Source organism: Lytechinus variegatus, chromosome 12, assembly GCF_018143015.1.
Source record: "Lytechinus variegatus isolate NC3 chromosome 12, Lvar_3.0, whole genome shotgun sequence".
Lineage (NCBI taxonomy): Eukaryota > Metazoa > Echinodermata > Echinoidea > Temnopleuroida > Toxopneustidae > Lytechinus > Lytechinus variegatus.
Genome location: NC_054751.1, coordinates 9,320,140 through 9,425,570, shown reverse-complemented (window position 1 = coordinate 9,425,570; position 105,431 = coordinate 9,320,140). Strand labels below are relative to the sequence as shown.

General features: G+C 36.6%; 6 protein-coding genes across 6 annotated transcripts; 2 read left to right on the top strand and 4 right to left on the bottom strand.

Moving 5' to 3' along the window:
• The first annotated feature begins 10,647 nt into the window (after positions 1–10,647).
• On the top strand, positions 10,648–29,777 carry LOC121425362 (heparanase-like). The gene is made up of 10 exons (XM_041621388.1): positions 10,648–10,912; positions 12,542–12,688; positions 13,842–13,990; positions 15,663–15,833; positions 16,518–16,728; positions 17,265–17,522; positions 23,851–23,971; positions 24,483–24,631; positions 28,122–28,268; positions 29,427–29,777. The coding sequence occupies exons 1-10, from the start codon at positions 10,737–10,739 to the stop codon at positions 29,632–29,634; spliced, it is 1,737 nt and encodes a 578-aa protein (XP_041477322.1). The 5' UTR covers positions 10,648–10,736; the 3' UTR covers positions 29,635–29,777.
• LOC121425363 (putative nuclease HARBI1) lies at positions 20,392–22,420 on the bottom strand. Its single transcript, XM_041621390.1, has 2 exons — positions 21,671–22,420; positions 20,392–21,565 (listed from the first exon to the last, which is right to left on the bottom strand). The coding sequence occupies exons 1-2, from the start codon at positions 22,081–22,083 to the stop codon at positions 20,575–20,577; spliced, it is 1,404 nt and encodes a 467-aa protein (XP_041477324.1). The 5' UTR covers positions 22,084–22,420; the 3' UTR covers positions 20,392–20,574.
• A 5,238-nt stretch (positions 29,778–35,015) lies between the features above and the next one.
• On the bottom strand, positions 35,016–52,148 carry LOC121425294 (heparanase-like). The gene is made up of 13 exons (XM_041621320.1): positions 51,958–52,148; positions 49,821–49,994; positions 49,677–49,696; positions 48,828–48,939; positions 48,240–48,430; positions 47,697–47,867; positions 46,297–46,489; positions 39,865–40,119; positions 38,960–39,071; positions 38,289–38,458; positions 37,555–37,588; positions 36,404–36,519; positions 35,016–36,010 (listed from the first exon to the last, which is right to left on the bottom strand). The coding sequence occupies exons 2-13, from the start codon at positions 49,988–49,990 to the stop codon at positions 35,851–35,853; spliced, it is 1,704 nt and encodes a 567-aa protein (XP_041477254.1). The 5' UTR covers positions 49,991–49,994; positions 51,958–52,148; the 3' UTR covers positions 35,016–35,850.
• A 3,781-nt stretch (positions 52,149–55,929) lies between these two features.
• Positions 55,930–57,836, bottom strand: LOC121425569 (forkhead box protein I1c-like). The gene has a single exon (XM_041621659.1). It carries the CDS (start codon positions 57,323–57,325, stop codon positions 56,267–56,269), a length of 1,059 nt encoding a protein of 352 aa, XP_041477593.1. The 5' UTR covers positions 57,326–57,836; the 3' UTR covers positions 55,930–56,266.
• A 14,391-nt stretch (positions 57,837–72,227) lies between these two features.
• On the top strand, positions 72,228–82,680 carry LOC121425096 (histamine N-methyltransferase A-like). The gene is made up of 4 exons (XM_041621071.1): positions 72,228–72,322; positions 78,051–78,264; positions 80,746–81,078; positions 81,455–82,680. The coding sequence occupies exons 2-4, from the start codon at positions 78,066–78,068 to the stop codon at positions 81,805–81,807; spliced, it is 885 nt and encodes a 294-aa protein (XP_041477005.1). The 5' UTR covers positions 72,228–72,322; positions 78,051–78,065; the 3' UTR covers positions 81,808–82,680.
• Positions 82,681–91,365: 8,685 nt separating this feature from the next.
• Positions 91,366–99,549, bottom strand: LOC121425634 (phosphatidylethanolamine-binding protein 4-like). The gene is made up of 5 exons (XM_041621758.1): positions 99,211–99,549; positions 98,910–98,941; positions 97,794–97,842; positions 95,350–95,398; positions 91,366–91,672 (listed from the first exon to the last, which is right to left on the bottom strand). The coding sequence occupies exons 1-5, from the start codon at positions 99,442–99,444 to the stop codon at positions 91,473–91,475; spliced, it is 564 nt and encodes a 187-aa protein (XP_041477692.1). The 5' UTR covers positions 99,445–99,549; the 3' UTR covers positions 91,366–91,472.
• Positions 99,550–105,431: the final 5,882 nt, after the last annotated feature.

Sequence of the window (105,431 nt, the reverse complement as noted above, 5' to 3'; positions counted from 1 at the left end):
TCCAGAGGATGGGATTAAAAGAAGATGAGATAGAATATCTCCACACAGTATATGAAAATATTGCAGTAACGTGGAAATGTCTCTTGAAGAAAACAGACACATGCAGGGACACAGTTTTAAATTTCGAATTTATATTTCATGGAAATGTGAACACAATAGCTAATGTTACATCAAAGAAAATCTATAAAGCTTTGTTAAACATGAAATCTGAGAGGTCATGCGCTGTTAAAAACATTGAAAGAATATATGACTTTTCTGAAAAAGATACTGATACAATATTTTTAAGACCTAGGGTAGCTACCTTAAATAGCAAGTTAAGGGAGTTTCAATTTAAATTGCTGTATGAACTTGTATATACTAAAAAATATTTGTTTAGATTTAAATTATCAACACATAATCTATGTTCGTTCTGTGGAAAATGTGAAGAGACATATGAGCACATATTCTTCACCTGCGAATACATAAAAACTTTATGGAAAGACTGTGGTTGTTTATTTAAATTACGTCAAATAGAAAATGTTAATTGGAAGGATATTCATATTGGAGTTAAGGTTTTTGATATAGGGAAGGAACAATTACTAAATCATATTATCTTTCTAATTAAATTTATGATATTTGAGCATAGTAAGGCTAAAAGAAGACCCCCAACCCCTCAAGAGATAAGGAAAAAGATATTGGAAAATGAAAAGGAGGAAAAAAGAATAGCAGAGGCACGTGGAAAATTATCCGGTCACCTGAGGAAGTGGGACAATTTTCATACTTCATGATGACGAGGCACTCCGAATCCATTTGTTTTTGTTTTTAATAAATGCATGGCACTTATTTTCATGACAGCTGCCTTAACACTTATGCGGACAGATGAAATGCATTTGATCTGGTGGAGGTATGTGTGTGTGAGGGTGTGTGTGTGTTAGGGTGTGTGGGCAGGGGGTTTGTGCGTGAATCGGTTTTGAGTGTGATGGGGGTGGGATGTGAGTGTGCGGGAAGGTCCGAAGATAGTAAATCTTTTCTCATAAATCCTATATTTTGATAAACTTACAGGTTTCTTTACAGAGTTTTCTTTGTGATAAATGGTGAATAATTCGATTTTAGGCTGCACTTTGTTTTTCTTCAATTAACATATGTATTATGTATATATAAAAATGTAAGAGAAAAGAATGTACATCAGACACTTACAACAAATTGAATTGATTTAGAATTTATATATGACGTTATTTAAATTCATTTTTGTTAAGAATTGTCAAAAGTAACCATAATATTTGTAAGTTGAAATCAAACTTTGTAATGAATGTTATATTTTACTATGTTCAATTTTGTTTTATGAGAGAAGAGAATAAAAGATTACTAAAAAAAAAAATATATATACATCACCTTTTTATTTTTTTCTCTTGTATTTTTAATACACTTGTTAATATTTCATTTTGTAAGTGCTGAAAGCATCAGTATTACCATGGACCCTATGGTATTACTTTCCGGTATCTTAGAAGTTTGATGTTCAATTTGTATAATCATATGGGTTATGGATTTATTATATAATTTATAATCATGTTTCAATAATTTTTTCAACTTGCTTATGGAATGTGAATGTGTATTTTGATTTGAGAGAATACAATAAAACACCCTTAAAAAATATATATACTGTATGTATTATGTAGGTATATCATCGAAACAACAGAGCAAACAGAAAATGTATATTTTGATATTTTGTATAATATAACATTAGACTGTCAAGATTATGTTTTATATACTTTCATTAAGATAATGAATGAATAGGTTTAAGGGAATCAAGTAAAATGATTGATAAATTGATTATACACTTTGTCATTTGAATTAATTCATTTATATATGAGGAAGCTATGATACTAGGTTTTTTTCAAAAAAAGGAATAAAAAAGAAATAAGTTTGATTATGGACCTATGAAAGCTGGACATTCATCGGTTAGTTAATGAATTCACTAACATCTGACTGTTATTGTCATGTGAATAACATTCTCTTCATATTTTATCTCCCGTGATACCATCATGGTCGCCGTCAATTAAACTATGAGTTACAGGAGTTACAGAAGCTTTCGGTGATTAGACATTTAACCTTAGACAAATTGTACGCACAGAAGGTAATAAATTACCTGAATTCTCTTAAAGTGATTGGTTAACATTGGTTTGACTTTTAAAAAATCTGAGCTCGAAGGTCACACTTGTCACCTGTGTCTGTGATATGTTACAAAAATGAAGCCCAGAAAAAATTGCGTTCGAAAATAATTATTTAGTGCTTCAAAAATTGAAATATAAAGTGACCGGAAACACCATCTTAATTTCATCCCATACACTTATGTGTACTATTTAGGTGTCTATAAGACGCCTATTTACAAAATCGGGGTTTGCTTTGTAGTTTTAGCTTTTTATTCTCAATAATTATTGTTTTCAGTGTTTATTACTTCTAATACATGCATTTGTATACATGTTTTATCTTGTTTTGAGAATTTATAAATCAGCTGCTCACAAAGTTAAACAATACCTTTAAATTAATGTGCAGTTCTCGTTTACAAATAAATATCTTAGTTCCATGGTTTTTATTTGGGAAAAAGATTTCCTCATAATCTTCCAGGGAAACATGGTGGGTTTCTTGTAAGGGTCTTCCCCCTCTCGTTGTTAGTAAGGTCATTATGAGTGTGCAAATCGATAATAATATATTTGATATCACAAAAATCGCCTGCTTCTTCATTTGCTGTTCCAAAACTGAACCATCTTAGTTGAAAGGTATAATCTGTTACAGGACATCAGCCAACAAACGCCAAGAAGAAGAAAAAGATCTCTTTGTAAAGATCAGATTCGCCTTGGTAGCCGCTATTGTCAAAAAACCTGTATGTTCTCATTAATATGCACATAACCAGGATACGGCGACTATGATTGCATCAAAAGAATGCCCGCGTTAATCGTCCATTTGTTATAGGTCCATGGTTTGATTTACAGGCCAGGGGATCGAGGGTTGGGTTCGTGGGGATGCAGGCGCGTAGCCAGAGGGGGGCGGTGGCCCCCCCCCCAAAACGTCCCCAAAAAGAAAAAAAGAAGGGAAAAAAGAGAGGAGAAAAGAAAAAGGGAAGGGAGGAAAGGGAAGAAAGGTAGCTTTGTGTTTTTTTTTTCTTTTTTTTTCTTAAAAGAGAAACTCCATCAGTCTTGCTCTAAATTTATATATGAATTTTTCTTCCGCGCTGCGCGCGGTTAAATGACAATATTGCAATTCTCCATTGTTTCCCCCACCCTTTCTCTAACCCTGTTTTTCCACCTCAGGTATATGTGTTTCGTACCGGTTAAAGTTCAAATGTATCCATTAGGGCATGGAATTAGAGTAAGGCTACGCCAAAGTATATATGAAGTTATCTTTTTTTTAAATTGATCGCGCAACTTCTGGTCGGGTCGGCTCCGGGCGGGTAAAATTTTATATCAATTTCTGCCGCCACCTCCATAAAGTCAACTTCTCCTGCTTTTCAGCTCATTACCAAACAACCATAATTCTGGGGCAAACAGGTTCCTAAAATTCGCGTCGTATTAAATAAAGAAGTACAATATATTTTTTTTTATCAAATTCTATTAAACTTCATGTCATTTCCCTTCACATTCATCTCCTGCCCTATTTTGCGCCCTCAGTTTGAAATTTTGAATGACACTTAAGTTGCTTTATTATTCAAAATGAAGCACTTCAGGATAAGTCAAAGAAATTAGGAATCATCTTTTTTTAAATTTAATTTCAATAAATCACAGAAGTTCCAACTTTTTGCGCACTATTACCTCATAAAGAAGTTCAGTAATCTTAGAAAATCATTTTAATTACAGCCGATGGTGGTAGGCCTATTAGACGTATCTGCATTATTTTGATGAAACGTTCGCCCTTTGAAATTTCAGAGTTTCATTGCTCTGCGCGGGGCTGAATATCTTTCTCCCGGCATATATACACTTTTTCTCCTCTGTTTTGCGAGTTAAAGATATGCACTGTCGCTAAATTGTTTGTAATCTGATCTTTCCAAGGGAAGTATTCAATATATCTTTGAGAAGACCCTTTAGTCGGGACCCTTTTCATGGCAAAAAAACTGATGAAACGCTTTAGCTTCCGTGCTTCGCGCGAGGGTATTATTATTTTAATTTCCTCGAATGTATTCCTTTTTTGTGCGTTCACAATCACTTTTTGAAAACAAATTAAGGTTCATGAAAACAATGTTCAAAATCACAATGAGTCAACTGCATTGGAGCTGAAATAGGCACTAGAGACAAGAGAGACGGCTCCTTTTCATGTTAAATTATGAAACACCAAAAGCTTCGCGCTTCGCGCGGGAGGGGGAAACTCTCCCCTCCCTGCACTCACCCCCTAGGGAGCGCGCTTCGCGCGCTCTGTAAGTGTTGGCACGCTTCGCGTGCATTTACCGCCCCCTCCAAAATTAAATCCTGGCTACGCGGTTGTGGGGATGGTGGACTCACGTACTCCACCTGTTTTTTTTTTATCTTGCTTTTCTCTCATGTCATTTCTGATTCTTATGAAGTTTAATCTGTATTAAAGGCAGGCTACTTGTTCTTCATCATCATTATTATATACTTTCTTTTCTCGATGATCGTTTTTACTAGTGTATAATAATGTGATAATATTTGTTTCAGTTATTGTATAATTTGCTTATGAGACTTATATCATCGGTAAAGGAAATAATATGTTGTCTCACGATGCGGCAAACATAAATTGCGACGTTCCGTACTATAGTTATGGTATATTTGATTTGAGAGAGGACATTAAAAACATGTTATAAAAAGTATATATATGAAAAAATATAGGGTTCGGGTGTTTTCTTAGCTCCATTGTCAGTTACCCCGGTGTCCAGGTGGGCTGGTTCTAGACAGAGTCGCACCTGACGATCGTCTGTACACATTTTGTCTTGTCTGAAAAATAGGCTGCAAGCGATTATTCCGATAGTGCTATGAGAAACACACGCTTTCATTCCGGGTTCATTTGTTTAGAACCAGGCCGCCGTGACACCATGGCAACTGACGTCATCGCTTCGGAACTCTATTCTATTGAGTTACAAGGGGCTTTGCTTCCACCATGTTCACGTAATAGTGAATAGGACCAAGATTTTCGGTCTACATGGTCCAACGGTCATGATTTGCATGAACATTTACGATGGAGTGTAGCTCGTAAGCAAAAATTTAAACTCACTAATCTCATGAATCTGTATGACAGAAATAAATTTCCGTGATCTGTATATAGTTCAGTGGTTGAACTAAAAATAAATGAAAAAGTTAAACGTGAACACTGCAAAACAGTTGTGTTAAAACTAAGTAACACCAGTCGATCTCAGACATGTCACAGGAACACACAAAGTAGTTAACACCAATGGTAGATTAACGGTGTTATTTCAACAAGTGTTGGTGTTCTGGGGTGTCGATCCATGCTTTAGAGGAGGGTGCAAAATTACTTTTTTTTTAATGTAAAAAAAAATCGTCAAGGTATGATACAGGATTAGCGCACAGAAAATAGATGTATAATAATTAGCATGTTTTATGCCAAGTTCAATGTTTTTCAAAACTTAAAAAAACATTTGCATTACATACTATGAATTGTTGAATTGTCTGGTTCTATATATAGTGGTGAAATTTTATAGTAGGGAGGGGACAAATCAATATGCTTGCCCCTGATATTTTCATTGGGGGTGATTGCCCTGATTTCAAGATGATAGATTTTTTACGTCATATTTAGCCCATCCCCCAAAAGCAGAAATGGTTTAAGTTTAATCAATCATCCGAGGAATGTCTCTTCTAGAGAGTGAATGTTTCTAACTCACTTAATCTGATTTTGATCTCATTTTGGGGTGACCAGGGTGATAGATCGGCCTTTCATCTTTCTTTCTGTTAAATCCCGGATTACAGACTAATTTAACCCATACAAAATCCGATTTGATAAGAGGTTTTTAAGTCTCGCAATCCTTTACAAATCATTTTCGCAAATATAATCTATTCTAGAGGAGTTTCGTGTTGATAACAGAATCTTAGCTCTTTTCTACCAATCTCTTGCACAGAGTATATTGACTTTCATTTTTTTTTTTATCTTTGGTATCCTTTCCAAACAAAAAAAAAAATCAGAATGACCCTTTAATACTGACAGCCGAAGTGGAGTTAATCCGGAGTCCAGAAAGAGTTTCTCCACTTTAGAGGGCAGTATGAAAATTCTAGGATTATTTCGATCCAGATTCAAAGCGGAGCACTCAATCCACTTCGAGAAGAGGGTTTCGAACGGAGATAGTCCGCACAGGAAGTGTGGTATCGCCTATCTCATTATTTCCGCATATGGGGGAGATTCCGCGCGTGGTCGTTCGCTTTGCAAGGAATGAACCAGCGTCTTCAAATAGACCAGTTCGTAGTTACTTCATGGAAAATTTTGGTCAAATGACCTTTCATTTATTTCATTATGATAGACAGTTTTCAAAGCAAGATATTACGTAAGCTTGCCTTACGTAGCAGGATAAAGAAATTGAATAGACCAGGTGACTAGAATAGCACACCAATGAACACTTTATGAAGGTATTTGTTGCATTCCTACCTCTAAAATGCATATCAGCATTTTGCACAATGTACTTGGCAAACTGTGAAATACCAGTCGTTCGTACGCATTGTTGTTTTTTTTTGTGGATGTAAATGAAAACCACAATTCAAAAGAATATATGAATAATCAAGATATCAGAGTTGGTGCTTATCTCATTAGATTTTAAACCACCATGTCACTTTAGTACAAATGACCTTCCTGTGATCATGCGTAGAATCTTTAGATCATGCGCAGAAAGGAACTACGAACTGGCTTTATATTGGCCTTAGGCTTAGATCTATACACAACAAAAAAGTAAGTCCCCCCTATATCAAATTGCTGTAACTTTTGAACGAAATAATTTTGAAATATGATATTTTGTAGGTGGTTTTCTACAGTCATTAGGCAACTCCTGGTGAAAAATGAGATTTTTCAGTTGAGTCATGCATGAGAAATCAAAGATTGAATTAAAACTGACCATTTTTGAAAGACAAGAGTCGTTTTTCAAATTGTGTAAATACAAAGTTGGGCATAGATTGTTTTATGTGAATTCTATGGTGTTAATGCTGTGTGTGTGAGAGGGTGTGTGTGTGTGTGTGTATTTGAGTTTTGTCAGACGTGTATCAATCAGATATGATTATTTACGTCTGGGACCGACCTTTAACGTCACCATCCGAAAGACGTGACCAGGGCTCGAACCTCGACCCTCTGCATCAATTTGTAACTTCCCCACAGTTTGGATTACAGGCGCACGCCACAACGCCCAGTTAATGCTGTTTTACTATCCATCATTTAGCCACTGACACGTGTGTTTATGGTTGAGTGAGCACAATTTTTTGTGACGCATCATCGTAGGGGTTTATGGTATATCCTCTACAACTTGTTAAAACATGTTAAAATTTGAAAAAAATGTTGGTGGCTTCCCCAATTACTCGGCCCCTCCCCCTTTTAAAATGCTGGATCCACCACTGATTTGTCCATAAATTCAACTGATCTTGAGAAATTGTTAGGAAAAGAATACATTAATGCAATATAAAGAGTGTTCTTTCCAAAGTTTTCGAATGTGCTCGCTCAACCATGAACATGTAAGAAGTTCGGAAAGTATGTGGTGATAAAAATAATGGATGATAAAAACAACAGCAATTAAGTCACATTTGAAACCTAATTTGCCCCCATTATTCACTTTATTACCTCTTAAAATGAGTCTGTGACATTGAAAATGCCCCTTTGCTCATATTGATGCGTGCTCACTCATCCTCAATTCGATTTTATTTCTGCACAAAATTCTGCCCATAGGTTGATAAACATTACTGCCAAATGACATTGCTAAAGACAGCCTTGAAAAAAAGTTCCACCATATTGAAAAAGGGGTTACTTATTTTTAAACATATGTCTATGAGAGAGGAAGTCAAAATTTAACAAAAGTAAAATGAGGGTTTGTTTCATGGGCGGTTTTTGCTTCTTCTGCCAACATTTTTCATGAAACTTCGCACATGGCATCAGAGTAACACTATCCAAAAGGAACGCACACCAAAATAATAATTCGATACGGCACATTGTGGGGCCAAGGCCTTGAACTTTCTTTGCATAATAATATTGTTTGAATATTGTGTGCTCACTGAATCATTAGACATCGGGATTTTCATCAAACTCAAATCAAATGAACTATGCAAGGAAGTTTTTGACAGATATCCATAGTTAGTGATTGCATTTTTTCAATAGCTTAAAGAAGAGCTAATCACATTCCACATGTTCATTCAAGCATGAATATTTAATTAAACGCCTTAGAATCATTGAAGCGTGATAATTGGTCATGAACATAAAGAAAAAACTTTTGAAAAACTATCATTTCAAATTCCCAAAATGAAACAATACTTGCCTATGATATTTGAAGATCACATTTTTGCGTTCATTAAATGTTCATTGGACCGTGAAACGATGAGTATTGTTGAAGATACTCTTCCCCAAAATGACTGTGATGATCATTTTTATCGATAGAAATGTGTAAAAAAAAAAATGGAAATTCGAGGTGCATTCTGAAATTCATGAATGCATTAATTCTGTGTGAATTTGCAATATAAGGGCAATTCTTCAGTGTGGCCGTTCATAATGTTCTGCTACTGTTCAGGTTGCTATTTTTTAGGTGGGTTGACTTCCCGGTTGACTTAAAAGCCGTCGAACAACAATCCATTCATTCCAGCCGATTGTGCTTGAAGTTCTGATTATGTGACAGAGCCTTCAGTTGAATAGATATAGTGTTCAATCCAGAAATCTCTGAAATGGTCTGAACTGATCTGAACAATAGAGTATCGAAGTGTGACGTCAATTGGAAGGATATTCATATTGGAGTTAAGGTTTTTGATATAGGGAAGGAACAATTACTAAATCATATTATCTTTCTAATTAAATTTATGATATTTGAGCATAGTAAGGCTAAAAGAAGACCCCCAACCCCTCAAGAGATAAGGAAAAAGATATTGGAAAATGAAAAGGAGGAAAAAAGAATAGCAGAGGCACGTGGAAAATTATCCGGTCACCTGAGGAAGTGGGACAATTTTCATACTTCATGATGACGAGGCACTCCGAATCCATTTGTTTTTGTTTTTAATAAATGCATGGCACTTATTTTCATGACAGCTGCCTTAACACTTATGCGGACAGATGAAATGCATTTGATCTGGTGGAGGTATGTGTGTGTGAGGGTGTGTGTGCGGGTGTGGGTGTGTGTGTATTAGGGTGTGTGGGCAGGGGGTGTTTGTGCGTGAATCGGTTTTGAGTGTGATGGGGGTGGGATGTGAGTGTTGCTGGAAGGTCCGAAGATAGTAAATCTTTTCTCATAAATCCTATATTTTGATAAACTTACAGGTTTCTTTACAGTTTTCTTTGTGATAAATGGTGAATAATTCGATTTTAGGCCGCACTTGGTTTTTCTTCAATTAACATATGTATTATGTATATATAAAAATGTAAGAGAAAAGAATGTACATCAGACACTTACAACAAATTGAATTGATTTATAATTTATTTACGACATTATTTAAATTCATTTTTGTTAAGAATTGTCAAATGTAACCATAATATTTGTAAGTTCAAATCAAACTTTGTAATGAATGTTATATTTTACTATGTTCAATTTTGTTTTATGAGAGAAGAGAATAAAAGATTACTAAAAAAAAAAAATACCATGGTGTCATGGCAGACTGGTTCTAAACAGAGGGGCTCACAGGCCTAATTCATTCCCCATAGACACGTGTGTTAAAGTGGCACTTAAAAAGAATTCATAAAAAAATAAGGAGGAAATTTTAGGGTTGAATGTTTACTACCAGTGGATAGGATAAATGTCTGACATTCCATATCTAACCAGAAAAGGGTACCTCGACCGGCTCATTTTAAAATTAAATCAGCATTTACGAAGACTACACCTGACGGGACCAAATTCATCACTTGAGAGAGTATTAAGAACCTAATTCTTCCGCCAGTAAAAATATAGTTCCATAGTGGTGAAATATCTTTCCAATTTGGAAAAAGTAAGTTCAGTAGGTACCCTCCCTAGAATCAGTGTTGGATTGTCTGTCATATTCATACTTTTTTGTCAATCAGCAATATCAAATTTAAAAATTGAGCAATGGTTTGGCTCGAATGAATATAAGTTTGGCCTGTCAGTTGTGATTAGGCCCGTGCAGCAAGAGTCGCGGCCCGGGGTCGCGGCTGACGACCGTCTGTACACATTTGCATGACTGGCTCGTCTGAAAAATAGGTTGCGAGCAATCAAATTCCGATAGCAGTTATTTTCTCCAATGAGAAACACACGCTTTCATTCGGCGGGTTCATTTGTTTAAAATCAGGCCGCCATGCATGACCATGATGACACCATGGCGACTGACGGCCATTGCTTCGGTACTCTACAACCACACCCATATTATGATGGGGGGGGTATAGGAACCATGGAGTAACCCTATCAACCCCCTCCTCCCCCCCCCCCGCCTTAGCATAGAGTTGTAGCTTGGTACCCCCACGAAATATTTTCTTGGTCCGAAAAGGTCGACGAACCTTCTATAGTCACGGGTGGTTTCCTTCCGTAGGTCGAAGTCCGTTTGTTTCCTGGTTATACAGCTGATAAACTTACTAACCAAATCATGCAAATAGTTCCCCTGTATATCTAAGCCGAATGTCCAAGAATGAACGCAAATATGGCGCCGATATCAACGTTATTTTGCTGGTATTTTGGGTTCATGTGTAATGTGAATGCTTCTCAAGCTGCACTGGTGCAAACTGGCCACACCAATCCACTCAAGAACCACCAACCTCACCACCCCGCCACAGACGAAAATGACAGATTTCCACAACAGGACATGTAAGTCTTGTTGAATATACGCGACCCTTTTTTTAAGTTTTAGGCCTCGTTCGTACGTTTCCAGTTCTTATTCATCTCATCATACTTGACTAGTTTCGGGGGAAAGGGGGAATAATTATATTTTTACTCCTCCCCCCCCCCCCACATCCCGATTGCGTTCGTGGGCAAAGATCCGGGTCCTGTTTTATAAATATCAATAAGGGAATTTCTCGCAACACATGACACGTGTAGAGGTCATGTTCTGTGAAAGCATGAACGTAGAAGGTAGAGGAAGGGTAGAAGGGTGGAGGGGGAGTCAAATATATTGCTGTACACACGCGTGACCAAGTAATTTCTCTGTGTGCAAAAGTACCCCCTAAACAAGTTTTTCGCGGGCTTTATATACACATTTGGCCTCTAAACAAGTTGTCGCCAAAATATGACCTCGGGGGAAAAAATACCCTAAACACGTTTGGCTAGTCTTAAAAAAAGCTTTGGGAGAAGAACATACCCTAAATACGTTTGACCCCGCGATTGACCATTGACCAGTCTTTCAAAACCGCCCTTTTCTTGAAATTCGGTGCACTTGATACCCTTATCGAGTCTACGCGCGGACCGCGTCCAAAAACTGAAAAAAAACAACCCTTCAAACGCGTTTTTTGGTCACGCGTGTGTACAGAAATATATTTGACTGCCCCCCCCCCCAGAAAGAGACCCATTACTTGGGACACATCTTCTTCAAGAATGGCCTCAGCAATTGGTATAGAGTACCGAAGCGATGACGTCAGTTGCCATGATGTCATGGCGGTCTGGTTCTAAATAAATAAAACTGGAGCCTGTTTCTCATAGAAGAAAATGGCTGCTAAAGAAATTTCATCACTTGCAACCTCAGAATTATGGTAATTTTTGCAAATAAAAATATGTATAGACGATCGTCAGCTGCGACTCTGTTTAGAACCAGCCAGTTCGTTGTCATGGCAGTGACATCACATTTCTGTACTCTATAATTTAATCATGTAGTTATCAAATCCCTTAAGCAACCTCAGTCACAGGGTTTCACATATTGTGGCGCACATCCCTATGTCTTTCCAAATCGGTGTGCCCCCGGTGTGCCCCCAACCCCGGGAGCTCAGCTCCTTCTATGTTCTTGTTAAATGAATTAATTCTTATTATTCAGATAGCCAATAATCCCCAATATACCCTTTCCCCATTTCTCTCTTTATATGTGAAATGACAAATCTGGAACATGGGTTAGTAGTGGTAAAGTGGTTATGAATCTCGGCTTTCAATCCGAGGGACGTCAGTTCAATTCCAAGCCATGTTGTGTTTTTCTAGCAAGACATATTTGCCCACATTGTGCTGCACTCAACCCAGGTGATGTTAAGGGTACGCGGTAGAATGAAATTCCTCGAATGCTCGAGCGCCTATAGGCAGCCCAGCTAAAGCCGGGGTAAAGTAATAATTGCTGGGCTCGCTGGGAGAACAGTTTTTGGAATTGGCTACCCTGGGTAAATATGCCATTATTATTATTATCATTCTTGTTATTATTGTTGTTATTATTATTATCGTTGTTGTTTTGTTATTATTATTGATATCATAAACATCTCAATGTCAAAGACCTTGCCTGTTTGTATCGTGTTTTCAATACAGTGTGCCCTACTCAAACTCGACGCAGCATTACTCCGTGTCGATTAACACTAGTAAGGCGATACACATCGTTGATCGCCGATACCTTTCAACAGGTTTCGGTGCGAGCTCCGTCACAAAGAAATTCAATTTGAAGGGTTTCGATCCAAAGTAAGTTATACCTACATTATTAATGGTGGCTCAGTGGTGCAGTGCTTTCCTCGTGATCGGAAGGTTGTAGGTTCGATCCCCTGCCGAATCCTTCATATGGCTTTTTAATTATGGGATCTTACCATGCTTATGCGAGACGAAGATTTTGCCAGGGGATGAAGTAATATTTTACACCCCTCCCCTTAAAAAATGGAGACCTCGATGGCAAAAATTACTGTGTCTGAATGAAAAGAATGACACACCGATGAAAAGAACACGTCTGCTCATGGAATGTCCATGAACAGACGTGTTTTCACGACTGTTTCAGAAACGGATTTTGAATTCTCTTTTTTTTTACCCATCATGGGCACTGACGAAGCGTGTGGCTTTATCTTTCATTTTTGAGAGCTAATCTCATTTTTAAAATCTACGATTTTATTTCTACGGCATTTTCTAAACTATTTGTGATTCGGCAGGACCGTTTCTTGCTTGTATAACGCAATGGGTATATAACCGATTACATTGGAAACATTTTACGTCTGAGTTAGTCCGGCTTAGTGACTGACCTTGTAAATAGACGACAAATTTACTCTTTTTTACACTTTTTTCAAAATCAAAATTGAGTGGCAATGCAGAGCGGGGATTCGAAATCACATCCTTACGACCACGAGTCCAAAACTCTAACCACACGACCACACATATTTCCTAATTATGTTAGCTATAATTAATTGAAATTTATTGTTTGTAAAGATAATGTTACAATAAAATGTAAGTTAAGAAATGTTTTCATTCTACTTTCTCTTTAAAACTACAAAAAAGTTGTACATGCCTCAATAACCTATCGAAATTGAAAATGCCACTAAAATGATGTCAGGAAAAGAAATAAACCACGTAGGGCAAGGACGCTCCATGGATAAACAGTCATTATGATAATGCGAGATAAGTTACTTTCAACTGCTATTGTTTGAAAAGAAATGTTTACTTCCTCTTATTCTTTATCCCCAAAGTTTTATAGCAGGCCACTTTTAAATCAAAATGGTTTTTGCTCCTGTCCGACAGTATGAACACACCTTGTCCGATAGGGTCAATGCGATATCAGTCTAGATAATTTAAAGTTAGGCATTATTGTTAAACAAACTCTCAGGAATATAATCTATCGTTTTCATGGCTTCAGGTCAGTCATCCTCCAAACGTTGTTACGAGGACTTTCTCCTGCTATTTTACGTGTCGGAGGGAGGTCGGGAGATGAGGTAATATTTGCTCTGAATGGTTCTTCCAATACCATCCCTCATCCCTGGATAAATGTCAATCATTTTCTCACAGGTAGGTCCTCATGATCACAGCCCATGAATAGAGGGCAAAAAAGCGATGACGTTATAATGACCATTTCCCCCTTTATTACTTCTCTAAATTAGAAAGAAATGTATTATTCTTGAACGAATAATAGCAACATAACAAAGTAAACCAACTGAAAGGAAAAAAATAGGAGTTTTCGTTTAGCAAGATCCAGAGAGGAATGTACGATATTGTCCCAGAAGACATCAATTAAAGGGGAAATTCACCTTTGACGAAAAGTTTTTTGTAAAAATACCAGACGAAAGTAATGACACTAAAGATTAAGAAAGCTATTAGAATGTTAAGTTTTTGATGTGTAACATAACATACGAGCAGCTGTCCGTGATAAATGCACAATGCATGAATTTCAATGTAATGGTTCATTAAGACTGAAATATTTTTTTCTTTCGGGGTGCGAAATGATTCGTCCGTTGATATACTGAGGGTACATAAAATACAATTCTTTGAAGAAAATTACATTTAATAGATATTTTCCTAATTCACGTAACATAGAATACAGGTCGCATATGACGTCACGAATCAAACCGGTTAAACTTTTGATAATTTTTTTATAGGTTTTCCTCAAATAGGCTTCACCGGTAGTTTTTTTCTGTCTCTTTTTACAATCAACTTTTTGTCAGGGTGAATTTCACCTTTAAGACACCGTCGATAATTAGGGACAGTAACAGCATGTGAAGGCTTTACCATTTTCTATTTTCGATTTAATGCATTATTCACCTTGGATCCAGGATTAAACTGCCTTTTCCGTTTCTCCAATTACAAAGTTTGACAATGCCCTATATTTTGTTCTTAAATCCACCGTATGTCAATGAATGAGAACACCCGGGTAGGATATGTGATACGATCTATCATCATTATTATTTTTTGCCCACATCGTATTTATTGCTGCAAATGTTCATCACTTGTCGAATTAAAGGGGAAGTTCACCCTGAAAAAAATGTTTGTTGTAAAAATAGCAGAAAAATAATTCAAAATAATGGTGAAGGTTTGAGGGAATCCATCAAATGATAAAAAAGTTATTAGAATTTACATATTTGTGTTTGTGACGTCATATACGAACAGCTGCCCCATATGTTATAAAATATAAAATGCATAAATTTCAGTTTTTAATGATTCGTGATGATTTATTTTTGTTTTCTTTTTAAGGAACGGCTGTAAAATGATACGTCTATTGATAAACTAAATGTACAGTGAAAACCATTTTCAATTTTCTGAGAAAATGACATTTCATTGATTTTTATTTTACCATTCGATATGTAGAAAAGCTGCTCGCATGTGACGTCACAAATCAATCAAAACTATTATAACTTTTTTATTTTTCTCAAACCTTCGGTAATATTCGCTAGAGGGTATTCATTTGTCTCGCAATCTACTATGGTCAACAAGGAAATTCGTGATCACTCTCGCAAAAAGTGTTCACTGGCTTTCTAGGAAATTCGTGATCACTCTCGCAAAAAGTGTTCACTAGCTTACAAGTTCACGAGCTTTAATAACGTTTTTTATTATTTTTTCTGATATATTTACAATAATTTTTATGGCAGGGTGAACTTCCCCTTTAAGTAGTATATACATTTGCAAAATAGTACATTGTGACACACAGATTTTCACAGTAATGATGTACATATTCAATGATTTTCAGGGGAACAGTGGAGGAATCTAAACGAATTTTGCTTAAAGAGCAAAGTGGATCTTGCATTCACTTTGAACTTGGCTTTGAGGAAAGGCGATGCCTGGGACCCGACTAACGCTAAGCAACTCCTAGATTTCAATGCCAACCTTGGATATCGTGTCATCTGGGAATTGGGAAACGGTAAGATAACCTGTCTTCATGGACACATATAGCGGAGGTAATACTCAGGGGCACCGGAACCAGGGAGCAAACTCTTATACTTTATTTAATTAAACGTGTAAAAAATGTAAAAATTTACCATCTAATTGAGATCTGATTTTGTTTATGCTCTACCCCCTTTCGAAATCGGACCCTTGGACTAAAAAGTAATGTCGTTAATATTCGTGGTGGTGGTAGTGATGTTGGTTGTGATGGTGATGATGGTGGTGATGATAGTGATGATGATGGTGGTGGTGGTGATGATGGTGGTGGTGATGATGGTGGTGATGATAGTGATGATGGTGATGATGGTGTTGGTTGTGATGGTGATGATGGTGGTGGTGATGATAGTGATGATGGTGATGATGGTGGTGGCGGTGACCGTGGTTGTTTAGTTGTGGTTATGGTGGTAGTGGTGGTGTTGATATGATTGATTGTAAAATAGTACATGTAAAGTATATGATTGTGTGTTTGGTGATAGCATCAAATGAGATCGAAATGAAGGAGAAGAAGATCGGGGAAAATTAGAAGCAATGAACAACTAAAGCTACAACAACAACAACAAGCGGAATTACGATGAGATTTATCAAAATGTCCCATATGTCTCCCCAAAACACTTTCATCTTTATTATGCAAAATATCCATTGTTGAATATTGCCTCCGTAGAACCGAAACGCTTCAGAAAAAATTACAACAAGACGATAATAGCTCGTCAGTTAGCCAAGGACTTCATCACACTCCGAGGCATCTTGTCTGAGGATAGATACAGGTATAGCAACGAGTTGGTAGGACCGGACATGGACCATCTTCCAATACGGGACTGCATCACTAATTTAAAACCAGAGTTTTCACCAAGTTCGAGCGAGTATCTACAAAGGTCAGTTCAATAAAATCACAATACATACTAGTATTTACAAAACGACTTAAACCGTATATATAAGAATTTGTCCATTGAAATTAAAGAAAAGATAGAGGCCTAGGCCAATCTTCTGATACTGTCAGTTGGCATACAAGACCCAGGTAGAAAATGCTATGCTCTGCTCAGCAAAGCATTGAACACCTCATTTTTGGAAATCTCTTAAAACCTTTATGATGTAATTCGGGGCCCTGGGAACGATTTTTTTACTGGGCACCCCCCGCTTCCCAGGGCCATGAAATAATTTTGAGGACTCTGGTTGGCTGTGGTAACGACACGTCCATGTACAGCCAATTACATGGGAAAGTCACTAAATAAACACGGATACAAGTGTCTTCACGAACTTTTTGTCGGCATATATTGTAGGTATGCGATTTTGCACTATGGCTCTATGTGGGTACAGTTGGGACATTCTTTGAAGTGAAATGTGGTTTGAATATATTTTTCCTTTTATTATCCAAAGTGAATGCAATGTTGATCCTTGTTATTTCAAACAGGTTCCTTGAGCACGCTGGTGATGCTATCAATGCAACCACTGTTCATTTCTACAATATTGACCCTGATAACAGAACTTCCGTCGATAATTTCACCGATCCAGATATCCTCTTGAGAACAAGATGCGAGCTCGAGAAGTTTCGTCAGACCATGAGAGATTCCATGCCTACGGGCTCCCGAGAAAAATGGTTAGGCGAGACATCCACTGTTTCTAGTGGCGGTTTGGAGGGTGTTTCAAATCGATATGTCGCCGGTTTTCCGTAAGCACTTTTTTCTTCTCTATTTTTTTTTCATCCAGGTAACCAATTACATGTGAATTCCAATGATGCTTTAACGCCAACGCTGCTCGTGCTAATAGGGAAACTTCGCACTGAATACCGTTCAGAAAAAAGCAACCAAGAAGTCTTTGTCGAAAATTGTTAAATCAAAACAACAGTTTCGTCATGGGCACTGGACAAACCACATATTTACAATTTTTCGTCAGCTTTGAAACTTATACCTCGGTCACATATGCTCTACGGCGGCCGTACGGCGAGTCAAAAACAGCCGTTTTAACTTTTGTGTACCAGATAGGTGGTTTGAATAAAAATGAATAAAACGGCTGTTTTCGACTCGCCGTACGGCCGCCGTAGAGCAAATGTGACCGAGGTATGTTACCTCGGACAATAATTGGTGCGAGTGCAAAACACGAGCCGAAAAATGTATGATTTTCCAACCTGAAAACTGGATATTGTAAGCACTATTATTTTGTAACCAGGAACAGAATGAGTATCTTAATAAACAATAATTGATGCGAGCACGAAACGCGAGTCAAAAATGTGAGATATCCCAACCTGAAAACTAAACATTCTATGTATTTTTTGTAACCATTAACAGGCAAATACCTTATACTAAATAATAATTGACGCGAACGCGAAGCGCAAGCCAAAAGTCTTGTGATTTTCTAACATAAAATGCATTGTGTTTTACTTCATAGAGCGTATTTCATTTTGAAAAAGGGCACATTTCATTTTGAAAAAAAGGCAGTTTGCATTTTGAATCCGTTCTACGTCGTGTGGCATGTATAATCACCCCCCCAACACACACACACACCCACACACTTTTTCAATACAGAAACGATATTTGTTAATCATCAAATGAATAATAATTCTGTTAATGCTTGCATTCATCTTTCAATGTGGTCAAGGTGCTTAAATTAATTTGCCCAATTTTGAATCCTAAAAATGCAAAATTTCACGCCCGGTCGCTCCGCTCCCGCGATCAATCTAATGTTACACGATTTTGGCCATAACAAATCGCTACGTTTAATTTATTTCAAATGTTATATCCCTGCATCATGAGAGTATGGTTATGCTACATACATTTATGAATTGTATGATATCAGTTTCTTTTAAATATGCATCGTTATAACTTTGAATGGGGGTCATTAGAGTAGCATTTTTGTGGAAGCGGGAGATGACCAAATCATTACAGTTAAGGCGCAGAGGCAACTTAGGACAGCAATATTTCCCTCGCACTTTACAATTTCACTGGTTTATAGGAGACTTTTTAAAGTCTCCTGTAAACCAATGAAATTGAATTTAATATGATTAAAAATCACATTAATTCCAATATAATATCCAAACATTAATGTTGCTCAAAATTTTGAATGTTGCATCATCTCCCGTTATAAACTTAACGATAATTCAAAATCTTTCCTTTCTGCAATGTTTTCCTTTTAATTTGCATCCTTGTGCTACATCCACGTTTTTGAAGAGTGTATTGTGGCTTGTGATCGCCTATTATCATTTCATAAAGTACCCTTAATCCTGATAATCATGATATTAATCAAGTTTTTGGACCCCATTTTGTGTTCCAACTACTGAAAATTTACTCGCTCCCATAATTGTAAAAATGGTGATAGGCCTTTAAAGGGATGGTCCAGGCTGAAATATTTATATCTCGATAAATAATGTAAAATTCACAAAGCAAAATGCTGAAAATTTTATCAGAATTGGATATCAAATAACGAAGTTATTGAGTTTCAAAGATTTGCATTATTCCGGTGAAACAGTTCTTGGCATGTCTTCATGAATATTCATTAGGTGGGCTGTTGATGTCATATCCCAACTTGTTCGTTTGCATTTTATTATATGAAATTTGGTTTATTAAAAAAAATACCAAGAACTAAAACAATTGGATTGATAACTGAAGTGCTGCAACCAGTGGCGTACCGTGGGTCACAGCATGGGGGGGGGGGCACCAGCAAAAATTTTGAGTCACTTAATGCCTAGGTCACATAGCCCGGCCGATGAGGTTCCGATGAGCCAGCGATGCGATTTTAGCCGGACACCGGCCGGACTCCCGTGGTCACCGGCCGGCGTTTGGGGCTAAAAACCGCATCGGTGGCAGCTCGGCGAAATTTAACTTCGGAGTTAAAAAATCGACGGGCTCTCACCGAGCTCCCTCATCGCAGCCCCATCCTTACCACATCGGAATACGCATCGGCCGGTGTACGACCGAGTATCGGCCGGTGTCCCGTGCCAGTTTATGTTTATTGCCATATTTATTGTGTATGTGGTAACATCCAAGGTATGAAAACTAAAGTTCTGTCGTTGTCTTTATTGTTTTTATCTTTTTAACATCTTAGAGCAATAAACTGAGAACTCAAAAGGTAAAACAAAGTTAATTTAGAAGGAAAGAAAATGTCATTTAGAAGGTTTTATAGAACACACCATGAAAATTGGTTAATTTTAACAAAGTTGCATAGATCAAAAGTTAAACAGTACTCAAGTAAAAATTAATATTTCGTAAGACTTTATCTGATATGTAAACAATGGAGATCCTTCCTCATTATGAAAAAACACATACTTTTTAAAAGGTGAAAACATATTAATGGGCAATCATTTGAAGCCTATTACAAAATTACAAAGCTAATCATATTGGTTGATACAAGTGTTTTTCTTTATGAAAGGTTAGTTTTTAAAGGTGAAAGAAAAGATACAATGACGATTATTCTTTGATTAAAAATAATTCAATCACAATGAATATGTTGCTGTTGTATTATTTACACACATCTCATCTTATTCATACTGGTGTATTTTAATATTGATTTATTCTTTCAAAAGGTTTGATTTCTTTTGGCATTTATTACTAGTGTTCAAATTAAAAAGAGCAAAGGCAATGTTTTAAGATTACCCAATAACAGATTTATTTGCAAACAACATACTGAATAATGGAAAGTATAACACATCAAAAATGCGTTAAGTCCTGAGAAGAATAATGGAATGTCTGTGGCTGCATCCGGTATACTGTAACAATATTAGACACAAGTTACTGCTGGTTTATTGCCACATCTTGCCATGGCACACTCCCGGCAGGACTGCAAAAGTAATTCTTGAGGTATGCGCGCAGTTCTTTGCCTGGTCGGGTCAATCTTGGCCCGTGCCCTGCTGCTTGCACATCTTCGAGCACGGCTTGGTCTCGCCATGCACCCGCGATGATCTGACCCTGCTCATCTTCCCGGTCGAGGTCAGCATTCTGAAGGTTGGGGTAACGAGTCCTCATGAGGTTGTGAAGGGTCATGCAGGCCTTGACGATCTTGGTAACTTTCGACGGTCTCAATCCCAGGGTTGTTAGCAGACATCTGAAGCGATTGGCGAATATACCAAACGCGTTTTCAACCACACGGCGTGCCCTGGAACACCGGTAGTTGTAGATCCGCTCGTCCCGTTTCAGGTGCCGATGAGGGTAAGGCTTCATCATGTATGGCCGTAGGGGGAAGGCGTCGTCTCCGACCATGTAGTAGGGTGTGTCCTGGTCGTCATTTGGTAGGGGATCCGGCTGGGGTAGTCCGATCGTTCCCTCACGCAGACCTGGCTCCAGTCGCGACCGGTTAAAGATGCCGGCGTCGGAATACGACCCTGGTGACCCCACATCCGCCCAGATGAACTTGTAGTCAGAGTTTACCACTGCAAGCATGACGATGGAAAAGAAGCCTTTGTAGTTGTAGTAAAGTGAGCCGCTCTTGGGGGGCTTCTTGATGGCGACATGTTTCCCATCGATCGCGCCACAACAGTGGGGAAAGTTCCATCTGTCTCCGAATCCCTCGGCTACCGGGCGCCACTCATCTTCTGTCTGGGGAGTGGCCCACATCTCGTCCTCGTATTCGTCGTAGATGGCCTGACAGACCTCGGGGACGAACAGAGAGATGGTGTTGTGTGGGACACGAAACGCGAACGCCAGATCATGATAGCTGCTTCCGGTCGCCAAGAACCTCAAGGTGATCGCCAGCTTCAGCCCAGGATCCAAGGGGGTTCGATGCCTGCAACAGAAGAGGGTGAAATATGAATAAAATCAAACTAGAATAAATATGGATGGAAGACATTTCAGCACAATTTGACAGTAGGTTCATAAAGTGTAAACTTACGTTGTGGTCTTGGCAATGCGGGGGCCAACTCGGTCAAGCAACTCATAGAACATCTGTGGCACCATGCGGAGGTAGGATTTGAAGTCGGCAGCGTGCTCGGCCTCGAGTTCCCTCATGAGCGTCTCATACTGGCCGAAACGAGGTCTGCGTAGGATCCACTCGCGCACCCACCAACGTCTTATTCTTCTGCCGGCCCTCTGTCGCTCCCTCTCGGATTCTTCGAGCAGTGCTGCCAGGACCAAGTTGTACTGGAACCTCGCCTGAGCTAGCTCGTGTTCTAACAACGCCATTCGTAGTCTTCTCGGTGCAGCCATAGTGATGAACTGACCATTCCAGGTAGGGTGGACATATATATACAGGTATGGAATAGCTGACCATCGGCCCCCCAAGTCCGAGGTACACCGGCCGAACATCGGCCGGGCAGTGTTCGAAGCCCGTTAACAACCCGGCCGGTGATCGCACGGTGTCCTTTAACCTGCTCGGGTACCGGCCGTATACCCCCCGATGTCCGGCCGACCATCGGCCGGACATCGGCCGGTAGTTGCTGCCACATCGGCCGAAAAAAATCTCCACTTTTGAGACAGACTCCGGACGGTCATCGGCCGGTGTTTGGTCGGTCGCCTGTAGATTTCCGGACGGAGCCCGGTCACGTCACCGAGCTATGCCACCGATGAGGGGAGCTCGGCGACACCTCAAAAATCCACCGAGCTCCACCGATGCCGGACACCGGCCGGGCTATGTGACCTAGGCTTAGAGAGCGCGCTTGTTGCCAGGTATACTGACATAATAGAAACATTTTAAGGACAGTGTCATTAAACGGATATGTATCTCACTGATCACATAATGCGAGCGCGAAGCGCGAGCTGAATTTTTTTTTAATTTCAGACCTAAAAAGGGACATTATAAACAATTTATTGTAATCATAATACATACCTGTCTCGCTAAACATACAATGCGAGCGCAAAGCGCAAGCTGAAATTTTTGTCTATATTTACTCCAAACAGGGACATTTTAAGGATTATATTTTAGGAATCCATTAAGAGTACATATCTCACCATAGTCATCTAATGCGAGTGCCAAGCGCTTGCTGATTTTGTTAGAATAATATACATCTAAACACATGAAGCACTTGTAGTCATTGTAATCATGATTGACCTACGCATCTCACACATCAAATATTGCGAGCGCGAAGCGCGAGCTAAAATTTTTGTATATATTGACCCCAAAGAGGGATATAAGGACAATTTTTAAAGGAATTCATTGATTAATATCTCACCATTTAGATGTGGTATACTTCGTCACCGCTTTGGTGCCCTCACTCACTCACCATAGTCATATAATGCGAGTGCCAAGCGTATGCTGATTTTATTAGAATTACATCTAAACACATAAAGCATCATTTACACATGTATGAAAAAATGAAACAATTGTGATTTCATGAAATAACATAAGAAAAAGAAAAGCGTGGATGTGACATCATCAGCCCACCTAATGAATATTCATGACGATGAGCATATGACTATTTTCACAAAATATTCATAAACTTTAAAATTCAATAACTTATTTGTTATCGGATTGTTATGAAATTTCTAGTATTTTGCTTTGTGAATTTACTCTATTCAGATATAAATATTTTCAGCCCGGACCATGTCCTCAACTGAAAGATGGTAGTATAATTTACACATTTACAATATATACATGCGTATGCATTGCCCTTGATGTGATAATTACACACCACTTGAAAGAGGTTTTTGACAACATTTTGTCTTCCAAATACTGAAAATTTGCTCGCTCGCTTCGCCCGCTCACATATTGTTATTGACTGTAATGCGTTACTTTATATCACAACAAAGTGAATCCAATATAGCAATCGAATAAAAATCGCCATAGGCCATTAACTGAATAATGGTAGTATTATGTACACGGTTATATACCCCATTATGCATAGACCTTGGTGTGGGGTATCTCCAAAATGTTGAATTTCAGGTCAATATTGATATCACCCCCCCCCCCTGGTCTGACTGGATTTACGTCAGTTGCACGCTATTTCAAACTTCGAACAATGGAATGTCGAGTAACTTTGGACCATGTCAATGTGCATTTAAACTTTGGGCCATCAATATTTGTTTGGGAACTAGCTACAGGCCTATACATTAACTTTCTGGTACTTTTATTTGCAGCCTACTTCATAACCTGGGGCTGGCAGCTGAAATGGGGGTGTCGGTGTTTATATACTGGAACTTATTCAATGCCGGTTACTCCTTGCTGAAACCTATTTCCGACCACTACACACCCACACCAGTAAGTCTCTTCATTATTTTCTGTACATATATTTTTTTAATTCATGAAGTGCAATCATGACTTTATCTTTAATGGAAATAAGAGAGTTTGCGTTTACATTATCTTTGCCACAGACTGCTGCGTAATCAGCTCTTTAATCATAAAATAAGTAATGGGGGATAATATTTTGATTCGTATTTTCCATAGAATTTACCTAGCCCTTGTCTTATCATGGTTTATCAGTGATCTAGACCTTACGCATTAATTATTGATTAATCCATTTATTTATTTACATATTTGTTTATTTATTTATCTATTAATTGCATTGTCTGTTTCAGGTAAATCAAAGGATAATCTTGAAAGTGAGCGAATTCAATTTTTCTTCTGGGTGGCTTTTTCTTTTCATGAACATAACACGGATCCGTTCGGGGTTTTTATTTTTTTTTAGATAAGACCTAAAGTTCTTTCATTCGTTTCTTTTCGTTATTTTCTTTAATTCTTTCTTTTTTCTTTGCTACTTGTGTTCGATTAGCTCTATTGGGTTTGCTTTCTTCACAAACGACTTCTCGACACCCACGTTTTATCTGTATCATACAAAATTGACGGATCCAGTGACGAAATGAGAGGTAACGAAAAGAACAGGTCTTTCGTCTACGTATTCGCTCATTGTACAAAGACAACGTAAGTAGGGATTAACGTACTGTCTAATATCACTGATTATCTTATTAAAGGGATGCTTCACGCTTAATGGTAACATAGTAATGATACCTAGCTAAATAGAATACATCTACAAAATCAAAATGATGAAATTGTATTAAAATGTGATTTGAAAAAAAAATGAATCAGTTGTTTAACTTCTAAAGTTAACAATATCTTGTGAAAAAAATATACATGTACTTACTTTTATGAATATATGCAATTATAGATGCCATATCCCCACTTTCTATTTTCTTATTCTTTTACAATATGAAATCCTTTTTTTCAGATTTTCTTGCATGTTTATTTATCATGCCTCATTGGAAACAAAATAAGTTAAAGCAATGATTATCTTACACGTTGGAAAACGAAATTTAACAAATATTTCACCGAAATAACGCAACATACTCATCCGATTTGGATAAAATTTTCAACATTTTTTTTATTAATGTCTCTCTATCTGTTCAAATCCTAATTTATTCTGCCTAAGGTACGCCTATTGACAGCTTGATCATGTTGGTAGCTCACAAAAAAACGGCTGCCGGTAATGCAAATTTGAGTTAAGTAAAAGTAAATTTCAAGCTATGAGGGGCCATCGATTGCACTACCAATTGCATCTCCCCTATCCCAACCCCCAATTCAAATAGGTTAGTTTACTCCAGGCCGATCTGGGCCACTATAAGTGGGACGGTATTTGCCGTTACTCAGCAAAAATGAAACTAAAGAAAATTTTACCCCCCCCCCCCAAAAAAAAAAAATCAACAATGACGGTTTAAAAAAGATTAAGTTAAAAAGTTTGTTAGATTTAAATCTTAGATCAATATTCTTTGTTAATGCCCACATGATAAGATTATACAGGGGTATAATCATGATAATCTGCATTATTGAACCTTTATTAAAGCTTCAGAGGAGCTTAATTTCCATTGTATTTCAAAAAAACGCTAGTAAGGTCAATCGTGGCATCTTTCTTTATTTCAACATCTTTGTCACATTCTTGATTTTTTTTTCGTTTATTCATCTCTAGGGCCAAGTTGGCTTAGTTGATATCGAATTAGTAAGACATGTAAGATGGAAATCCATCAGTTCGAAAACCAAAGAAATGCAACAAATACAGGAATTACCTTTGTTAATACGTTAATACCCCATGAGAAGCTCTCAGTTGATGCCTTAGAAAGTCCCATCGATCGCCTTCATGCATGGAATACCATTTGTAGCCTTGAACGGCAAGGGAGGGAGGTGTCCCACTCGACAATTTTCGCGAACACTCCGCTGCGCAAAATATGTGAACCGCGCGAAATCGTGATCGAAGTTTGTTTTACATTAGATCCACAATAAAAATGGGTCCACTAGCGACTGGTAGGGGAAGGCGGGGTAAGTTGAGCATAGGGGCAAGTTGAGCCACCACCCCCAGGCTAATAATAAATGAGTCAGACGTTGTGGTAGTGTCATGTATTGATGACCCATTGTACAACCCCTAACCCCACCACACTGTTTTCAACTTTAAAACAAAAATTACCTTTTTAGAGGGAAAAATACAAATTTCAGCCAAAAAAGGATAAAAAATGGTGTGAAATAGATAGGTGCTTTTTACCCACAGACGTCTTTAAATATATTGTAGAAACAAGAACAATACTGTTAGTACAGGTATGGATTCTCACTCTTGTCATAATCTTTTACATGACGGGTGCATAAGAAATATGTGGATGTGAAAATATCGCAAAAAGTTCGGACGGGGCTAATTTAAGCCAACCAACATGGGGCAAGCTGAGCCATGGTAATTCTTATGGTAATATATAATAAAAAAAAATAAAAAAACATAAAAAGCCATTGATATGCAGGCAGAAAGGAGCAAATTCACATGACAGTTCTTTTCCTTTTAGAAGATGTTAGTATTTATAGAGAAATAGAGAATTAGCAAGCGAAAAGACTTTAAATGAAAAAATTGACATCCTGGGGCGGTATTCTGAACATTGTCTTATCTCCATATTTTATCTTATCTCAGAGATATGACAAAATCGGTATTCTGGTGGATGTCATAACTTTTGTCACAAAAATTGTCATAAATTTTGTTTTATCTCTTTGGTGCGCACCAAAAATACGCGGCTTTGATGCGCGTAATCCTTTTATACAAGCAAAAGATATGACAAAAGTTATGACAGGGGGTAGCAGTCATAAATTTTGTCATATCTTTTAGTACCAAATATCCCGATACCCTGCCGACTGAATGTCAAGCATATAACGATATCATTTAGATTAGATTGTGGCATAAGTTTCACTCATCATCCACGAAAATTTTTAGAATTATTTTGTCATGCTACAATTAGTTAGGCCCTACATATTAATTTCTCCCTTTTTTCTCTGTTTTCCTTATTTTTCTACTTCTCCTCTAAAATCCTTCACAGCTCCCTGTCTCTCTTTGTAATTAAGCGCATCAATATTCGCATAGTTGCGCGATGCCAGAAACAGAATTGGGGATATCCCCTACCTGTCACGGGGCATTCCTATTGGCTAGAAGGGCTCCCACTGGGAACTAACGATGATTTTGATTGGATTGCTTCCGAAAAGATGGGCGGGAACTTTGAGAGATATGACAGGGAAAAGACAATGTTCAGAATACCGATTTGTGACAATCATAGCGGTGTCACATCTCGGAGAGAAATGACAAAATTTATGACAAAAGTTATGACAGAGTTACAGAATACCACCCCTGGTTCTTTCCACATACATTTTGTACATAGTTTTTGTGGCTCAACTTACCCAAGACGGTGGCACAACTTACCCCCACAGATGGGGCAAGTTAAGCCATTTGACATCGTTTTTTTCAAAGGTCACAACGACTTCTAGTGTGGGGATAGACAGTTATATATAGGTGAAAAAATTCCCAGGAATCAAATTTAAAGGCAAGGTACCTATTCCTGCAATATCACTAGTCATATCAATTCTAACATGGAAAATGCAGAAAGTGTCACAACTTACCCCGCCTTCCCCTATATATTTCACATGCAGTTGGCGAAGAACATTGTTATAACAACTTGTTAAAGCATTCAAAGCAAACATGCCAACAAATATTCATACAGTGTTCACTGGTGTGCTATTCTAGTCCTGGTCTATGCAATTTCTGCATCCTGCTACGTAAGTCATGCTTACATAATACCTTGCTTTGAAATCTGCCTATCATAATATAAAAATGAAAGGTCATTCGACCAAACTTGCTCATGAGGTAATACCGAACTGGTTTATTCGTGGCACACCTTTTACAAAATTTCAACGTGGGCTGGCGCCTTTTTAATTTTCCACATGTTAAAAAGAAATCATGATAACAAATCTTTTTTAAAAAATAATTGCTTCATTGGAATGTAAATATCACCTGTCGATAACTCGAATCTAAATTGATATCTTCTAATAAATGCCTTTTGGTGTTCCTTTTTTTTTAAATATCTTTTATGTTACCACACCTTTTCATTAAAAAACGCAGCCAATCATATCCTGCCGGTGCTGTTACAATCATCGCAGTGAACCTGTACAACGACACCGAGGCATCTTTAAACTTAACTGAGAATTTGATGAATAAGAATATAGACGAGTATCTCTTGACTGCACCAGAAGGAATCCTCACCAGCAAGTAAGAAAACCTCATCTTTTGTGAAATAGTCTGTTTATACCCGGTTGACACATGAGAAAAATAGGGAGTTTTCGCAACGCAACGCAGAACAGATTCAAGAAATCAATAATGTATAAACAGATTTGATTTTGATTTGATTTTATTGTTTACTTCTGCAATTACATCATTCGTATAGAATACATTTTCCATAACATAACAAACATAGTATATTGATAATTTTTTGGCATGAATCATAACTAAATGTACTAAAATTATCATTACAAACAAAATTGATCTCATACCAAATTAGTTAACATTTACAATTTGCAGAAGGATTGTCATCATAAGCAGATTGCTTGAAAAAATGACAACCCCAGGTTAAAACTCATTGATTAATATAATACATTAATACAGCAGAATCGATGTCCTTCATGACAAACAACAACCAAGAAGACTTTGTCGAAAATTGGTGAATCAAAATCAGCAGTTTCGTCTTAGACTCTGGACAAAGGATATACTTGCAATTTTCGTCATCTCCGAAACTGAAGACGAAACTGCTGCTCCGATTCACCAATTTTCGACAAAGACCTCCCAGCTGTTCATTGTCAGTTTGACAGGCATATTCAATACATTTACTGCGTCCTTTAATTTGTTCTGCGTTGCGATGTGAAAACCCACTGATAAAGAAATATTAAAATACCTCTTATAAAACTAATTTCTAACTCTTCATAATGTAATAAAACTTCCCTATTTGGATTAGTAAGACAAAAAAGTCATGTTCTCATCTCAATCATTGAAAGTGACGTCTTTGAACATCTAAAAGTTAGGTTCAGCTTTTATTTCTATGAATTGATAATTATCATGAGCTTTATTGACAACATTTTCAGATTGTCATTCTTCACTCATAAGGGGGGGGGGCGAATTTCAGTATAATTCAAATGATTCGTACGCGGAAAGAGTAGGAATGTCCTTTTTTGTAAGGACCCTTGCCCAAACTTTCTTTATACATGTACATCACAATGTTAAAATGTCATAACTTGACATTCTAGTAGCTATACACTCCACTAAGTCGAGCTCACGGGGTAGGTATCCAGAACGTCAAACATCCACGAGAACATCTTGTAATTTTTTAAAAGAATTATGGCATTCTAAGTCATTCTCTATTTCTCTTTTTATCAGGAATATCAGTCTGAACGGCCGAGTGTTGCAAATGAAGAACTTTACCCATTTCCCAGATATCACCCCACGCCCTCTACCGGTAGGATCGCCCATACTTCTTCCTCCAAGAACGTATGGATTCTACGTCATCAAAGACGCTGAGGCTGCAGCATGCCAGGAAAAGGAACTGAAAGCTGATGGTGGATTCAAGATGCAAACGAACAGATAGACGTGTCAGATGCGGGTGAATATCGGAGGGGGTCGGAAAAAGTCGTAGGTCATTATAGTCCCCATTTTTGGAGACACCTTATATTAAAGGTCAAGTCCACCTCAGAAAAATGTTGATTTGAATCAAAAGAGAAAAATCAGACAAGCACAATGCTGAAAATTTCATCAAAATCGGATGTAATAAGAAAGTTATGACATTTTAAATTTTCGCTTATTTTTAACAAAATAGTTATATGAACGAGCCAGTAATATCCAAGTGAGAGAGTCGATGATGTCACTCACTTACTATTTCTTTTGTTTTTTATTGTTTGAATTATACAATATTTTAATTTTTACGAATTTGACGATTAGGACCTCCTTGCCTGAAGCACAAAATGTGTAAACAATGGAATTCCACGTGTTCAAGGAGGAATGAAACTTCATTTCACATGACAATGACGAGAAAATAAAAATGTTTCATAATTCAAGCAATAAAAAACAAAAGAAATAGTGAGTGAGTGATGTCATCAGCTCTCTCATTTGGATGTAACTGGCTCGTTCATATAACTATTTTGTTGAAAATAAGCAAAACTTTAAAATGCCATAACTTTCTTATTTTACATCCGATTTTGATGAAATTTTCAGTTTTATGCTTGTTCAATTTTTATAATTACATGAGAATAATTATGATGAGTTTCGATGACCGTCATAAATATTTGTCACATATATATATATTGTAGGAACAGTGCTTATATTGATACAAAGCTATGACATAGGATGTCCTATCATCCAAAGCCCCTCTTATTGGCATGGTTACTTTGGTGCCTTTTTCTATTTTTCCCTATTGTTGCTAAATATTCATTTGGAAATGTTTTCATCGAGGCCGCCATCTACCTCAAGGAGTACCAAGTAGCAAGTCGGAGAATGGAAGTGAGAAAATAATTCTTAGGTCTAAAATGAATTAGTACTTTTATCAAGTACTAATATCAAGAGATTGGGTGGTCCTTTTCAGGACCAACATTTGCCCAAGAAAGATACATGGTGTACCGTGAAATCTACTATACTACTTTTACACCAATGACAATAATATGACCGTATTGGAATGAGGGAGGGAACATGACGTAATGATAGAGACATCCGTTATACGACACTCATGGTTTGTGAAACCTTTCAATGGTATTTTGAAAGTCAAATTTTTGTTCCTCAAAATCGTGATTTTTTTTTCCACTGTATTATTCATGTGACTTATAAGTAAAGTGATGTTGAACAATAGCATGACAAAAAAATGAGGAGTATCTCGAGTAAAATTCGGAATATATACTGCATGTCATTTATCCATGTGGAGCGTTGTGGCCCAGTGAATTAGTCTCCGGACTCTGAAACAGAGGGTCGTGGGTTCGAATCCCAACCATGGCGTAATTTCCTTCAGCAAGAAATTGATCCACAATGTGCTGCACTCAACCCAGGTGAGGTAAATGGGTACCTGGCAGGAATGTATTCCTTGAAACGCAGCGCGCGTAACAGCTGCACTGCTAAAGCCAGGGTAATTATGCTGCATATACTGTAGAGTGCTTCTGACAAAGTAAGTACTGTATTAAGCGCTATATAAGCAAGTATGATTATCCATCATTGCATGGGCAGCGAAACCTGTGGCTGAGGGGCTTGGCCCCCACCCCCACACATAAATAATATGTATAAAAATAACCGTCTGATTGTTCATTGCATGGTCAGCCCCCCCTCCCCACATACATACACACACACACTTTCAATTCCGTTCCGCGACCCCTGCCATTTAATATACACATTAAGTCCATTCAGGAACTATACTCTACATTATTGTGAAACTAAATGGATTTATTGAGTGAAAAATCTTATTAGATTCAATGGTTAAACAAACAATTTGACAATCATTAATGTAGTTGAATCTTCTTTTCGAAAGTATGAATACAAACATTTCATGCACTAAACTTGAAGTATGTGCAATTTCATAAGATTACAGACACTCCGTGACCGTATCTATCTCACGTAGGAGCATAGATCCCTTTACCCGATTTTGATGAAGTGTTTTGCTTATCGGATTTTTCTCTTTTTATTCAAATCAACTTATTGTTAGGGTGGACCTGTCCTTTAATAGGCCTAGTATCTGCAATTCCACAAGATTTGATCTACCATGCCAACATTTTTTTTTACTTTATGCTCTTGCATTTCATTCTCTGCAAAAGTGAAGCATTGCAAACTTTGATGATTGAATAAGATTTTGTTATATAATTTTAGATGTTCACATGAGCTTTAAATTGCAAGTCTCAGGAAACAAACTTTGCCAATCTATTTTTATGCTGTTTGAAAAATAGTAAAATGCTGGATATTAACAATGCATTTGTTATTAGAACATGTATATCACCTCAGTATTATCATACAATGTCAAATACCTCTTTTTCAATGCAATTTTGCTTATATATGTATATGTATCAAGCACAGAACTACACTTTTGTTTCATGCCAAGTTTTAAAGTATGTGACAATCGAAACAATAGTGTAATTACGCAAGTTTTTTTTTCGTGAACTAAATTATTTTATGTTGGAAGCATAAACTACAAATTAAAAGAATTATGTTTCTTAACAACATTCGTCGTATTCTCTTATTTATGAAAATCATTACAGTTGGAAGAAAATTTGAACTTGTCAAGTTCAACAATTTTTGTCTTGCTCTTCAGTATTTATTGTGAAGTTTGTCACGTAGTAAGGGTGAAATGTATGTTTGTGCATGACTTTGATGATTGGAAAAACTTTTTTTTCAAAATTGTTTTTGGATATGAGTGTACATGTAAATATTGTTGGTGAATCCCTCGCTTGAGTGTGCAGTTATAAAGTGTTGCTGTTCTGGTTAGTTCTCTCTCTCTCTCTCCCTTTTAGATTTCGTATTTATTTATTTATTATTTGTTTTTACTTATTTTTTTTGCTTTTCTGCATGGGTGATGGGGGGGTTCGCTTTTGTCCTCCCCCTTTCCCATTTTGGTGGCATGTCTGATGCACTGTTAAAAAAACCCGTGATTTTTCAGAAAGCAACAACAGAATCATTCTGTAAATAAAAAAAAAACAGGAATTTTTCTGCAATTTAACAGAACAGGTCTGTTTAAAAAGGGGGAAATGGTGTTTTATTCAAGGAAATTTGTAAGATTCCATACACCAAATAACAATTTCCTGTAAGATTATGCAATTCGGTAAGATCACACACCGTAAAAACTGTGGTTTTAAAACTGACACCAATTGGTGTTAATAGAGGACCACACTCTGAGGTGTTAAAATTACACCCTAGAGAATAAACATAACACCAAAGAGTGTAAATGTATGAACAAAAGATGTTGTAATAACACCTACAGGTATAAAACTAACACCAATTTAACACCGGTGTAAAATAACTGGTGTGGTCCTCTATGTACACCGGTTAACACCACAGTTGTTGCTGTGCAGGTGTTCTCGGGACTCTGCTGCAGGAACTTCTTTCATTTTAAGGATTAATGTACATGCACTGGAATGTATGCGTGTTATATTTTGGTGGTTCATGTTGTTCTGCAAACTAATGTGGCAGTCTGTAGTTTTTAAGTGCCACTGATTTGGAGAATTAAGTTGTCATCTTTTGTGGCATAGTTTCCTAAGGGCACAGGGGACATTCGCATTCTCTCTTAAAACAAAGTTTTAAACTAAAATCAAGATGGGGGAGTAACTTATAAAGAATGGTGATCTCGATGGACCCCTTCTCCCATTATTCTTTCATGGCCTTGGAGATATCCATTTCATGATGCCAGTACTCCTTGATTGCAGGAATCATGCTATGCCAATAGTCATGATAGTAGTGATGCACATATCAAAAACTCGAACTCTGAGGAAAGTGCAAAGCCTTTGATTGAGCTGAACTTTTATTTAAAATAAGTTTATCATGTACTACATAGCAACATGCCAATAACGTTTAGTGTTGGAACACAGATAACAATGACGCATCTTCCCATCTACCTGGATACATTAACATATGGCCACTTAACACAAGAATATAGTTTAGGGCTCTTATCATTCTTCTTTGTGTGTGCGTGTGGAAGGAATGTTGACCTCACTTGTGCCCCGCCCCAAAGGAAATTTCTCAAATATTTTCATTATCTATCTCTATGATATTTTCAAACATTTTTAGAAAATCATGAAATCATAAAACTACTTTTGACTGGCACCCCCCCCCCACCCGTAAATAATTCACGTCTTACTACATACGCGCACTTGGTTCACATTAGTGCTGTATAGAGAAATGGCAGAGTATATCCGACAATCCTTCAATTTTTAACATGATCGAAATGAAAGATTTCTCCAATCTAAGAATTTTTTCTTTCATAGAAAGATTTTATTCAAAATCAAACACGAAAGCAATTCAATTTACAGAAAAATCATGAAGCGAACATGTTTACAACAACAGTACATGCGAACTATTATCTAATGATAAAACAAAATTTGACTGAGGACCCTTTCAATTTCACAATAGCGTTTCAATACGTTCTTAAAAGAGCTATAACACAACCGATTACCTTTACAACGTGTCGAAAAATAAAAATACTTAGCGTAAAGAATATAACGATTTAGACTAGAGTATTGTGCGTCAGGGCAACCAAACAAAAATAAATTCTTATTCAAATGCACGTCATTGTTCAAATAAGAGGATTGGAAATTTTGAATAAATTGTTGAGTTACAGGGCAGTCCCAAAACAGATGTGAAATACTTTCAACAGAGGAAGAACAAATTGTACATAAATTAGATTCAGACAAGCCAATATCTTAAAAATGTTTGTTCACCCCCATTATCCGATTAAAAAGTTTATATTGAAAGGAGCGGAGTTTTGTTGAAAAACAGCATTTAAAGGGAATCATATACAATCTGTTCCAATTATTAACCGGTTAATTTAAAATGGATGCCCATTTTGATTGCGAAGTAGGGGGCTTATATTAAATCAAAAGAAATTCTATGGATAAACTTGCATACCTTAAAAACTAGGAATCTAAGAACATGTATAGTCGAAAGATATTTGATGCATACATTTAAAGGTATTGATTAACTTTGGTGAGCAGCCGATTTAAAAAAATTCTCAAACCAAGATGAAACATGTGTACAAGTGCATGTGTTAGAACTAATAAACCCTGAAAACAACCATTATTGAGAATGAAAAGCTTAAACTACAAGGCAAACCCAGATTTTGTATATAGGCGTCTAAAAGACGCCTAAATAGTACACATAAGTGTATGGGATGAAATTAAGATGGTGTTTCCGGTCACTTTATATTTCAATTTTTGAAGCACTAAATAATTATCTTCGAATGCAATTTTTTCTGGGCTTCATTTTTGTAACATATCACAGACACAGGTGACAAGTGTGACCTTCTAGCTCAGATTTTTTTTAAAAGTCAAACCAATGTTAACCGATCACTTTAAGTTTTGATAATGAAATGAACATCAATTTACTTTAACAAGAAATTATATTTCCAACACAAGAGACAGCACGTCAGTGGTACTGTAATATGAAATCCACTACAAAATGGGTATATAGATGAGCGCTGTTTTCGTTAAAGGGGTCAATTTTAGGAATGGCAACATTCCTAATTAGTTTCAGCACCCTTTATTTCCCCTGGTCAAAGTGTTTTTGTGTGGTTGCAGGAGGCGCCCCACGAAAAAAATAGAGATTTTCCTTCGGCCCATCCTATAGTATTATCATTATGATCACCAGACATGCGGCAGACAGCCTGTCAGAGTGGTATGGCCAATTTACATTATGTACTTTCAGTACTGACACCAATGCGGTGTCAAAATATCACCTGTTGTAGTGTCAAATTTGCATCAAGTATAATCAACGCATCTCGGTGCAGGTAGTCCTCTTTTTGCCAAGGGTTGTGCAAGTAAGATATCTTTTTTGTGTATGATCTAACAATAACACCGAAGTTTATTGCAGTGTTGATGGGAGTTGAGTACAGTTTTGAGGTGCAGGGGTTCCATGCCCTGGTTCCACGACACTTGCTCCGGCGACAATTGCTCCGCTCTAAATTCCACTCACTAATCGAATGACTATCTTCAACTCTGGGTTTAACACCATTTCCTTTGACTATTCCTTGTACCCTAAACCTAACCTTTAACCTAACATAATCCCGGAGCAATTGTCGCAGGAGCAAATGTCGTGTCACCCATGCGGTTCTAGGTGTAGTTTTCTGAACTCATTGGCAAGCTTGGGCCTCCGCATCTGGGAGCACATAAAAGCCGTATGACCGATGAGGGAGCATGATTAGGCTCCCAGGCGGCTGCTTACGGGGTGAAAGGCTGGGGAGAGTAAGGTCTTCTTCCATCTTGAGAAGGTGTCCGTTGAGTTGCAATCGCCTTTAATGGAGATGAGCAAACGAAGTTTATAAGCGTCCTAGCTGTTAAAACTCATTACCTATAATCCCTATGCGATAAGCTTACTTTGATTAGTACTCGACACTTATGAATAATGGCCCTTTTCTTTGGCAAGTCTAGCTAACTTTATGAATAACAGAGTATCAGACCATTCCTTTACTTACTGCTTTGTAGCAACTCTTGAGGTTCCACGATGTGGAATCCATGGGGGGGGGAAGGATCACGAAGTATATTGATCCACCATTTTCGCCACTGAGGATAAAGAATACGATGGCTGAAAATTTTCAATGTGCCAATTTTCCGTAATTTTAGTAGTTGTTCTAATTTTTTTTTTTGGTGGGGGAGGAATAATGATATGATGTTATTTATACTCACGGTGAAAGAATCCCTTTCGTGCCTACTGGCAATAACAGATACTCGTGTATTGTAGAATTCAGTAGAGCGCCCTCAAGTTTGATTTGAACGTCATCGTATGGTATCATATTGATGATCTGGGGCCCGTTTCTCAACACCTGGACAAGTTAGTCATATCTTTATCCACCAACCACGGAGTTAGTTCCAATCTTACTAAACCCGTTTCTCGAAAGGCTTCCTAACTAAAATACATTGATATCGATATTATCGGTAAAAAGAGCAGACGAGACGTAGCCTTAGTCACAAAATAGCATAATTTTCAAAAAGAAAAATTATAACAAAATTGCAAATATTGTGATGAATTGGGAATTTCGTCTTTTAAGAATAATAGCACAGGTATATTATGCACCATACATACTTAGACCATGAAGACTTGAGCATTCAATTGCTGAGAAAATTGAATTATGAATAATTGATTTCGTGACTAAAAAATCACATGTGGACGTTGAGATGGGTACCCCCGGGATATCCAATTTTGATAGTTTACGAAAGTAAAAACATAACGGTTTTCGTTGTAAAATGATGATAATTATACGGTATTTTACGATTCCAAACATCATCAAAATATATTTTAACAATTTTCTTTTAAATCTTAGATACTGAAACTTACTATTTGACAAATTCTATGCATAAATTAGAGATAGAATTTATCAAAATGTTAATAGGGGTCTGAAAAACGACAAATACGAGTCCATTTATCATGGATGGCCTGACGTGGTAGAATCTTTATCAAATAAATTATTTTACTATTTCAAAATGAATGGTTTTGTGGAGTATTACCAACAGTTTTTGTAGATTCTTTGTATTACCATCATCATAGAATGCATTATCCAACTTCTTTTTTGATGTAATTTCAATATCTTTGATTGATTACGTAAGATTATAATTTTCACATTTCTAGGCACTTTTGCATGTCATAGTCTACCCACGTGATGCCACTACGTCATTAAGAAATAAGTTGTGACAGGTTCGGAGGTGTCATAAATATTTAGTGAGGTTGTTGTACCCGATCTTGGTAAAGAGGGCTTCGTGAAACGGTTAGCGGACAAGTAGCTCACTATCTCCGATTTAGTCAAGAAGTTAGACTTATGACGGTGTTGAGAAACGGGCCCCAGCAGGGTAATAGATCCTGGCTGATACAATGCACTTTGAAAGAAAGCAAATAAAGATTAGATGGAAACCAAACACAAGGAATATGAGCGAATCTACAACCCAAGCAAAATGGCTCAAGGTATACTATCGGATGGTGCGGGGGGTACAAGTGGACAAAATACAGATCATCAAAGTTTCTCGATCAAAAAACAATGAAAAGGTGACATATTTGCTCATCTACGACATTTGCTCTGGTCTTAATATCTTATAGAGTTAGAGTTAGGATTGCAGTATATAGAGTTTGGTTCATAATAATGTAAATATAAAGATTGGGGTTTATCAAGTTTCTAAGGTTAAACTATCTAAAGATACAAAGTTCTCATAACGTAAGCAAATGGTTTGTTAGGCTTCAAATGCATCAGATTTAAGTGAAGTTCTTATTGTTTTATTGTTCCTAATTTGCTCTGGTCTTAATATCTTATAGGGTTAGAGTTAGGATTGTAATATAGAGTTTGGTTCATAATGATGTAAATATAAAGATTGGGGTTTATCAAGTTTCTAAGGTTAAACTATCTAAAGATACAAAGTTCTCATAACGTAAGTAAATGGTTTGTTAGGCTTCAAATGCATCAGATTTAAGTGAAGTTCTTATTGTTCCTAATAACAATCTTTACCCTGTAGGTCGCAAATGATAAATAAACAACATCAGAACAAGAAACCATGGTTATATTCTAGATAAACGGATGATATTCACCTTGTTTTCGTGCAATGAGCGTATACGCGGATGTATTTTGATACATCATCATCCAATATTTTCGATGCATTTTCTTGTTGCCGACTTTCAACTTTGGTGGAAACGACTTTCGAAACGTCTAGGACCCGGGTTCCCATGAGCCTCTTGTGACACAGCAAGAGCCAGTAAAACTAATAGGCAAAATAGAAAAGAAAATGTTTGGTACTAGGATAAGTTTAATATAATTTCACATGAAAAAAAAATCATACCCGCTCGATAAATAATATAATCAATTCATATATCGATTTATTGCTTTAAAATCGAATTCCAAGTAGGCCTACTATATGGAATCGCTCTAGAGCATATAATTCTTCATTGCAGAAATGAAAATGATTTGCAAGAAAAAAATGCATAATTATATGAATGAAATCGTGTAGGTATTACGTGCTTTGGGCTTATTAGGAAAAGTGCAGTATAAAATGATAGTGATAATAATGATAATCTTTATTCTTAATGTGAAAAAATATTTGTTTCCAGAAAAAGCTCATTTGCATATAAAACATTGTAAAATACACTGTATACCGAGTTCAACTCTCTGATATTTTCCTTTACTCGTTACACCACACTGGGCAGAAAAAAGGCAATTGGATGGTCGTACAGTATAAAAAAAAAATGGGGGACTTTGGACTTACCAAATGGGGATATATATTTTCACCAAATATCCCGCCATATTTACCCATCAGTCCTTGACTGACGATCAAATCTATTCCAAGACGAGCTGCCATTCCTAACCTATCCAGGTACCTGAAAAATTCATGGACGAAAAAAAAACCCCGCATACTATTATCATGAAGATTCTAGGAAGGGAAAATCTCTCGAAGCACAGTTCAGGTTCTTTAACGACCTAAAAAAGTTTATTACTTTTTTAACGACATAAGGGAACATTGTTAGCTTGCGAGTTTAAAACATGTATTTAAAACACACACTTTTGTCATGTCAAGATAGCTTAATAGATTCGAGATAAAATACCACGAAACCTACAAAAAGGGGATAATGAAGCGCTTTTGATAGGTAACATATTACAGACAAATATTGTTATGTCTGTAATATTTTCGTGGAGGAGAGAAAATTCAAAATTGGTCGTTAGATATCTATAAAAAAAAACGAGAATGCAGGACCACATCTTGACACAATTTCCCCGAAAGGTGGTACGCAATTCCAATCCAGATTCATTCAAGACACAGTTTTGACGACACGCATTGAAATACGGGGACGTACCCCCCCCCCCCACCCGGGCTTAAAAACATGTTATAAATATTTTTCGAACTTTAAAATGCTCCCTAAGAGCGGTGGTAACATTTTTAAAGCCCACCCCCTTACAAATCTTGGATCACAGGATCAGCCCCTGGTAGATATTGGGTCATAATGTTTCACATGGTAGGATTATTTGACTCATCATGTTTTAGAGCGTGATTTGAATCAGATAAGTTGATATCAGTGTCTGTGGGGGGGGGGGGATATTATCCCATGGTTTAAATCCTGACGAAAATGTCCCAAATCTTTACAATCAAAACGAAGAGACGTGTAAGGTTCTTACAGCATTCCATCCGCGTAGGCGTTGTTCAGGATTGTTGGCATCGATCCGAAACAAAGACCAGATTCTGTTAGCCATATCTTCGAGTTTGCTTTCGAGCCATACTTGTGGACCAAGCTTTGCACACTCTGAATGTTTACTTGCAACAGGTCGGAGAGCAGGGGGTTGGTCAAATCTCTGAACCCGGCCGTTCGTCCGTCGGTGTAGTAGAAGTGGAAAGATGTCACATTGGTGGTATTACCGATGGCTTGGAGAAAACTGAAAGAATGACATTGGTTTTAATAATGGTGATTATGATGACGATGATGACAACGACGACGATGATGGTGATGATGACGAAAATAATGATAATCGTATTGATATTGATAATAAAAAGTATAACGATAGCTAATATTGATAATGATTGATAACGAATTTATTCATTCCAAAATTTTAACAAAGTTACAAAGTAAAGCAATATATAATATAACATTTTGAAATGAAATAGGAACCTTCTGGGAAGCAAAGCTTGTTATCGAAGGTTTCCTTCAATAAATAAGACATATTAATGCAAAAAACAATATATATCTATATATAATATACAAATCATATCGTACTTGTTGAAGTTCAAAATAAGTATAATATACAAGTCATCATATCTTTCTTGTAAAAATTATATGTAAATCCTTGTTAAATATGTATATTTTTTACATATTCTTTCAAGTAGAAGATAAACAAGGCTGGATTATATTACAAGATATGAAGAAAAGTGAAAAGGACACACAAGACAAAAACGTTGCGAAAACAGGACGTGACAGAACGGTACAAGAACAAGACATGACAAAAAGTTATACCAAAACAAGACAGACGAAATATCACAAGAACAAAAAAAGACAACAACAACAAAGGACAAAAACGAGTAAAAGAAAAAAAAAACAAACAAACAAACAAATCTGCACAGGTAGAGCGAATGAAAGGAGACAGGAAAAGAAACGAAATAAAGGCAGGAGGTGGGGGGGGGAACAGAAGATCCATAAGATATCCTAAGTATGATGAATGATGTGAGTGTTATAGTTATTGGTTAGATTTTTTTTAAGTGCTCTATTGAAGCTATGAATAGTTGGCTTATTTCGTAAAGTTTGCGGAAGAGAATTCCAAAGTTTGATACCAGAAGATGTGAACAGTTTGTTTGTGAATAATGTCCTTGTTCTAGGTAAATGAAAAAGTCCAGCAGATCTTGTAGGGTAGTGATGTACATTTATATTTCGTGTGAACATAGAATAAAATACGTCTGGTAGTTCATCTTTACTAAGGTTGAACATAAAAGATCCAAGATTATAATGGTAAAGATCATGTATCTTAAGAATTCCATGAGTTTTAAAAAGCACATTCGTATGTGCCCGATAATGAGAATGGCAAATAACGCGCAAAGCTTTTTTCTGAAGTAGTAAAAGTCTATTCAAATGAAAATCAGCACAACTCCCCCATGCAATAATACAAAAGTTCAAATGCGAGAGTATCAGCGTAGAGTATAAGTTTAATAATATACGAGTCGGGAAATAGAATTTAACTTTATTTATAATTCCAATATTTCTTGAAATTATTTTGCATGTGTTATCTATATGTTCTTTCCATGACAGTCTGTCGTCGATAGTTACTCCTAGAAATTTCGTACTTAATACTCTTTGAATATTAATATTATCAAAAGTAATGTTACCTGGGAGTTCATCAATGATATTGCTGAAGAGCATGTAATTTGTTTTAGTGAGATTAAGCGATAATTTGTTGGCTTTGATCCACTCCGAGACTAGTTTTAATTCTTTATTGAGTGTGTCAAGTAAATGTTTGGGGTCCTTATGGGAAAAAAATATATTTGAGTCGTCGGCAAAAAGAATGAATGATAAAGTACTTGATGATTTATAAAAATCATTGATGTAGACCAAAAAAAGAAGCGGACCCAAGATTGAGCCTTGAGGGACTCCACATGAGATAGATTTTGGAGGAGAATTTACATTTGCTATGGAAACATATTGCTGCCTACTGCTGAGGTAGTTCCTGAACCACTCCAAGGCTATCCCTCTGATTCCATAATAATTAAGCTTGTATAAAAGGATATCATGGTTGATTGTGTCGAAAGCCTTGGAGAAGTCCAGGAACACCCCAACAGTATGCTCATACTTGTCAATTCCATTGGCAATCTTATTAATCATTGCCAACAGGGCATGAGAAGTACTATGTTTTTCGCGAAAACCAAACTGCAGGGGATAAAACAATTTATGTATATTAAGAAACTTTGTCGTGCGTATAAAAATTACTTTTTCCAAAACCTTAGAAAGGCATGTCAATAATGATATGGGGCGATAATTTCCCAACACGGTGTTGTTGCCTTTTTTAAAAACAGGGATTACTCGGGCTTGCTTCAATGATGAAGGTACAACTCCTGTAGAAAGAGACAAATTAAAGATATAAGTCAAAGGTTTAATAATATGTATCAGGTTTCTTTTCAGGAGAATGTTACTTATATCGTCACATCCTGAACTCATTTTATTCTTTAGTCCAGAAATTATATCAGCTAGTTCATTTACGTCTGTTGGTGTGAAATATATCGAATTTGGATTAGGTACATTAAGAAAAGATGTGAAGTGTTTAGAAGAGGCAGGGATAGTGCTGGCAAGATTTTGGCCTACGGATGCAAAATAGTCATTAAAAACATTTGCCAAGGCAAGGGGATCCTCTACCAGTTCACCATCAACATTTATTTTCGCGGGCGTAGACATTTTGAAGCTACCTTGTATAACGTTTTTTATAACTTTCCATGTATTTTTGACATCGTTTCTATAGAGGTCAAATTGATTATGAAAATAATTCTTTTTACATCTTCTCAGTATACCTGTCAAAATATTTTTGTAGTCAGTGTACTTTTTTCTATTACTGTCGCAAGGCTTTGAAATAGTTTTTAAATAAAGGTTGTTCTTTCTGTTTATTGAGCGCAAAATGCTAGGTGTGATCCATGGGGACCTTGGAACCTTTTTGTAATTAGAGCGTTTGAATCGCACCACGGGAAAAGAGCTATTCATTAATTGATTCATTTTATTCATAAAAGCGTCAAATGCATCCTCGGCATTTTGAATACTGTAAATTCCTGACCAGTCAACATTTCCTATCTCTTCATTGAACAGATTCATATTATTTTCAGAAAAATCACGTCGAGTATTATGATCAACTTTGTGTTCAGTGGCGTTGGTATCTAGTTTAAAATGCGAAAATATGGGTAAATGGTCCGACAAATCAGAAAGAATTATTCCCGTAGAGAGGGTACTTCTGGTATTTGTAAATATATTGTCGATGAGAGTGGCCGATGTACCTGTAATTCGAGTTGGCTTGGTTATCAAAGGAAGGAAACCTGCTGTCATTATTACATCCGAAAAAGTTTGAACAAAAGTATCAGTATCGTATTTTAGTAAGTCAATATTGAAATCGCCGAGTAAAAAACATGTTTTATTGACCATCTCATGGAGTGCCAATAAGCCATGGAATGTATTTAAAAAGTCATCATGGGAGGAGTTAGGCGGTCTGTAAATCGTTCCAACAAGAATATTTTTGTCGTTGGGCATAACAATTTCAACAAAAAGTGTTTCAATAGCATCATTCATTAAAGTAAGATCAGGCCTTAACCTGTAGTCGAATTGTTGGGATACGAGAAGAGCAACGCCTCCACCTGATTTCCCTATTCTATTATTTGTGACCAAATTATAACCTGGCAGCGTATAAAAGGATAGTTGAGTACAGTGGGAAAACCACGTTTCTGATAAACCTATCACAGAACAAAAGAGCTTAGAATTCAATAAAAGGGAACGAAGTGATTCAAAATTTTTGTTGGCACTGCGAATGTTGCAATGTAGCATTAGAAAGTTACTGTTGTCAAGTTGTTTCGACGCTATCTGTTTATCAGTAAAATAGAGCGAGGGGGTATGCTGATACGTATTATCATTAGGATCAGAAAGAGAATCAAGATTAGCTTGTGCATTCAGAGTTTGAGCTACGGAGTCATGAAAAACAGAATGTTTACATTCATCAAACTTCGAATTAAAGGCAGCCTGGAAAGTATCGTGTAATTCATCATTATCTATATCAGAAAATGGGAAATTTGTGTTTACAGCCATCACAAAGGATGTCTAGGGGATCTCCGGAGATAGGGAGGAGTATGCAGATCAGCTAGACGAAATAACACAAGACATGATATTACGAGAACATATGACAGATACGAATACAGACAAATAACGACAAACAAAAAAACAAACAACAAGAAAATAAATATACAGTAGCACTTAAATCCTAGGAACCTTCAAATTATAAAAAGAGGGAAAATATTAAGAGCTGACTATATAAAAGGAACGAAATAAGCAAAGTATATTAGGCAATTACAGACATTAACCCTTCGAGGGAAGACGTAGAATGTGTCTATATTTTCCATGTATATACCATTTCATGAGGTGAAAGACGAACCAACAAGCAACAGCAAGCAACAGCAATAACGAGAAAATTGAAAGGTTATTGGAGGAACATGCAAGTCCTTTAAATCGCAAAGCATAGCAAATGAACTAATAATAGGCATTACGATAAGATACTTCGATATAAAAAGATTGGGACAGCAATCAAAATAAATAAAGCAAAAGAATGAGAAACATCTGATACAGTACTGTGCTTGGATATGTGTCAAAAAGTCCAATAAGTAAATAATGTTGGTGGTGCATGCTCCCCCACAAACCCCCAAAGATCACACCAGATTAAAACGGCAGATATAATTAAAAGGAATATTGTAGAAACAACAGCAAGGATGAGACAGAATGACCAAGTGTCGTATATAAAAAAAAACATATAGACAAATACCCATAATGATAAGGAAACATGTAACGATCGTATAAACTGTGAAGAGGGTAATAATCATGTATTTGTCACAAGGGGTTGCAAGTGAAAGAGCGAGACCAACAAAAAATTAGAAACATGACTAGCGCCCCGTAACCACAGAGACTGACGACCGATCGATCGCAGGCAAATTTATACGATTGAATTTGAATCGAGGGAAGCGTTATGCGCTCGGTCGAAATCACTGTAAAAACGGGACAGAAATCGGCATACTTCCATTGATTAGCGAAAGGGTAATTTTGAGGAACATTTGGACTCGCATGTTGTTAAAGACTTACGACTGATGTGAAGAGTGCACCTACATCTCCAATTGTGCACAAAAAACAACTAAAAACTAGGGGAAGAAAATTACGAATATAATATTGTGCGACCAAACTTCTGAAAATGAACCAGTCCCTCAAAAGACTGGATGGAGGGGTTTCTGTTGCATACTAATGATAATGATAATGATAATAATGATAATAATGATAATAATAATGATAATGATAATAATAAACTATTTAAATGTTGGGCAACATACTGCACACAACAATAATTGGTAAAGAGATTTATCCAACTCTGGGTAGTTTTCAACCAATATACTGTGTAGCTTTTACCCTAAGTACACAGTATTGGTTTAAAACTACCCAGAATTTGATAAAGTTTTAACCAGTTGTCGCGTGGACAGTATGTTGCCCAACATTTTTAAGAGTATAATATTTTTTCTTTCATAGATAGATTTTACTCAAAATCAAACACGAAAGCAATTCAATTTACAGAAAATCATGAAGCGAACATGTTTACAACAACTGTACATCTTATAGTGCAATATTAACAATGATGATGATGATGATGATGATAACGATGATCACCCCCACCCATCCCCTTTCCGCTAGATGATTCTTTTCACAGAGTTTACAAAAGCTATAAAAAGAACCCTTAAAAAGTGTTATTTTGTAGTTTTTGAATACTTGGTGGTAATACAGGGAATATAATTCCGAGCTCCTTGAAATTCGAGAGGATCCAAGAGGATTTTTTCTTCTTCTAAGACTTCTATATGGATGGGCGTCGGCTGACTTCTCGGTCCGTCACCAAACTACAAGGAACACACTCTTCCTCTCGAATCATCCAGAATGAGCTTGAATTTGATTCCATGTATCAACACATCGAAAAATGTCACGCTCATGTTGGTCGATTCAAGATGTTCAATATAAAAACACTACTCCAACCAACACAGTGATAACTGATTGTATAATGCCTCTACATCTACTTTAGATAGGCACTCCTGGGTAGAGAGTGGAATCTTTCAACACTCTATAGAAAAATGCTAACTTCAGCATTGTAGGAGCTCGTATAGAGACTGTATATTCGGTGCTGATTTTAGCACCTAAGGTGCTAAAAAATCAATCGAACCTTGAGAACCCAAATAAATCATACTAGCATCTAATGAGCTGAATTTAGCGGCACTTTTTAAGTGCACAAGCCTTTGAGCCTGAATTAAAATCGAATAGGATCATTCACTGCAAAAAGATAAGGAAAACAGTAACTTGCTCAATGAGATATTTTGAAATTGGAGTGGGAGGCGCTGGTATTTTCTTCGTAGGAGCAGAGACATCAGGACCGACAAGAAATATATCCGACAGTCCGGATACTCTGGATACGGATTTTCGGAGTGTATGGAATGCCTCAGCCATCTGTGTGCCATTCACCGACACATTGTCTTTCCTGAGATATCCGTTCGGTTCTGACAAAAATATGTAATAAAAAAAGAAGAAATGTGTTTACAGTTTTTAACATGCAAAGAGTTTGCAACTGGGTAGGCTGTACGTGATTTGTGAATTGTGCAAAATAAGGTTATCCCAACTATTACTAATACGTCTTCAACTTATCAAAACATGACATGATAATCTAGAAGTCTTGATATTATTCTCTATAAGCAATATTCAATCAGAAAATGTATCGTTTCAGAAACTTTTTCGAACAAGCTGGCAATCTGTTACCTTAAAAAAATATTACCAATGTTTATTTCTTAGATATATATATCAGATCTCTTATTTTCTTGTCATATTTGCTTTGGCTGTGACAACTCATTGATTTTACTAAGTCAGTTTGAATGTAGAATTATGTCTATGTATTAGGAATTGTATAACATGTTTATTTACTGTTTGTCTGAAAAAATGTAAATGATTTACAGTGTAATTATGCTTTTTGAAAATAAAGAACCCTATGGAAGGGGAAAAAAGGAAAAAAAATAAATCAGCATGATTATATTTTTAATAAGAACCAGGCATCCAAGACTACAAGTTTTCTCTCGATTTTTCTCGATGTGGTTTTGCATTCGATGTAATTTATTTCAGTGAAAATTACATATCATGAAAAACAAATTCTGTCATAAAACATTTTCTAAATGTCTTATTGATTGTAGGTGCGCGTCATATACTTGATACCAGAGTTATTAATAGACAATAACAATGCTGGTGATGATAATGGTTATAATGGATTTTCGTACCGTGGGAGTAACTGTGCACTTACTCCAAATGAAATTCTTCGCCCCCCCCCCCCTCTTCACAATGAACACCCCTTTTCCAACCCTTTCTTTTTCACATAAATTGACCGTTTAGAAAGGATTATAATTTGTATACTTATTCATATTGTGCAAACCCTGTCATTTGCCCTATAAAGCAGTGGACCTGTTGCAATTGCTAAATACCTACTTATCTTACCATGTTATCATAGTATGAATTCATTGGATATTGATTTACATTTGGGTCTGCATTTGTTTTGCTTTTTCTTCGAAAAAAAATTAAGAGATCATCGATAATTCTACTCTTTATGATTATGCAACAACATTTTTGCGCTTGATTGTTGCGCTCTTCCAATTTAGTGCCACGTGTCTAAATAAAGGGTTACATAGTATGTCATTATAACATACTGATAAATGTATCTCTTACCATTCCCCAGTGACCATATAACATTATATCCCCTCTGTTTGGTATAGTTGAGAAGATGGATGGCATCCGTTGGATCCCATGAAGTCGCGTTACGTTCTAGACCGTTGAAGGTAAACAGTATATCCCAGCCGACAGATCGGGCAAACTCGTTGATGTTGTCCCAAGTATGCGCTTGTCGAAATGATAAAAGAAAGATGAAACTCATATCACTTGCTTATTGCATGTTTGAGATTCTTCGGTCGAGGCAAAAGCAGCAAGATTATTTATGAAATTCACGATAAATGTTTAGAAGATCAGATAAAAAAAGTTTGTTAAAATCTCCATGTTACAATTGGGAAATGATCGACTAAACGAAATCAGGTGATCTATGATCCACCTCTATGTATATTTTAGCTAAATGTAGATCATTTTAATTCATGTTAAACTAGATTGCAATTTTTGAACACAAAGTATTAAAATAATTAATTTCAGTTAAATAGATAAAGGTCATAATGATGAGAATTCGTGAGGACCATGGTTGATCATGATTATTCTAAAACATACCACAAAATGTCAAGTTGAAAAATCCTAACTTCCCGTAATTTTCGGAGGGTCCTTTGCTCTGGAAAGTCGGTTTGAGAGTACAATTTACAGGATCTGCGTTCTCTTTAAAGACGGTAAAATCGGCCTCTGCACCTCCCAGGCGATAGATGGCGGGCGATAAACCACGAGCAAGGGTCCAATATCGGGTGGAACTGACAAAAATCAACACCAAGGCAATTGTACATAAAATATTTGTCAGCGTTTCTAATTATGATTTTGATCTAGAGGATCGAATCAATATTGCACCACGTCCCTAATTAATTCCAAACTGGGGTTGCAATGGGATATTTCAATATGGAAGACGGCCTAAATTTGACGTCAATTTTTTTATTAGAGGGGTACATAATGTGTATATAATTATGCTTCTTCTTTTTTTCCACATTTCTACCTCATTTTATTCGATTTTCTCCTTTTACTTATTTGTCTCACGACTTGGAAATGACTGTGGTATCAAAACTCTCTAGCTAGGATTGGGGTGACTAAGGGTTCCGAGTAACGAATAAAAAAACATGTGCAAAATAGTGGAAAGTTAGATTATGTTAAACTTACTTGAAATGTTGGCCCAGATGGGTTCTGATGAAACCCATAGTGGCCCCGATCGATAGGAATCGCTCGTCCACTGTTGTTACTATATTGGTTGTATTCACTGATAATAATGATACTCGTGATGAGGATGATAGTGATGGTGATGAATGGTGATCATGGTGGTGGTGATGATGATTAGATGATGGAGAAGAAGAAGCTGAAGAAGATTTTGATAAAATGAGCAAAGTGGAGGAGGAGGAGGAGGAGAAGAAGAAGAGGAAGAAGAAGAATAAGTAGAAGGAGAAGAAGAAGGAGTAGAAGAAGAAAAGAAGAAGAAAGGGGAAGAAGAACAGAAGAAGAAGGAGAAGGAGAAGAAGAAGATGATGATGATGAGGAAGATGTGGAGGACTAATTACGATAAATGACATTGAATTCAAAACTCTTGCTAAATTATTTTTCAGCTCTTTAAACAGAGTACATGTGACCATAGTTTACATTGGTTGATAATTATATTCATATGCATATCTACAATACACTGTCACGTGATTACACGCATGACCTTCCAACGATGTTATATCATGCAGATATCTCCATGGGGGGGGGGGCACTGAGCCAGCAGTATGTGTGTGTATAATTGAGTTTTCTTTCAGACGCGTGTCAATCAGGTACGATAATCTTTTTTAATATATTTTTTAGATTTAGATTAGATTTATTCATTTCCGTTCAACAAAATTTTCAAAATAAAATCAAAGTAACAATATTTCCGTCTGGGACCGACCTTTAACGTCACCATCCGAAAGACGTGACCAGGGTTCGAAGCTCTGTGTCGATCAATTTATAACTTCACCATAAGCTTAATTGGACTACACTCACACACCACAACGCTGTGGGCGCTGAACATTCTTAAAAATCCCAATTTTAACGGTAATTCTTGCGTTTTCGGACAGGTTTATTGGGGAAAAAAGTAAAGGGGCTTAAGACCATGCAATCTCCAGTTCCAAGGTCCCTTTATTTTACCTGTATTTAGTAACATCAGGAGTGGATAAATGTCGTTTTCCAGGCTCTGTCCTATGTTCTACGAAGCTCATTTTGGTTGCCGCCATCATGATCGCCACCAATACCAGCGAAATGGTTGCCATGGTTATACGCCCAACAACCATCATCGCATCTCCCTTGTTGATTGCCATTGCTCTAATGTTATGTATCGAAGATAAAAGATAGAATTACATTTTTGTCCAAGTTTTTTGTGCATTATTTTCAAAGTTGAATATTGTCTTAAAGATGCTGAATTAATATCATTTCTATCCCATGTCTGTACACATTCAATGAATGAATAAACATGACTTACGAAATCGACGCCATCGACTCTATCAGCAACACAAGGGAATTAAAGGACTTTGCTTCTTACATCGACTAATTTTCAATGTCATTGCAATGCAGCATTTATTTCCAAGATAAAGGCGTTAATACATTTATAAAGGTGACAATCTAGTGGTGGTAGCAACTCAGCAGAGCTTGTGACGAGTGTACCGTACAATAAAGACATTATCATGATTCTACATAAAAAAAATCCATACAAAGTACATTACATAACAAGGAAAAACACGGAAAACAAAACAAGACAACTATAGATATATATACATTATATCAAATGAAGCAGTAAATAAATCGTCAAACCAATCATCCCACATCTGAAGTTTTCATTCATAAGTAGTTTATCGTCATGATATACATGGTAAAGGATCAATAATAATGAATTATATTTGAGTATCATCTGGCATCGTTAAAAGTATTCATTTTACTGTTTCCAAATTATCATTCTTCTGTAAGTTATACGTGGACGGACTTTTTAAAAATGATGTTATTTTTATGTTCTATAACTTAATGATCATGTTCCTGCTTCATATATATACTGTAGAACCATGCATATAAACAGATTGCGAGGAGTAAGTTCAATTTAGAAATTGTCACAAAATGTATTAAAGTACTAAGCATTTGTTTTAAATTTCTACTCACTTAATCGCGTACAAGCTTGTAGGCCCTATCACTTCTCTCAAAATCCCTGAGCATGGGATAATTCTTACAATGCTGTCGAAAAAAGAGCACGAAATCAGTCATCTTACTCGAGAGAAAAATCGTGATGTGTAAATCTCTCCACTAGTATAATCCTTAAAGGGATACTCCGGGCTGCAAATATTTATATCTAAATAAATAAAATAGCAATTTAGATCCAATAAGGTATAAGAAATTAAAGAAATCACACAAAATATGTAGGTTCCCATCCATTTGAGCACCGAATAATTGTCATTTTCATTTCTTTCTGCAAATTGAAAAAAAAGAAAATCGAATTCAGAATCTGAAAAGCAGAAAAATCACAACGCTTCTATCTCATTGGAAAGCCTTTTGTCCTATTCACGTGAAACCTGTTAATTTTAGTCTTTAATAAGCAAAATGCTCAGCTATCAGGCGGTGAATAATTTTGCATTAACTAATACTGTTGTACTATGTAGCTTACTAGCTTACATATTTCCCATTCAACTGCACTTTAAGCTCCAGTCTGGTCTTTAAAGGGGGGTATCCGGGCTGGAGATAATTATATCTAATAGTAGAAAATTCACCGAGCAATATGCTGAAAATTTATTCAAATCTGATGACAAATAGCAAGACCTTTTAAAATTTGCTTATATTATGTGAAAAATCGTTGTATGCACGCCATTATGAGTTTTCAATAGGTTTGCTGATGACGTAATGTTTCCCTTTGTCTTTTGTGAAGTATGAAATCATTATTTTCATATTTCCATGCTCGTGTGTAGTATGCCTCCCTTATAACAAAATAAGTTAGAGCAATGACTATTTTACGAGTTATATCAATTTTTTCAATCAAATATTTTCATTATTAATAGTAGACAAAGTTTGAATAAATATGATATAATATAATTCGATACACAAGAATAAGTGAGGATATGATTTCATCAGCTTGCCCACTGGTTCGCCGAAATAATAAATTATTATAAAATGACACAACTTTGGATTTAGTATTCCGAATTTGATGACATTTTCGGTGTTATGTTTTCTGATTTTTATTTTGTCTTTTTCAAATCATTGCCAACCTGGAGTACCCTTCAAGTTTAGGAACATTAGTCTGAATACTCACCTTTAAGATTTTGAGTCCGGTCCGCCGTCAACCCTTCACGAGGAAGATGACAACATGAATTTTGAGAAGAACATGCCCCCGGCCGTGAACACACCCTTGCAGCAAAGATGTTCCTACTTTCAAAAGTCACACTCGGTTAACATTGGCTTCTCATGGCATTACAAGAGTCGGACTCATTTGTACAGATAAATTTCGACACAAGGATGAAATCGTTGCTCTTCTATTCTATGCTTCAACAGCTTCCAATAATACTAGCGAAAGTCGACTATTGTTGAAAGAGTTCGTTGATTTGTTACAGGAGCTCACATGATTTTAATCCGCTGATCAGTGTCTTAATTCTATACTGAGTGCTCATGAATAGGAGGTCTATTAGGGATCAACCTTAAACCCTTTTACATGCATGAGGCAGAAGAAGGGGGGGGGAGCAAAGGTGAACCTCCGATTATCATTCTCAATTATCAAAAATCAAAAATTTGTTTTTATGTACATGTAGTTACGTGGACATTTTGCTTTTTGTGAATTTCCCCTTTCCTTTTTTCTTCACTATTCTTCTTCCTTTCATTTGATTTCTCCCAATTTCTTCATTTTCTTTTTCTTACGGACGGGGGTGGGAGTCTATATAGGGCATTGGATCCGCCTATATCAATTAGTTTGTTTTATTTTTGTTTTCTTCTTTTTATTTGGTTGTGCACGATGATTGAGGGCGCTACATATAAAAAGGCAGAGTTATCAATAGTCTATTGATAACTCTGTAAAAAGGATTAGGGATGAGATTGATAATAAAATTGAACTATTTGCTCAATTTTTTATGTCCATATCTCCCCTCCCTCCCTCCTTCTCTCTATTTCTTCTTTGTTCTTTCTGTCTTTCCTGTCTACCGTCTCTCCTAATTTTTACTCTCTCTTTTCTCAGTCTCTCACCCTCTCCGCCCATCTCTCTTCCATCCTCGCTATCACCTCCCTTTCTCACTCTCCCTCGTCGTGCTCTCGATCTCTCTCTCTTTCTCGTTCTAGTTTTCTAATCATCTTCTCCCCCTCTCTCATCCCCCTCATTATGCCTCACCCCTCCCCCAATATGTATCATCCCACCTCTCTCTCTCTTCGTCTTTCTCTTTTTATCTCCTCATAAACTCTTTGAAATATGTATTGATTTTTTGACAGATGGTAGATACTTAAACAACTTCTTAGAGATTTATTAAGTTTTTCTCTGCGTGCACACCCATCTCTTTAAAAATACCATTAAAACACGCGAAGACTAGGATAAAGGAGGAAGTGGATGAAGACGGTGGCGTTATGACTAAAAAAATTGAGGGAGCCAGATATGACGTATCGCGTAAAGTTAATAAAAAGAGCAAAAATGTCGATATTTTAAGTCAAATATTTAGATAGATATCGACATAATATTCAGAAAATAATATCACCCTTTTTCCTTTTCTGTCCCTTTCTTTCTTGGTCGTGCTTTTTTTTTGGGGGGGGGGTGCACGAGCCCCCAAGCCTCCCCTCCCCATCTGTACGTCAGTAGATTTAGGGAAACCAGCTTAAACTCAACAACATTTAAGTTAAATAAAATTCTTTAGAATTAAGGGCGTATATAGGCTTGGTTGGCACTCTGGGTGCATGTGCACCCTCTCGGTGAGGCAGAGGAATTCCGACAATGGCAAGCAAAGCGAAATTTGTACCCTTTTTTCCGGCTTTCAACAGCTGATTTTCCAAACTTTAGATCCACCTCCCCAGCCCCCACCCCACACCACCACTTAAGTTCCACCTCCAATGTTTAAACTAGCCTAGTACGCCCTTGATTGATAAAGAAATTATGACATAAAGACATAGATATTGGATAACTCAACATTATACTATCCAGCATGACAGTTTTTATAATTATGGTTCATATTTATTGTAGAAATAAGTCTATTCACATTTGTGAAAAATGAACACGGCAAAGCATAGGAATATTTAAGTCAACTCTCTAAAATTTTATATCTTTATAACTTTATTACTCTACATAAATTTCCAGCAGTATGTTTATTTGATTTATTTCTCAATTGGTCTTTACACTATCTGCGGCGATCATGGGGAACGGGGGTACATGTCTTTGAATTTTAGAAAATAACCATCGTGAGAAGGTCTTTAAATCCCCCACCCCCCAAAATACAAAATAAAACTAAAAAAAAATTACCTCGGCTACATGCTAAATCATTTGTAATACAAATAATTTGTAAATACAAATGTTGTCCAGTGATGTTTAAGTTTTCCCAATTGATCACTGTCAGTACACCTTACAAATCGTAGCATTATGACAAGGAAAAATACAATTCTATACTGAGATGATTATTAATTTGAGAATAAGATATGAATTTACCTATAGCTGCATGCAGTCTGCTTAGTTGGACTATAAAGATGCCCGCATCTCTAAAGAAAATTACCATAACGTTGTGGTATACAAAACCGACCAGTCGGATAAAAAAACTAATGTAAGTAAAATAAAACCATATAAATAATAGTTCAAACAAACTGGATACTAAATATGACGTTTAACAAATATGCATCGTAAAGACTGAGAGTGAATGACCTAGATGGTTGTGAACGTTTTCAAATTATCAACATGATTGACCTACCAAGATATTCACTAAGAAACCGCTGCATAAAGAGTAAGACTTACAAATATGATAACTTTGCAATCCATGATAGTTACCATTGTAACGAGGCTCAACATCCAATCATAATCAATGTTTTCAAGGTCTGATGTTAGTAACAATAAAAAAATACGATAATTGTAGGTCTTGATGAAACAGGGTCCGTGTATGCTTATAATGAAACTGAAATATATGCAACGATAAGAAACAACATTAAAACGTTATTCTGCAACATATCCCCTATATAGATATCAACTTCCCACAATTATGGATTAAAGTCCAAACCTTTCCTTAAAATTCCATTTATGATCTAGAACCAGGTTACATTATTTTGGGGTGACAACATGGTGCCGATTCTGACTCTTTAAAACGAAAAACATAATCATGAAGCAGAATTATTTCGCTTTATGATAATCTAATATTTACTATACAAATACAGTTATCATGTTATAGCACACCAATGCTGTTTTATGTATAAATATTTATCTATTTGGGGGATTTTAAGATCCTTCCGATTCGCTTGTAGTATGTAGGATGGGTTCACCATGTCCATAATGAACGGATTGCTAATTATATATAGAATTATATGACTTAACTCAGGCTTAAAAATGGCTACTTAGCATGATAAACCGCTAATATTTTGACTTTCGCTTTTTAAACTGACCAAACTTGGATGGTGTGTCAGAAAGATTGAGATCAATTCGAAAATACATATTTTGATGAACATTTACATAACAAATATGATTCAGTACAAGGAATATAATTCGCTGAAATTGATATTGAAATTAAAACTGGGTTCGATATTAAACTGTCTGTAAAGTTTTTAATCTTGTTACAGGATTTGGAACCTGTTGGATTCAAGTCATTTATTAGGCCATACCTAACAGAGTTATGAAAGATGGCCAATCATTATGGTTTGGATAAAATTTGGTGAAATTTGGGATAGAACTCAGTAAAGTTTAACGAAAAGGGAATATAGTAAGCATAACTATATCAATATAAATCGTGTTAATAAACATTATATTTTGCTTTAGTATCTCTCTTCTCTTTATCCTCCTTTATATCAGGTGCATACATAGACTTCTCATCCTAAAAGTGATATGAAAAATCCTAGTCTACAATAATGGTAAATATAATCTAATGCAAACTCTATTGTTTCCTAAAGTTCAATAAGTCACAATTTTAAACCGTGTGCAAAACTAACATTTTTGGCATTGTATATTTCACTCGCTCTTAAAGTTGTACATGTTCGTGTAGAACCTGATCATAAGTCTGAATAAAGTGGCAGGAGCTATTATGTGTTAGGCTAAATAAAAATGACAAGTACATGAAGTACAAGTACATGAAGTACGGCGGTACGGGATGCATTCATCATATTCAGTCATCATGGTCATGTAAAGAAAAACATGAGAAAGTTTTGTTCCTGTGTGTTTCCATCCATTCTCGTTCAAATCTCTGCATTTCTTTATTAAGAGTATAATATGCACAATATTCAAGTCTAAAACAATTAAAGTGTCTTACACAGCAACATGATTTTGAGAACTATTTGCAGTATCTACTGTCACTATACCCTGTCAATAAAAAGATATTCTAACTTGTGAGATGAGAATTTAACTTCCTCTCTCCCGTATGCAAAATGTTTTAATGTTCTCTGAAATAATTTTCAACATTTCACAATCATGGATCTTCTTTACCTGCTGTTTCATCTGTGTCTTGGCCGAGTAGGCTTCTTACGCTGAAGCTTGATTTAAGGATAGCTTTATTTTTGTTCTGAACAAATTGTCCTGCTGATGGTATCCCGGAGAGAAGGTCACCTTCTAACTGCTTTGAGATGTGAGGAGGATGCCGAAGATGAATCGCCTTGGAAACCACTGATGTATCTTGACCACTGATGTTATATTCTCGAAGACCATGCCCTTGTTGTTGGGATTGTTGAGTGGTATATATTCGGTCAACATTCTTGGGGTCTTCTGCATCGTGGTCGATGATGAAACGCTTGACCGGTCTTAATGTCGGCATCGGGTGATCGTCTATGATGAGGGAAGAGGGTGACGAGGGCACGGTTGACGAAGGGCTCTCGAGCGAATCGCCCCGTCGTTTCCTCTTTCGTCGAAAATTCCCGTTGTCAAACATTTTCTCGCAGTTGGGGTCGAGGGTCCAGTAGTGGCCCTTTCCCGGGTCGTTATCGGCTCGAGGTACCTTGATGAAGCAGTCGTTGAGGGAGAGGTTGTGGCGAATGGAATTCTGCCAGCCTGCCTTGCTGCGCTTGTAAAACGGGAAATTTTCGGCAACGTAGCGATAGATGCCGCTGAGGGTGATTTTGTGCTCGGGCGAGCTTTGGATGGCCATCGCTATGAGGGCCGAGTAGGAGTACGGAGGTCGGACCAGTTTGTAGAAGTCATGATGGGCAGCGAGGCTCAACCAGCTCAGGCCCTCCACGGTGGTAGGGAAGTACGGGTGTGACGAAGCGAGATGCGAGAAGGGATGCGTTAACGCACAGGGAGGCAAAGAATGGGAGTAGTACCTAAGAGCTGCCAGGTTACGGTGAGCCAGATCGGTGTGGGTGATTACGGGCGCTTCGCCGTGTAGGGTGGATGCCGATGCTGCATTCCACCAAAGAGCTGAATGGTAGACTTGAGATGGGTGCTCCATGCGGGCGACGGGGCTTAGATGGCGGACCGCAGGGGATGATGCCGTTTGGATGCTACTTGTCTGATAGATACTGTCTTCTTGCATTTTGAACTTTTATCCTAATCGACTGCAGACAATTTCCAAAAAACAGAAAAGATTTTAGTTCTGGTCGACTCTGCCTTGCCAAATCAGTTTGGTATGGATGATAAACTGTTTAAACACAGCAGCAACATGAAGATTCAGTGAGTTTTTGCAAAGTCACGAAGCCACAAATTTTGCTTTCTTAAGAATAGATGAGACACGCCTCTCACCGTGTCTGGATCAACTTTATGAACTGAGTGCGATGAGTTGCCTGTGCCTAAAATCGGTCCATCACCCAATACCGCCATCAGGCGTGTGTCAAAACAATATAATAAAAACACCAGCTAGCCACTCACAGCGCCAAGAAAACTTTACGATTAGATGACGTAAATCCAATCTCCAATCCCCGCAAAAATGAGCATGGGGTGCTCAATAATTTGATAACAGGCTGTCCCCGGGTTCGTAGTGATGTTTTATTTGTCTTGTAAGCAAACCGCCGGTAGGGCAGACAACTTCATATCGCCTTCGAATCCCCTGTTTGTGTAACTGTGTTTTTGTTGCTAACTTCAACAAGGTAAACAAGAAACCCAATCCAAAAATGTATCATGTCGGCTACCAATAATGAACACTCGAGATCCCTCGTTCTTGCTTTCCACCAAACACTGACTACTTTTCTCCCTCTATTTCTGAAAAAAAAGTTTGTGAAAGTAAGAAGGTTTTTTTTTTATCATTCCCGGTCACTCATGATTGGTCAGAAGTGTTCGGTTTCGGAGTGACCACCGGTGACCCTGAATTTGAACCTACTGGTCGCCGTGTCCTTTGTCTCTGAGTTGAAAGTTATACGTTCAGGGAATAGAATATTCTGTGTCAAGATTGCTAAGGCCTCGGCATGTGAACAACTCTTGTTTAAGACAAAAAAGGTAATATCTCAGTCACATTTCCCATACGGCTGCCGTACGGCGAGTAGAAAATAGCCGTTGTAACAGTTTTTGTACCAGCTAGTCAGTGACATATGGGCGGTTTGAATACACAATCAGAAAAAACGGTTGTTTTCAACTCGTCTTTATATTCGGCCGAAAAGGAAATGTGACTGATGTATATAAAGTCACGATATGATGTGATATGATATGTATAACCAACAGAAAAAAAGACATTGGACCTCATTATGACCACACATTCCTACCCAGCCAATTTTCCAAATGGAATTAAAGCAAAAAACAAGAACATTCAGAAAAGTATGAGAAAACTAATTATCGGGGTAAGTACCGACTTTCCTTTCTAAATAAGTCGCAAGCAACATTTGTGTTTATTTAAAGAAAAAACATAACCATTTCATTCATAAAAAATATGCATCTCTAATAACTGAAAGGGATTGTTTCATCAGAAACACCCTGAACCTGCATTCTGATCATCGCCAACTAACAAAGAAACTGAGAAATCGAGGTAAAACAAAGACTCACATGGAATTGCCCTCTTACCAATCGGAGTTTTGTTCCTAAAATGCAACCAAATCAATTTCATAAAACCGCGGAAGTAACAAAACTTTTTTACAAGTATATGTAAGCAGGAGGGGTAATTATGGCACCCATCAAATTTCATGAATTGCGCGATACGGGGCAAGATGAATGAAGAGTTAGAAATGGGCGAAAATAGAAAGAAAAAAGAGGATATCTCAAGGGATTGTCCTTGAAAAGAAAAAGAATATGAATTAGAGAGCAAACCTCTGTAGATTTAATGATCAGCGGTGTTCTTTGATGTTCTTTCTGATTACAAACCCTGCTTGTAATTGTATGGGTTGCGCAGGAACAATACAGGTGCAAGTTAATGTTAGTGTGAACCCATAACACCATTTTACGAGTGTTGGTTCACTGCCACAATTCGTATCCCGTCGATTTTTATGACGAATTTGTTTCGGGTATAAACAAGACCACATTCTAGATTTTACACGGTCGCTGCTGGCTTTTATCGTCTTCTATATGAGTCTTTTGCTCAATGCCATGTATGCGACCATGGACCTACTAGAGACATACATTTGTATCCAGTTGATTTTATATGTTTGCCCAAGCACGATGTGAGAAATTAATAACTGCTTTCGAGAGTACAGTTCACCCTCGACTGCACTACTTTTCCGCGAACCCTTATTCAAACCCCTCCATTATAATGTTGCAGTGGCGTAGCTACGGGGGGGGGGACCTGGGGGCACGTGTCCCCCCTGAGATTTGGTGTGTCCCCCAGGTGCCCCCCCATTACAAAAAATTGGCAGAGCAAAAAAAAAGAAAAGAAAAAAGGGAGAAAGAAGAAAAGAAAAAAGGAAAAGAAAAAAAGAAAAAAGAAAAAGAAGAAAGACAGAACAAAAAAAGAAGAGGAAAATAAGAGGAAGAAGAAGAGTGAATGAAATAATGTGAGTGGAAGACTTGCAATTAAAAGACAAATCTTTTCATGTTACTAAATACAATACAATTCGGCGTTCACAGCGCAAATGTACTTAAATTATCCAGTTTCACATCAGAATATCAATAATTGTCTGCCTACGCTTCATGATCGCGTTATTAATGATACTCAAATGACTATATCCTATTTATGATTTACAAAATATGAATAGAGTGTCCCGCTTTTAGGTCTAAAATCTCAATTTTCTTCCTCTCGCGCTTCGCGCTCGCATCAACTGTTTAGTTACATACCTATCCCATTTATTAATACAAAATGTGCTTAGAATGACCATTTTTTAGGTCTGAATATCAAAAAATTTGCTCGCGCTTCGCGCTCGCATTATTGAAATATATACCGTCTTCGTTGGTAACTGTAAGCAGTCCTTAACAGGTCCCTTTTCGATAATATAGAACAGTTGATAAAAATTTCTGTTCGCGCTTGGCGTTCGCAGTAACCATCTAGTCACATACGAATATTGTTCAGGATCACACATAACATTGCCCAGAAAATTAAATGTTCAGAAAAAATACATGAAATTAAGAAAAAAATTGCTCACGCTTCGCGCTCGCACTTTGCATAAGGCTTATGAGATTATTTCATATCTATGTTGTTTTATAAGAATAAAACTACGAAGTGACTGATATAGGTAAAGATAATTTCGGGCCCCGTCCCCTATTGGCAGAAGTTGGATCCACCCTTGTGTCACACACACACCGGAAAAATGGCCGGTGCCCCCCCCTAAAAAAGCAAGGACCCCCAAGTGCCCTCCCGAGAAAAAAATCCTAGCTACGCCACAGTAATGTTGTACCTATCCCCCTTTAAAACAGGTTATATACAAAGGTTTTGTCATAAAAGTACCCGTCTTGTTTCATGTTTGAAAAGTGAAATGCAAAAAAAAAACATTCTCGATGGACCTTTTTTCTGTATTTCGATTGTCAATAGTAGAATAATTTACCTGTTAATATTAATGAGATTTTAGATCGCATCTTTCGAATGTTTTGTGTTTTATGATATATTTTTTTCATTTCCCAGACTCTGACAATCAATTAAAACTGTGGAAATAAATAACACCATCCAACAAAACGTTGATTTGAATAAATAGATAATCCAAAAAGGAACATTTCATCAAATTCGGATGTAAAGTTAGAAAGTTGTGACATTTTAAAATTTTGCTTAATGTCACAAAACAGTTATATGCACATCCTGGTCGGAATGCAAATGGGGAGACTGAGGACGTCATCCACTCACTATTTCTTTTGCATTTCATTATATGAAATATGCATTTTCTCTTCATTGTCAAGTGAAACAAATATTATAATTCCTCCCTGAATATATGCGGAATTAGCATTGTTTTAATATTATATCGTTCAGTCAGGTTGATCCTTAGTTGTCAAATCTGTAACAAATGAAATATTGTATGTATTATCCAACCAATCAAAAACAAAAAGATAATAGTGAGTGAGGGACATCATCGACTGTCTCACTGCATGTCACCGAGTTGTGCATATTAACTTTTGTGAAAAATAAGCAAAACTTTAATATGTCATAACTTTCTTATTTTACATCCGATTTTTGATGTCATTTTCAGCGTTATCCTACTTTGATTTTTCTCGATGTATTCAAATCAACATTTTCTGGGGTGGACTTATCAGAATACACCGCTCGAAAATTGAAAGGATCTCTAGGTTAATCGAATGGGGTTTCCTCCTTTCTTTCGTTGTATAGAAGTAATATGGCAGCGCTCGTTAGAATAGTAAAAGCCTATTTCTATTATCATGTGATTTCCGACTCGCTAAGTGATTTTAATGTTTTAAATCTTTCAATTTTTTGCATATCTAGTAAGAAAACCCTGAAATGACATAAAGTAAATAAACTGACACTTTTGAAAATATTAAACGTTATGCAAAATTTTTCCTCTTCAAAAATGGCATGAATTAGGTTTTTTTCTCATCTTTTCTTGAATATATCTAAACATTGCTAAAAGGAAAAATGAAGGACATAAGTTTATATATATATATATATATATATATATATATATATATATATATATATATATATATATATATATATATATATATATATTTGCTATTATTTACATTATGTTTGTTCTGTTGCTTATTCTACGATTTGCTTTATTTGTTTTGTTTAGCGAATAAAAACTGAAGAAGGCCAGGGCCGAAAGCTTTACAACATAGTGTATACTTTGCTTCATCCTTGATTCTACTCTACTCTTCACACACACACACATATATATATATATATATATATATAAGTATAAGTATATATATCTTTTACCTTTAACAACGTTTATTTCTAATAAAGGAAACAAAGCCCGGATGGTTTCCTCAAATAGTTGTAAATCGGATACTGGGCCAGTATTTTACTATTGGTCAACGGTTGGAGAAAGTCTAATTCGCAGCTGATGATTAGTCGAGGAAAACCATTTCGATCTAGTTCATCAGTTGCCCAGCTATTCGAGGAGTAGTTTAAAACATGAGCTTTTATCAAAACTTCACCATGCCAAGCTTTAGCAGGGGAAATTTCAAGCACATGACATGAAAAAAAAAAAGCAGCTGAAATTTTATTTAAAAAAAAATACTTTGAAGAGCGAAAAAAAAATGAAAAGGGGAGGAAGATTTTAAAAAGAGACATTATATAATAATAGAAGTTTGTATATATATTATATCTGTATTGTTATTGATTTTATTCATTTGTATTTATCTATTTTTTCTTTCCCAGATTACATTACTTTAGCTTTTCTAAGTTACTCGATTTAAAATGACATTCACATGAAAATCCAAAGGTGTATAGATGACCAAAAAATTGAATATGAAATAGGTCCTGTATGTATAATTATGTAGGCTACATGATTGTGTACCCCACGCCCAATGGAGGCAATGTACAGGCAATATAACAAAGCATATATTCTACACTTCTGTTCCTTTTTATGTTGAATTTTGCATTGGTTTTGCCTTGGTTTTGTTTTTTGCATTGTATTCTTTCCACTGACTTCTCTTTTGGTTTTGTTTGTTATGAAAAAAAATGAAGAAAAAAGATCTGAATAAGCGAGAAAAAAAAATAATCAGAAAAGGCGTAAATATTCTTTTAGAATGCAAACACTGTTGAAATAACCAACCTGATGCTTAAAGGGGAAGTTCACCCTAAAGAAAACTTTGTTTTAAAAATAGCAGAAAAAATAGTAAAAAATATGGTGAAGGTTTGAAGAATATCCGTTAAAGAGTAAGAAAGTTATTAGAGTTCAAAATTTTGGATTTGTGACGTCATAAACGAGCAGCTGCCCCATGTGTTATGTAATATAAAATGTATGAATTTCAAATTTGGTATGGTTCCTGATGACTTAATTTTGTTTTCTTTTCATGATCGGGTGTGAAACGATTTGTCTATTGATTATACAAAAGTTACAGTGAAAACCATTTTCAATTTTCTGAGAAAATGACATTTCATTGATTTTTTACCATTCGCTATGTAGGGATGCTGCTCGCATATGACGTCACAAATCAAATAATTGAAATTCTAATAACTTTTTAATTATTTGATGAATTTTTCTCAAACCTTCGGCAATATTTTTAATTATTTTTTCTGCTATTTTTACAATAAACTTTTTGTCAGGGTGAACTTCCCCTTTAAACATGTACTTTATTAATATTTCACAAATACGTTTTTGTACTTTTTGTGGATAATTCGAGTGATTAAATTTTCGAGCATATTGCGAGCTTAAACTCCATCAAGTTTAGTGAGACCGCGATCTACGTAATTTCTCAAACATTCTGTCTTCGGAAATTATGGTATGTCATTTCATGTCCTCCATCATCAACTATCGAGCGCATGCAGCAAGAAGTAATTTTCAATCGCCGCAGACGTAATCGTGATAATTTCGGCAAACATCAAGAACTGCATTTTTATATGCCGAATGAGAATAAGTTGAATCACGTTTATTGCGAGAAAAAATTATTGATTAGACACAACCATAAACCGTGGCTGGGTGATCGGGGATGAAACGTTCTCATAAAATGTGTTGTTAAATTCAAAACGATTTGTAAGGTTACGACCGTGTCGTTTATCAAAATTTTATTTTGATTAATTGATACTTTTTTTTGTAAGGATGCTTAGAAAAAGAAATTCGCGAAGGTCGCATTAAGGTTATTACTATATAATCTGAGAATGAAATAAAAAAGGAAATTCTGTTACCGATGATTTTTGCCTTTTGTGTTCTTTCGCGTCTGTTTTTCTAAAGCTGTCTAAAGGTAAATTAATCATGGTAAATAGTAAATGGCGGTGATTTTTTTTACCTGATTGCTAAGAAAGCACGAATCTTGTAAGCAAGCAACCATCATATTATGCATCCCTCTAAAAAAAAATTTACCACTTCTAATTCTTCCCCCTTTTCAAGAAGGGATGTTGCAGTTTTCGAATGATATGTACATCTCATCAGTTTCATTAAATCAATGACTCCTCTTCCCTATTAAACAGTTTACTCTTTTGTGTCTCACATTTTTGGCTGCATACTTTTTCAAGGAACTTGCAAACTTAAAGTGATTGGTTAACATTGGTTTGACTTTTAAAAAATCTGAGCTAGAAGGTCACACTTATCACCTGTGTCTGTGATATGTTCCAAACATGAAGCCCAGAAAAAATTGCGTTCGAAAATGATTATTTAGTGCTTCAAAAATTGAAATATAAAGTGACCGGAAACACCATCTTAATACCATCCCATATACTTATGTGTACTATTTATGTGTCTATAAGACGCCTAATTGCAAAATCAGGGTTTACCTTGTAGTTTTAGCTTTTCATTCTCAATAATGGTTGTTTTCAGGGTTTATTAGTTCTAATACATGCACTTGTACACATGTTTCATCTTGGTTTGAGAATTTTTTAAATCGGCTGCTCACAAAGTTAAACAATACCTTTAAGAAGCTTTCAAGTATATTCCTGTGTATTGTTATTCTGAAAATACCGTGGGCCTCCTAACTCGAATATTATGACTGTGAACCTATTACAAGTGATATTGTAATAGGTCCATGAATATACCCAGCAATTTTTTTATTCCCATATATGATTTCATATATATACTTTAAAGTTTGTTGATACATTTGTAAAGGATGAAAAGGAAATGTCGAGCATTATGAAACCCAAAATGCGGCTTTCTTTGTAATTAAGTGCTGCGGCCTGAGCTCCCAACAACATGTAAATACAACATCAGAAGCACCGCTGTGTTGACTTCCGAATTATGGCCCTGTTATCGCCATACCCTATACTCCATCGCCCCCTCCCCTTCTACCTCTCACCCTCCTTATTTTTTTTATATCTGTAAACCTTCCCTTCTGATGTTTTATTTTGATCTGCCCTGTTAGATTTCATTATTGGTTCTGGCCTTTTTTTTCTTCTTATTTTGCATAAATATGTTCCAATATGACTTGCCATTACAAATGACCAAAATGGGACATTCTGAAGATCTTCGTCGTGACAAACATAACAAACAGTATCGAACACTGTAAAATGTAAAATAATGGTAATTTTTTTTTTTCATTATACGGAGAGGGATATTTCGTTTGAGTTTATGGATATTATTTTATGAAAACATTAGCTATTCAATCCGAAAAAAAGTTTTGTCAGGATCGAATTTCGATAGATTCACACGAGAAGTCCAGAAAAGTGACCATCCTAGCTGGCCTGTCGAGTCATGAACTTTATCACAATTTAAAGCTGAGTTATCGGAAAGATGCTTCTAGTCTCCTTGGCGAAACATCCACAATAACCATGAGAACCAATATTGAATAATCATTCCGTTTAATGACGTCAGAAATAAAAATCTACCTGTAAAAGCAACATTCCTTAAGAGATTTTGATGTTTCTGTTTTCAAGGATGCCTGATAACGCTGCGTAGCTACGTGCCGTTTAATGGACGGTGAGCAAATCTTGATACCGATCGTTTAACCCAAAATAAGATTCAAAGTTGACTTTAAAGCTTGCCAGGGTTATGATCAGTTCATTGCGACTCTTTTTGTCACTTCATTGAAATACAAATAACGGTTTTATTTGTGGCATGAATACACAGAGTTTCTTGCCAACGGACAATGCGTGGGTTTTAATGTGCATTTATCTATTCGAATAAGTCATGAACAGCTATATGTACAGAGATACATATCTGTTGATATTAATATATTTTTTTAATATCATTTGAGATATCCATCATGTTCATCATGTTCTTAACCATTTTTATGTGAAATAAAGGAAGATTTTTTTTTTGTGGGGGGGTACATTTTTTTTCAGAAAGAGGGGGGCGTTTCAGAATAGGAAGAGTGATTATCCAGGATAATTCTTCCATCTGTAAATCAGGCGCGGATCCAGGAGGGGGCCGAGCCGGCCCCGCCCCCCCCTATTTTTTTACAACCTGCAGAAAAAAGTGTACTCTTTATCTTGATAGAAACTACGAAAAGCAGGAAGAAAAGTAAGAAAGAGCTATTATACCCATGATGTGTAATTTACAGCCTCGTAACGGCCGGCCCGACCCCGAAAGGAAACAAAAAAAGATGAGGGGAAGAATTGGAAAATAGACTTTATATAAAAAAAAAAAAATCACTCGCGCATCGCGCTCGCATTGCCTGTGTAATGAATCCCATTCAAGAGGATTAAATGGCACTTTATATATCCAGTTCTGAAATCAATTCGCACATTATATTTTAGCTCACATATCAAGCTTTCATTATTTTGTTTGATTTACACTAATTATTATATCAAAATTTTCAGCTCGCGCTGCGCGTTCGCATTGTTTTATTTGTGAGATACCTATCCTCTTTGGAAATTCTTTACAAAATTTGTCAAAATGCTCCTGTATCATGTCAGTAAATAAAAAAATTAAGCTTGTGCTTCGCGCTTGCATTTAAAGTGATTGGTTAACATTGGTTTGACTTTTAAAAAATCTGAGCTAGAAGGTCACATTTGTCACCTGTGTCTGTGATATGTTACAAAAATGAAGCCCAGAAAAAATTGCGTTCGAAAATAATTATTTAGTGCTTCAAAAATTGAAATATAAAGTGACCGGAAACACCATCTTAATTTCATCCCATACACTTATGTGTACTATTCAGGCGTCTATATAAGACGCCTATTTACAAAATCGGGGCTTGCCTTGTAGTTTTAGCTTTTCATTCTCAATAATGGTTGTTTTCAGGGTTTATTAGTTCTAATACATGCACTTGTACACATGTTTCATCTTGGTTTGATAATTTTTAAATCGGCTGCTCACAAAGATAAACAATACCTTTAATTGTTTGAGACACACAAGCTTATTCTTTAATTTTGAATAAAAACGCGCTTAGACCGTCCAGTTTTCAGGTCGGAATATCACTCTCATTATTTAATTGGTGATACTTGTATCCTCTTCATGAATCACTAAAAACATTCATATTTGAGTCCCTTAATTTTCACGTTTCGGCTCGCGCTCGCATTGTTTAGTTGGATACTTATCTTTGTTCATGATTATAAAAACTGCTCAGAATCTTCAGTTCTAAGGACATAAAATATCAAAGATTTTTTTTTGCTCGCGCTTCGCGCTCGCATTATATATTATGACCACATGAGATACCTTATATTTCGACCCCCCCCTCTATTGGCGAATGCTGGATCCGCCCCTGTGTAAAGGTGACTCTTGATATACGAGAAGTACGAAAAACTTGAACAGGGGCAAGAACAAAAGATTTTTCGAGAAAAATAAGATAAAATGGGTTTGGATCAGCTCCGTCGCTTCACTTTCTCACAATTTTTATATATGCCTTGCTTTCTTGTTTGTTGTTCTTCTTTTTAACTCGTGCACACATCGGTACTCATGATACCTATAGCCGTGGCTGCGTTTTAGACCAATCAGCCACGGCACCTCCGAACCACAACCCCAATAGCGAGCACAGGCATTTGCCCCCCCCCCAAAAAAAAAGGTTTCGATTTTTTTTTACAAAACACACTCAGTGTGCTCCATATCGAGAAAAACACATTCGTTATTAGCCAAATCAGGGGCGTAATGGGTCAACAATCTTTAGTTGCGAGCGAGTGAAGTGACCGAACAAACAATTTCGACATTTTTATTACATAATATCCAGAAAATGATATATTTCACCCTTCTCTGTCTGTCCAATTATGTTTTTTTTTCTCGGTCGTGGAAAATTGGGGGGGCGCAAACGCCCCCAAGCCCCCCCCCCCCATCTGTACGCCACTGAGCTCAATCGCTTTAGTCACTCGCTTACAAAAAAATCTTTGAAATATACATTTGTCCTTAAAAGAAGATAATTTAGTGCGTCGTAAATTATGAAGAAGGTAAGAGAAGTAAACTTTGACCCCCCCCCCCTTACTGTTGTGTGAGCCTTCCTTGGAACTCTTATTTTTCTCTTGCCCGATGTAGCTGAAAATCAAAATAGAATCTGGGAGATTTTCGACAATTTTGGCAAACAACATTATGCTCCGGATGATGCCCCACACCGGACGTTGGGAATCAGTGATATTTGTAATCGCAAATTCTATTTGCTGATTGCTTGCTAATTGTTTCTGTTTCCCAGTTGTCATAAACACGTCTGAGATATATCCGATTAGCTTAATCTGTTCCCGTAAACTACCATCCCCCCAAAATGAGAAACAACATAATTGTCCGTGATATACCAGAATTGCAGGAACAAGGTTCAAAGCCGAGAGTACGATCAATGATGACGATTAATTTCTCTTTTTCTCCCCCTCCCAATATGTGGAAATTAGGCCATTTTGGCATTTGTTAGTGAGTAACATAGTGAGGCAAATAATTTTAGGGGCCAGACATGGCGTATGGGGCAAACTTTTTTAAAAGTTGAGAGCGAGCAAACCTAGCGAGCAGTATTGTTTTCATTTTTTATATTTAGATAACAAAAATCCGATTTTGTATGTATTTCGACAAAATATTCTCTAAAAAATGATATTTCATCTTTTCCCCCTTTTTTTCTCTCTCTTTTTTGGTTTTTTTTAAACATTTTGAGATACATGTCCCCCAAGCCCCTGCCTAAATCTGTACACCAGTGGTATGTTAGGACCGGTCATTTTAGACCAATTATTGATAGAACAAATGGGTGGATACAAATCCTTGAAGGAGCTCCCGTTTCGCATGCAGGAGGGTCGCGTGTATTTTCAGACATGCTTCATAATTTTTCAAAATGTGCAATTGCAAGATTTGCCCCTTTTATTTTTAGCCTGTCTCGCTCCGATTCAACCCCAGTGATTTTATTTCGAACTCGTTTTCCCCCATTAAGCGTCATTATCCAGGATCGCAGTATCATCACTGTCGCCTAATTATCTCTTCTAATTACATGTTTAGACAACAACGACCAATTTGTTTAAGTCCTTTATCGCGGTCATTTTGTTGATGCAAACCACTGCGAAAGAAACGAGTTATCTCCCCCTGTTTTCCATGTTACACTTGTTGTCTTTATGCATTTAGCCAGGGACATGGTTGGTTTGTGAATGAGAGAGAGAGAAAAAGAAGTGTATTTCGGGGTGAAGCTCTTTCATTTGAAAATGAAATTTTATTTTCTTTTTCTGAAGAGACATGCACACGCTTTGAAAGTGATGTATAAACCGAATTCGAGGTTTCTTGTAACACTGCACAACAGCCCGAACTGTTAAACGTCAAATCCAACCCAATAAAAGGCGATTTGAATAAAAAATGGAAATAATAAAGAAGCAAAACACTTGAAACTTCATCAAAATCTAATGTAAAAAACTTATTTCACTTACTTTTACGTGATACGCAAAATGAGACATATTAATGATGTCACTCATTCACTATAACTCGTTAACTGTGTTGTATTTATCATATTGTACATTTTTTTTTACAGATTTACCATAAAAATAGACTGCATGTCAAATTTTGTTTCACATTTCAATGAGGAAGAATAAATTTATATTTGATATTACATTCTCTATTAGAAAACACAAAACGAGTAGTGAGTGTGTGACGTCATCGGTTACTTCACTTCTTAACGGCGTCAATTTTTTGATTTTCATGCGAATCAAATTATTGTTGGTATGGACATGGACCTATTGGTCCATGGTATGGAATGGACTTCCCCCTCCAAGTAGAAATTGCATACGAGATAATGACGCGATGGAGTGAGTAGGCCTAAATGTACAGATTCCGTTTTGTGTGCTTTCTTGCATTTTTTTACAAATTTATTAGGTCAACCCGGTCATTATTATCGTCTGCGCTTATCATGCTTATTTTATAACCCCGAATTGTAACAACTGAAAATGACTCCTCTTTGGCATATGGTTCATAAATGCGTATCAGCTGGAAAAAAAAACTTTTCCTGACAAATCTCAACAAACGAGAAGCCTCGGTTTAAATTTCTGTGTAATAAGCTTGAAAAGTTTTGGCACAGAAGACAATTAACTGGTGTAACATTAACAAACTTGACAACTCTTTACTAGATTCCGTCTCCAAAATGTTTGTACAGTCTACATTATACGGTCATATCTATTTCTGTGGTATGCCCGCGAGGTCAATGTTTTTTGGGTGGATGTCTAAAGTGTCGGGAATCCTATCCAATCTTTGGGGGTCACTTTCTCTAACTTTCATTGTCCCGATGAGGACACGCATAAGCAACTGAACAGCAAACATCATTTTACACGGACCTTCAGAGTCGCCACTCTATGCGACGATAAACAAAGATATACCGTTGATGACGATAATGTCGTGGTGGAACTCTCTGGATTTTTTTCTCTCTTCCTTTAGTTTTATTCTTTATCTTCTTATCCTTCCTCTTCTGCCTATTCTTCTTCTTCTCCTTGTCATTACAAAGCATTCAGTGCAGCCACTGAGCCCCCTTTACTGTTTTTATCATTTTTTTTATTTAGTAGTTTTTTTTGTTTATTGATTGATTTATTTTTATTTATTTTCTACTTTCGCTCCCATGTTCCATTCTTTGCTAGAATTTCTGTTTCGTTTAAAATTGTAATTTTCTATCATTTATTTATATGTATTCTTAACAAGCGATTCGCGCACACTGGTTTCCAATGATGATTTTTGTTGTTGTTTTGTTCTCCTTCTTTATCAGTATATTGGTTTAATCACTTGTTTTGATTATAATAAAAAAAAACATTAATATAATTTTCAAAATACGAAATCTATCTGCATCCTGATATGCCTGTTATAAAAACTTTTTTTTTTCATATTGTTTTATTCTGATTCCATGAACAAAAATATATAACATTTCAAATTAACATTTCAAAACACATAATATTTTACATTTCATATTCGGACATTTTTCACTAACTTAATACCAGCATAAATCATATATAACTTAAAGGAGAAACAATGAAATCAGTTATAAAAAACATTTACAAAGAAAAGAAAACACACACACCCACACGCACACGCTCAATTAGCGCCTAGCTTGCACGGTGGTGTCGTGGATTGAAGAGCGCCCTCCATAATAGGTCAATGTGTTTGGTATCAGAATTTCAATGATTTCAATGGGTGATTTCAAGTCCGGTGTTGGTCACTCAGATGAAAAAGCGAAAAAGAAGCGATAGGAAAGGGGGAAAAGGTAAAATACTATATCATTTTTACGAATATCATGTTAAATCTATCACATGATTATAATTGTTATCAAAATATATTTTTTCTTCCTTTTTGCTTACTCACTACCCTCGCTCGCAGCTGTTTTCGTTTTGGATTGTTTTTATTTTCAAATTTTCCTATACGCATGTTTGACACCCAAATTTTTGATTCATTATACCCCCACTGGCTTCTATCAATGAGTTTTAAACTCTGTGCCATAAAAAAAACAGGGATGCCTAGGGCATGTGCCACTCTCGAGTCCCCCTCCACAGATACACATTAATTTTAGATCCGGGGAGCGTTTCATCAATATATTCATCCCACAAGTTGTCAGATCTGGGGGGGTCGTCACCGGCCACCAGCTGCACTGCCTGACATCAGTTTTGGTAAATTTGTCTAAATTTTCTTTCCCCTAGAAGCACCCCCCCCCGTTTGATTAAAAAAAGCTGGTGACGGCACTGGTACGGTCAGTCTAGCTACTCCCCTCAAAGACTCATCCTCGTCATCGGAAACTTCCCCCTGCTCCTCATCGATGCATCGCCTTCCAGTGCTTCCACTGTTCCTGGAATCTAGGAAATTTTCTTGGAAGTTATCATTTCCGGGAATTATATTATTTTTTTTTAATATTATGTCAAAATCTATCACAAAATTGGATCTTTCTAATGCCCGTTACCTTGTGTTTCGCCCCCTCAAAATTTTTGGCTCAAGGGGCTCAATTACGGCACTGAGCCCTACGTTTCATCTTTTTTGTGTGTGTATAGAAGAGAATTATAACTTGGGAAGACTGGAGAACATTCGGAAAATTCCAGGATATTTTGTAAAATTCCAGGAACTTTTCCGGAACTTTCAGAGTAAATTCCAGGAAGTTCCGTTTTGAGCTCTATCTTCCATGTACTGCTGCTGGCCGATAGAGGGCCGTTGGAAAGACGCTGTGATGTGCCAGGCAATGGACTGAGCTGAGGACGACAGGACACGAAATTAAATTAGTTCTACGAGTAAGTTTATATCATTAAAATATGTCAGAGAGATGAAATATTGAATTTTAATATTAATTGGTAACTGTGAATGTGTGAACAAAGTGGTCAAGAGCTCCATTCATGGACTGTATCATGTTGTTGGCGTGTTGACCATGACAACTGTTCCTCCGGCTCCGACACGGTCATGACGGTACGGTATCCGCCCACCCGAGCCGGCTGACGACGGCCGACTATGTTTGTACTTTTACTTGAGTAAATTAATAGGCCTAGGCTAATATAATATCATGCGCCTGAGCTGAAGATGCAATGCAATGAGTGCATGACATAAATACAGTGGTTTCAGGTCTTTTTCAGAGTAAGAGTTACTAAGACTCACTCATTCAATGAACAAGGTTATAATATAACCTTGTTCTATATCTCTCCATGTGTGGCAAAATAAGGGTGGCAATGTTTGGCTTATTTTCTCTTTTTCTTTGGGGCAAATGCTTGATTTTTTTTACACTGACAGTTTCCATTACACCTATTATTCATACAACTTGGCTCTTATTTAAATTTGATTCTTTAAATCATTTTTTTCTTAATTAAAAATAGAGATCAAAAAATGAAAATTTTCTTGCCATATTACTTTCCACCAATAGAGGGCGTACACAAATATATGCCTAAAATTCAAGTTTTTGAGCGCTCTGGTGAATGAAAAAATTATTCCCAAGTTACTAATGAAAAATAAATTGCAACTGTATGGAAATTAGTAATTTTTGTCGCAAAAGTGATATTTTAATGATTTTTTAAAGTGTGTGCTCTGCACAACATTGGCATACCATAGTCCTACCTCTAGATTCCCCACAGGCAGGGTGGTAGCAGTAAACAAGTGCTAAGACTAAGAAATCAACCGAAATGTGTACAAAGTCATGACAATAAATAGACCTAGGCCTAGCCCTAGGCTAAATCAACCGAAATGTGTACAAGGTCATGACAATAAATAGACCTAAGCCTAGGCTTAAGTTAATTCAAATTTAAAATGCTGTTTTTTTTTAGTTTTAGATCTAGACAGGGAGACCTGGGGCCAGTCTTACGAAGAGATACTATTGATCCGATCAATCGCAACTATGGAAGCCAACAACGTCAACATATAATATACATGTTTGTTCAAAATATGTTCTAGATATGAATGTATATCAATAAATTCATTGATTTCTTGACAATCTGGTGTGTTCTCATTTATTTATAAAGGACATTTTACAACTTTCCTGTAGAAAAAATTATGGCACTGATGAATTTCCATAGAGTTACGATTGATTGGATCAATCGTAACTCTTTGAAAGACGGGGCTCAGATTTCACAAAATAAAATTGAAATGGTGGACAGTCGACCAAGCCAGGGGGCTGTTTCATAAAGCTGTTCGTAAGTTTAGAACGACCGGTGATCCGTTCTTACGTGCTAAAACATCACCGATTCAATATACCATTTACCGCAAGAAGCGATCACGGTCACCAGTCGTTCTTCAAGTCGCTCTTAATTTACAAACAGCCATATGAAATGGCCCCCAGGTCTTAATTTAAAAAAAAATCAACAATGAAGGCTACATAATGTTAGACTTGTAAAACAAAAAGTGCAAAGAAAGGGAGGGTGAACGAAAGAATGAAGGAGAAAAAGAAAAGAGGAAAGAGAAGAGATGAATTGAGAGGAAAGGAAGAAAAAATGAAGGGGAAAATTAATGAAAAAGAAGGATTAAGAAAATTATGGCATTACTCTGTCAAATTTTCAGTGCGTGTAATTGTCCAAAAATACTCTAGTACATGTATAGGTGTAGACAATTGGTTTATTTAGTCAGTATTAAAAGGGTCTGTAAGTCTGGCAAGTCAAACTGTTGGCACATAATTGCTACAAAAAATTCAAGTCCCAAGCAAGGTTAGGAGCACTAAAGAAGAGAAATCTGAAGTGAACAAACCGGAAGTATCTACAGTCTTTTGTTATTTTAGGTGGGGCTACATATGGAAGTCTTTCCAGGAGTTGTACTTGTAGATCCAGACAGGCACTTCTAAGTTGTTTTAGTTGTAACGTTAGATCTACATATGTAATTATTCCTGCCCAGAACCATGCACAGGACTGGAATAATCTTCCTGTAGCCACTTGATCAATGCAATCCCTAGATAAATTTAAGGCTGCTCTAAACTAATCACTCACACTGTCGCATCCGCACCAGACCACATCGTCATTGGAACTCTAGTTTTGTTGCTGCGTAGCTGTGATGATGATCTAGACTTAGGCTATAGCTTTGTAGTGAAGCAAGATGTACCGGCAGAACAACCAATTAAACAGAGAATAAAGCTTTTGGTCTAGATAGTCTTTAGTATTTGTGAACTCACTATAAAATCACTCCACACGCGTTACAATAGATTCGGGTCACTGAAGTGAACCTACATGTATTCGACCTATTGATCTTTTGAACATTTTGTTTTCCTTATTGTAAAAACTAGCTAGGGTTCCTAAAAAAGTGAGGTCAAGGATTTTAAATGGCAAGTGTCATCTGCAACTATGGAACGACTTTAACTGGACCACTCAGTCCATGTCTATAGGCTATATTATAAGAAAAATGAATATAATTACAACTATTTAATCCATTTTACCAAAGACAAAAAAGAAGACTTTAAAAATTTCTGAAAATGCACCCCTTAACAAGTATTGGCATGTGAAACCATACCCTTAACAAATATTGGAAACAAAACGGTACCCTTGACAAGTATTCCATGAATTGACCCCCTAAACAAGTACAGCGATATTTTGATTATTATGTCAAGGACGTGATCACCGACATCAGCTTTATCTTCACTTACATTGAGTTCCGCCCCACCTCCCACACCTTGCTCCGACTCAAACACGTAGTGTTGGGACAAAAAAATACTTCCTTTATAAAGCAAATACCGGTAGTCTTTTTTTATACCCTTGCAAATTTGACAGGAAAGAAGTAGCTTTCCTAGCAAAATATACCCTTTTCTCAGTATTCTAGTGTTTTTTGCTCCCATATTAAACTACATACATAACATGCCCAATCTTAAAAAAAATCCTTTTATCGTGTTTCTCTGGTTGCACCTGGAATCCACGCGTCAGTGGAAGTGCCCCCCTTCCCCGGGTAAGACAAATGCTGCACTACCAACCTTTTACTTCATCCCCTCTCCAGGACAGCATGTACATGTAGCTTTTTGGGAGAGAACTTCTTCAAGGTTCAAGTGGATACTAACTGAGGACAAGGTTATCATAATTGCTGTCTGTGTTGTTTATTGTGGGTCTTTGCCACAGCCACACCCATGACCTCCTAGGTGTTCTTTCTGTCACAAAGTTGATAAACTGCTAGAGATACAAATGTTCCATGTATTCTTAAGAAATTCTGGTAGAATTCTTAATTTATGTGTGTCAGAGAGGGGGGGGGGGTGATTCAAGTAATCTCACTGGGGCCTGTATAATCTTCAAAATGTTCAAAATCACGTCGAAATCTTTTTCTTCACGTGTGCACATTGCTGTGAATGATTTTAAAAATGGACAGTCATATCAATCACATAGCCTGAAAGACATAATTTTCTTATTTTACACCAATTTTGATGAAATTTTCAGCATTTTTTATGCTTTTGTTTTTATTTCTCTTTATTCATTTTATGGTAGGTAATCATTTTTTTGAGCTAGGGGTTGACTTAATGGCCTTTAAATAAATATTACTGTAATCACTGTATGGTAATTCAAACTTCATTTAGGTTACCTTTTGGAGGGTTATTTACACAGATGATTTACATTTTAGTATTGATGTACATGTATATTTATATTCTTGTGCATTGTGTTGCTTCGGCTTTGTGTTGTGGACATTTCTGTGGCTTCAGGGTTGGCGATTTTTTTGATATTTTTAAAAAAATCAAAAAAATCGGATTTATTTGATTTAAATCAGATTTTTTTTATTTAAATCAGATTTTTTTGATTTTTTTGATTTTTTAAAAGTTCCTTCGAAAAAAAGGGTAATTACCCCCCCTTACTCTTACAATGACATCAATATTGATGTTATACATTTCACCCCTAATATTGTTCTTAACCACATATTTTGTAATTAAAATCCAGTAAAAATGGAAATTAAAAATAAATTTGAGGAATCATGTATCTGAACTTCATACATAGGCCTATGAAGGAATATTCCATAGGGAATTCCCAGTGAGTAGAGAAAATTCCCCTCTGGGATTTTTCATTCAAATATTCAAAAAATCCAAGAGAAAAAAATCCCTTATCAAAACTGCCAACAAACCCTTTGCCAATTACTAGTATTCATGTATATTGTAAGAGAAATAATTCAAATCAATTATTTTTTTCAATTAGTCACAGCTTTACAATAGTCAAAGAGAGACTACAACTGTATATGTTTAGGATCTTTTTGATAAAAAGCTCTTCTCTTGCTACAGATATAGATGCAAAACTCTCAGTTTTGGAGAACAATATAGGAGATAGCTTTAGTCAAAGGGTGACTATACTACATTTTGTTACTGTGATTTTTTTACATTAATCTACAATTTTCATTCCCATATTCTCTACAAAAAAATCTGTTTGATCCATGAAGTATGAAAAAGAATCTACTTACTTTTAACTTAAAGGATAAAAACTGCAAAACTGCTTAAATTACAACATATGTATTACAAAAAGAAGTATTTTATTTTAAATGAGACACAGCTTACAACTGCCAATGATTGTAACTGAAGTACCTGCATCTTAACATTAAAATGCAGTGTTAAATGTTTATTCTGAGTTTTGCAAATTGTTGTTATAGAGCTCTTTCCATTATTACATGCAGATACAAAACTTCCATTATTTGTAGCACTGAACATAAAATGGGCTGCAGTGACTTAAAAGGTTTATAAGAGAAAGCTTATGACTGTACTACATTATGTTAATGTGATTTTTATAATTATGTTATTTAAAACATCAAATGTATGATAAATGTAACAATACGAAATAAGAGGCATGTTAAATATGTTGATTACATGAAGGTATCATTTTTTTTATTTTACATGACAGAAGTAGTTATGTGTAGGCGAAGGATCAAAACTGGAAAACTGCCAACAAACCTTTTCTCATTGACTTTTATATAATATTATATATTTTTTTTACAAACTGCTCTCTGAAAAGTTGGATTATGTGAAAACTTTATGTTAAGAAAGAAATTGACTAATAATAACTGACAAAGAATGTAAAATTTCAGAAGAAAAACTCGACATAATTTACAAAAAATGAGTACCTATTGACAACATACATCTGTAGTTTTTAAGGAATTACCTGATTTCATTAATTTGATTTTAATTTGTTTTAAGTAGATATGAAGACTTTGTTGATCTTTTATTGATATAAAGTTAATTCAAAGTTTTTCAGTTGACTTGAAGAATTAAAACTGCATTGAACAAATACTTTGTCCATGATTTGTACATGTTTCAATGGAAGTGATTTAAATCAATGATTTTTAAAAAAAAATCATGGTGATTTAAATCGCGATTTAAATCACGATTTAAATCAACGTGATTTAAATCCGCCAACCCTGTGTGGCTTGGACTTGTCCTTGAAGATCCGAAGAATTATATCATCATGATGTCCTGAATGAATCGTATTGATATCATATCAATTCCATTGCATAATGCATCAATGATATCAAGCTCTATACTAAAATATTGCATCATATTCAATTATGTACATTTCTTCCCTCTTTTCTGTTATCTGTCACCAGCCCAATTAACGCAGGATGGCTGAAGTACCCTATATTCTTGATGATCTCGACTACTACTCAGAGGCTTACCAGACCTTCACCCGATGTTCAGCCGAGACAGGAGCCATCCAGGATTGGGTGGAGTCCTCCTTCAAGGAACAGATTGTTGACAAGTTGTCTGTGAAATGCCAGTCTGCAGATCCTCTCAGAGTGTTGGGGATTGGAAGTGGGGCGGGTAAGAGCATATATTAAACCATCATAGACACCGTTCTCACTGCCTTCCTAAAACCAGTTTACTGGAAACTAGTGGAAACTGATTTAGCGTAAGTGAGGCTACAACTGTTCTTCGGGAAGCCATCTTCTCACATTTCGAATGCTCTTCTCCACACACTGTATGTGGAATGCCTACGCTGTGGTTTAAACTTTTGCGCGAAACATGTCACCCCACTAAGAATGTTCCCATGGCCACAGGACTGCTTTACGTGAAGAGGTTTTGAAAACCACTTTCAGGTGATCAAATGGGAACGCAAGCAATGCTATCTTCCAAACTGGTTTCCTGAACCGGTTTCCAGTAAACCTGTTTTAAAAAGAATAATGAGAATGGTGTCATAGACCAGATGAATGCTTTATAAAGCTGTTCATAAGTTACAAGTGACTTTAGGAACAACTGGTGATCCTTTCTTAAAGTAAATTATGCGCACCAAATTTCATCATTGTGGATTTAGCTCCTAAGAAAAGATCACCCGTCTTGTAAAGTGGGTGGTAACTTACCAATGGCTGTCTGAAAGACGGTACTGTGGTCCATCCATCCATGATACAAAACATACATGTAGAAAATGATTTTACATTTTAATTTATGTACTTTATAACCTTTATGTTATGAGACCCATAAAGCATGCATTATTTGTGTAATAATTATCTTTTACTCAATAAATATGCCGAGAGAGTTGGTAAAAACCTTTGCACCTCACAAATCACCAGTTTTAATGCAAGAATGTGTCATAAACACATGGCCTGAAGAAGTATCTCCTCCCAAATAATCAATTATACTTGGGTTTGTCAGGAGGTACTCTTTAGTGTGAGGTAACTTTGATTTGTTTCAATGTAAGGTGTGAATCCATGTATGTCAATGAAGTTCTTATCCTACTTGCTGTAGAATTCATTGCAAAACACGTTTTTGATTCAAATAAAAAAGGCAGAGGTCCAAAAATTCACCCACGTGTATACTTTGTACATGTGACTCATATCAAGACAGACATTGCATTGTCTGCAGACTGCAGAGTCTGGTATCTATATCAAAAGGAAATATGAAGCAAAGAGTTCATATTGTCAAGGTTTCACCAAAGTAAAAACAATTAGTAAGTATGTGTACACTGTTGGTTAGAGGAATGCAAGCACTCATTGTTAGCCCTGATAGAGATTCCTCCTCTCTCTCTTTTTACACTCATTGTTGTATTCTAGAGAAAAACTTGTATCTAAGCATTGTGATTTTTATGACTTTTATGCCGCTTGTTTGATATCATGCATTCTTTTGTTCCTATGATAAATGCAATTTGTTGATATTATATTTTTGAATGTTTATCTGATTTTTTTTTTGGTATCGCCTGCATGCAGTACTTGCACTTTCTCCACTCCCTGGGAGGTACTGCAACAAGAGTTTCTAATTCAATTGCTACTGCTACAATGTAGGCACAGGGTTTTATTTTATTTAATGCCCATCTAAGAGTAGAGAACTTATCTTTGATTTCAGAATTGCTCCCCCACAACCAGATTCAATTGTATTAGACGGTGTTACTATTGAAGTAGTAGATAGTTTTAAGTATCTAGGGACAACCATTGACAATAAACTTAATTGGTAACCCCAAGCCAAGATCACACTTTCAAAAGCTCGAAGTAGAATGTATTTCCTTTGAAAGCTTAGGACCGCGCATGTTCAATGGAGGAAAGTGCCCATCTTTTTAATTCAATTGTTTGGATACATGCAAGTAGGAAAGAGGACATACAGAAACTAGAAAGAGTTGAAAAGCAAGCCTCTAAAATAAAGGGTGCTTTGTAGACGAGAATGAAGGTAGAGTCCTCGGAAAAGAGATCCTGACCAATGAGAACCATGCCCTTCATAAATATTATAATTTGATGAGATCAGGCAAACATCTGAGATCCCTTCCCCGGCAGAACCTCACGCTTTGTAAATTCTTTCGTTCCAGCTTCAATCCGTGCATTTAATAGCCATAATTGAAATCATGTTACCCCACCCCCCTGCCTTTATCTTTCTTTCTCTTATCTTTGCTTGTTGATTTGTATAATGTTTAATATATGTATCGTGTAATCTTTTGTGTGTATCATGTAATATAAATTATTTTGTGCGAACAAATCTAATTTCCTTTTGTACTCGATTACAATTGGACAATAAAAATATATGAATCTGAATGGTTGTGGATGCCTTTCTAATTGGCCTCAACCAATACCCCTTTTGTTGGCCTTCGAGATTTGTTGCGCCGTTTTTCAATTTAATATGGGGAAAGTAGCATTTCCCTTCCAAATATTGAAATTTAAGGCTTGCATATTACAGCATTTGATTTCACAACCACCCTGGTTTTCTTCAAAAAAAAAAACCTGGGTGGATATTGGCAAAATGAGGATTGCGATTCAAGTCTACTGTCTCCTTGTTCACATATATGTATCTGTTGTTCATTCATTCACTCCCCACCTGCTGCAGGAAACATAGACTGTGCCATGCTGGAGCAGCTCCTGCCAACGTTCCCCAGGATCAATAACACCATTGTAGAGCCTTCGGAGGCTCAGAACGACCTCTTCAAGAACCTCGTAAAGGAGAAAGGAGGTGCCTTAAAGGGTGCATCCTTCGAGTGGAGTGTAGAGACATCCGATCAGTACTTGGACAAGGCCTTCAGCAGTGGTTCCCAGCCACCGAAATTCCACTTCATACATGCAGTACATGTTCTCTACTATGCTTCGGACTTGAAACAGAGCTTAAAGAGACTCTATGATATGCTTGAAGATGGAGGTCTCCTTTTTATTGTTAATCTATCAAGTAAGTGGAGAGAAATTCTTAACATTTTTTTTTGCTTTCTCTCTATATCTCTCTGTACCCTCCCTCTCTTTTCACTCTCTCCATCTGTCTTTCTCTCTCTTTCTATTTTGATTCTGTACTTGGTCATTTTCTCTGTTTTCTCAACTCTCCTGTGCTTATTTGTGGACAGCATTCTTGACAATTTCTGTGTACTCTCTCATTCTCTATACCTGTCTTTGTTTCTGTACCCTCTCTCCTCTTTTATTGTTCTCCATCTCTGTCTCTCTTTCTCTTGATTGTGTACTTGGTCACCTTTCTCTTTATCAAATTCTCAGTAAATCCTCAGTATACACTCTTAATCTTTCTTCATCGCAACTTTCTGCTTCATCCTGTCCAGGAAATTCCACTATCATCAAGGTCCATCGAAAGATGAACGAGATTGTGGCCGACATGAGACCGCTCCTGCTGACTGATGAGCAGATAGAAGCTGCCTTGGACTCCCAGGACATGCCACACACGGGTCAGCAAGTCGACCGCTACATCCAAGGTACAGCCATGTTTGGAGAGGGCTCTCAGGAAGGGGATCATCTCCTCGACTTCTTGACCCACTCCAAGGGCTTTCGAAGGGCAGCACCAGACAACCTCAGAGAGAGTATCCTCAAGTACCTGAGAGATCCCGACTGCTCCATAGAGAAAGATGGCGAGATCCTAGTCTTTAGGCACTGGGTCCCCATCACTGTCCCCAAGTAATTCAGGTATCTGACATCCTTCCCCTCCTACCCCCAGAAATATAATACGAGGTAGTTACAGGGAAAGTTTAAGCTGACAAATGTTAGAAACAGTCTCTGATCTTGCTCTCTCATTGCCATCATATTTCAGTTACATTTCATTTTGGCAGTGCACCTTCTTATGGGGAATCATTTCTCATTAAATCAATAATTTAAAAAATCTTATGTTAGCCACCCATTTTCTTCAAACGATGTGATATCTTAATCTCATAACCCCAACTATACTATACCTTTTGCATACTTTTTTAAAAATCTCATGTGATGTTTATTTTTTTATGTTAGATGTATATCTATATGTAAGTTGTTTACAATTTTAGACTTAAAAATAAATGGAAAAAAAATGCTTACCTTTTGGCTTAATTTTTGTCTCACGTGAACAAACTTTAGCAGAGACCTAGCAATCACTTTTCCTTGCTCTCACTTCTTTAAGTTCATACGAGGAACATATGATCCTTGGGTGATAGCACATGTATGTACATGAGGGTGATGGAGACAAAGGTCAAATGATATAAGGCTATGTCTGTTCCAAACATGCAAAAGTTTTTGTTCAGCTTGCGCTTATTTCTTTATTTCTGTATAAATTATGTTGATACATGGTACATATGATCCTTGGGTAAACCACGTGTGTTCATGAAGGTGGTGCGGTCAGAGGTCATCTAATGGTCAAAAGGTCAAGTTATTTGATTGCTCTCATTTCTTTATTTCTGCATCAATTTTGTTTACACTTGGTACACATGATCCTTTGGGTAATACCACACTGGTATTCATGAGGTAGACCAAAAGCTTCAGTCTCTGTATTTTGGTTGTTCCTGCATCAATTGTGTTTACACTTGGTACACATGATCCTTTGGGTAATACCACACGTGTATTCATGAGGTAGACCAAAAGCTTCAGTCTCTGTATTTTGGTTGTTCCGCTGAACTGCGTTGGCTCCACTCACCAATACACTGTACATAGACTAAAGAGTTGTTGCCCCGTAGGTACAGACAATATATTGGCAGTAAAGTTACATGTAACATTCGGCGGGAACCCGATTTTCTGAATTTTTTTTTTTTTACATAAAATGTTACATTATAAAAAAGAAATTACATCCATATTTACTAAAAAAAATATATGAAATTCTGAAATATCGTATCTTAGACCGCAGTTACCGCTAATGCCTAATTAATGAATGAATATCAAAACATAGTCATCTTCGATTCTTTCGTTGGTCAACGTAAGTTGCCATCTTGGATGACATCATCATCCTTACAGATGTATTTACCAGTCGCTATATATCGCGATTTGTGCTGGTGGTGCTTTGTGCTTGTAGATGTGTGTGCATTGATGGCTTGAAAATTCTAATCGGAAAGCCTTGATAAAAGCACAACTCGTTGAACGTAGAGGGCAAAATAAGGAATAAATCATCGTTAACGTACATTTTCAATATTTTCTTGGAATATGTATAGTATCAAAAGAAAGATTAGAGTCTAACGAAAATAGTGGGCCTTTGTTCAAGATAATATAATGTCATTTAGAATATTAAAAAAAATAAAAAGTCTAGACAAAACCCAGTCGCCTGTATTGGGTGACCTGATAACACATGCAGGCTTGCACTAACACACTACCGTCGGTGAATGGGGATGATAGTAAAATGTCAGAAATAGTTAAATAAATCCCCAGAAACGACTGTTATTCCTGTCTATTCATGAGGATGATATTGAAGGTCAAAAGATCATTATGCATATTTTATCAATCGCGGTATCAGTCAGGTGAGACTCATGGTTTATGAACCACCTGGTTAATTACAGTATTGTATTTTAATTTTCAAGATTGAAAAGCTAAACTAGTTCTTGAGAAATTCTTTGAAATCATGGTTATATGTCACCATATCAGCTTAAAATTAATATTTTCCTAATCGCTGCGTGGCGATGAGGAAAATATATCCTTTCGGGAAAATATAAATCTGGCTGTCCAAAGAATGTATATATTACACACCCCATCAGTGAATATTTGTATAATGAGAGAGAGAGAGAGATCCTTACATGTTATCAAACTGTAAATTATTGAATGTAGTGTCAATTACCCAAGGTCATCTTGCAATAGAGTTGTACATGATGGTATGAAAAACCAAATGTAATTTAGTGCCAAAGATAAGCTCTCATTTGTATTAAAATACAATTATATTCGACACCTTCTTCATTTATAAAGTGTCTCTTATTTAGCAAACACTTCTGAAGTTCCTTGTTATCAAGAATACTAATGATCCCACATAGAATATGATACAAAAGAGACAAATATAATGAATAAGGGATACCATATTCAGTGCAGTATGTGTTGCCATTCCAGAATTATATAAGCTGGTAATTGAAGGTAATCATTGATGGAACACTGTAAATTGGCAACACCATAGAAAAAGTAATACAAATGTAAATTTGATAATTCTTTTGTGAAAAAATTGCTTATTTCATTCATTTCTACTCATGTTATTTCCATTCATACTTTTTTTTTAACATAATGATAATAATAATATTCCGCATTTATATAGCGCTTAATACATCGGAACAACATCTCTAAGCGCTTTACAGACATATCATTACCACGGATATCGGATCCTTGCATGCCCGCATACAATGTATGCACCTTCTCCACTCCCTGGGGAGCATTCCAACAAGAGTTACAAGACTCAATTGCTAGGCATACTACATATAGGCTTTCACATCCTACCGGGTACCCATTTAACACCTGGGTGGAGAGTGGCAAAGTGTGGATTAACGCCTTGCCAAAGGACGATAGGCCATGGTGGGATTCAAACACAAGACCCTCTGATTACAAGGCGAGAGTCAGAACCGCTACACCACGACGCTTCCACAATGAAAAATAGAGAATTAAAGATTTAAGACATTTTGATCCTTTTTTTAATCTTTTGAAATTATGATTAATCAAACACAAAGGTAACAAAGCAGCCATACACAGGGAACCATTTTCTTTTTTATGAAATTGATATTGCTATATATTTTGATTTTGCTGGTGCAAAATATCTTCCATTGTTAAGTAGGGTAATATAACTCATTAGCTCTTATGCTCAGCTCTATTGTGTCATGTTTCTGAAGAAGGCTGAAGTCTTTTCATTTACTATTTTCCATTGAAATGATTCCAATTTTTTTTCAAACAAGGTGGAGAGATAGAAACATAGTAAGCCCGTCTTTGGTTGTAAATTTCTCAAAAGCCATCTGTCTCTATTCCTATTCATGTATAGATTATATGTATGCACAAACACTGCAATGATGTAAATGCATGGAATGAAATGTAAACCTATTTTAGTGGATGTACTTAAATATTTTACCGATCAGGTACCCATTATAAATCAAAGATAACCTTTTTCACTTTTGAATGGTATCAAGCTTGCATTGGTTGATACTGAGAGGAGTGATACATTATCGGCCAAACTCGATTGACAAACATTAATTTGTGTGTTCTAAATCTAAACTGCACTTGATCAATAAAAACTATGACCAAAGATATCTGCCATGCTTGATGGTAAATCCCCAAAGATGTTGAGTGCAAATGTTGCTATTAATACAATCATGTTTATTCATTCTATCATTTAAGGACAAGTCCATCCCAACGAAAAGTTGGTTTGAATAAAAAGAGAAAATTCTAACAAAGCAGAACACTTAATTTTATCAAATCGGATGCAAATAAGATAGGTATAAGTTTTGCTTGATTTCACAAAGTAGTTATGTGCCCATGCTGGTGTGTATGCAACGGAGGGGACTGATGACATCACTCCCTCACTATTTCTTTTGTGTTTTATCATCTAGAATATGAAATATACTAATTTTCTCATTGTCTTGTGAAATAAAGTTTTGTTCCTCCCTCAACATGTGGAATTACCATTGTTTTAACACTTAGCCAAAATATTTACCCGCAAGTCACACCCAAGGCTTGCACAGAACGATTTGACTGGGCCTTAAAGAAAGGAACACTTCTGCTCTACCTCATTTGCTATTTATGATGGAACAATACTGCCATTCCACTGTCTGATGCTACAGACACACACACAAAACCAACTCCTATCCGACCAATGGTATGCCATTCAGATGTTATCGCATACATTCGTAATTCCGAAGGTTCGGATATTCCGAAGGATTGTTATTCCGAAGGTTCGTTAATCCGAAAGTTTGTAAGTCCGAAAACGAAATGAGGTTCGTAATTCCGAAGGTTCGTTAATCCGAAAATGAAATGAGGTTCGTAATTCCGAAGGTCCGTAAGTCCAAAAACGTAATGATTAACGAACCTTATTTCGTTTTCGGACTAACGAACCTTCGGAACATCGAACCTTATTTCGTTTTCGGATTATTGAACCTTCGGAATAAAGAACCTTTGGAATAACGCCACAAATGTACGGATTAACGAACCTTTTTACGTTTTCGAATTAACGTACATTGAGGTATAGGTAATTTACGTGTTTCGGAATTACGAACCATCAGAATTATGAAGTATAACCAAATGTTATAGCTTTTATCGGTCAGGAATCGGTTTTGTTGGTAAGACTGAAACATCACTCATTTGATTTTTCAATTTGTTTTGTGTACGAATTCGTTTAAAATATCATACTTGCCATGGCCGAGAGAATGTTTTCAATATTTGAATTTATCTTTTTAATCATGTATGAAATATAACTGTGATATCAATGTTGAATGTCAATCAAAAGTAGTTCATAAAGATGGAAATTACAGTACTGATGTGTGTGTTTTTTTTTTATGTTGTGTGTTAAAGACATTCTAGAGTGAAAGCAGTGGTGTACCTATATGGGCAAGGGAGTGCCTCAAGAGGGTAAATACTTAATAATAGGGGAGGGTAAGAAAAGAGAAGGAAAATGTAAGAAAATAACTTTGAATATTCAATCTCATGACCAACTAGGCAAATAAAAGTAAGCTACCAGCAACAAAACTTTAAAAGGGGTGGATTTCACCTCTCATCCTAGCATCAGATGTTGTGACCTGGATAAAGTACATCCACATCACTCTAGACATGCCAATGATTTGTATATTTTCCTGCTAAAATATCAGACTTCACGAAAGTCATTAAAATATCCTGGAGTAATTACTTGGAATGCAATGCCAGTTATTAAGATGTCCTATCTATTGATTCATTCAAATAAAAGTATAAAAAACATCTCAAGAAGGAATCTTAAGAACAGTAACTTTTTATATATACAATATGGCCATAAAAATTACACATAATATGTAACCCCCCCCCCTTCTTCTATCTCTATATTTTGTATAATCCCCTATGGAATTGGAGCCCAGCCTGAAAGGCCCATGGCCTCTGCTGTTTCCCCGTATTCTTTGGATCTATACTTATGTCTTCTATTGTATATTGATTGTGTCATTTTAAATGTATTTTCACGATAATTTGAAATAAATGAACGAATGGAAGCATTTGTCTCCACATTTTATCATTTCTTTTGATATTTAGTGTATTCAACTCTAAATTACTCTTAAAATAAATGAAAGCTCACCATGACACATGGTATACTTTGTTCAGCCTGTGAGATTTTTCCCTGAGGTATGAGAAGAAAAATGATTAGAATTATTGATAATATATGTTTCAAAGCTAATCCATAATCTGATAGTCAATATGTTCGTAGAAACTTGCAAAAATAATTAAAGGAAAAGTCTACCCCAGTAAAATGTTTATTTGAATAAATAGAGGAAAACCAAACTAGCATAATGCTGAAAATTTCATCAAAATCGGATGTAAAATAAGAAAGTTATATTTTGAAATGTTGCTTGTTTACACAAAACAGTGATATGCAAATGAGACAGTCAACGATGTCCTTCACTCACTATTTCTTTTATTTTTCATTGCTTGAATGAAACATTTCATTTTTTACATATTTGACAATAAGGATCAACTTGGCTGGATCATAATAAACAATGCTAATTCCACATGTTCAGAAAGGAATTATTGTTGTTTCACTTGGCAATGAGAAGAAACTTAGAATATCATGTATTTCATATAATAAAATACAAAAGAAATAGTTAGTGAATGATGTCATCAGTCTCCTTATTTGCATACTGACCAGGATGTACATGTAACTGTTTTGTAAAAATTAAGCAAAACTTCAAAATATCATAACTTTCTTATTGTCCATCCGATTTTTAAGATGAAATTTTCAGGGTATTATGCTTGTTGGAATTTGTTTCCTTTTATTCAAATCAATTTTGTTTTGGTGGACTTGTCCTTAATGCAATGTATCATCTCAAATCTATTGAAAATGTAATTGATTCATTCATTCATTTGTTTCCACTTTTCATTTTCAAAACAAGTGTTCTGTGATGGAAATTTATCTTCAACCAGTTGGTTAGTAATAATAATAATAATAATCTGCTTTTATATAGCGCTTAATACATCTGACGACGTGTCTAAGCGCTTTGCAGATTATTGTTAGCATTACAAAGGTCTTATTTAAAAACAAATATTCAAAAAACAAATATCATGTAGCTTTGGTGTGTTCTGTATTTAGAATTGTTCATATGGCAAAAAAGAAAAAACACCCAGGGGAAAAAATAAACGGATTCGTGCAGACACTTTTGAGATGTTTGTGGTGAATTAATCATAATTGAAATTAGGATGGTGTTTCTGTAACTTACTTATTCACTTTTTTTCTAGCAGTAAAAATGGTTTTGGAGGGGAAATTTTCAGGGTGTAAGTTTTAGAACACATCACAGGAAAAGGTGACATTGGGTAGCTCTAATTTTTAAAGTAAAGCACCTCTTATAGGAGAAATTCTTGAAGTAGAAGTTTGCCCTGACATTGAGTTGATACTAATCAATGCAGATGTATGAAACAATTTTTTTTTCTTCTGAAAAATCCTTCAAAAGACTATGCTATGTACTTGCAGGTTGTGTGTGTGTCTTTTGTTGTTGCAAGCAGCTGTACCATTTGTCATGTAATACATATTCTCTAATATATTCTTTTTTAAGCTTGAAAGGTTGGCAAATAATTTTCTCATGAAACAATATGTGGAATAATGTTGAAAAAATGGGTAAAATCATCTATATTAATTTTCAGCAAATTTACAAGCTATGAAATAAAAAAAAAAGACGCCAGGAACCTCCTTCCATATCACATTACAAATTCGATATTTCATACACCCGTGACAGCTATTCTTTGATGGACTTGAAGATTGCTAAACCTTCATGTCTCTCTCATTTTCGTCACTAAAACTACTGTGTTGGATTAATAATGAAATCAATTGATTTATGATAATGCACACATGGTTAATCAGATTCTAGGACATCTACCCCCTGGACATCTACCCCCGGACATCCACCCCCCGGACATCTACCCCCCGGACATCCACCCCCTTAGGACAAGTACCCCCTAGGACAAGTACCCTCTAGGACATCTACCCCCGGACATCTACCCCCCGGACACCTACCCCCCGGACACCTACCCCCCGGACACCTACCCCCCGGACATCTACCCCCCGGACATCTACCCCCTGGACATTCACCCCCCGGACATCTACCCCCCCGGACATCTACCCCCCAGACATCTACCCCCCGGACATCCACCCCCCGGACATCTACCCCCCGGACATCTACCCCCCGGACATCCACCCCCGGACATCCACCCCCTTAGGACAAGTACCCCCTAGGACAAGTACCCTCTAGGACATCTACCCCCCGGACATCTACCCCCTCATCTTTAAATTGATTTTGAATTGATAAGATATATATTTTTTCTCGTCTGTGAGCGATCATAACGAACGAGCAATTTGACAAAAAAATGACAGGGGGTAGATGTCCGGGGGGTGGATGTCTGGGGGGTAGATGTCCGGGGTAGATGTCCTAGAGGGTACCTGTCCTAGAGGGTACTTGTCCTAAGGGGGTGGATGTCCGGGGGGGTAGATGTCCGGGGGGTGGATGTCCGGGGGGTAGGTGTCCGGGGGTAGATGTCCGGGGGGGGGAAATGTCCGGGGGGTACTTGTCCTAAGGGGGTGGATGTCAGGGGGTAGATGTCCGGGGTGGATGTCCGGGGGGTGGATGTCCGGGGGTAGATGTCCGGGGGGTGGATGTCCGGGGGGTAGATGTCCTAGAGGGTACTTGTCCTAGGGGGTACTTGTCCTAAGGGGGTGGATGTCCGGGGGGTAGATGTCCAGGGGGTAGATGTCCGGATACGGGTTAATCATGCATAAGAAGTCCGACCATGATGCAACTTTACCCCAAGGAGAAAACGAAGAAACCTATGCCTCCATAACATAGCACTCATTCGTGAGAAGAAACTCTTCACAAGAAATTATTGATTTGTGAATCATTTATTACTTTTGTTACATGCGAGTCCATGAGCATTCTTATATATTTCTGACTACTTGACAACCTTAAATGTCAGTTGTAAGAGGTTTGGAACATCATGCAGGCGTACATTGCTACTAGTATTCCTCAGATAAGTTCAAAGTAATATAAAACGAAGAACGTAGAGGGCAGCAACACACGTGTTCATGAAAATCAATTTATAGAACTTTACCCTGCTGGTTACTTTAGCTGGTAAATGAATTTCAGGAAATGAGCAGCAATAAGAAAAACCCCAAACAAACCAATTTAAAATCACTATAAATACTATTCAATTTGTAAAGGGGGGGGGGGGTCCTCAACTAAAAAAAACAAAACAAAACATGTAAATTCAAAAAGTCATTCATAGTTCATAAAGTGAGGCCGTTATTATATAACAATCGGTAATACTAGTAAGCAAGAGTATGCAAACATACATACACTTATTCGATAGCAATGTAACTTGGTAAATACAGCTACTGCATTAGAAACTTCGAATTAAGTCTGCATCAATAATAGTTGCTATGTCATCTAAACTTCTGGTATGTTATTTTAAGCTTTCCACAAATGGCATTTTCTTTAAAATGATTTGAGAAAGGATGGGAATCGATGAAATGAATTCCATGCCAGAGAAATCGTCGGTTTCTTGTTTTAAAGTTTGATAAGCAACATGATGAGATGTAGACCGGGGGAGCATTTCATCAACATTTTTGTCGAAAAGTTGTCAAATCTGACATTTTCCTTGATTTTGATTGGCTGAGCGGTACTGTTACTATGGTTACTATGGTAATTGTCAGATAAAACAGGACTTGTCAGATAAAATCCTTTCATGAAACACTCCCAGGGTCGATGTTGCAAGGAGTGGGGATTCCCCTATTATAATTTTGAAATACTCAATTACAAATGAATATATACCATTACTTAAAATGATTATGAATTAAAATGGACAGAAGTGTACATTTCATTTCAAATAATCGTACTCTCCATTTTTACCTATTTGGTATTTTTCCTTTTTCATATCTCAACTTTCAAATATATAAAAACAGAGCGTAGATTTATTAATAATTTAATTGCTTGAAATATACCGTCATGAAACATGCTAACGTTGGGGTGGGGTCAAATTTTTTCTATATTTTTTTCGACTTTTTTTAGTAGGAATGCAAGCCCTTGCTATACACGCCTCTTTTGAAATAGAATTGGAAGGAAATCATTTTTGAAATATTTTATCATTCTTGAAGTGCTTTTATCTTGAAATTGTATTTTCTATCCATTTCTGGAAACTGCTCTACGAATATAATGGTTTTTATTCGGACCGAGTCTTGAAATAATGTATGGCCTCGCATTCCAGGCCATACTCTTCCAAAAGGGCACCCACGTCGAAACGGGCTCTACTTGGAACCGCAAAGCCAAGATCCGATGAAACCGCGCCGTGAGGTTGGTAGTAGAGATAGAAAAAGTAACGGTGGTAACCACTACCAGCTGGAGGAGTGGGAGGAGCGTATTCTGATGGAGAGAGAGATCATTACACATGACGATGATATACACAATAACACAACCGTTAAAGGCGACCGCACACCTTACGATTGGTCTGCGACCCGATTTCAGAATAAAATGCAGTAGAATTTGATGCTAATATTGAGACTTGGAATATCTTACTGTGTAAAGTTCTAAATCATCGTACGAATACCCATGTTCAAATCTATGACTATGCTATTATTCTTATTAGAATAAAGGCAAATTTAATATCTAGTCGTAATGACGTCATAGCAGTCAAACAATTGGCTACGATTTGAAACTATTTTGGCCTTTACTCCAAAATAAAGGCTTGCAATCTTTCAAAATGGTTATATTAGTATTCTTTCAATTAATATTAACCTCAAATGAAATGATATGTTCCATTCACATTTTCAAAAAATGAGCAAAATGCGATTTGTTCCAAAATCGGATCGCGAACAGTCGGAAGGTATGCGGCGGCCTTAAGATGATGACATTGGTAATCAGTACAGTGCGTCCCAGAAAAAACGAAACCGAGGTTTAGCGATCATTTATCATTACTTAATCATAAATAAAATAGACAAATGACCTATCAATTTAAAGCTTAGAATCTCCTCTTTCATCTGATATTACTTAGAATATTTCTCATTCACGCATGAGTGAGCAAATGCAATTTGAAGAAAGGATATCAAAAACTCATTTGGCGGGGGGTGTCTGGGTTTCAAAAAGAAAACCACATTTCTGAAAAGTTCAATATCTGCTCTTTAATTTGGTACCAAAATTACAAAAAATGGTCACGAAATAACAAAGTTCTGGTCATTTGAAATAAGGCTTGAATTTCAATAATTTCATAAAATGAAGAGGTTCTCCAGGATGGCTTTCAAACTCTCTCGACACTCTGTTTTGTTGACGATCAGCCATGCATTAAATTTTTTGTTCACCATGCGAAAGCTTCTGTGGGAAACCGGTGAAAACACGTTTATCTCATGAAATTATGGAAATACAAGCCTTATTTCAAATGAACAGAACTTTGTTATTTCGTGACCATTTTTTGTAATTTTGGTACCAAATTAAAGAGCAGATATTGAACTTTTCAGAAATGTGGTTTTCTTTTTGAAACCCAGATAACCCCCGCCAAATGAGTTTTTGGTATCCTTTCTTCAAATTGTTTTTGCTCACTCATGCGTGAATAAGAAATAACCTAAGTAATGTCAGATGAAAGAGGAGATTCTAAGCTTTAAATTGGTAGGTCATTTGCCTCTTCTTTTAATGATTAAGATATGATAAATGATCACTAAATCTCGGTTTTGTTTATTCTGGGACGCACTGTATAGGTCCTATAATCACAATACTTGACGAGTACAGGGGAGACCGGTGCAAAATTGAAATTTCTGCATTTAAAAAAATATTCCTTGGATTTTTTTGAGGTATTTTGTCAGGTTAATTCATAATAATCACATCTGAAGTTTACATTTTTTTTTTAATTATTGATTTTCGAAACTCTTAATTTGGGGGGAGTTTGGACATGTAAATTTTTATACTTTTTGATGGGAATTATTGGCAATTTTCCAATCATTAATAACAATTAAAAATAACTTTGAACAATTCGGGGCTGACAGGCATAACCGAATACCCATAGATGCATCCCGGCAATAGTCTTGAACGATGTTGTGTGGCCCTGTCGTGTTTATGAATTTATCATATAAATTTTTGAGGGGGCCATTAAGGTCCGCTCAATTATTATTATTACTATTATTAGTAGTATTATCATTATTATTATAATCATTATTATGTTTGTTTAAATAAGAAAGTCTTAACCTAAGGTTAAGTTTTTGAAATGTCATCATAACTTAGAAAATATATGGACCTAGTTCATGAAACTTGGACATAAGGTTAATCAAGTATCACTGAACATCCTGCATGAGTTTTATGTCACATGACCAAGGTCAAAGGTCATTTAGGGTCAATGAACTTTGGCCGAATTGGGGGTATCTGTTGAATTCCCATCATAACTTTGAAAGTTTATGGATCTGATTCATGAAACTTGGACATTATAGTAATCAAGCATCACTGAACATTTGTGCGAGTTTCAGATCTCATGATTAAGGTCAAAGGTCATTTAGGGTCAATGAACTTTGGCCGAATTGGGGGTATCTGTTGAATTACCATCATAGCTTTGAAAGTTTATTGGTCTAGTTCGTTAAACTTGGACATTAGAGTAATCAAGTATCACTGAACATCCTGTGCGCATTTCAGGTCACATGACCAAGGTCAAAGGTCAATGAACTTTGGCCGAATCGGGTGTATCTGTTGAATTACCATCATAACTTTGAAAGTTTATGGATCTGATTCATGAAACTTGGACATAAGAGTAATCAAGTATCACTGAACATCTTGTGCGAGTTTCAGGTCACATGATCAACTGAAGGTCAAAGGTCATGTAAGGTCAATGAACTTTGGCCATGTTGGGTTTTTTTGTTGAATAACCATCATATCTCTGTAAGTTTATTGGTCTAGTTCATAAAAAGTGGACATAAGAGTAACCATGTATCACTGAACATCTGGTGCGAGTTAGAGTAGTTTTCAAAGTCAGCACTGCTGCTATATTGAACTGCGTGATGCAGGTGAGACGGCCAGAGGCATTCCACTTGTTTAGGGAAAAAGGTGTTTTTAAACATACCTTTTAAAACGTGCCTACCCTGACTTAAACTAAGTGCTGTGCTTGATATTTGACTGGTTATTTCAATAAAGTATGTAAATGGCACAAAGAAATAAACATACACATAAAAATTAACTTCTATATGCAGAGCTTTGTAGCAGATGATAATTCTTTTGAAAGCTGTGCATTCGACCATCAGCTGTTATATCTAATGTAGCCAGGTTTCTGATTGGCTAATTATTTTTCAAGTTACAAGAGTGTCCCTTTTCTCCCCGGTCTCCTGTGAAAAGTCTAGGAGGAGAAGAATTATTGTTGCTTCAGGAAAATTTGAAGATCTAAGAAGAAAAAAAAAGGAAATTGTAGGCCTAATTTGATTAATAAAAATGATGGTAGTGGTATACACAAGGAGCAAACTCGAGCTATGATATAATAATAGTAGTGGCAGTAGTAGAAGTAGTAGTAGAAGTAGTAGTAGTAGTAGTAGTAGTAGGAGGAGGAGGAGGAGGAGTACTAGTAGTAGTAGTAGTAGTAGTAATAACAGTAGTAGTAGTACTAGTAGTAGTAGTCGTAGTAGTAGTAGTAGTAGTAGTAGTAGAAGTAGTAGTAGTATTAGTAGTAGAAGAAGTAGTAGTAGTATAGTAGTAGAAGAAGACGTCGTAGTAGTAGTAGGAGAAGGAGTAGTAGTAGTAGTAGAAGTAGTAGTAGTAGTAGTAGTAGTAGGAGGAGGAGGAGGAGGAGGAGTAGTAGAAGTAGTAGTAGGAGTAGTAGGAGGAGGAGGAGGAGTAGTAGAAGTAGTAGTAGTGGTAGTAGTAGTAGGAGGAGGAGTAGTACTAGTAATAGTAGTAGGAGGAGGAGTAGTAGTATAGGAGGAGGAGGAGTAGTAGTAGTACAAGTAGTAGTAGTAGTAGTAGTAGTAGTAGTAGTAGTAGTAGTAGTAGTAGTAGTAGTAGTAGTAGTAGTAGTAGTAGTAGTAGTAGTAGTACTCTAACAAGAACAGGTATGACCTGTTTGTTGATTAAATAATTACCGGTTACTGTATCTCCTTTTAAATCTCCAAAGTCGTTTAGATCATCGCCCTGGGAATGGAATATCAAAAATAAAGGCTCATCATCAGTCAATATATATTCAAGACGTACATAAACATTTCAAAATAATTAACGGGTTTAATAATGAATTCAATGTAATTGTTCATACGTACATGTCATGCGTTGAATTTTCCCATTGCAGACATCATCTCCCATCCAGAATGATATCTGCTAGTATACGACATGCCACAAAACAATGGACACTGAAGCCCTAGTTACACATAGACGCCGCTTCGCGCTCACATCAATAAGTTAGATACCTATCCTACTTATTACCAAAGAGCTTAAATTTCCCGGTTTCCAAGTTGGAAAATATTTATTATTTCGGCTCCCGCTGCGTCCTCGCATTATTTGATTGGTAAGATATGTGTCATCTTTATTAACAGATTCATTTTCAGACCAGCATATTCAAAATTTTAGCTCGCGCTCCGCGCTGACATAATTTACTCGCTTAAATACGCACCATGTCATTATTTCAGAAATTGCTCAGGATGTTCAGTTTTCAGGTCTATATTAAATACATTGAAATAATGTAGCTCGCGCTTCGCGCTCGCATTATTGATTGTGGGCTTATCAGCTACCTTATCTTAATTTAAGGATAAAGCTAAGACGGACTTAAAAACTTCAGTCTTTGCTTTGGACGACCCCTTCAAAAACCTTATCAAAAATCAGCTTTGAGCTTTTAGCGGCCGATCAGGCAAAATATCTAGTTTGTATATAAAATATAGTCATATTCTAAAAAAAAAATGGAAGCTGATTTCTTTTTACGGGAGATATATCATCAGAAATACCATTCTATGCCCCCATTGTGCAATGTCGTGCAAGACAGAGATTTCCTTTCATCAATCCTTGTTCCATCAAGTAATGGAATTTATGAATTTTGTATGTCACGAAATGGTGGAATTGCTCACATTCGACGTCAAAAAAAGAGAAAAAGGTAACTCTCTTATTTTGAAGGATTTACTTAAACATTCACCTTCACCACTGTTTTTTTTTTCTTCTTCTTCTTCTTGGAAAAAAAACCCAACTATCAGGGTGAACCTTCCCTTAAGCCTGCCGTCTCACACTGGGCGATCCGATGCGACACGATTTTTTCAAGAAATTCATTTTGCATTAAATATGAAAGTTCTAAGAAATAAAATTGTTTTATCTTAAGCTTTGCGTGATGTTAAAAATACTAAAAACATGTTTACTTTGCGACAAGCCCTGTGGTCTTCGTAAAGTCCAAATCGGCTTCAAGTCGCAGCCGATGATGACGTCATTACGATTTGGAATTGAATGTTATATACCGAAGTTTTTAACTTGAGTGCTAAGAAAGCACGAATGCCTGTGAGCAAGCAACCAGGGGACCAACGGCTTAAGGTCCTCTCCGGGGGGCCACTTACATTAACGAGTGGATACCATGCGCGACCCAAAAAACACGTAAAAAGGATGTCTTTTTCACGATAGGGCACGTTACCTACGTAACGTGATAAGGGTGTCAAAAACACAAAAATAATTCATTAAGGGAGGCTCGCATTGGACTGAATTCCGATTTCAGAAGTCACACCACTATTCTGAAGTCTGATTAGTAAGATTTTTATAGGTTGGAATGTCCATATCAAATGTTATCACAATTTCTTTGAAACTCGGATCGCAATTAATCGCATAGTGTCAGTGAGCAGGGCTTTATAACGCGATTCTCTGTCATTCAAGCGAATCGGCACCATCTGTCCCACTGAAAATGTTTACTCTCTATTGATATACACATATTCAACTCCACTGTTATAAAACTCATGTAGAATGATCACTCCACACATTCCTTATATTATGTACATGTATATGCACTTTATAAGTACACGCTTCTACCATAGAGCTATAGCTCTATGCTTCTACCTTCAGTTCATGCATGGACACTAGTACTTGTACCTTGGTCACATTTGTTCTGCGGCGGCTGTACGGCGAGTCGGAAACAGCCGCTTTAACATTTTTTTTTGTACCAGCTTCATGGGTGGTTTGAATAGAAATGAATAAAACGACTGTTTTCGACTCGCCGTACGGCCGCCGTAGAACAAATGTGACAAAAGGTATAAGTCACCCTTTTTTGCAAATCATGGAAACAAATTTGATCTATTTTGACGAGCCTGCATGCGTTCGGGGCATTATTCCCACTTGATAGCAACTTCTTCGACCCCCCCCCCCCCACTATGGCTTTAGTATTTAAAAAAAAAACAATCGAGGTCAATATCTGCGTATCGTCATGTTATGGAGAAAAATGCTGTTAATATTAATTAAAAAAAACATAAATATGTTATCAAAATCCCGGATTTAAACTAGTAAATATGAAATTGTGATTACTTTTACTTTTTTAAAGCAAAATATGTTGGTGTGTATCATAATAACTGACCTTGATATTCATGACCAGCCAATGAAGCCAGGGCGACTGAGGGGCATCCATATGGAAAACTAGCGGACAGAAGGTCCTCGCTGCACGCGCGCACCCTTATAACACGCAGAATTCCCTGGCATCATACCCCTTTTTCACAAACTAATGTGTATCAAGGACAAGCGTTGATTCAGATAAAATTTCCGCCTCCCTGAAATGAATGTTAACAACTTCTTCTATCAGATGACCATAATTTTTTTTACATTCAATTGGTAGGAAATATGGCACTTTATTACATTAAAATCACTCAAAACCATCCATAGTCAGGAATATGTATTGGGATAATGGGTTTGGGGGACATTTTTATAGTACCCGGGTGGATTATATCCGTCGTCACATCGCTGGGTGATGATATCAAGAATTTCCGCCCAGTTTATAATAAAGGGCACATTGTAAGGCAAATACTCATGAAAGAATCATGGAGATTGGTTAATAAGGAAATAGTGCACTTTTATCATCAAATCAGAGGAGATTTTCTTTGTGATACTGATGTCCGAAGAGCAAACCTACACTCGGCGTGCATTCAACGCATGGGGCTGGACAGAGCTTTTGTGTACGTCGGTGTGTTGTTCGAGTCACAGCGGTTTTCTAGCTCTTTCCATTGCAGTGCTGAATATTTTATTAGGAATATATAAATATATATACCTTGTCAGTCCGAACTATGGATATAAATATATTAGATACCATTATTTTTGCCAACAAAAATCAATTTTATTCTCTGAAAGTTGGATATGTCTCTGAATAATATTGTGACGGGTCCATTATGTATATGAGGGGTGCATCCTAGCTTATCACTGCATTGGTAAGTCTGAAATTTAAGTTTTGCTTATTTATTTAACTTTAAATGATGTTTTATATGTTCAAACAAGGATTATTTATGAAATTGACACAAGATATTGCGAATCAACGCTGAAACATTATTTGTGAAGACATTTTATCCCTCTGTAATGCTATTTCCCCCATAAAGCCACAATGGAACATTCTGCACCACTAGTCATACGATGATCGCGAGGTCTGCAAACGTCGTCTGCTATGTTTTTTACATGTCCGGTACACTGTATGCAAGTTTTCGATATGGGGTCAATCATCAGAAGTGTGTAGAAATCTTCCTACATACAAAGAGAAATTGCAAAGCTTATACGATTTTGGAAGTTGACAGTGTCAGCGCCAACATTGCACCCCTTTAGATATTCGGTGTCGAAATCGTACATTTCCAACACTTTGATAAGTTTTCGTGTTGGTATGTTTATATGTATTCCAGGGAGATATTTTTTTAATAGAAAGGGCCGGTTTAGATGAAAGTTTTACGTTTTAATTTTCTCTCTTTATTTAAGTCAACTTCAATTGATATGGAAATAACATTTTTCTTTAATCTTACCCCAGAAGCCCTTTCATAACGGACGAGAGGAGATTCCTTTCCGGTCCCCGGTTCTTGGAATAATGTAATAGGTAATGCACCTCCGTATGAAATGAGAACTTCGCCACTGAACTTAACGTCAAGCCGCTGAGAGATTTCCTCGTCGCAAAAGTTATTCAGGTCCCCTAAACTGATGTCAACAGCCAGAAGCAAAAACAGCAACGGAAACCTGCCGAAATTTTGACGGTTCGACATCGTCGGAAGTATATGTGCATACGATGCGCGACGTACCGTGTAGGTTTCTAATCTGGGTATCTAAACACGGTGTAGCCAGATGTGCCGTGCTAGTATTATACCATAATAGTGAGTTATTGATTGTCTTGCATAATTTGCGTTGTGCACGCACTCGTTCTAGTGTACTCTCCCAGGGGCGTATCCAGCTTTCGCCATTGGGGGGTGGGGAAAATATTTTCAGCTATATTTCACCCGATCGGCCACTAAAAGCTGATTAAAGGGGGTTAACCTTAATAGAGACTAACGCGCTTAATTACAACTAAACTACATTACAATCAGGATAAGGTAGATCTATCTCGTAAGTCCAAATAAGCGCGAAGCGCGTGCTCAATTTTTTTTGAGGGGGGTATTTTATGTATTTAGTCCTGAACATTCTGGGCAGTTTTCGTAGGCATGAACAGGATACGCATCGAACTTAGTAATTATTGATGTGAGTGCAAAGCGAGAGCTGAATTTTTTAAATATACTTTCCTGAAAAGGGATCTGTTAATAGGATTGTTTGAACTAACCAGATACAGTTCTCACCAATACAATAATGTGAGCTGACATTTTTTATATTCCAACCTAAAAACTGGAAATTCTAAACACTAGTTTGTTACGATACTGCAACAAATAACAAGTGTTTAATTTCTTCTTTGTGTTTAATTTCCTCTTTTTTTTATTACAGGAAATAATTATACATAAATAAAACAAATAATGATCTTACATAAATCTCTTGAAGTGTCCGATGTAAAATCCCGAAGTGATGATGCTATATCCAAGTAATAATCCAAATGATAAAAATCCCAGTTGACTGGCGAAAATTCACAATGATGGCGATGATGAAACTGAGGTTGAAGTCCGATGAATAATAAGAGTCACTGCAACGAGTTGAAATGTCCGTGAAGACGATGTTGATGATGATTAACAGTCAATTTCAGCAATCCATGGGTTGAAGCGTGTTCATTGAACAGGTTGATGATGTTGATGATCTCGATGAGAACTGATAATTTCTCAAAATAACTGCAAACAGTTCATTGATGCATAAACTGCTCTGATCTGATCTGGTAAAGTGATCTCATATGATGTGATGTGATCTCCTGCTCTCATATGATGTGATGGTGTGATCTAATATGATGTGATGTGATCTCCTGCTCTCATATGATGTGATGGTGTGATGATCATCTTGAAAAATCTGCAGCTTTTATACTAATTACAAGTGTTCTAGATCATTCTCAAATTTCGACTAATCTACAAGCTTCTAGAATTGTCTTCCAAAAGAACTTTCTCCTTTCAGGAGCAGTCAAAATCCAGAACACTCTTGAATGACCTCATTGAAATCAACAGTGTAAACAAAATACCTAAGCCTATTCATTTCCACTACCAATACAATTCTATTGTTTGGCTTTTCCTTATTCAACAATAAAACTCCTTGGCCTTTAAATAGGCAAGGCCTGCATAATAAAAAGACATCCTGGAATGTTCTTTACAATTCTTGGCTATCCTTAAAGGGAAATAACTAATAGATAAATGTAATTGCCTTTTAAAATTCTTTTACAATTATTCATATATGTAACAAGTTGTATATAGCCATGAACAAGATGTGTATTTAACTAAACAATGGACGCGAGCTTTTTTTACAACCTACTTATAAATTATAAGTAGCCGAATCAACCGCGAATCCATCCGAATTCACGTATTCGGGTGGTTTACGAAATAATTTGTTCTCCTTCCGCAAATGCGAGAAAATTCGGGAGGGATTCAGATACATTCGCGGATCGCGCGATATTTTTACCGCGCAAAATTTTTTGACCGCGCCGCTCGCTGACTTTTTACTTTCAAGTCTGGCGCAACTTTTGAGACCAATTTTGCGTCACCCGGGTACGTGGTTCCGAAATTACGCAACATTATGTAAGTGCATGTCAGACCAAAAATTGCTCAAAAACGTGATTTCGTGTACAAAGTCAATGCAAATTGTGTTTTCAACCAAAATTCATCAATGCATGATTATTTTTAGTTTTGCTGGTCTAAATGTATTTATTTTATGCTTTTTATGATCACAGAAGAGTCCCCAACAAATTTCATTGAAAAAACAATGAAAAACAAAAGGACAAAAAACAAAGAAATACATAAGAAATTGCAAAAAACAATAGAATACATAAGAAAATGATTTAATATCGCATTTTTTCATGTACACTTGCTAAGAACACCACAAAGAGTTTCTATACCAAAAATTAGTACATTTGGAGCTTTATTTAGGGAGTTAGAGGAAACAGAATGATTTTGCATACTAATTACGCATAAATTAGCATAATCACTTAATAGCAATTCGCAAGAAAAATCTTACTATACAATCTTGTAGATTATGTCCCAGGCAAACCGCGTGCCGATTTTCGGCGCGATCGCGCTGTCGACGGCCGAGATCCTAAGGGGGGAGGCCTGGGAGGCCCCCCCCCCCCCGGCCATATGAACTCCCAAAATACCCCGGCCTAGATAGGGTTAATCATGTTAATAATTTTGAGTCACCGAAATCGACGACAAGAATATTTTTCACCTCTGAATTGTCATGACGGTCGCAAAGTTTGTTTTGTTTCCCCAAACTGATGTCGACAACCATGCAGTAGGACGATTAAGAACAACAACGGGCATCTGCCGAAATATTGTAGGTTCGACATTTTCGTAATATGGCGAGACCATGTAGGTTTTTACAATCTTGTTAACATCTGTAGCCAGATATGGCATTCATGAATGATGTTATTGCCATGCTTGATAAAGCCATTATGCGAAATTTATTACTGAGTTATTGTCTTTCATATAGCGCTTTGTGCATCAGTGATTTATTCGCGCTTTTTCTACTCTCCCAGGGAGAGATCTCATGATGCCAAATAAATATTACGAGCGCGAAGCGCGAGCTCAACTTTTTTTGGTGATTATTTCATGCATTTAGACCGGAAATTTCACATTGTGAGAAAGTTTTTGCAGCATGAACATGTAATTAATGCGAATGGGAAGCGCGAGCTGAATCTATTGCGAATTTACATCATAAAGAACACTTATAAATAATGTAAGAGTTAATAAAAAGGATCAATCAATATTGGCTGAATGACTGGTCATGACAATGTTAGACAATTGCTATTTAATCAGAGGAAGCTTTATTAAATGAAGGTAAGACCGTGCATAATTTGATTCCATAGTACCTTCACTAATCAGAAGCTGCCCCTGCTCGTCTGTAGATTTCAACTGGTTTGTTTGCAGTTCATTTTGTACGATTTCCCCCTGCTTATAGACTAGCCATGCCAATCCAATGAAGGAAAGGAGTGGGAATCATCTTCTAAAGCTAGTAGTCTAATTAATGGTCTCATCGTTAAGTCCAATTATTGTATGGTCTACTACTCGCTTATTATAGACCTAAATGTCTTAATGTTCATTGAAATATTTTCCTGTCTCATTATTCTGCATCGTGTCAAAAGGAAAATTGGTAAATGAATCAATACTTCATCTGATCATAATGGACTCGGTAGTATTATACCAAGCGAATATCGGACTATAGACCAATTTCACAACGTGAGAGGGCAGCAGACTGGTCGCCATGCTGCGGTGGGCGAATCAACTTTTATACTACACAAGTCAATAGGGTATTTGGTACATTCGTTCGATTTTTTTTTATTTTGAACCAATTGAGCAGATTTCTTGTAAGATTCACAATGAGCATTAATCGGAGAAGTTCAGGTCGCAGCTGTGCTGTGTTCAATTGCCACAACAAGTGGAGAAAGCTTCAGGATTGGAAGCAAAGTGAATGTGAAATTCACTCGCCTTGGACTCATGAAGCCTGTTTGTGTGTGAAGCCGTACTCCCTGCATAGGTTTCCAGGCCGTGATGAAGGAATGCGTCGCCAGTGGATCTCTCTTCCCCTTCCTCCTTTATCCTTCCTCTCAGTTTTATTCTCTTGCCTTGCCCCCTCCTTTTGGATACTTTTTGGCCTGCATAAAATGTGGTGGTGGTGGTTTTTTTGTGGGGGGGAGGGAGGGGGGATTTGTTTGATCATGCTTAGGTGGAAATATCAGTCCCTCTCTCTCTCTCACACACACACACTATCCCTCTCTCCCTATCCCCTTCTCTGTATTACACTATCCCTCTCTCTCCCTCTCTCACACACTCTCTCGCTAGCCCCCCCCCCCTTCTCTCTCTCTCTCACTATACCCCCCCCCCTTTTCTCACTATTCCCCTCTTCCCTCTCACTATCCCCCTCCTCTCACACATACTCTCTCCCCCTTCTCCCCTCTCTCATCCTCTCTCTTATCCTCTCTCTCTCTCACTCTATGTCTCGTTCACTCTCCCGCTACTCTAACACAATACTAGCAACAAGAAGTGAGCTCCCTGATGAAAACCAACAGCGATTCTTGGTCATCATCAACTCACTTTTACTGACAAAACTAAGGGGAAAAGGTAGCCAAAGTGCAAAAATTCATCATACCTTCATCGGTCAGATATGGCCATTGTCTTACATCGTCTACCCAGGTGTCCATGCTTCATTTTATTGATTTATGATGAAGTTAATGACACAATATCAGAGTTTATCTGTAATCTTTCATTGAATTTGTACACAGAGCCAATCGCGAGCAGCGCACTTGCACACCGCAGCAATGGCGTCGCCGATAGAGGGCCAAATACATAAACCGGCCGTGAAATTGGTCTATACCATGTATACGGGTACAAACTAACCGCAAAATGGTAAATGGGCAAAATATGTTGATTTTTTTTGTTATCAGGGCATATGTTATAAATGTCAACATGTTAGGTATCAGATGATGTTTGAAGGTTTGCATGGTGGTATGAACAGTCGAGGGGCCCGTTGCAGAAAGATTTGCAATCAATCGCAACTCTAAAAATCATGCGCAACGTAATTTTCAACCAATCAACAGCGCGCATTTGAGACTTGCGATTGATTTTTTGACTTGCGTTTAAACGCAACTCTTTCTGCAACGGACCCGAGGAGATTATTGACGTTATACACTGATAAGCATGTAAAGTCATGGAAAGGACTAAGAAAAAGAAAGAAATAAAAATGAAATGGATGGGCAAGCGAGTGAAGGTTAGAAAGTAAGGTCTCATTCGGAAATGAGTGTGGTTCCTTTCTTTCAGAAAGAAAGAGTAGATAAGCTTGAGTCGGCAAGATGAAATGCTTGAGCAAAATATGTAAAAGACTGACTCAAGTTGGAGAGGTGAGAAGAGGCTTGCTATTGGTTAATACCGGATGTCAACCTCAACTTTTATTTTTATAAAGAAATTTTAAACAATTAGTGATCATCAAACTCATGTGAAAAGTATATTTTTATTCAAATATCAGCATCCATGCGTCACTGAAAACTATTACTCCAAAACAAGAGCAAATAGGCAAGTGATTTACTTCTAAAGTGTAGAAAGGAACGTGTTTAGAAGTTTGAATTAAACTTCAGTTTCTTTCATGAAAGCAATGTTAGGTTCTGAAATCATGAAAACAGTTTTGTAGGGGTACTCCATGCTCAAAATGACATGATTTTAACAGATAAAGAAAAGTTAGACGAGCAAAACACTGACAATTTCATAAAAATCGGACAAGAAATAACGTTGTGACATTAATTAAAGAGTTGCATTGGTGAGGAGAAACAGTTGTTATGCATGTCTTCATGAATATTCTATGAGGAAGCTGATGATGTCATTTCCCCATTCGGTTTTTTTTTTATTTTATTACATTAATTATGTTTATTAGATTTTGTCCTCCAAGAACTAAAAAAACATTGAATTAACAACTGATTTAGTGCATTAGATATTCATTGCAGCAGCTTATTTTGTTGTAAGGGAGATATCATACACACATGCATGAAAATACTATAAAATATATGATTTTATGTAATAACATAACACGTAAAAGTAGGGATATGATATCATCAGCCCACCTAATGAATATTCATGACGACGCGCATATGTTT

Coding starts and splice junctions, on each gene's coding strand:
- LOC121425294 (XM_041621320.1), bottom strand. CDS start 49,990: ATGGCAATCAACAAGGGAGATGCGATGATGGTTGTTGGGCGTATAACC. Junction 49,697..49,820: donor CCTGATGTTACTAAATACAG/GTAAAATAAAGG, acceptor AAGAATGTTCAG/CGCCCACAGCGTTGTGGTGT. Junction 37,589..38,288: donor GCTCATTGCACGAAAACAAG/GTGAATATCATC, acceptor TTTCTTTCAAAG/TGCATTGTATCAGCCAGGAT.
- LOC121425634 (XM_041621758.1), bottom strand. CDS start 99,444: ATGTCGAACCGTCAAAATTTCGGCAGGTTTCCGTTGCTGTTTTTGCTT. Junction 97,843..98,909: donor ACACTTCTGATGATTGACCC/CATATCGAAAAC, acceptor AGTTTTCCATAT/GGATGCCCCTCAGTCGCCCT. Junction 95,399..97,793: donor GGCTGGTCATGAATATCAAG/GTCAGTTATTAT, acceptor TTCCATTCCCAG/GGCGATGATCTAAACGACTT.
- LOC121425362 (XM_041621388.1), top strand. CDS start 10,737: ATGAACGCAAATATGGCGCCGATATCAACGTTATTTTGCTGGTATTTT. Junction 16,729..17,264: donor TCGAGCGAGTATCTACAAAG/GTCAGTTCAATA, acceptor TATTTCAAACAG/GTTCCTTGAGCACGCTGGTG. Junction 28,269..29,426: donor GAAGGAATCCTCACCAGCAA/GTAAGAAAACCT, acceptor TCTTTTTATCAG/GAATATCAGTCTGAACGGCC.
- LOC121425096 (XM_041621071.1), top strand. CDS start 78,066: ATGGCTGAAGTACCCTATATTCTTGATGATCTCGACTACTACTCAGAG. Junction 78,265..80,745: donor GGGGATTGGAAGTGGGGCGG/GTAAGAGCATAT, acceptor CACCTGCTGCAG/GAAACATAGACTGTGCCATG. Junction 81,079..81,454: donor TTTTATTGTTAATCTATCAA/GTAAGTGGAGAG, acceptor CATCCTGTCCAG/GAAATTCCACTATCATCAAG.
- LOC121425363 (XM_041621390.1), bottom strand. CDS start 22,083: ATGTTCGGCCGGTGTACCTCGGACTTGGGGGGCCGATGGTCAGCTATT. Junction 21,566..21,670: donor CGCATTGCCAAGACCACAAC/GTAAGTTTACAC, acceptor CTTCTGTTGCAG/GCATCGAACCCCCTTGGATC.
- LOC121425569 (XM_041621659.1), bottom strand. CDS start 57,325: ATGCAAGAAGACAGTATCTATCAGACAAGTAGCATCCAAACGGCATCA.